Raw genomic sequence first — 144,179 nt, 5'->3', positions numbered from 1 at the left:
TCAAAGTTTCATTTGGTCGTGATTGGAGGAGGTTTGTCTTTCTGAATCACAGCTGCTCACCAGGAGTAAAGGTTCACGTCTGTAGATATAAGACTCAGGGAAACATTCAGAACAAACCAAGACTATACTTTCAGGGATCATTTCTATAGTTGTTGACTTGCGAAATGTGTTTCTAAAGAGTTTTGTCTCGCTGCCCATGATGAAGAGTTAAGATGTTTCCTTCAGAGCAGGAATCTGGTGGAAGAGACTCTTGGTTTTCTCCACTGTTGATGATTGTTCAGTGTTTCTGGTTCAGACACTGAAAGAGGAAACATGATCTGAGTGGTTCTCATACAGCTGTTTAAAATATAAGGTTTATTAATGTTAACTTAGAGCTTTCATCCTGAGCTCAATGTAATGGCAGAAAGATGAAGGTTTGAGGTGTATCAGTAGTAATGATACTCTGCTCCCTTCAGTTGTTACCAGTGGCTGCCTGCATCCACTTCAAGACACTAGTACTTGTGTACCGTGCTGTGAATGGATCAGGTCCAGTCTACATCCAGGTCATGGTTAAACCTTACACCTCAGCCCGTCCACTCTGCTCTGCCTCTGCCAATCGGCTTGTTGCTCCCTCACTGCGAGCTAGCCACTCAACAAAATCACAACTGTTTGCTGTCCTGGCTCCTAAATGGTGGAACAGGCTCCCATTGACATCAGGACAGCAGAAGTCAAGCCAAGAACAAGCCAAGTCCTGCTCTGACAAAGACGAGAAAGTGATCAACGAGAAGAGAGCAGCCTGGAAAGACATGCTTGTGTTGCTTTAATACCCGTCAGCATGTTAATGCCTGTGAACTCAGTGGGTGAATATTGAACTGAGCCAAGGTGATTGCTGTGACATTGTAGAAGGAAACGTTTTGATAAGACGTTTCAAAAAGTCCCTACAGCCCAAATGAGTCTTTTAAAATACTTCAAACTAACACAGTCCACTTTCTCTTCCTCCTGCAAAGTCACCTGAGTGTCAATACAACATCTGATTGTAGGAGGTTTAACTCTCTGATCCAGATCACCAGGAGTAAAGGTTCACGTCTGTAGATATAAGACTCTGAGAAACATCCAGAACAAACCAAGACTATACTTTCAGGGATCATTTCTATAGTTGTTGACTTGAGAAATGTGTTTCTAAAGAGTTTGGTCTCGCTGCCCATGATGAAGAGTTAAGATGTTTCCTTCAGAGCAGGAATCTGGTGGAAGAGACTCTTGGTTTTCTCCACTGTTGATGATTGTTCAGTGTTTCTGGTTGAGGCACTGAAGAAGAAAGCATGTTCTGAGTGGACAGCTGTACTTTGTAATAATTTTGTAGTCAAAATTACTTTAATTCTACATAAAACTGGGAAATCCATCATCAAACTTGTAGCCTTCACTTTGCATAAAATAGGTATTTAGAACAAATCTAAACTATTGCAAATAATATCTTGTGCATTTTGTTTGCACTTAAGAGAAGTCCAATAAAATAAGTTAATACCTCAAATTGTCTTGAAAAACTCAAACATGCAACTTAAGGAACATTAAACTGTAATATCCTTTAATATGGCTGTGTTTGAGAGTGCAAACTCTAATTGGTACCAGAAACAGTTAAACCACCTGAGAAGAACTGCGATTGTCCACCTATTCTTGAATAAATCCACTACTTGAGCTTCTTCACCTTCCTCCACCAGTTTATTGTCTGTGTAGAAGTAGCTGTCAGGCAGCAGGAAGCTGAGGCAGGAGTACGGCAGATTGGACAGGCAGTCTGTGTTGACGGTGACCTGCATGTTGCCAAACAACACTTGGGTTTTGTCGCCGCTGGCGTTGCCCACTTTCTTCTTCAGCTCGGTGAATCTCTGCAGGATGAGCTGGTGTTCTCGGCCTCTCATCAGACCTCTGAAGTTCTGAACAGCAACCAGGTGCCTCCTGCTGCAGGTTGTGAAGAACAAAACAGAAGAAATACAGATAAAGTTCATGCTTTTTCTTCACTCAACAACTTGTCTTAATTACATGAAGATTTCAAGTCATTGAGCATTTTCTGAAACATGATTGTTATGAGAGCAATGACCCACAAAAATCAAAGTTTCATTTGGTCGTGATTGGAGGAGGTTTGTCTTTCTGAATCACAGCTGCTCACCAGGAGTAAAGGTTCACGTCTGTAGATATAAGACTCAGGGAAACATCCAGAACAAACCAAGACTATACTTTCAGGGATCATTTCTAAAGTTGTTGACTTGAGAAATGTGTTTCTAAAGAGTTTGGTCTCGCTGCCCATGATGAAGAGTTAAGATGTTTCCTTCAGAGCAGGAATCTGGTGGAAGAGACTCTTGGTTTTCTCCACTGTTGATGATTGTTCAGTGTTTCTGGTTCAGACACTGAAAGAGGAAACATGATCTGAGTGGTTCTCATACAGCTGTTTAAAATATAAGGTTTATTAATGTTAAGTTAGAGCTTTCATCCTGAGCTCAATGTAATGGCAGAAAGATGAAGGTTTGAGGTGTATCAGTAGTAATGATACTCTGCTCCCTTCAGTGGTTACCAGTGGCTGCCTGCATCCACTTCAAGACACTAGTACTTGTGTACCGTGCTGTGAATGGATCAGGTCCAGTCTACATCCAGGTCATGGTTAAACCTTACACCTCAGCCCGTCCACTCTGCTCTGCCTCTGCCAATCGGCTTGTTGCTCCCTCACTGCGAGCTAGCCACTCAACAAAATCACAACTGTTTGCTGTCCTGGCTCCTAAATGGTGGAACGAGCTCCCCATTGACATCAGGACAGCAGAAGTCAAGCCAAGAACAAGCCAAGTCCGGCTCTGACAAAGACGAGAAAGTGATCAACGAGAAGAGAGCAGCCTGGAAAGACATGCTTGTGTTGCTTTAATACCCATCAGCATGTTAATGCCTGTGAACTCAGTGGGTGAATATTGAACTGAGCCAAGGTGATTGCTGTGACATTGTAGAAGGAAATGTTTTGATAAGAGGTTTCAAAAAGTCCCTACAGCCCAAATGAGTCTTTTAAAATACTTCAAACTAACACAGTCCACTTTCTCTTCCTCCTGCAAAGTCACCTGAGTGTCAATACAACATCTGATTGTAGGAGGTTTAACTCTCTGATCCAGATCACCAGGAGTAAAGGTTCACGTCTGTAGATATAAGACTCTGAGAAACATCCAGAACAAACCAAGACTATACTTTCAGGGATCATTTCTATAGTTGTTGATTTGAGAAATGTGTTTCTAAAGAGTTTGGTCTCGCTGCCCATGATGAAGAGTTAAGATGTTTCCTTCAGAGCAGGAATCTGGTGGAAGAGACTCTTGGTTTTCTCCACTGTTGATGATTGTTCAGTGTTTCTGGTTGAGACACTGAAGAAGGAAGCATGTTCTGAGTGGACAGCTGTACTTTGTAATAATTTTGTAGTCAAAATTACTTTAATTCTACATAAAACTGGGACATCCATCATCAAACTTGTAGCCTTCATTTTGCATAAAATAGGTATTTAAAACAAATCTAAACTATTGCAAATAATATCTTGTGCATTTTGTTTGAACTTAAGAGAAGTCCAATAAAATAAGTTAATACCTCAAATTGTCTTGAAAAACTCAAACATGCAACTTAAGGAACATTAAACTGTAATATCCTTTAATATGGCTGTGTTTGAGAGTGCAAACTCTAATTGGTACCAGAAACAGTTAAACCACCTGAGAAGAACTGCGATTGTCCACCTATTCTTGAATAAATCCACTACTTGAGCTTCTTCACCTTCCTCCACCAGTTTATTGTCTGTGTAGAAGTAGCTGTCAGGCAGCAGGAAGCTGAGGCAGGAGTACGGCAGATTGGACAGGCAGTCTGTGTTGACGGTGACCTGCATGTTGCCAAACAACACTTGGGTTTTGTCGCCGCTGGCGTTGCCCACTTTCTTCTTCAGCTCGGTGAATCTCTGCAGGATGAGCTGGTGTTCTCGGCCTCTCATCAGACCTCTGAAGTTCTGAACAGCAACCAGGTGCCTCCTGCTGCAGGTTGTGAAGAACAAAACAGAAGAAATACAGATAAAGTTCATGCTTTTTCTTCACTCAACAACTTGTCTTAATTACATGAAGATTTCAAGTCATTGAGCATTTTCTGAAACATGATTGTTATGAGAGCAATGACCCACAAAAATCAAAGTTTCATTTGGTCGTGATTGGAGGAGGTTTGTCTTTCTGAATCACAGCTGCTCACCAGGAGTAAAGGTTATAGACTATACTTTCAGGGATCATTTCTAAAGTTGTTGACTTGAGAAATGTGTTTCTAAGGAGTTTGGTCTCGCTGCCCATGATGAAGAGCTAAGATGTTTCCTTCAGAGCAGGAATCTGGTGGAAGAGACTCTTGGTTTTCTCCACTGTTGATGATTGTTCAGTGTTTCTGGTTCAGACACTGATGGTGGTAACATGTTCTCAGTGGTCAGCTACTGTTAATTAATTGTGTTAATTACAATAAATAGCTGTTAAAAGGATAGTTCACAGAAAAATGAAAATGTATTTTTCTACTTACCACTATGATGGAGGAGGGGGTGTGTGGGAAGTGTTGGAGTCCACAAAACAGTTTTGGAGTTTAAGGTGTAAACTGTGTTAGAGCACAATCCAAGACATTTGAAGTGTATGGTGACCGTTTTTTCAAACGTAAAAACAACCGATAAAATTCTGCTCCTGTGGTGTCATCCAAGTGTCCGCAAGCCCCGACATTCAAATTCAACTTTAAACAGGGTCATTTTTTTTAGCCTAAATGTCCTGTGATCCTCCTCTGAAGCCACGTTCCCGTTCGCATGCACACAAGCTCTCGCCGTGGGTGGAGTGAGCGTTAGCATCTCTACCTCTGCTAGCATGACCTGACTGCTTGCCTGAGGAAGAGTCATGAAGTTATGTGTGGGTGTAACTGAGAAAACAACTCATTTGAAATAGTTGAAAAGCTCCACTTTAAAGCAGGGGGGACACACAGGGGTCTTTGATAGAGCATAATGGGGTTGTCATTGAATGCTGGTTTTCTCCTGATGTTCAAACAGCCATTTAAATAACTCACCATCGAGCTGATTGACAAGTAGGGGTGTCACAGTGATAATGAACATCAGAGGGACGATGCATATCCTGCACACGTGCTGAACGTACCACACTCCTCCAATCTGTCAAATTCCACTTAATCTGCACCTTATCATATTTGCACTATTGCACATTTGCACTATTGCACACACTTGCACTACTGTGTTTTCTTGTTTTTCTTTTTTTTCTTCAGGTGTATATATATATTTAAATATATATATTTTATTTTCTATTTTAATTTTGATATTCTATTTTATCTTATTTTACTCGTTATTTTTCTGCTTGTAATATTATAAGCATTGCTATAAGAGAGCCTGTGACCCAAGAATTTCATTGCAAGCGACTGCTTAATGTAATCATTGCATATGACAATAAACTCTTGAATCTTGAATCTTGAATCAGGCAATGCTACCTTTTAAAAAAGATTTTTAAACTATTGTAATGATTCCATTTCATAATGGCTTCATCAAGACATCATCTTTACAATATGATAACAAAGGATTAGTTCATGTGAATTAGCATTACATTTCTCATCTTACTACTTGCAAAAATGCATTACTACACTGTGACAGCATTTATTAACTTCATAGTGGCATCATGATCATGTCACATGAAGGTATGCCTTTTTTCGCCCATGTAACATTACAAAAATTAGGCATGTCCTTTCTCAATTATATGCAGACAAATTAGTCAATGCCATGTCCATTTCTCCTGTAATAGCTTCACTACACTGGCTTCCTGGTAAATTTACAAATCCCTTAATAACATGGCATCATCGTACCTTAAAGAGCTCATAGTACCATATTACCCCACTAGAGAACTGCACTTCCAGAATTCAGGCTTAATTGTTGTCCCTAAAACCTCCAAAATAGAGAAGGAGCCAGAGCTTTCATCTATCAAGCTTCTCTCCTTTGGAATCATCTCCCAGTTTCAGTTTCTAAGATAAGACTTAAATCCTTCCTTTTTGATAAATCTTAAGCTTCTTTCAGACAAGCGCTGAACTCCGCAGATACTGTGTATTTTCCATGGAGGAGGTGCATGTGTGAACACAAATGTCCGAGTGAGAGGCTCCGCAGTTTCTACGGACTTTCTCCGCCTGGATTCACCGTGAGCGAGTGGGGGGTTGATGGCGCTGAAAAATCTAAATACACGTAGAACACACCTACGAAGAAGTCTAGTGAGTTGTGCTGATAAGAGCCCAATTGTTCACCCAAAAATGAAAATTCAATCATTATCTACTCACCACTATGCCGATGGAGGGGTGGGTAAAGTGTTTGATTCCACAAAACACTTTTGGAGTTTCAGGCGAAAACAGTTTTGCAGCCAAATCCAATGCAATTATTGTCTTATCAATACATGTTACTGACTTGACATCTTCCTTGGAGACCTTGTACTTCATCGTTGCATGGATTGCGGTGGCAGCTGATCATGGATTATGATCAAAATTAGATTGCTTGTAAAATAAGCCTAATCATATATACTACTATCACATCTAGCATTACAATTGCCATTGCAATTGGGGTCATGTAGTAGAGGGGTGCTACATTCCCATACAGGATCGGCTACCACAATTCAAAATGGCCACCGATGCACACACTACATTTCCCAGAATGCCTCATCGCTCACCCGGGTGTAGGTGCTTAAGCCACCTAACTGAAGCAGGACTGGAGAGCTTGACAGAGGAGAGGAGAAGGGCAGACGGACAGAGAGCACACGGCTGGAAGGAGCTGGGAAAACAGACTTTGAACTGACAACTACATGCAGGAAAATACAAAAACAGACAAAGAACTATTAAGAGGAAGAAGACCCTGTAGCCGGGGGGAACTGGACATTCTAAATTGAGTTCTAAGATCCACTTTCTCCTCTGGGATGTTTTACATTTATAGTTGAATTTTGAGTTGCCTGTTTACGGAAAAATAAAAAACCCTGTTTTTTCAGTTATATGCACTACCCCACCCTAGCCCGCCCTAGTGACCTCTCGTGACATTACAACATATAGATACTTTAAACATTGATACTCCTCTCCATATATGTTAGACACTGTCTTTTCTCATGAATGTTGTAAATATTGTTGTTTTATTGTGTTCTGCTACACGTGGCATCTATTGCACTTCTGTCTTTCCTGGGAGAGAGTTCCCTCATATGTGGCTGAAGTTTCTACAGTTTTTTCCCCCACTTAGAGTTTTTTGGTAGTTTTTCCTCACTCTTGCTGAGGGTTAAGAGCAGAGGAAGCCCAGCAAATGTAGTGAAACAGCCTCTGTGTATGTTTGGTTTCTCTCTTTGTCATTGTTTTTAATTGATTTGAAATGGTGCAGAATATGTGAGTAAACAAATCTGCCCCCACGGTAATTTTATTTCAATGAATTTAGCTCACAGTGATTCTACAGCTCAGGCAGAAGCTAATCAGTGGAACATCTTTTGTGTTGTTTTTCAAATTTGAAAAATGTGGTGCTATGGTACACTGCACTGCTGCTGTTTGGTGTTCTGCCACGCTCAGAATTGCCTTTTAGTCAGACAACATAGATTTGCCAGAAAATAACAAGAAAAGAACTAATGTTATATGTTAGCTACCAGGTCTGCACACACAGTAACAGGCTACCACAAACACAGGTATACAGCTACATTTATTATATTCAATATTCAATATTTAGTTCCCTATTTATCTCAGCTTGTCATGTCATCGTGGTGACCATGCCAGTTGCCTGGCTCACTGATCTGCATTAAAAGTCCAGAAGCACAATCAACTTCTTTTGGTCTTGCTCCTGAATGTTCTTTGCCTCTTGTTCCAGGTCCCATGGAGGCTCCTCACTGGAGGAGGGTCGCATTCCTCGGCGTCACGCCTCCATTCATGCCTCAATGGACTCAACTCGATCCAAGCAGCTCCTCAGCCAGTGGAAGAATAAGAATGATAACAGGAAGCTGTCCCTACAGGTAATGGATGGAATAAGACCAGCCTCCTCCTCATCTCCTCAGAGGAACATGGAGCTGCGCTGCTCCTCTGAACCATCTGCCATGGGCCTGGAGGCAGAGCTCCGTGGTGGAACCCACCTGCCCTCCATTATGGGCCAGGAAGCGGAGCTGCGTGCTGGGGCCCACATTCCCGCTCAATACATGAAGCTAGCTGCTAGCTCTGTTCCTATGACCAATCATAATCACATGGCCCATAATGGCAGCACTGGATTGGCTGGTGGGGCCAGAGTGTCAATCCAATCCCGACCTGGATCCTCCCAGCTGGTTCATATTCCTGAGGAGGAGAATCCCAACAGCAGGGATCAGGAGAGTGAATCAGAGGACAGCATTATGGATGGTGGCGGGTCAGTGAGGGAAAAGTGGCTGAGAGTGGCTGAGAAGACCACCATCCCCTGCAGGCCACTAAGTGCTGGAGGACAGCCTCGTCTAATGCAGGTAAATCATTCTCTTTCTTTACCTGCTTATACATTTTCTTTATATCTGTCCGTTATGTCATGTATCTAAAGTAAGTCAATTTACAGTCACTTGGCAAGTACTTGTGTTTAAAAACATGCATTCCTCTCAAATAAATAATTATAAGCAGACTAGATTACAAATCATTTTTCAAATCATGATTACTTGTGCAGTGCCCAGTCTAAACCCATTTGGAATGGGCTGTTTGCTTGATCTGTTTTGATGCTCTGCAGCTACTTCAGAATTATTCCTTGTCAATAGTGAGTCCTAAAACAATTGTACAATATACTGCAACTTTTTTTCTTATAAACAGTCTATGTTGCAGAGTGAAGTCAGAAAACTCTCCATTCATCCTACCTGGATTATCTGCCATGTGCTTCGATGATCAATCGTGATTCTGTTTGCACCGATTTCAAAGTCATTGTTTTTAATAAAATGTAACTGAATATATCTGAAATAATCTGATTTTCAAAATGATCTCGGGTGACAGATATTAACGGCCGCAGGCTGCCAGTTGCCGACCACCGGTGTTTTTGAGGACGTAGAAGAAGACATGTTCAACTTACTCCCCAGACTGAAGGCACGCTACCCCACCCCCACTCAATGCTACAGTTTATTACAGTTCATGTGTTCAAGTCTCACGCACCAAATTTGACACTGCACTTCCTTGGGCTATTCAGAATACATGTGCCATCCACATACACACAGAAAGACACACGTTTGTGGAATTAGTAGATGGATATGAATGATTATCAATTAATCTGCTTGTTATTTTGTTATTGAATCATTTAAATGTTTGACAAAAGTTAAAAATGTCGATTATACATACATATATGTCTATTATACTTTATATTATAGCCATTTAGAATTTCCACATTCAGTACAGCTTATATGCTTTGTGGACAACTGGCACTCATAGCCTTTTTGTTAAAAAGGCTTCTTAAATATTCCTCCGGATTAATAAATTATTTATCTATTGTATCTGTCTAGTTATAGTTGTACCTCTCCACCTACAAGAAGACCATTTTAACCATCCTCTTCTCTTCCAGGTGATAGCTTTATCCAAACAGCAAGGTCTGCTTCACTCTCCTCGTTCAGAAGATGGTGGATCCATCAGGTACCGAGCGCTGATGGACCAGGACCCTTCACCACCCACCTCCACCACCGGAGCAGTGGGAGGAGGTCTGTATTGCTAATAGTGTTATATATACTTTGTATCTGCTGTGCATCTGAACATTAATAAACCCTTGTGACATCAGTCCTGAAAGGCTAGTATAATTACCTTAAACAAATGAGCCAACCACTGCGAAGACTTGCAGAGATGACTTAAGACTGGGGTTAGCCAACTGTTAGCCAACGTTGACAGCAATGTGTGAATGGTCGTAACCACAGCCAATGAAGACAAACAGCTTGGGTTAATTGACCCTTCATCACACTAACTAGTTATATGCAGAACTGTAAAAGGAGTTTCTAGATTAAGCTACTCAGGAAAGCGAACTTTGCTAAACAGAATCAGTTTACAGAAATGCTTATAATAACTATTTCCCTACAAAATGTATTCAACATTCAGATACTGTTAGAGTGACTTAGTTCAGTTTGATACTGTTGGAGGAAGTACACACATGAATAGATTAATGACTACTGCCACTCATCTACAACCAGTAGAGGCTGGTTCATAAAAGCCTGTATAGAAATGTTAAACATAATTTGATTATATAATAATAGTTTACTCGTACAATGCTCCTGGTAGGCCGTAAGTATCTGTGAGTCTTCAATATAAGTTGTTTTCAAATTGTATTTGGTTAATTTCTGTCTTAATACATATACATCCTGGTGTGGGGCACCGGCCAAGTGGATGTCAATGTGTGTCCTTAAACTTTGACAACCATGGGACCTGAAGCTGCTTTTTAATTGGTTGTTGTAGATTTTCAACTGGACGCAGCTCTCTGCTCACTCCCACTTTTATTTACAGCCAATAGGTATTGATTTACCTTTTTTAAATCTAATGTGATTGGTCGACCCTTGACACTGTCTCAGGTACTTCCAACGTCACTGAGTTACTTTAGATGCGAGCTGACCGGTAAACACACGGCAACTTCAAATGAAGCTGCTGTGAATCAGCACCAAGTGGCGAGCTTACAGCTTCTACCGCTCTTGTTATAACAAACAGAGTTGACTAACTGGATGTGGGTAAATGTCTTTGACTGCTTCACCTGTTTGCGTTTGAGACCTAAAGCCTCTTTCTGAAAAATGCAAACAGCATGAAAGTTGCCACAGTCACAATGAGGCTACATTTTCGATGAAGGCTACAAGACTGGCATATTGTGTGTTGTGTTGTTTTTGTTGAGTCTGGCTTCAGTTTGTTTCAAAACTCCAATGGCCAACTGTCTTGGGAAATTATTTAGTTGTTATCTTTTAAATAAGCAACAAAATTATAAGGTAAGGCAAGGAAATCATGAAGTACTGGGAGACAGACTGATGGACTGTTGATTTTGGTCGTTTCATAACTTGACAGGTTTATCCTTGAAGGGAATTTGTTCAGCATTTGGAGAAATACACTTATACAATCGATGTATATCAATTTCAACCCTGTGCCTCCAGCACTGTTATACATGTAGGAATATTCACTTTGTCTTCACACCAAGGCCGGAAGTTGTAATTGGAGTTTCTTCCTTCCCAGCATAAGAAAATGTAATTTCTAAAATAATTTTCAGAGCATGGCAGGGAGTGGGAGTATCCGATTTTTGACTCCGCTGCTTAGTGCCACATCATTCAACATGTTATTGTTAACAGGAGAACATATTGAGTTATTCATTTGTCTTGTTCTTTTAGGAGGTTTGGAAAGAAGTGGCAGTATAGTCCGTGTTGATGCCCACCCAGAGTCCAGATCAAACAGACCCGTGGTAAAACCTCCTAGCACTGATGGAAGTGGCTCCTGGCGATGGAGACCTCCGGATCAACGAGCGTCTCTCCGACAATCAGCTTTCGCTCTCAATGACCTCAACATGCACACAGACAGCTGTGATTCGCTGAGGGATGGAGGGTCAGTGGATGGATGGAGGAGTGTCACAGGGACTGAAAGTGAGAGTGAAGGGGGAGGAGATGGAAGCATGGGAGGAATGGGTGGAGGAGGTGCATATACAAACCACCCACATATTGTACACACTGTACATCCCTTACATCCAAATAACCCCAACAATTTCCAGCACCCAAATTTTAATACCATCAACCCCAATAACCCCAACTATAACAATGCTCACCCTATTTTCAACCCCAATTCTACCAGCGCCAATATGCCATTCACTCCCACTGCCACCTTTGCCCCTCCTTTCCACCCCCACCCTCAGGCCATCACTACCATCAGGGTCACCCCAGTTGAAGGGACGGCGGCCAGCAGTGACGGTGGCTCAGACTGCCAGTCGGTTGCCTCATCTAGCCGGGAATCCACCCTGAGGAGGAAGAGTGGCTCCAACATTGTCCACGTACCAGATCGAGGCCCCACCCCTGACCTCCACAACAACCACCGCCTCTGTGATGACAGTGACCGCCTTGACCATGAGAGCAGCAACCGTTTCCACGAAAATCTCAGAAGTTTTCAAGAAAACCCCATCTACCCCAATCACCCCAACTACGCCAACAGGCAGTTGCAGGCGATGTATGGCCGTCCCAGCCCTACCCCTCCCCCCACCTTACCCCGCCCCCTGCTTAGCCACACTCCGCCTCCTACACTGGGTTTGGCTTATAAAGAATGACACGCTCAGTGTTAACTTCAGCCATCTGCACCATGATCAAATATTTATCCTACTCCAGTATGACAAAAAACTAGAGTGTAGGAAATTCAGTTAAATTTGTCCGTCATCCAAGGTCAGTCTTTAGGGGATGATCACAAAGTCCAACCCACAAGCTTTCATCTCGCCAATGGTTTCCTTCCACCCTCCCAGCTGGTTTTGTACCCAACTGGGTAAATGATATGCCTTGTTAGGATATGTAGTGTAGGCTTATGCAGACCTCCACTTTGGGTCATAAGCCATAGAGAGTACAAACATAATTAGCCCTGCCCCAATTTTCCATCAGAAAGGACTTCAGTCAGGGGTGAGTTTGATTCAGTATTTTGTTTATTTATATATATTTGTGGGGGGGGTTGGACTGCTGGATAAGCCAGACAAATGTTCTAAATGTATTGATTAAGCGCACTTGCTTCCTGGATGATGGACTAAATAAACTGTTGACCTTATGACCCACTCAAAACTACAGATTCCAGCCTCTGGCTCTCTGCCAGTGAGGTTGGATTCAGCTCAATGACTCTGCCCCCTTCTCCCCTGACTGCTATGTCAGCTGTGAATGGGACTACATTTCTATTACTAACATTTATACAAATATTATCGGCTTTCATCCTGTTGTCAAACACAGGTAACATATTGCTATATAAACTTTACAGTGTAAAAACATGCCATTAGATGTAAATTGCATTCAAAGCCCATAATTGTGCTGTGTTTGTACATATATGAATGGGCGGCCACAGTGGACTATAAACCCACAGTCTTGTTTGTGTCTGGGCTACAAGGAGTCCCTTCTGGGCAATAACAGTAATGGTAATGGTGGTGTTGTGATTGTGTTGGGTAAGAACAATATCATGGGACCTACAGTACATTTTGCTTAAATATAGTTTAACAAACGCTCTATTTTTACATGCTGTGTTAATGTGTGTGCAGTACTTGAATTATCCTTTCTGTGTAGTAGCTGTACTGTACACTGCCATGTGAGCCATTTGTACAAACTCTGACCACACTTGGGTGGCTGTGGCCGAGGGGTAGAGTGGTCGTCCTCCAACCTGAAGGTCAGCAGTTCAATCCCCAGTATTCCCCATCTGCATGCCGAAGTGTCCTTGGGCAAGATGCTAAACCCCCAATTGCCCCTCATAGAACAAAAAAGTGCTGCTAATAGATGCACTGTATGAATGTGTGTGTGTGTGAATGGGTGAATGTAAAACTGTAATGTAAAGTGCTTTGAATGGTCATCAAGACTAGAAAAGCTCTATATAAATACAAAACCATTTACTTCAGTCCAAACACTGGCTTTTTCCTCACAGAATCCTGGGTGTAAACATGGTGCAGCATTAGGGCCTCCGCTGAGAGAACCTTTAGTTATGAGACAGAGCTGTGATTCTAGCTGATAAAGGTCATATCATTTGATTAGAATTGTTGAACTTTGTGATTGATCATGAAATAACATGTAAACAACTTAGTTGCAATTTAGCACCAAAAAAGGTAAAATATAACAAAAATTAAATGTAATTTTACAGTTAAGTATAATATGCTATGTACCTGATGTATTGCCCCCCCCCAAAAAAAAAACTCACAGTAAACAATAAAGTGTTATAGTTATATAGTAATTATTAAACAGTCACTTTATTATAAAATTATTGTATTATAAAGTTATTATTTAGTCATTGCAGTACAAAACATTTCTTACAGAAGTTATTTATTACAACAGTAGAGTGAAACTTTGCAACAACTTTTAATACATACAATACAATATAACACAATCATTACCATTACAAAGTAAAGCTGACACAAAAAATGCTGTAATATGGCATTTCACATTTTAATAGAAAAAAGGCATAATATTACAAGAGTTAAGTCATGGTTTTACACTATTGGTTGTAGGTCATACCATTAGAAGAAAAAAATCATTATGACATTTTTAAAACAACACAATATTGTCTGTATAAAAGTGTGTTTGTCTTAAAATCCATGACAATAAGATGTATCATTTTGAAACCTATAACTTCAGAGCCCCGGTGACACAGGCTGTTCTCACTTGTTTACTACAAAAGATGTAGTGATATATAAATATACAAATCACATTTTTATCCTTGCGATATTGCAATTTTCATAGAAAATGACAACTTTCTTTTGATAAAATTGTGACTACATTTTCATTAGATTACAACTTAATTCATGTAATATTATAATTTTTTTCTTGGATAATAATTTTTACTTTTTTACTACTTTTATTTTCAAAATCATTTCCCCCATTAGCAGTGGCTCTCAAATGACTGTTTTTCTGTAAAATACCACAATTTGCTCGAGTAGTATTTTGCATGTGTGGCTAAAGTCAAAGTATAAAGCCTTCAGACATTTTCACCCCAGTGATGCCGGAGGATAAATATATTGTAATCTATTTTACCAATTATCAGAAACAACACACCGTGTGGATGATTAAACAGACATCACTTGTACTTTTCTTAGCCCAGTGTTTACATTCTTTGTTTAACTTAGAGCCCAAGTGCCATCAAAAGAAAAGTCATGTGGCTGTGGACTAGTCACATAGATCTACTGAGTTAGTGCAAGTTTTAACCTGCCTGAGAACACAAAGATCCTCACATGTGGATCCCGTAGAATTAAAGAAAGCACAATACTGCAGCTTGATGACGGGGTCCAGATAATAACTGAATCCAGAGGATATTATAGCTGTTGCTGTGCACAAGCTCCCACTGCTGGTCAGATGTTGCTTTGCTTATTGCCTTTGGAGGTGCAGGACCTCAATGAAGATAAAGGTGACGATGTTACTGGAGATGATGATGATGATGATGATGATGATGATGATGATGTACGTTGTAATAGCTCAACATTTATTGTAGAAAGTACAGTATTTTAATTAAACAGGCTGATATATGAATAGTATATGGTTGAATGTGATAGATGCTTTTAACTGCTTGCAACTCATTTACATGTGTTGGTGTATTTAGCATTTTATAATGTCACTTTACATGACGTTTTATATAGTACTTTTGGATCTGTCAATAACTTCTGGAAAACAGGTGGTGAATTGCTCCATGTTGCATTATGGATGTAAATTAGATATTAGTAATTTATATTTAGGGTAACCAGTAATAACAATATATAACAATACAATCACACAATCATACGAGCACAATCATTTAAGGATAAAAGTCCCCTCGGGACCAGTGCTGATGTTCGCCAACCCTCCAGGTGACATCATTATTAAGAACTGTTACTGGCAAGTCTCAGTTGTAGCTAATTCGTGTTAATTCCTGGAGTTGATCAACTAGGATATTAAATTATTCGCTGTTTTCAAGGCTAATATGCTCCCCAATATGCTAGTATTTGTAGTGATTATGCAGTTTCTCTCGTCACTCGGCTCAGAGTCCCATACTGTATTTAAACCTTTGGATACTTCTCAGCAATTTGCTGATGTTGACCAATTAAGCTCCCATTTGGTTTGCAGCTCATTCTCACCACATATGTAGACAAGCACAAGCAGTCATTTTACCACAGAAATACAAAGGTGTGCCCTTGGCAGGTGGATGTGCATCACTTTACCCCAAGAACCTGGTTACACTTAATAAGATTTCATTTTAATAAAGTTTTTATATACAGCAAGGCTTTACTCAACAATTTAGTTGTATTGTTCACTAATAACCCAGCCCTTAACCAAAGCTGCTTACCCTGCCGAAAAACATTTGCTAATATTTTCTCATGACATAAACATGTAAATTATTATAAAGGACTATCATAAATATAATATTTTCATAAAGTTCTTAAACCTTTTCATACATACATTTCCTGAATGAGGACTGTGATTCAGTAAGAAGTCCCTGTAAAAAGATTTAATGGAATACATAAAAGAGTGACAGGTGTGTATAGACTCGCAGACAGAGAAGGGTATTTTGGTACAGTGTGTATTTTGGTCTTGAATCAAACAGATGTAACCTAGTTTGATGTAACAGGCATGTCAGTGAAGTATAATGTAATTTCAATGCACTGCCCGATACAAATATTTTAAAGTGAATGTAATACACTTTGAGTTTCGTGTGCGACATCAACAAAGAATCAGTGTAATGGAATAGTTAACATTAACAGCCTTGTTATATGTTGTAGAGGAAATGAGAAAGTGATTTTGGAATACTGACTTTTGTTTGTGAGGTGGATTAGAGTTTATGAAGGAAGGTGTACAATCAATAGTCAAAGCACTGGAGAGATTTTAGCCCAAGTTTCTGCTCATAACTTATGTTGTGATGTCTTTATATTCTGGGTATTGATACTGTGTCTGGTTTATAGTTGTTATTATTTTGCAATCCTATAATTTAAAATCATGGTTTTACTCAAATTTGAATTAAGGTCATGGTGGGTGAAGGTGATGTGAAGCACAACATGGATGAAAGAAGCTTATAGTCCCTTTCAAAACTGAATTGAATCCACTAATATACATCAGAGCAGCCCTGCATCTGTCTGAGTAAGAAGTGGTACTGTGTCCAAGCAGATTTGTGGATGCCAAAATGCAATTGTGCTAAGCTTCAAATACAGTTATTACAATAGACACTCCTCTTTAATGTTGACATGATGGCACTGTGAGCCCAACAGTTAGCATTACCCTGACAGAATGTCACTGGGCCTGATCATTACTGTCACAAAAGAAGCACCCACCAGCTAAGATCAGGACCCGAAACCCCATTTAGCAAGAAGAGACCCCTCTATTCACAGTCCTATTATTTGTTTGTTTTTTCTGTACAGTAATGAGATGTTTTCATTTACAAATAATTCATGTATTAATATATGATGTGTTGTTTGGAAGTAAATATTATCTAAAAATCTAATTGTATTTCAATATTTTATACAGTTTTTCCACTGCTACATATTTTCTCTTGCAGCAGAATTAGTGTGACTAGCTAGTCCTTATCTCTGAAGTCCATCTCACAGTGTTGTTAGCTTGCTGCGTTATTAACTTAACACTCAAGCCAGACTTGTTTGCGGCCTTAACAAGTACATTTTGTTTTAGCTGGTGATATTATTGTGTGTATGAAAATGGGTTAAATGGGCTTAAGTGTACGTTTACATGAGAGTATGGTGTGGGACTGGTTGAAATGTGGGTAACAGTTTATTAGCTTACTTGCATTTAAAGGGCACCTGGTTTGGTGTTGTCTGTTACGCTAGCAGCTAAATAGCTAGCATTCATACTACCTATTGTTAGACAAGTAAGGGCCTGCTGGTTACACATATGTTCATAGATTTAACCAGCGGGTGAAAGTTTGTCATAAAATATCAGACAGACTGAATGTGAATGACCCACATATAGCTACTTAATAACTTTGTGATACTTACAATAATCAATGTTATTTTGTCTTTTTCTTTCATTAAACATTTATTGATATGATACAGTGTATAGATATTTTTCAATAAGTGTATGTGAAAGAACTTTTTATATCTGCTCGACAAAGTTGTTGGTGATATATGAGAGTACGGTTGGTGTAACTTACCATCCGGATAAGAAGGAAATCCAAAATGGCCGACACTTTGTAATTCTACTGCGAGGCAGTGAACGGAGCAGCTGATGGAACTCGTTCTGGGGCTCTGGGCCCTCTGTCGTACTCCATGCTCCAACAGCTCACTAACACAGATAGCACTTTGGTTTTTCTCACATAGATGCACTATGAAATGGTTGTGAACTATGATTGGTCAGTCAATCTTGGAATAGGATATGGCCCTGTATTTTATGTATGAAGGAATAGTTCAATATTTGGGAAAACACACTAATTTGCTCTTTATCTAACATAAGATTATCTCATATCTTAATGTTTGGCTGCAGTGAGAGAGTTTATACCTTAAAGCTGACTACAATACTACACACAAACATGAACACTTCTCATTGACACAGATTATTGTATTTTCCACAAGTCTGCACTATTTCTTTATTAGGATCACAACAGAGCTGTGTGATTAAATTAGAGGAAGAAGTGCAATAGGATCCAACGTGAGCTGTAAGAAAATATACAGAACTGATGACGTGTATTGTTGGATTCTTGGTGTAGGTTGGTTTTTCTTCTATTACATTTATAATCAGTTACAGACTGAAGCTACAAGTTGTTTTTAATGGCAACAGTTAACGGTTTGCTGTTTGTATTGCTGTAAATAGACATTTGTATCTTTATACTCATCAGTGTGTGAACCCAGACTGATGGTTTGGGTTGTTAGCTTGATGAAAAATGCTAATGTTTAGCATAGACTAGTAGACATTTTCAGCAGGGCCTGCAGTCAGTCCACCAACTAATCCATGCAGTCCCAGCCCCAACAGACACCAGCGTTCCGTCCATAGGCCACTGACTCCTGCATACTACTGAGTTGGCTGAGAGGACTGTCTCTTTTCTCTTGTTACATTGAAACTCCATCAGTGGATTGACTCCAGGCCTCTCATCTGGTTGGTATAGTGCAGGACCTGCTTACATTTTGATAAAAGGTGAAAAAGCTGCTGTCATGGGGGAAATCTTGGAAACTCTCATCAAAGTGAGAGTATGTAACTTGTATGTAACTTTGAACTCCTGAGTCGCTTCAACAGCGGGGCCTCTGCAGCCACACGGGGCAGCTGAAACCATTTCACGACAAACTGTCTCTTCAACACAGTGACCAATGCATCACAGAAGTCGATGTTAGGAGTGGAGTAAAGTCAATGACACCTTGAGTCTTAGCTGTTGTTTCACTTCTGTCTGTCGTCTGATAATTGCATTAAGCCTCACACGCCCTGCTCCACTTTTTGTTACGTCTTGAGCTTGTAGACTTGTTTTTTTCTCTTACTTGTAAAGCTCGATGCTCTGATTAATTCCTGTCAATCCTGAAATCCACCTCCCCTCTTTTAGTCTGTACAGTTGTTTTCTTTGAGGTGTGAGATTTTCACTTAGGGTATTAGAAGTTTCAGTCAGAAACCTGCTGATAGTTGCAAGGTACTCCAACAAACATGCATTTTCAAAATGCTCTTTGTCACTGTTACATTTGTATTCCTCCACATGAAAGGTGGCTGGTTTGCAAATGCTTTTCAACTGTTCAACTTCATTATAAATCTGCTTAACTTGCTGCAAGATGATTAATCAATGGACATTTCTTTTGTGAATGTTCCCTACAGCTATCAGCAGAGCAAACATTTCAAAACCGTAAGGACAAAAAGCAGAAAGGAAATGTTATTTGATATTGACAGAAATTATGTCACAGCTTCTATTGAGTGTGTATTAATGAAATTCAGTATCTGTGTGGTCACTCTGAGTGGCTATTGTTACACGTACGCTGTATATCGTATTCTATTTGACACTACATGGATTTCATGGAGGGCTGGCTTATATCCTGATAGATGCTACGCACCAAACAAAATCAATTTAGTATGCTTTTATATTCTAACAGGTACAATTAACAACAGACTACAAAGGGTGGTTTGGCTTCACAGGGTGTGTAACAGAGCCAACATCTTTATTCTCTGCTTCAAGAGCAAACACAAAAATCCCCCCTACTCCTTTTGTCCATCTCAATCGGAATGTCCTTTGTTATTTCATGTTAGCTATCTTATGCTAATTATCATAATGTGTGTTTTAACAGGACAAAAAGTCAGTCCCTAAACTGGAATCCAAGACATAATATAAAATGATGTGCACATGTAAAAATAGCCACTGAAATCAAGTACTCTCCTCCATTCTTTGACGGTAACACACTGTACCTTTTAATCTCCACAGCCTGGACAAACGTACTGACACCAGAACTGTTGGACTGAGGCTTGTTCAAAAGCAGTGTTGATATAGTCAGACTGTGCCATGATATTTATACCCTGCTGGATTATGTTGATGGTGAACTGCAGTAAGGATGAGTGATCTATCTGACTCATTTGGACTGACTATGTGAACACATGCTACAGTGTCAATGGATAATGACCGACATCCTACAATTTGTTTTCCAGTGGTGTCTCTGTAACAAAATAAAAGTTTGATATCATCTTGTTTGAGTATTGCATATTTCCATTTCTTGCTACTTTGGACTTTTAAATTTAATCCAACAAATGCAATCACATGAGTCAGAGGCCATAAAGTGTATACATCTGTTTGTTGGTCCATTCTTGTGAACACGGTATCTCGAGAACGCCCTCAGGGAATCTCTTCACATTTGGTGCAAATGTTCAGTTGGATTCAAAGATGAATGGATTTGATTTCAGTGGTGAAAGGTTCTTGTGAACGTGATGTGGAACACCTACAGGTGTATGGGTATGTCTCCATGTTTGATTGGCTAATTGTAAAATGGCTAAAGCTCTTCATCGTCTATTACACAATAAGAACACTTTTCATTTGACTTGTTTACAGACGTTAATTGTGTACGTTCTCAGGATCCAAACATGTGAACTTGTTGCCACTGGGTTTTGGGAAGTGGAAAGTCAGAAAAAAGGATAAAGGGGAGGCTCTGACAGAGGAGAGGAACTTTTCAGACTATTAATAGAATATTGAGTGACAGTAGAAAGGCCTAGTTATAGGGTCATTTAAATGTGGATCAGTCTTTATCAGTAGAGGGATGTTCTCTGAGACTAAACCCATGGTCACAAAGGCAGGACTCCACTAAGAGGGAAACATAAAGAGAGTCGGATAACAGCCTGATACAGTGACTTTAGAAAATCAATCAATCAATCAAATGTTATTTGTATTGCCCATGTTCCCAGATCACAATTTGTCTCATAGGGCTTAACAAGGTGCGTCATCCTCTGCCCTTAACCCTCAACAAGAGAAAAGGCCGTCGGAGTTGGGATGTGGGAGTGACAACCTAGACATGGCTGTTTGATGTGTGGTTTTTTGGGTCTGTAAAAGGTCTGCAAAATTAAAAAGCCTCAAAGTCTGCGTTGAATAGAGCTGCTCTGTGTTCAGAAAACACTGCTCCTCAGTGGGCCAGCTGATACTTTGAGGGAATCGTGATTTCATGTGACATCACGTGGTTAAAATGCATAAAGGCTATGCCAGCTAACAAAGCCAGGTAAAGTGAGAATGGAGGACGATATTTCTTACACAGCTCGAAGTGGTTGACCAATCACAATAGAGTGGGCCAGCTGGCCAATCAGAGTAGACTGGGCTTTATAGGGAGGGGGCTCTTAAAGAGACAGGAGTTAAAAACAAGCATTTCAGACAGAGACGGATAACAGGAGTTATCAATGGACAGTTGTGTGTTTTCTGAACACTAGAGCATGTAAACCTTTTTTCAATTAACAACCCAAAATTTAAATTGTGACCCTGAATATATCTCCTTTGAAAGTAAAATATATTCCTTCCCTTTTATACAATTCTTACCATCTCCTTTTACCCCACGTCGCCTCCTCTGTCTCTGCCTCCCAATCTTTACTTATTCTCCTCAGTGCTGCTGCCAACTGGCAATTTCAGGAGGGTTTCCATGGCAATAACATGACGAGAGCAGAGAGACCAACAGACTGAGGGTGGGTAGTGGTTGGAGGGGAGAGAGTGAGATGTGCTTTATCTGTGCGCTTAGTGCGCATCTTCATATGGTATATGCTGTATGTTACAGTGTGTGTGTGTGTGTGTGTGTGTGTGTGTGTGTGTGTGTGTGTGTGTGTGTTTGTGTGTGTGTGTGTGTGTGTGTGTGTAAAAATTTACAAAGATTTGATTGGCTGGTCAGAAATTCACCATGGTAACTATGCCGGAGAGCTCAGTATGAGATCAGCACACTGGAGTATGCACGTGTGTGCATGCGCGAACACGCGCAGACAGCAGCAGCAACCAATCTTCGTTCAGTCCTGCGAGCTGACTGCAGAGGATTGTGTACAGTCTGGCAGTGTGTAGTGGTGTGCACAGACTCTCTGAGGGTCAGGAGTGGAGCCTAACTTCTACTGGATGCAGCTGGAAAAGCATCTGGGACCAGTTTGGGACCACTACCTACTTGACTGGATTCAGCCCCTCCTCCGTCACTATGGAAATCTGAATCAGATATCAACATTTTGTGGAGCATTGAATGTTATTTGTCATTCATTCTGTGACGTCTCTTGAATGAATCATTTGCCTGCTTAGGATGCATTTTAAATCTCATTTAAAGTAAAGAGAGAGAGAGAGATGTAAATTAGGTATGTTAGCAACATCTAAAGTGAGAGAAATCGAACAGTTTGATGTGTGTAGGTACCACGCAGTGACAGTAGGCTACTTGAATAGAGGAGAGGTGATTGATAGACAGACAAAACTTATCAGGGTTTCATTGCCTGCTAACTTCTTTTGGTTGTGCAAATACAAAGATCAGTCCGAATACAATTCATTTCAATTCAGTTTTATTTGTTTAGCACCAAATCACAACATACACTTCCTCTAAGGCACTTTGAAACCCAACAGTATTCACATAAGCAGCACTTTGGCAGAAGTGGAAAGAAGAAAACCCCCTTTTAACAGGAAGTAACCTCTAAAACCAGACTCAGTGTGGGCGGCCATCTGCTTCGACCGGTTGGGGTGAGCGGAGAAACACAGGGAGGAGAGGAGAGGAGAGGAGAGGAGAGGAGAGGTGGGTGGAAAAGAGAGAGGGGGAGACTGTCAGACTGTGACTATTCCTCCATTGTCGTAATAAACAGACAGAAGAGAAATGACAGGGAAAGAAATGGACTGAGAACAACAGAGAGGGACACACAGAGAGGAAGGAGGAGCCACAAACCTTAAACACAGTCGGTTTACTCCTGCAGGAAAATGCAGGTCTCTGCTTCTTATTTGAAAGACTGTAATCTGTAATTTGCCAACTGTAATCAGAAGAATGATGCACAGTAATATCACCTTATAGTATTATAACCACCCCCTGGGATAATGATTCCATTGCTGACTGTCAGCAGTATTACACAAAAACGACTGAGCCGGTTTGATTGAGACTTGGTGGAATGGTGCGGGCCAATGAAAAGAGTTTTTAGAGCTCTTCAGTCAGAGAAGCTATCGCTAACAATAAGGCGAATGAGACACAAAAGCAAACAGTTACAAGTAAGAACAAAGGATTAGATGAAGGACGACTGCTCAGTAGAACAGAGAGGAACTCTGGGGTTATCACCTTGACTGATTTCACCTGTGTGCCATTGTTGATGTAAAAAACTGAGCACAGGTTTAGTCATCACTCAAGCAGAAAGCAGTTCAGAAAACCTTTTTTAAATGTGAGAGGTAATACCTGCTGCAGAGTGCTGTTGCTCACAACAGCTGTGATGAAGTGTTTTTACAGATCATCAGCCAAATAAGGCCTCACAGCTATAAACATCACTCTCATTATTTTCATTAGAACAACCAGTCTGACAGAGCTTAGAGTTACACAACTGTTCCTGATGTCTCACTCCTCGCTCTCCCCCTCTATTCCCTTCTCTCTCTCTCCTCTCTTTTCTCCATTTTTCTCCACTCCCCCCAACCGGTCGGGTCAGATGGCCGCACACATTGAGTCTATGTAAAGTGCCTTGAGATAGTGTATGTTATGATTTAGCGCTATATAAATAAAATTGGATTGAAGTGAATTGAATCTCTGGTCGGGACTAAGCAATAGATATGACATGCATTGCTTCATATTGCTCTTTAAACTGTGTGTCCAACAGTAGAAACAGTGGCTGCTAATTAGCATAGGAACAGGAAGATAGGCAGCAATGTAAGAAAGAGAACGTGGTCATTCGTTTTACTGCTCACGCTGTGGCTCACTCCAGCAGCAGGCTCTATTGATAGGATTATTGATAATGTGGTTTTTGTCAGGGTTAAGAGTCGTCCACTTGCTGCCTTTTTAGAACCGCATCTCTACTGTTCCCCGATAGGCCACAACATCCCAGTCTCCTTATTTCCTCAGCATCAATAATATCAATAACATTTAAAGTTACTTTCCATTCCAAGTCTGGTCTGATATTGTCTCTCCATCAGTGAACTGAGATGGCTGTCTTTCTGGTTTGCTGATTGAGTGCATGGGTCGCAGTCACCTCCAGAAGCGTCTCTGCTGCAGCCCAGCTGTCAGGTAAGACGTCTTGCAGTTTACAGACGTTATAGGCGAGAGCAGAGTTTTCCAACTAGTGTGTTGACTGAATCAGAATGAATTAGACTCAAAGTCGAAACAGATCACAAACACATGACTTTTGGGCTGTAGCTCTCTGGTCCATTGTACTTATAGTAACCATGGCAGCTAGCTCCCAGGTGATAATGGGAGAACAAATGAATCATGGGTGTGGGACCCTATGACAGACATACCCTGCTCAAATGAATGTTTCTACAAACCTTGTACTGAAGGCCGGGGTCAGTCCTGTGAGAACACTTCTACAGTACTAGTCCACGGTTTTGTTCTGTTGTGTCCAACTGCCACAGGTATATCAGCTCGATTAAATTCAACTTTAACCAACATCAGGCCAAATCAAGAAGATTTACAAATATCCGCTTCTTTGTTTGCACTGTGGCATAAAAAGAATCAGTATGAAAAGAACAGAATGTGAATTTACAGAGACGCATTATAACTTAGAGGTTTTAATTATATTGACTTAAGAGTGGATCCTGATGGCGGCAGTGGACAATGACTGTAGACTATAGTGGCATCCGATCTTGATGGTGGATCATGATCTTGCTGGCTGCTGACCATAGACTATGATTGCAGCAGGACTGCTTGATATATAGTATTTCTCCTCGGATCCTCGACCATTACTGACAATAATCCATCAATTCATTGACCTCCAGTTATGCTTCAAAATGTTTACCCTTATCAATGCTGCTAAAACCTTTATCTTGGTGATGTTCTCCTTTACATGTGGCATCTATTGCACTTCTGTCCGTCCTGGGAGAGGGATCCCTCACATGTGGCTCTCTGAGGTTTCTACCTTCTTTTTACCCTGTTAAAATGTTTTTTTAGTAGTTTTTCCTTCCTCTTGTTGAGGGTAAAGGGCAGAGGATGTCACACCTTGTTAAAGCCCTTGTGGTTTTGAATAAAATGTTATCACATCAATTGACACACACACACACACAGATGCTCTGCCTTTGATCTTCGCTGATCCTGTGACTTTTCAGTGTTACCTCTATCAGGTAAAAGTGGTTAAAATACTTAGTAACCCAAAAAGTAAAAGTGTATGATTGTGTGATAAAATGCTGAACTAAGATGGTTACCATTATACATCTGTAGCATGTGAGCATGTTAGCCTTTGGTTTAAAACAGCACTTAATGTGGTTGGAATATTAGCTTCACAGTCTTGTTCTCACTTCGGTTACGTTCACTACTTTTGCTCTGTTGACTATTTAAAGTGGTTTAAAAACAAATAAAAGCAGATACATAAAACCAGTGAGTACCGTAGCCCCTTTAGAATGATCTGGATGAATTGCATTGTGTTCATGTAGGGTTTTATTTGCAGAGATGAAGGTTGTCGATGCCACTTCATCATTCACCGGTTTGTTGGTACTTCCTGATGTTGTGTCCATCAAATTCTTTTCACTGTCAGATTTCCATGATTGATAAGTGTGTTTCCTACACCAAGGAGTTTGGAGGGATGTTTCCCCCTGTCCATTTGTTTGTTGGTTTGTTAGAAAGATTGTGCAACAACTACTGGACTGATAGGGGAAGGATGTGTTATGGGTCAGGTAAGAACCAAACCCAATTTGGTGTGGATCTGGATAAGGGGGGTTGATCCAGGACTCCTTCATCACTTTCTTTAACATTGTGAAATAAGGAGATTTTAGACAGGGAATGATTTATGGATCTTGATGAAAAAACAAGCAGGTATATTTAGGTAAGGGATGTTTATGACTATATGAAAATTGGTGCAGCTTGAGTGAATTTAAGGAGACTTTTGTAGGATCCAGCTGACACCACTCAACAACCATTATAGTTATTAACTGGTGCTGATATCATTAATGTGTCTTACATCTATTACTATCAATCCTAACCTGTTATAACAGATGGCCGTTCACATTGAGGCTGAACCTAGAGGTTTCCTCAGTTAACAGTTCTATTTTCTCCAGTCAAAGCTTTTGCTCATTGTGGGAACTGTTGGATTTCTCTATAACTTCATATAAACATGTGAAGTGCTGTGAGGTATTATAGGTTGTGATTTGGTGTTACACAAATAAAACTTAATTGAATTAAATAATGAGTAGAGTCTGTCTCATTTCTTTACACTGGTACAGCTGATTGTTTATTCTCTACCATGTGATACATGTCACAAAGCCATTTACACTGATCTTGTCTGTCTGTCTGTCTGTCTATCTATCTATATCTATATCTATATGCTCATATCGATTACTGCAAATTTGGTGTCCACTTTGGGCAGAGAGGAGTATGCAAGTCTGTCGTTCCCATTATAATATCAAATGTTTACTGCAAACATGACTGAGGTCTATGGGATTTGTATGGGTATCCACAGTGATGGCGAGTATTAAACTAGAAGTCAGTTGTATGTAGAACTGTAATTACTTTCATTTGTGACTAGATAGCAGTGAAAACCGTGACTTTAATAAGAAATGATCCTCACAGTTCACCCTCTCTTTCCAACCCCTGCTAGCTTTGGTTGTGCGATTGCAGTTTCTATGTCTGAACTAAAATGACATCATTAGCGTTTCCCCTCAATGAGACCAGTGAGACGGACCTTTGGGAGTAAAACTGGACTTCCTGTCTACAGAATACTGTACAAGTGAAAAGTCACTGGAGTCATCGTTGTGTTGTCCCAAACCTTTTATTTCAGCTCGCATAACAGATCATTTACAGAAAACCGTAATACTTCAAATCTCCATTAACAGCCCATCATTGTCAGTACATCACAATAATTTAATCACCATGGTCATCGTCTACAGGACAGTATCAGATCCACACACTGAAGGTCATGATCGATGGACAAAACTTTGAAAGAGATGGAGCTGTTTTTATAAACCAAACAGAAATATTTCCCCACAACACCCCTGAGCTCACTAAACCCAGACGCTGTATGCTGGAAACAAAGTATTGCAGCCCATACATGACTTCAGACCAAAGTTTAGGAATGACAAACTTTCACCGGGGCGCTGCAGTGTGGCCTCTCTGCTGCTTGACTTTTATTGCTTTTCCTTGTGAACAAGAATAACATGTTTGTGTTGAAGTAGTACTGCCCCTTAGACCTGCCTGACAAACAGCTTATGGCTTTGTAAAAAAAAGCTTTTAAAGCATTTTCAGAAAATTAAGTTATCTTTATTTCTCCAAGTTCTTTTTAAAAATGTTCCTTTTAAAAATCTAGAAGCTCTCTTGGTAAAGATTGCAATCTTCAATGTTAAAAAGATTTGACAATTCACATTGACTTACAAAGTGGTAGGAAGTAGAAAAGACCAGCTAGTGTTACAGAGAAACAGGACAAAACATCCTACAGAAACAGCTACTGCTCACCACTAGGGTGCGCTACATCCCTAAAAACAGCCTGCTAGTTACAGTATGTGAGGACTACACACACACACGCGGGACATGAGAATTCTTAAAAAGTGAGGAATGTTTTTCTAATGTTGCTCCTCCCACTGTAATGTTGTGTTGCAATAATTCCTACAATGTCAGTTGTACAAAGAGTTCACTGTCAGTATCCAAAGGAAAATGTGCTGCACACGTTGCTGCAGCCACTGTCCCAACACCACCTCAGTCACAGTAATTCATCATATCCAGAGCAAGGTGATGTACAATTAGAACAGGGGCAAGAAAAGAGCGATAGCCAAAACATCAGGTCGCCCTTACTCCAAAATACAGACAGAGAAAGATCTCATTTGGATTTTTTGTTCTGGGATTTGATGGAATAATTCATAAAATGATGTTTTGTGCTCTGATCTTTTAGGCCTGCATCAATGTTTTAAAAAGCTCATACAGACAAACTCTGATGTTTCAGAGGAAAAGGAAACAGTAAATTAGTTTCCCTTAAACCTACAAACCAGTAAAGCTTCACTGCTGAAGAGAAAAACAAAGATGTTGGTTCAATTTACTGGCATCAGTTGGTTAGTAATGACTGCACTTCCACAGGAACATGGCTCCTGATCTATTTAACCCTCTATGAGTCAGAAATAACTTTTTTTTTTACACTGAAGCTACTATTACAGAAACGGATTCTGTCTCACACAGGGTTAACCGCATCAGCCCAACTATCCATGTTGCTGGTGTGTTCTTAAACAGAATCTTGACACCACCACGTGACAGCTTCGCACCATCAACAGTGGCCTACGTTACATCACAGTTCAAACTCAAAGAGCTGAAGTAACATGTTGCAACTTCAGCTGAAACCTGTTTGATCGCCTGGTTGGTTGCTCTTAGTATTCATGTCTGAAATATGGAAAAAAAAAAAAAAGACTATACAGACCACACACACACACACTGGTACACGTTATTAGGAAACAAACTGAAGGAGAAAAAAAAAATCTTCAAAACGACATCACGACACTTGATTCTCACAGAAAAGATAGATTAGCAAGAGATTTGTCAACACACTCATGAGTAAAACATACACACACTCATTCACGCACACACTCTCTCCAAGTTCACATGCTAGCATATGGCTCATCCTGGAATCGACACATACTGAGTGGTAAATAAACTGGATGGGGGGGTGAGGAGGCTGAAGAGGGGAGGCAGGTGACAGACTGTACGACAGCTTTGCATAGAATCTACAACAGAGGCCAAAGAAAACTGCTGAGTGGAGCTGAGCTGCTTAATTCTGAATTTCCACAGCTACGGGGCTAAGCAAACTTCCTGATTAAGTGAAAAAGATTGGTCTTAAGTCATGGCCTCATTCTGCTTGGAAATTGTATTTAGATACAAGACGCCCATCTCAGAGAAATTTCAAAGTACAGTTCAAGATACTTTGCTGTTACAGCTCAAGACTCTGGTAGACCTGCTGCAAGTAGAGCACACAGATGTCACATTGCCTAGACATTTGGCCACTCACACACACGCACGCACACGCACGCACACACACACACACACACACCACCCTGAACAAAACTGGAAATGGGTGCTCAACTGAAAAAAAGATAGTGAACCAAAACTAAGAAGGAAAAAAACCAAGAATGGTAAAAACAGGAGTACCATGTTAGTAAACAGTTTTCAGCCATCATTTCACGCTAAAAGGAAAATTTAAAGAAAGGTGTGAAAACAGAGGGGGAAAGATGGGAGGGAGGGTTGAGGGGTGGGGTGTTGTCACAACGACTCATTCGTTCCCCGGAGGTGGAAAAATGCACCATTGTTCTGAGCGCACTCAGATGGTGCTGATGCAACGTCAGTGGGTCCCTGCTCCGTCACCACGACTGCAGCCTCTACGTTTCTATGGAAGCACAAACAGGATGATGTTAACCTTCACACAAGTTTTGTGATTACTTTGCGTTGGAAGGTAATTATAGTGTTCCAGTAAATATTTCCCATTTCCTAGCTTGTGTATGTCTGAAACGGTGTTAGATTCAGTGACATACACTGTCACTAGTTAATAATTCATGGTAGATCACAGGTTTTTTCTATAGTGCTGTGTGTAATTCATACACTTTTGTATGCAGTGCTTCCTTCTATACTACTGACACAGCTGTAGCAGGAGAAGGGGGATTCTTCCTCCACACAGCTGGCATCCTCCTGTAAACAACTGCTCTGGCCTCATGTCATTCCTTATGCAATAGGAGAAGTCTCACATGGTTCCACTGCTAAGCCAAGATCAGAGAAGGAACAGATCTCTCTACGTTATTCAAATATACATCCAAACCACAGGGGGAGCTCGGCTGGTTAAAGGTCTCCTCTGTTCCGTCCTGCTCTGTGATCACACATTCTGTGCTTCAGAGCAGCTAACATTTAGTCTCTTATTGGTTCTGCTGTAATGCCTCAGAGAAAACACTACCTGCCGCTGCAGCATCTGTGTGATCATCCTTTAAGATGTGGTAGGTGGCAGAGCACAATCTTTAATGACATCACAGCTCCCGACAGTGCGTCATTGTTATTTTCACTAAATTCTGTCTTCCCCATTTTCCAAGCCAAAGCCAGTGTTGCATTCTCTCTGAACTATTTATGTAAAATGTGGAAATGACCATGTGAACGGATGATAAGGTCATAAACTGTATGAACATCACTAATGAGCATCATGCTAGTGGAAGACAATGTTTACCTGTGGGCTCATCCAGAATCTGTTCCTCTGTCTCGACAAACTCAGCTTCTGCAAAGACAAATATATATTGTAAATTATAATTATATGTAATCCTGAATAATGATGTTTCCTCATAAAGCATTTACCTCAAACAAATGTATCACACGTCTCTCCCCTGTGTCTTTGTGTGTGTGTCTGTGTGTCTGTGTGCCTACCTTCTTCTTTTGTCTCCTCTTCCTCTTGGGCTACTTCTTCTGTCTCTGTAAAAACAAATACACCAAAAATCATACCTGGATCATCAGCTCCAGTTCTCTATGCTAACAGATTAGCAGAAGTCATATTAAATAATAGTACACTTCAGTTTGTTATCTCAAGAGTGATAGAAAATTAAGTCTATATCTCCTAATACAGCTACTGGACCTACAGTGGGTACTTATTTTCATCGTCTCTTGAAATGAGTGAACTTTATTCCCTCTGATGGTTCAGTAATCAGTGCTGAGTCACTACTTGCTCATAAAGCTACTTTATGCTTCAGATAGTACTGGAAATGGAAATCTGTTTGTAAGAACCTCAGATACTTGGTGAGCACTGAATGGTTTCTTCTCAACTCTTTAATCCAAATAAAAAAAACTGTCTCTATGACAGAAACCATCTTTGAAAAATATGTTTAATTGAATATATTTGTAATTTGACTTTTTAAGTTTGTCCCATCTGCTAACATGGAGGGGATGTATACTGCAGCACCAGGAGATGATCCAAATTTTGTTTGCTTCACTTTTGGGAGCCGTCATGTAGTATAGTCACTGGTGTCCACATTGAAAAGGCCTATAGACACTTTTTTACACACATGCAGTGTAAAAATTTGCAGCGTTTCCCTCTTGTTCTCAACTTATACTCAAGAGAGTGAATACACATCCCAAAAATGTTGAACTATTCCTATAAGAGTGATACAGTATGTTGATCAAAGTCAAAATACACCTCCTTTTCCTTCTTACCTGGGACTGTTTGCTCCTCCACTTCTTCTGGACTATCCTCTGGGGCTGCTGCCTCCTCTGCAGCTGCCTCCTCTGCAACCTCCTCCACTGCTTCTTCTGGAGCTTCCTCCTCTTCCACAGGCTCCTCAACAGCTTCTTCTGAGGGAGCGGCCTCCTCCTCTACAGCTGGCTCGTCTGAAGGAGCGGCCTCCTCCACAGGCTCCTCTGAATGTGCTTCTTCCTCCTCTGGCTCCTCTGAAGGTGCTTCTTCCTCCTCTGGCTCCTCTGAAGGTGCTTCTTCCTCCTCTGGCTCCTCTGAAGGTGCTTCTTCCTCCTCCACAGGCTCCTCTGACAGTGCTGCCTCTTCTTCTGCTACCTCTTCAACAGCTTCCTCAGCAGGTTCCTCAGCTGCTTCTTCTTCTTCCAATACCTCCTCAACAGCTTCTTCTGAAGGAGCTACCTCTTCTTCAAATTGCTCCTCAGCAGCTTCTTCTGAAGGAGCTACCTCTTCTTCAAATTGCTCCTCAGCAGCTTCCTCTGTGGTAGTAGCCTCCTCTTCCTCAGCTGGCTCCTCCACAGCTTCTTCTGTAGGAGCGCTCTCCTCCTCTACAGCCTCGGCCTCCTCCTCAGCAGCCACCTCCTCCATGGTTTCCTCCACTGCAGCCTCTGCTTCAGGTTCCTCCACAGCCTCGTCAGCAGTCTCCTCCTCCACAGCCTGCTCGGTAGCCATTTCCTCCACTGGCTCCTCAGCTGCTTCCTCCTCTGCAGGCTCTTCTGCCATCATCTCCTCTTCAGCGACTGGCTCCTCCTCAGCTGGAGCAGCCTGAATTAGGCAATATCATCAGCAAAAGGTTAATAAGATATGGACATATTTGATTAACACACACACACACACTTTTTGAAGGGTCAGGAAGACGTATGCTTTTCAGAACTAATGTTTGTTACTCTTAAGATCAGGAAAATACAAATGATTCATTGTGGAGGGCCTCCTTTCTGGCATCTTCCCTGCTAATGAGCTACTCCTCTGACTGGCAGTCACACTGGGGTACAGTCAAGTTCTTCTCTAGAAATCTGTGAATGAAACAGTATGCAATTATGATGCAACAATAACAAAAGGTCATATACCTCCTCTGTGGCCTCCTCGACTGGGGCCTCCTCTGCAGGGGCATCCTCCTCTACAACAAGAGGCTCCTCCTCCAGCACCTCTGGATCCTCCTCAATCACCTGGAAAGAAATACACCAGACAGATTTCAGGGACAGCTTCACATTTATATTTGTGTAGTTGTAGAGGTAATGATCCCAGTGCCAATGGAAAATCAACCTTCAGCAGGAATATGTTCCACTGAAAGCATTCAATAGTGTTTACATCTGAAGCTTTTCTAATATTAACCTGTACAAACCTCAGGAATCTCCACAGGTTCTGGTTCAGGCTCTTCTTCAGGCTCTTCCTCAGGTTCTGCCTCAGGTTCTGGTTCAGGCTCTGGAAGCAGAGAGTTGTACAGATTGTACTCCACATAATCTTGAGTTGCCCGCTGCCTCCATCCCACCTACACTTCTGTACTGTATCTAGTACACACTTTTGTGTCCATCTAGGAATTTTCAATGATTAAGGCATTCCCACTCAGTTACCTGATGGTGGAGCAGAAGTGTCCTCTGCTACATCAGCTTCAAAGATCTCCTCCACAAGTACAGGGTCGGGCTCAACAACAGCTGAGGGGAGAGAAGACGACAAGGGAAATTTTAGCATTTTTTACATTGAGAGGCACATCTGTGTTATATGTCTACAAACATATAGAGTGATCAAAGTGATTCACTTGTAGCAGAATAAGCCAAAAAGTGTAATTTATTGATTTTATTTAGATTTTTTAAACATCCCTTATTAAAAAAACACAACTGTTGAAAACTAGTCCTGGCTTCGTGAACACAAGTGTAACTAATGACACTATTAACTGCCACATTACATTAAGGTATTACAAGAACCAATACTTACACAATAAGTCAATGCAAAAATTCTCAAAATTCTTACAGTATCAACAATGTCATAAGTGCTGCACATGAACTTCTTTCACAACTGATGAGTGCAGCAGAAAGTTTTTACAACTTGAACACAAATAAATTAGTATAATACTTAATTTCCTTTTTTTAATATACAGAGCAAGTGTGGGGTTAGGGTTAGGGTTATCCTAGCCTAAGCCTAGCCTAACCCTAGCCTAACCCTAACCCCCCTAACCCTATTCCTCACATTGACAATCGTCAGCACCAACAGAACCTCTGAATGACGGCTCAGTGTGAGCTGCTGGTGTCTGGCTGGTTACAGCCGTAATCCCACCAGCTGAGGAAGCTCGGTCACCTGACTACACCTGCGCTCCCTCTTCCCTCATTATCTACCATCACCATGTTCCTGTGCGACACTGGAGGGAAAGTATGTGTATAATGAACGTGCGTTTGTTACCCTCCGGTGTGGGTTCGGCTTCAGGAATCTCCACTGGGGCAGCAGCGTGTTCGTTACGGGAAGTGATGACAACAGCTTTCTCTTTCAGTCCTACATGAGATGATGCACACGTTGGCAAGGCAGTAGTAGAGACAGAATATCATTTACATACTGTATGTGTGGGTCCATCATGTGAATATTCAGTGATTGTGGTGTTAATTTTACATCTGATTTGTGGCTGTTGCAGAAGAAACTGAACAGAAGTCGTTTAGGTGGTATTGTTGCACAATGGTGTGAGTGGTGTGTGTTTTAAAATGACTTGTACAGGACCTTGTGGGGACAGCTTTGTGTAATATCACAGAACATCATTCAGATAAAACATCACTTTTAACAGACCATGTGTAAGAGAGGCATTGGTTTTCTTTTGCAGACTGAAATTGATCTCATTAACATATTATGGTTTGTTGTAGATTGTTGACGGAAACACATTTGTGTAACATTTATACACAGGGAACCTTTTGTGAACTGTCATTTAACAGTGTACTGAAAAGTAATCCGTGTTATCCCAGGGACAGGGAACTATTCTGAAGAGCAGGTCTAAACTGGATGTCAGTCTGAAAACAGAAAATTGAATAGGGTGATCTCCATTTCTGAACCTCGAAACACTCAGACGATTGACTTATCACTTTACGGATCAAGAACAAAAAACACGAGAAAGAAATGGATCCAGACACTTTATTGACAAAAGACAAAAACTTTAAGATAGTGGAACACAAATCTCCCTAAATTAAGAAAAACTCACATTGTAATGTTATCTATTGATTTCAATCTATTCAAATCCAACCATGATCACAGATACTTAAGTGTCTCATACTTGATATCAATACCATTTTGGACCCCTGCAGTTTGAGTCCCATCCCCCCCACCATCCCAATCTTCCCTTATACTCTTAGAAAATGGAAGCCAACTAAAAGCCTACAGCACAGCTTTGTTTCTGAACATTGGCTGCCGTCTGCTCATTACAGCTGTTCTCACATATGGACTTGGAACGATGTCTAGACAATTGGGTATGGACACAACTGGAGACTGTAAGATGTGTTCTCAACCACTGGACATACTCTGGTTTAGAGAGCACTGGATAAAGAAGGCAGAATAAATGATATTGTCAGCACATCTTTACTCCAGACACTGTCCTTCTCTGTTCACAGTCATTACACAGACTTCGTCCCAGAGGGCCCTTGAGACTCATTTCATTTTTCTGGTAGCATGGACAGCTAAGGTGGCTAGCTCAATCCAGAACAGGACGAAAGCAATTATGACACATAATATATTAAATTAGCCGAGCTGGAAAGAGAGCAAGCATGCTACGGTCTTGTTGTTGGGGAGGCCACTGAACATGTACTTCAAAACTAAACTGTTTACTTTGTTGCATTTGACTGCAAATTTGTTTCCTTCAATATTCTAAAATCATATTCAACAGGTGAAATATCTAATTTGTGCACCATGATGGTCATAGTGGGGATTAATGTGGACCAGCTGACAACCACTGATCTATACATCAACCAAATGAGGGAGGTATCATAGAAATAATAATACAAGATATTGGTACGGTACCAAAACAATGATTTTGAAGCATCACTGTGACCAATACAACAATGACAAGGCATAGATTCTTCTTTACCTTCATTGGATAAAAAATAGGCCAAACTTTGCAAATGTTAGTTGTCTAAACATGAGTGGATGTACAAAAACTTTGTAATGAATTACTAAGTTTAGTTCAGAATTGAAGTAGAACAAGTGACAAGTATATGAATCTGACAAGATTTGATTCTGAACAGGCAATGAGTGAATAATACTGGCTTCCTATGGGATCAATATAGCCCCCGTGAGACCATTACCTCGGTTATCACTTCTTGCCTCCACCGTCTTTGGTTTTCTTCCTTTTTTCTTTGCCAGATTCTCTCCCTCTACCCTTCTCCTCCTGTGCTTTCCTTCCTGCCCCCTCTTCCTTCGCTTTCTCTACCCCGTTCTTCGACTTCTCTCTCTCCTTGTCCTTGCCCTCCTCTGTCTTTATCTCATCCTGTTGTTTTGCCTTTTCCTTTCTTAGTTTCTCCAGAGAATTTGCCATCTCTTCTTTCTCCATCTTCTCCTCTTCCTCCTTCAGCCTGGCAGAGACTCTTTCCTTCACCCTGGCTGTCATTTCCTTCCTCCCCAGATCCAGCTTCTCCTCCTCCTTGGCCAGGAGCTGTCTGACTTCAGCCAGGGCCAGCTTGGCGAGCTTCTTAGCCTCCACACGTTCGTGGATGATGGCCAGCTGCTGCTTTAGAGCATCCCGCAGCTTCCGGCCCACATCCTTTATTGGAGGGGTCTCTGGGATGAATGATCAATGACAGTATTTGGGGCTTGACCACTCAAATGATTTGTTATGGGATGAAGACCATGCTTATATGTTACTGGACATCTACACACCAGACGGGCATGTCCATGTATCAATTAGGACCACAGCAAGACCAGGTCCATGCCACACTTGGTTTTTATTACTCTCCAGACAGTGTTGACTTTGTACACACCACCCGGATGTTACACTCGTTTAAGAAACAGGTATAAATTCTGTTCTATTCTGGTTTACACCAGTTAAGCAATTTCTTAAACATGAGCTAAATGTGTCAAGCACAGGCAAAGAATGAGGCCAAACATCTTTAAATCTCTGCAAACAACAAATAACCAATGCTTAATTTAATAAAATGGATCCAGAGTGTGTTAGTTTAATTAACACCCACTAAAACGAGTAGCTGACACTTTGTCCACTAGACCACACTGTAGCACAGCTTCATGCATGTGGCTGCCTGACAATACCTTTCTTAGCTCCTCTTCTGTCTGTGTCACCTGGTTTTTCATCTGACATTACACAAGAACAAGACATCAGTTACATCACTGGAATTCTTTACAGCCAATACCAGCGTTAATGTTAGACACACCATGTGTTATTCAACTGCAACTGACGTTTTGTATGAGATACACAGTGTTGCTGTAAAAATCTAACAGTTACTTTACTAGGCATCAACAAGAGATGAAATTCTGCTTGGATGAATCTAAATTGAGCCAGGTAGACCTTTTTACAGTCAACAATGTCACTAGACTAGCTAGTAAACCAAGAAGACCCTAGCAGTGGCTGACCTAAATGGACTATATGATATATTCTCAAAATAGGGTTTTATATAAAGGTTTCACAACTTTTAAATGTTATCGTGACCAAGTAATAAGTATATTAGCAGAGGTCAAGGCAAGGCCAAGGTGTTTTTAATGCACCAACTAAGTGCATGGATTTTCGGTCTCAATAACAAAATCTGATCTAAAACAAGTGAGGCCATTAAAACAAAAAGGCAATAAACTGGTTCTCTCTGCTTATGTCAGCAAAAAAGGGAAAAGATTGAGCATAGATTGTTTGATTTAAAAGGTCCAGTTACTGCTACACTGAGAGACACACATAGATGCTGCACATGACCCTAAAGGTTGTACTTTACAGAATTATACAGTAATAAATATTTGTGCTTCAACAACAGCATGTATACTCATTATCTTAACAAGTTAAAGCAGGAGTTATTCCACAGAGCAGGACTGGCCTGTTTCAAATCAGGTATCCTCTGTGCAATAGCTATTCAGTTGAACCGCAAACACACACCCTCTGTCACATGCACAGGGGAATAAATCTGGTGCTGGTTCCAATCTACAGGCAGCAATTATTGGATTCAAGCATGATGAATCAAACACCTCTCAGCATTAGCGGTCTCAGCCCACTGCTACCAATTCAACACACCCTTCTACCGCAGCACACTCCTCTCAACTGTCACACAACACAGACAAACTGGAATGACCACAATTCTATCAGTGCACACCCATAACCTGAACATTTACATCTCATGGCTGAGAACTACCGTCAGAGAGAGAGAGAGAGAGAGAGAGAGAGAGAGAGAGAGAGAGAGAGAGAGAGAGAGAGAGAGAGAGAGAGAGAGAGAGAGAGAGAGAGAGAGAGAGAGAGAGAGAGAGAGAGAGAGAGAGAGAGAGAGAGAGAGAGAGAGAGAGAGAGAGAGAGAGAGAGAGAGAGAGAGAGAGAGAGAGAGAGAGAGAGAGAGAGAGAGAGAGAGAGAGAGAGAAAACACAAGTCACCTAGCATGGAACTTGCTAACCAATACCAATATGTGTAAGCTGGTTAATGTCATCTGAAGACAGGGCTTAACAGGGCTTAACTTTCACTCCTACAACTGTGGTTTTATTGTGTAAAGTGGGGAGACTTATCCAACATGGTGTAGTTAAGTTGAAAGAAAACACACTCAAATAGTGCCTGTGACCACATGCTGTACACAGACCTGTGTACTACCTGAATGACAGAGGCAGAAACTGACCTCATGTGAACACGCAAAGCACAATTTGTTTTGTGTACCCAGCTGCATAACTGAGGATCCAAGTGATAGAAATTGTATCACTCGTCCGAGGAACTGTACACGCCAGTAAATGAGCAAACACATACATGTATGTATTTAGACATCCGCTCTACCATAAAAACACAGGTCTGCTGTCGTTGTCTTGTAGAGAGTTAGAAGGGAAGGTTGATGGCTTTTATGAAGATGACAGCACCTAACAAACTAAGCATAGACTGGAGAACAGTAAACCAAGTCCAAAAATGGTCTACCTGCACCTTTAAAGTGTATGTAATCCATACAAAAAACAAGTTGCAGTTTTACAGGGGCACTGTGCCAAGCCATTTCCTGGTCAGGACTGGTTGCAAGGCAACTTGGTCCAGATAGCAGACAGGCAAAATAGTGGGGTCTTGCAAACATTAATGCTAGATTTGACATTTGCAATTACTATTGCAGATAGCAGTAGTTTTAGAGCCTCTCAGAGCCATGCTGCTGTATGAGTGTCCAATCTTTGCTGAGGAAGCTGCTTTTTGCATTTTTTGACATGGAGCATAGGCAGCAGAAAGACATTGGCCAGATTTATTATTCTGAGGAGTATGACTTCAAGGACAGATGTTCAGATAATGTGGCTGAGATCCAATCACAATGCAAACAAGTCCATCTCCAGATTTGGTCTAGATGTTCTAATATGATTCCGATGGATTTTGGATATATGGGAATTTGCATTTACACCTGCATTTAACACCATTTTTCTAATCCAGATACTAACCATGTTACTACCCGATAAAAATAAGATCCAAGACCAAAAGCCTTTAACGTGACAGTTTAAAGTAAAAAATAGTTAAAATTCATGCTCACAGTCCAGAGTAAATGTTCTCAGGATCAGCTTTATGGCATGCAGCAGTAGGAAAAGATTCAATGTCTTAAAAGAGACAACTAAGCAGCTGTCCAAGTGCAAATCACCTGCCAACATGTTTGTACAGAAAATAATGCATTTATAGAATCTTAAAAAAGGTTTAAGAGATGACTTATAAAAGTGTTCCTGAGTATCATGTCCACATCACAGCAGAGGAACCGACATCTATAAAAACTCCTTCAATCAAGTCTGACAATACTTGGGGATTGCAGTGGGTGAAACCTGGGATAGGTAGGGCCTACAGCAATAGACAAGACTGGAGATATATATACCCAAAGCTACTGGCTGGGTTAATTTGCAAAACCTGCAAAGGTATGAAAAGAAACCCTTTTCCAGAACGAGTAGCTTAGCCTGTGGGATGCGGAGGCCCTTAATTTGCGCTATTGATTGTGGAGGCCGACTATAACAATCTTCTGCCCCTGTTTCCCATCATCTTTTGCTCCTCTTCTTCGGATTCCGCTTTCATCATCGTCCTCCTCATCCTCGTCACTGGCTTCCAGAGCTTCTCCTGAGGCACTAAGTTCCTCCTCATCCTTGGGCTCCAGGGGATTTATCAGACCGTACAGGAAAGTGAAGAAACTGTTTAACCAATCAGAGCCGCCCTCTTCCACTTCTTCTAACCAATCCAGAACCTTGGATTCACCCTGACCATCGCCCTCACTGGTCAAGCCTATGCAAACAAGAGCGGGTGGGGGTCGTGGATGGAGGAGAAGTTCGGGAGCACGGTGTGGGAAAACAAATGGAGGGACACAGACAGCGGGAGGAATAAACTAATAAAAAGGTCAGAGGAAAGAGAAGTGGAAAAACATGGAGGAAAATAATGCAAAATGAAACAATATTAAGAGCAGAGGAGAAAAGAGAGGGAGGGAAAGAAACAAGGAGAAGGTAAGAGAAGTTTAAGCGTAGGCTAGGCAGCAAGGGATCTACTTAGTCTCTATTTAAAACCTGTTAGAGTTGGGCTGTCTACTCATGACCAACAAAATCAAAAAGGTGACAGTGATGACCCTGCACCATGTCACAGCAAATCAGCATCGACCTGAACTCTCTGCACTGACTCAGTTCAAACTGAGAATTCAGTTCAACCTGCTCATCATGTGTAGACAGCCTAGAATCACAGAACAGGAGTTACACAGACTAAAGAGGAGATGCTACAGAAGAGTTTCCATCAAATGTAAATGTCACACTTTGTGTTTGCATGAGGGGAGCTGAAAACAGCATAATATGCACAAGAATCATTAGACTTGCAGACGATACCACACATGGAGATTAATCAGGTTGCTAATGTGGTCACTGTCGATGTAAATTGACATTTATTATGGGAATTAAAATATTGAATTAAAATATTACACTATGCATTCCTTTTTTGTCATCTCTAGATAGTACTACACTACAACAGCTACTTTGAAAAGATAGCTGTTACTCAGATATTTAATCTTAAAATGTGATTGATGCCCAGTAAACATTGAGGTAGATACAGAGGGATCAATTACTAGAGGGAATGACTGAACATAAAAAAGGTCAAACAAACATGTAGGTAGTGATAGGATAGTTTAAAATGTACATCATGTTTAGAATGTAAGAATTGCAGTATATTGCAGTCAATATTGTAACTACAACAATGTGGATAAGGAACATGGAGGATGCTCTCCCATCATGGTGGGAGGTTGAGAAAGCAGCAGTTTGCCAGCAGACACAAGACTAGCTGAGCTAGATAAGCTGATAAAAGCTGCTTTCATACATACACTGGATGCCGCAGATCCTCCGTACTTTCTCCGGAGGAGGTGCATGTGTGAACGCAAATGTGAGACGGTCCACAGTTTCTACGTACTTTATTGGCTTGTTCTGTTATGAACGCGTCTGTGCAGAGAAACTCCTGCTGCGTTGGGCATGTTTGAAAGGCAAACTCTGGGTAAACTCCGTAGCAAATTGTCCGGATTTTACCCAGAGGTCCTGTCTGAAAATGGCCATAGAGTGCTCAGGTAAGAGTCAAACTATTCGTATTGTAATGAAAATGGACATATTACATTCTACTTTGTACTTTTTACTATAGAAGAGCTTCTATGGGTCTAAACAAAGAGCCAAGATACAGAGCTACAATAGAGGAGACAACAAAGGATAAGATGAGGATAAGTCGTACAGAATACGCATGGGATCATGCACTGCAGTGCCAAAGCTTAACCATAAGATTGCTGCTTAAGATAATTTGGGTAAATGAATGTTAAGTGAGGGAGGTCACAGAGACGTGGAAAAACAGAACCACTTCTGTTGACAGATTGAGCAGCCTGGAGTCTGATCAAACTAACTGAGCATACAACAGAGTGAGAAACCATCATGTACCCGAGGACTTCAGGGCAGAAAGAGTTGCGCAAAGTTTGCTCAGTGTAAGGACATATCATTTATATCCTTAACGCTGCTAGCTGCTGAATATCTTAAACACTGCAAAAGGCATTTTTTCCTGTTGATTCACATACAATGTTGATGTGCCTTCAATAGATTCAGACAAGAAGCAGCAGCGTCCTGTTGGGACATACTTAACTTTGAACTCTAGTGCCTGTCAGAGTTTAAAGCCAGATAAAATTCCACTGCTTTAATGGACTCCAAATATTAAATTTTACAAATGTTCAGGTTCTCTGAGGTGGGACACATATCATCTCGTTGAGCCTGTTATTAAACAGACTCTTCTGTTTGAATTTGGCCATTTGATTACAGCTGTGGTCCAACATGTCAAAACTAGTGTAATGAATTGGCAGAGTTAAAAAAAGAAGCAGAAGCTGGTTCTGTATAAAACCATGCAACATGCAGCAGACTTCACATGGACAATAAGATAACAGGGAGCTGGAATTTTTTTAATCCAGATCCCAAATATCTAAAAAAAAACAAAAAAAAAACAGTACCACTACAACATAATCTGGTAAAAAAGGCTTGTCCATTCAACTTTTAAACTGCCTCATTAACCCCATTAATTAGTTTAATTTTTGACAGCAGGTTGTTTCACAAACCTCATGGGTTAGTTATAGTACTTACAAACACGGAGCACCTACTGTACTTTCTGAAGTTGGAGCCTATTGGCTCAAGAGTTTACGGTATGTGAGACTAATAAAAAGCTTTTATAAGTGGAGAAATTGAAAGAGATGCACATAGTTATTTAGAATTACAAAACTGTTAAGAAAACTCACCAAACCTCCAAGAGGTACTTCAGTCCAAAGTGTTAGGGAGGAGTTATGCTTTTTTGTGGTTATCATTGATTATATTGTCTCTATGGCAACTGTATGATTGTCAGTCATGCAAAAGAAACCCAAATGCCATTTCATGATTTCATCAAACATAAATTACACATCAGTGGTCTGCAGAAACTGTCACACTCAGAATGAATCTTTTCCGACTGTATCACGACAGAGAAACTAATAATGCAGTATAAAATTGTAAACGTTTGTCAGCGGAGAAGAAAATATGTTCCATCTTTTTACTTTCTGCAGGACACGGATAGTGTAATTGGCTGTAGATTAGAGATAAATTAACTTGCCTAAAAGAACTTTAGCGTCTTCGACATCAAAATCACCATCGCCATCTGTATCGTATGCCACCAGTTTACCTACAGCATTGACAAACACAGTGGTCTTAAGGTTTATCCTCACAGGAATCATAACACATTATTGAAAGGTGTACATTTGCATGCATCATCATGGGTACACACAAAAAGATGGACTTCACATCCCAAGTCTATGTCCTTATCTTAATTTTTTTAAATGATGTTCCCCATGATAATCGTTCCTGTTCAACCCTTTCCAGACAAAACTCAATACTTGCTCTGCATAAATTTGCTGTCATTGAAGCCAATTAGGCTTCAGTATACTCAATTAATCTAATAAAATCTAGCAAACAATAGAAGCGAATTTTATTTAGTTCTGCATTACGTATATTGCATACAATGGTTTTCAGACCGAAATGTGAACTCATCCTTTAAAGAGAAACACCAAGTTCATGAGACTGGCTTCTTATCATCCATCACTATTGGAAGGAGTTAAGCGGCGATATGATGGATTTCACCAACTCAATCAGCTAGGTGAATTTCTTCAAATGTGGGAGAACATGGGGACAGTAAGTGTAGATGGCTTTGTAAAAACTTGGAGAGGTTTGTCCAATAATGGGATCGAGGAAGGGCAGAAACAAGTCTGAGATGAAAACTATCGCTGCTCCGGGGAATAGGCCTTAAAATTACTGCAGTAGATTTTTCTAAAATTTGCATTTTAGCAGCTAAACAGGGATGATGATGGTCTCTGGCCATAGTTAGCCTGACAAATGGAGAATTTTATTCTATTAGACTATTACTCTGAGAAAAGTAAAGTGAGTGAGGAAACTATCTTGACAGCACAACTATAAAAGACATGACAACAATCGTGGCTTGTGATTTTTACCTTGCAAGGCCTCAGACAGGTTAATTTGTAAGCCTTTAGCCTTGTCTGCATGCAAAACACAAAACATGTATATTGGAATAACGGCAAAATTACAGAACAGATTTGTAATTCATAGAATAAGATCAGATAAAGACAAGAACATTCAACATTAATAATTAGGAATGCAGATTAGTGGGAGACAATACAGGGTAATCAAACATGACACAGACATGCAACTAATAGGACAATTCAGTGAAGCAGATCAGTTAATGGGTAGTTTACGTGGTCCACATGCAACAGACCAATGAGACAGCACTGACGGAGATAAATGTATGTTGAACAATGCATGGTACTTGTGATTAATAAAGACATCTTAATGTCTCAAAAAAAAAAAAAGAGTGCATTTTCTAAACTAAACGTGACAAAGGTGATATAGACTATTTATAAACTTTATATGCTCAACTATATAAAAGTATGATATAACCTGGATGCTGAACAGCACAACACTGGCAATATTCAAATTGATTGAGATTTTTACTTTTTTAAGATTTAACTGACATATCTGCAGCAGTTATCGAGAAATTGATTTCACTCCCTTTTCAAGAGTATTTTGTTTAAAGCAAGTGTTGGTGCATCAACACATCGTACGGAAGGTGGCTGCACACTGTCAAAGCATGGACTCACCTGAGGAAGAAAAGGGAAAAAAACGCCCACGATCATTTAGCATGTGTCCCCAATAGGTGAACCGCGGCCTGGACCGGACCCAAATGCTGTTCTATACAGACCCAGAACTATTAGTTTGGGATGGACCGCTTCCATTTTAACGGACCGCTTCTATTTTAACCTGCGCAACCCTCGCATAGTAGTCATGGCAGCACATGCTAGAGTTTACTGAACAAGAGAAAGTAGCAACAAAGAGAAAAGTTAAAGCTGCTTAGTTGTTGAGATTGTTTATATGTGTAATGTAGTTATATATCATTTTTGTTGTGGAATAATGTCGTGCAGTGCATACTTTTTATTGTATAGTATTTGTATTCAAGAGATGATTAAATGATATCAATGACCAAAACTTTTTAAATTTTATTTTTGATAAATTCATTATTATATTAATCGAGTCATAAAAACCTATCGTTAGATTAATTGAAAAAAATAATCGTTAGGTGCAGCCCTAGTTGATGAGAAAGTAATAAACAGAAGGACAGTGGATGGAAGCAGACTCACATCAGGTTAGTAATGAATGCTGAAGGTCTGACTAAAATGCTCTGACAATGGTAAAAATCATGGTTAGACTGGTTCATATTCAGGGTTGGGGTTTACTTAAGGAACAGATGACAGTAGTAGCTGAGGAAGGGTGATGTGGGAGAACGTTGAAATGATGACAAAATCCACACAAGTTGCTTCCATACATTTTCAGCAATGTGTATGAGATGAAAAACACTGTAGAAAGGAAGTGCACAATAATCTGCTTTTCAAGTCAAAACAGATGTGTTGCACAGTGAACTCACCAAGGACTCCCTGATAGTCAACCAGGTCAAAGTAGACCACGGCTACAGAAGTCCAGACTCCGAGCAGGGCCAGGACGATGAACCAGGTGAAGAAGCTGCCGCTGGATCCAGAGTCGGCCTTCTTCCCATTCTTACTGCCAGCTTGATTTTTCCCATCTGCAACATTACAACAGTATATGGTGTCAGATTCATATGTGGAATTGACACTTGGATTTCCTTTTTGCTCTAATATCAAATCATTAAGTCACATTGAGAAGCTGGTAGATTTTATTACCACTTTATGCATTTGCATAGACTGTATCATGCAAGCTTAGTATGGAATACAGCAATACCAATCATACAGTCTTGATTAAGAAGTTGTCTTTTAGCTTAACCACGCTATACGAGTTAGCAGAATGTGGAGGGAGGTCTGCCAGTACAGAGAAAAGTAATAACAAGAACTGATAGTCCACCTTGTCAATTACAGTAGATGTAGCTTGATGGATTGGTATTGTTTCCCAGTAAGTCACAGAATCACCTGAATACATCTGTGGCAGGTGAACTTTATCTGCTCATATCCCTGATCACTCCCACAGTGTGGGAGTGATCAGGGATTAAAGGGTGGTTAAAGGGTCCCCTTTAACCTTAATTTTAGACCCAGCCAAACCTTCTAAACATGACTCTAAAGGAAGGAGTCATATAAGAGAGTATGGTGGGCAGAAAGTTCTGATAGAAGAAAACCTTCTGAAAGGAGCCGCGTGTCAACGTTTCCTCAGAACTGGCTCTGGGGAAAAGAGCCATGCAATGGAAACGGAAAAGTAAACCACATCCCAGAAGCTATTCCGGGGGTGTCGACGATATCCGACAATGCATGATGGGAGAAAATAGAGGCAGGGAGAATGAACAGGTGTTGTAGGTCAAATCTCACACAGACACACACTCAAAGAGCATAGTTCAGAGTACTTACATATATGATATACATTTCAAACAGTTTGCACTGATAAATATAGTGTTAACTTTGAACACAAGGATTTTCTATCACTGTATCAAATCCTGAGCTTCATTATGAGTTTGAGTCATTTTTTGGGGGATAAAGACTACGTTCAGTTTACCATTAAACTAACATATACTTAAGTCTCTTAAATTCTCTAAACGTCTGAGGAATCCACGTCATCTGACACAGGAGACAGCAAAGGACATTTATATCTGTTTTGTTTCTATGTTTCTCAGACAGTTCAGCGTTAGTGTCTAGATTAGCATAAATTATTTAGCCAGGGGAAGACTGCAAGTTGCATTAACCCTGTTCGGGATCTACATGTGACCATGACAAAGTCAAACAGACTAGGACCGTCTAGAAGCACAAGTTATAGGTTCTAAAATATTCCATCAAAATACTGTAGTGTTGCAAAAATCTATTTGTGTTGTTTAGTATGTGTTAATCCTCAACAGCAACTGGCCAACTGGACAAAAAACAAAAAAAAGGTCACACACAAGTTTAAATCTGATTTAGCACACAGTTCCTCAACACATAACCCAACAATCCCCATACATGACCTCCCAGATGATTTGTCTGTCCATGTCAGCTCTCTGGTCAGTAGTCCTTGAACGCACACCTTCCTCACCTTGCATTTCCCCAGCAATGACAGCGGGGATCGCTGTGATAACAGGAGTGGCGGCGGACTCCACCAGGGTTACTGGATCACCCATCCCTGCCGACTGTCAGCCGGGTTCACTAACTAATCAAACAGGTTTACTGGCCACAGAGACAGCATGCAGTCCCAGTTCAGAGTAAAGAGCTGCTGTGTCTCCTAGCCTCGAGTCCTCTTTGTCTCACTATCTGTCCCGTCCCTCTACCTCCAATGACTGCCTTCCTTCTCTTACTCAACTGTAAGTCATCCTTGCTCGCTGTCCCTTTTGTCTATAAGCCTAATATAGCTCTGGGGGTCAAGAACAGCTATTTATAGTATGTTGGCCCAGCTGGCACTGACACAGACAGAGAGAAGAAAACAGGCATCAACATCACTGACAGGCTTGCCAGCCACTGGCAGCTTTACACAACTACTCTCTTTCCACCACCTGATCTGGAGTATTATATTCAATTATCTCTGCAGCACTGAGAGACCAACCAAGCATATAACTCTAAGCACCTGTCCAGGTGTTCTGACAAACAGCCCTGAAGGCAAACTTCTCCAATGTGCACTTATACTGAGTGCAGCAGTCTTTGTGACCAACTGTCGTTTAAAAGTTCCATTCTTTTTTTTTTTTACATTTCTCAAAAACACCTGTCAAAAAACTATCAACACCATCAACACTGCACTTCTTCACATTCTTACCAACACTTGCCATGTTTGACTTTGATCAAATGACTGGTTGTTGAGAATGTTGAAGGACAGTCAGACAGAAATGTCTTTAATTTATACTAACATAACCAACATAAGTAGCAGATTCTTATCTTTATATGTGTGTAGTTAGCATGACCATCAATTGCTTAAGTGGAATAACAGAAGTGCTGAAATGAAGAGTTGATAAATAAAGTAGTTAATTGGCTTAAACTTAATCAGCCAACAACCAAATAATAGGTATTTTTAATCAAGAAAATATGCCAGTAAATTTTTGACAGTTCCCTGCTGCTTATTTCAGTTCTGTATCAGGGTTAATATTGTTTCCCTTTAGTTTCGTACAGATAAAATAAACTTAAAAGAATGCAGAATTTTTTGTATTTTATGCAATGCAAGCCCTCCATAGTATCATAGTTCAGCTGCATCAGTCATTTAAATGACAGTTCTTGTGGCCTAAGGCTGTTACAGCCACACAAAGCTTCTCTCATTAACGCAGCATAGGTTTGGGGGTGGTGACTGACCATTACTGTGATCTACAGGTGATATGCACAGCTTACACACACACAAAAAATACCACACATGTTTTCATTTAAAGAAAAGTAAATCACACTGACAGGGCACTGAGATTAATCCATCAAAAGCTGATTCCTTCCTCTAACACACAAACTCAGTCTTTCTTAAACCTTGGCTTAAGGAAAAAGTAAATGTTACACAGACATAGGCACTCGGGGATTGTAAATGTCAATACGATTACATGAGTCACATTCAAACTAAATCCTAGTTTAATTTGAATCAGTTTGGAAGAAACAGCTCTCAGTCAAAAGGGGTTTCAAAGTTCTGTCTAGTTCTTGGCAAACAAACAGCTCACAAACATGATTGAAAAAGTTCCAGTGACAAAGATGTCTTTTGTAGTCCTAAAACACAATCACACCAGAAAGCATCATGAAACTGTGTGGTCCTGAATTTACAGCACCTTACTCCCAGTCTCATGATGATGTCTGTCACACTAAATACCAGTCAATGCAAACAAAGCAGAGGTATTCTAGCCCTAAACTAAGCCACAGGGCCGATACTACAGATACAGGCAGTGCCTGTATGTCGACATTTGACTCAGCAAGAAATTCAGGTTTGCCCATTGGGGTTAATGTTAATGGCATTAGAAATATTTAACATGAACAGGATTGTGAATAGGATGATCGTTGAAGACTGCTCTTGTTCTTCTCCCAACACCTAAAAACTGTGCTACATTAAAAACAGTTAACACATAAATGCATTAAACTATATTAACTCAAAGGGGACCATTAACATTTGTTTTGGAGGATCAACTATCAAGAGAACTCCACCCAAAAGGACCAAAACACATCACTGGTCAAAAATAGAATAAAACTGTTGAATTACTCTGAGAAACCCTGAAAATCTTAAATCCTGCAGTCTAAGGTGAATATGTCTCACACACAAACTAATACAAAGAGTTAAAACTAGCTACATGCACAAACAAAATACACCAGTGCAGAAACTTAAAGACCAAACAATACCATACCAGTTTGTTCTGTTGTATACTCCATTCTCAGAGGACAACCGCAGCTGGTTCACACAGGAGGAATATGCAGGCCACAACGTTTCTTTCCCTCTGCTCAGTGTCTTCTGTGACACTGCACACACAGTGCTCCTCTCAAGTCTTATGTAAGGGCTGCAGTGTACGCCTTCAAACCTACTCCTCCTGAGGGCTTTTAACATGTGTGTGTGTGTGCTCATGCGTGTACACTCACATGCAGGTGGAATTACTTTTCAGGGCATTGTAGTTGGACACACTTTTGATACTGCTCTTCGTTATGTGGCTGACAAAAGTTCACTTTAAGAGCCAACGACATACACTGCTGAAGTGTAGCACTTTACTGGCAGGAGACCTTTCTTACAGGTGGCACCAGGATCTGTGATGGTGCAGAATAAATGCCATTGCTGGAGATTGTTATCCACACCAGCAAAAAGGCAGGAAACAAATTCCATGTCTGCTTTTGTTGTGAGAAATCCCCAAAAATCATGTGCATTAGCCCAAGCTGTTTGTTGAGCTAGCGTCAAGCTAATACGATTATAATCACAGGCTCACTGCACACAAACAGTCCAAACACAGCACAGCAGTATATATACATACATGCATGCTCTGGGGAAATTCCATTCCACAATTAATGGAATTACAGCAGTGCTACCGTGTTCTCTTTATTTCAAGCTACCTGAATTATTGCTGTCAACCCATACAGGGTATTTAAAACTTGCAACACCAGGTAAAAACTTTGAGCATTGTAATTTCATGCAAGGTTAAATGGCGATGTTTCCATCTAAAGGATTTAGTTTGCTGATGAACACAATGCAAATACAAAAGGGCACAACGCAGCATCACACTTCAGTCCCACTAAAACAGGCAAGGCTGTTACCCTTCTATCTCTGCATACTGCAGCGACTGGCAGCCCTGTGGGGGGTAGATAAAATGATATGATGTAGAATGGTAGAAAAAACACATGGAAGTTAAGACAATGTTTTAAAAATCCCAAGTTGAGGAAATATGAAGCCAATATTTAAATTGGGTGTAAATAACTCAAATACAGCAACAATATGAAAGTGATCAACACATCTCATGTAATCTCAGAGATGAACGATTCAGATCAACCATATGACCAACTACAGATGAAATGATGTGAAAATTGTATCATGATTATAGTGACCAAAATTATTACAACTATCAGCATCAATGTGATATTGTTAAAATGTACTGTAAATGTTCAAAAGTTACTGGTACAAACTATAGTACTTTCACCATGTTTTATATTGACATAATATATATTTCCAATAAAAATGATAGTATTTTCTTTAGTTATCGAAGATCAACAACTTGTTACTTTAAGTGCAGGCCGCCATGTTTTCATCTCACACAACAAATGCTGCGCTTGTTGTCGACTTTGGTTGATCCTGGCCTCCCAAAAATAAAATAAATAATAAAATCAAAAGGTGGTGTCAACAAGCGATTCTTTTCCTCTTTAGACCGCATGCCTGTGAAACCCTCGGTATATAACTCACTGTGTATGCCTTTACTGTCAGGGCCAAAACCAATATTTGATAAGCCACCATGAGTGTTTGATCATGTGATGTAACTCAAATAAATACAGAAAAGGTGCAGAGACTCAGGGTAACCACCCATAGTAGCTCAGTCTGCCTTTCGACAGTGCAAATGGCAACAAGTCATAGGGCTGACATTCCCTTGAGGGCCATTAGCTGAAACATAAATGAAAATTTGTATATATAAACATCTTTCAAAGCGGCACTCAGTTATGATATCCTGTTCTCAAAGAACTTGGCTGAACTTTTCAGATAGAAAAACTGAATGCAATAACTTTTCCAGGGCTGTAGTCTCCCATTCAAGTGATTGCTGGCGCTTTCATCTGACCATGTCATTGATAATGAGAAGTGCGACTTCGGTGACTTGTGAAAACAGATGTAACAATTTGGACACCCCCAGGAAGTCATCAGTGAGGCATTTGTTAAAGCACATGTGACCAAATGGTTACGTTTGTATATCAGAGCTCAACAACCAAAATGTAACACCTCCCCAAAAACAGTGGGTTAACATGCCTCTGTTAGGACAATCTTTCAAATTGGTGTTTTATGCTTGAGGCTGAACATAGCAAAAAAAAATTATCTTATTATATTTTTGAAATGATTATGCATTTGGCAAAAGAGGCCACATATGGACTGAATGTGGAGTATTCATTTAAAGCATATAATTTCAAGGATGTCAAATAAATTTTAATAACTGTTATCTTCAGCTGGAAACTAATCATCCTTCCAAGCCAGTCTTCCTTACCAGACCCATTGTACTGTGTTTCATGGTAATCACCAGTGTGGACTGTTGAACCATACATTCATCCATAGGGGCTGTGGTGGGCGGGGTCATGAGAAGACCCGGAAAAAAAAACTGAACATTTTGTTCCCTAGACTTTTCTATACCACTAAATGCCCTTTGATCCCCTACAGCACGGGACACTATAGACTCCACACAGATAAAGACACGGTCGCTGGAATATACTAGAAACTTCCTGTTCCAACGCTGAGCTTCTGCAGAAAGACAGTTTATTCAACATTTTAAAGTCTTTTATATCCTTCTACGGAGACTCTGCAGCTCCATGTAGTCTGGTTGTGGTATTAAGTAATATCCCAGTCACTGTTGCGGCCGAGAGACGTGAACGTCCTGTGCAGACGGGAGAGGACAAGGTGTTCTCTAAAGTTACATGACACACGCCTCCTCCCAGAGTTTCTCTCCACATACACACACGTGGGCTAGCACTCATCGAGCCGCACTTCAGCGTGGGGGGAAAGTTATTCAGCTACTCAGTAAACGAATAACTTTTACATTTTAAGTAAATGTTCCTTAATGCAGATCGTGCTTAATGCTTATCACCAGCAGCTTTAGATTGACTTATGCGGGGTGGGGTTGTGGGAGCCAAGTGGAGAAGGGTCGCGCTTTGGGTGTTTGCCACGTCATGACATCTCTACACGACAATAGAGTCGGTGGGCTGTGTGTGTGTGTGTATATAGTCCGGGTACAGACTGAGACCCCGGGGTCCACGTCTAAACCCCACCCACGGCCTCCGGTACTGACACGTGAACATTTGGTGGATGAACTGGGGGGCGGGGTGCCCACATGCACAAAGCTGGAGGAGCAGGCCCGCTGCTGATCCCCGCAGCCGGGCCTGCACACAGGACTCTGGGTAAAGATTTACACCCGCACGGGAGGAGACTGCACGTTATACATCTAGCGTGCCAACCCAGTGTTCCAGCGTAATCCCGGGAGCCGCCATGGTCCACAGGCCGGGCTCCAGCTGGTGGCTCCCTGAGCGGCGGAGCACCAGCACACTAACCAGCGAGCGTCGACACAAACGGCGAGATATAACGCTGCGTGCGTGACAAACATACGTGCACCATAGGAGCACCGAGCTGACGACAGTGTGCGCGAGAGAGACCGCGAGAGAGCTGCAGTGTTGACGTGCTAGCACAATGTCCCAGGCGGTGCTAAAGCAAAATGTGCACAAGTGCTCCGCGCACCAGCTGAGGAACAAAACTAACGAACACACTCGCAAATAGCTGCCCGCATTTCGACACGGCTTTCGGAAGCTACATTGAGCTAGCTGTCCCGGAGCAGGGCCCACAATGAACCAACAGCTTGACAAACGATTAACTTTGAAAGGCCGGACAGTGAAAGCTGCAGCGCGAGGGAGGGACGCAGCTACGCACCTTTGAGTTTCAGGGCACCTTTGGGTCCTTTCCTTTCTTTTGCCATGGCGGAGCTCTGGGAGTGGAGTAGCAGGAGGGCAGGAGCAGTCGGAGGCTGAGTTTCTGTGGATGAAAAGGAATCTGAATTTCGCCTCCTGCCTCATAAAACTCAAGAGAATGGAAACCACGTCCCCCTTTCTTATCGACGTGTCTTTTGGCCAATGGCGGGCATGCGCCACCAACCAGGCGGGGCAGAGAAGCACATCTGGCCAATGACATTCGAGAGGCGTCGGGCTTATTGAACTGTGTGGATAGTCTTCTCTCTGGTCCCCGCCCCCCGCGCTCCTCTGGAACGTGGCAAGATGGTAGCACCGCGAGGTTTCCCTCCCCCCAAGCGCCACTCATCCCTATTATTTCAACATGGTACAACCACAGCGAGAAGAGATAAGATAGTATACTATAGTGTGCATGACCTTATGTAGGGTTGTAAATCATTTTTATTCCATTTTGAAACGTTGTTGTGGGAAAAAAATGAGACCAACCCAATTATAACATATGCACTTTCCCATACTCATGCAGAGGCCCACTCACAAACTGGTGTAGTCTTTTGTAGTCTCTTGCAGTATTTTGTGTTTGTGAATGTGGCCAGAGACCTTCCACACATTTTTTTAATGATAAGCCTGAGGCAAACATATACCAGCTATATATACACACAAGAAATAACGCCATTGGCATCCATAATCTCCAATTAGTGATTAGCTAATCAGATTCATAATTTCTCCCTATATTACTGCTTATGTTACCAGAGAGGAAGCACAAGCATTTTTCTTTTATCGAGACATAAGAAAAATAACGTCTCTGCTCACATGTGATCATTGTCTGTGGGTTTGTCAGTGTTTACTAGCTCCAGACGACAGAGGTGTTAGCTGGGCTTCAGTGGATTTGAAATGGAACCCCCTTTTGAGTTGCTCAATGGATTTTCCATGACTTGTCTTGTTCACAGTCACAAAAATGATGCCTGAACTTACCCACCCAAAGCTAATACCCAAATGCATGTATTTCTAACCTTGTACACTACGCCTACTATTTGATGCGTGTGTCTTGAAGGCCCTGCCATCCTGTACCCACTGCAACACTTTCCACACAGTCTCATGCAGAGAACCCACCATTTGGTTTCCTCCCAATTGTTAAGTTCACAGAGTAACTGGGGGGAGGGGGACCATTTGAGTACAGTTGTTCTCACCTACTGTGTATGTTGACCCAATCATTGCGTGTAGCAGAGGTTTGGGTGTGAGCAGTGATCTAATCACCTGAATAGAATGGAATTTGCATGATGAATGTGTCTTTGTGGGGTTTGTGTGTGCCCCCCTGCTCTTTTTCTTTGTTTTCAAGCTGGGAGGGAAAAAAGGTGTCTTCACACACCCCTGTGTACCAATCAGCATTTAACACCTGAATGACTTGTATCAGTTTCTCAAGTGACAAATCATGACTAAAGGTATTTTAAAGGTATTATTGCTCATCAAGTCTTGAATATCAGTGTGATAGAAATATATTTTTCCAGTGGCTTCAACCATGCTTCACTTAGCCGAAGTGGAAATTAATGAAAAATCTTTACAGCGAAGGTGGCTGTGGTATATTTGATATAAAACACATTTTCTCCCAAAAAAATGTTTACCAAATGCAAGTTAACAATAAATATAATGGTGAAGAAAACAGGTTGGACAATTGGCTCAGTGTTCCCAACATACATGGCTACTTGTGGAGAGGAGAATAGCAGTGGCCGCAGTTGTTTCCTTATTGATTTGGATTTTTCACTGCAAATAAATACAGTTATTCTGAGTGAACACCTTTGACCGATGATTTTAAACAAGAGTTAGACAGAGCTGTTCACCGTCATCAAAACACAAGACAATCATTTTCTTTTGGAGGAATGCTGTTTATCTCTCTCTGGTAAAGTTCAGGGACTAAAGGAGGCTCATGATGAAACAGCACTTTGAATTACATCCTTATCATGATGGGGATGTTTATGCACCTCAGTCTCACTCAGAGTCTCAGTCTTCAGTTGGCACTCAAAGCAAGCCGGGCTAACACGAGGGCCCTATGACTGATGATGTAATACCTAAAATATTCACACAACCTGTACAGTACACTATCTGCTGGGTAATAGATAAGGCCTGGGTACAGTGTGTGGAGAGCAAAGGGCAGAGTGACAACTTTCCACAGTGAAATGGAGGGTGAGGGACAAATGTTTCTGGGTTTATAGTCCCATGGGGATAATTAAATGCTCTGAATTACAATAACAGGGACACACCCCCTGTCACACCCCCTGTTAAATTGGTGTGCTTGTGGGCCATTGTATTTATCAAATGGAGATTTATGGCTATGTGTTTGCATCTGTGCAAGGCGTTGAGTGAAACCTCTCCTTTTATGGCTCCGGAGTTTCCTTCCTGAGAAATCGATCGACAGACACAAATGAATGAAAGGAGGCCCGCTTTGAAAGCATAGTCTGTTTGAAAGACGTATTCCTGCCCAGTAGGTACAGTTGCTTGATTTTACTTTCAGGTACACACATATTAACAGACAGTAATACTCTTAGACCCTCGATTCCTATCTAAGAACTCTTTGTGCAAAAAGGTGTCTAATGACAGATGTATGCGTTTTCCATTTCTGCTGAGTTTCTACTATTGAAGTCTACAGATTAAAAAGTAAACAAAGAAATAAACAAAGGAACCGATACATTTCAGTTTGTTTAATCAGTGAGAAAATATTTGGCATGTGATCTGCACATGTGTACTCTGGGTTCGATTTCTACTGTGCTGACTGTGCAGCCAAGTCTGAGTCACGTCATCCACTTTTTCCGGCAGCTCTCTATTGTCCTCTGCTGGCAGAGCTTCTCTTTCATAATGACCTGTATTTCTCTGACCCAATTTATCCTCAGACTGTAGTTTCAGCAGCAGCGTAACTGTATCCTCTGGCTGTTCTCTGGTCAACAGAGGGGGGGGGGGACACCATCCATATATTGCACTTTGTACGATACAGTGATGGCATTATTTCAGTACTTAAAATGATATGTAAAATTGACATGTCAAAATCTCTGCTTTCTGCTTTACTGTGGTGAATGCAGCTATCAGCTATACTGATAGAGAGGGTGCAGCCAGCAGGGAGATGGATGTGGACTCACAGCTTCTCATAGTGGGCCTCAAACACCTGCTGCCTTCACGTACAGAACCCTGCCTTCATCTGGACGCTGTGGGAAAATGATAGCAAACAGCAGCCCTCATAACACCTGATGTCGTTCTCAGTCTTGTCACTGGGGACCAACCTGGAACAGACAGTTCAACAAGGTGTAAATGTCCTTGCAAATGTGATTACACTGTATTCAAAAAGTTTAGCTAAAAATTTCAAGGCCCATAAAAATACATTTTTGAGTTACACTTTGACTTTATTCAACTTAGAACTCTGTTAAATGCAGGTAACATTATTTTACATGATGTAACAAATTTCACTTAGTAACTTACAAGTTAGTTAAATCTGTATGCTGTACCCTCTTGGAATCTTCAGTTTATACGTGACCATATTTTTTATTATGGTATATTCATGCTTTTTATGGTCAAGCCTCATGCTTATACCTTATTGTGCAGTTTCAGCTGCACTGTTACAGAAACATTGGGCCTCATTCAGGGTCATATTCATTCTCTAAATCTACAGCAGGTGGTGTTAAAGTGCATGTGTTGCTCTCACATGTTCCATCTGCAGTGAGGATCCTGTGGACGTTCTTATTCTCTGGCTAATGATTAACAGCTCAAAAAGCAACACACTGAAACTGACACACTGTGCTTGAATCACAGGTCAGTATATCTTATAGTTTATTTCTGGGACCCTTGAATTAAAACCCATGAAGATGGTAAGCCCTCTTCATGTCTTGCTTATGTTTGAAGGTCTCTCTGAACCTGCTATCACATACTAAATAACACTGCAGGTGAACTGCTTTGAAATGATTCCTGATCTACGCCTTTAAAAGGTACAAAAGAATATGGGAGGTAAGGAATACTTTATGTACCCATAGGGAAACTTGCCTTGGGCTCCAGGCCACTGCGTCATAGAACACGTATCACAAAAACACATACATACAAATACATAGAACCTACATGTATCACAATACACATAGTCACACACACACACACACACACACACACAAGTACAAACATGCTACCCGTATCACCCTACACATGCATCCTACATTCAGACGTGTGTAGTAAACACGCTAACATTCACATGCTGGGTGTAAACCAGTGGTAGGCAGTGTAGTTAATGATAAGACCACACACTTATAAATACGTAGGTGTGCACCTAGGCAACAAACTGGACTGGTCTGGTAATACAGATGCCCTCTACCGAAGGGGGCAGAGCAGGATCTTCTTCCTGAGGAGGCTGAGGTCATTTGATGTCTGTACTGAGTCAGTGGTGGCAAGTGTCCTTTTTTACACGGCTGTCTGGTGGGGAGGGAATACAATGAACAGGGACACCAAGGCGCTGGACAGACTGGTAAAAAAGGCTCGGACCAACTGGAGACTGTGGTGGAGAGATACACAAGAATAAAGTGCAGGCCGTCGTCAAGGACGGTAGTAGTAGTCCTTTTAAAACAAATAGATAGATAGATAGAGATAAAGTGTCACAAAGTACTCCTACTTGTTATTTAGTATCTTGATGTAGGATTTTTTCTTGTCAGTCTCATATTTTATGCATGTGGGATCACACAGAATCTTAACTGGATCAGGAGCAATAAAATGTACCATGTCTGGTTTGGAGTGAACAGTGTTGTGTGTGTGTGTGTGTGTGTGTGTGTGTGTGTGTGTGTGTGTGTGTGTGTGCGTCACTTGTGTGTTTCTTAAAGAGGAACAGCTTTGGAAATTACTCAGGAAACTGTTGATCAACCTGTAGATTTCATCAAGTCAGTTTGCCTCACATCAACAGACAAATGTTGACAAATCAAACATCTTAAATAACTCACATGTAGACAACAACCAAAACAAAAAGGTTATTGACAATTTGAAATGTATATAAAAACACACAAGACTGTTATCACAAATTCACACTGGAATGCTGTTCACACGTGATATTAAAATAGAAATTATTCAAATGTGATATATCTTTTACTTCATGCACGTGAAGATCACGTGCTTCAGGTCATATCGGAATATTTCCTGAGAATGTGAATAATTAGTAAATAAGTTTGCACAGGTCAGTATGGTCTGTAAAATAAAAAATAAACCGAATAAAAATAGATCTATTCAGCACGATGGAAGATGTGTTTCTACAGCTGACACCTGATGGAGTCAAATTGGTTTTGCATTAGTGCATGTGTCATTCTTTTTTTAATTCATAGTATTGTTAAAGGAACCCTCTGTAAGTAAGATATTACCATTCTTTGTCAGTGACGTCACACTGCACACAAACTATGATCCTCAATCTTGTTTCGAGAGAAACTTCCTTTTGTGCCAGTTACAACAGGGTTTCCACAGAGTAAACCAATAAGCCAAGTGACACAGCCACAGGCGAATGTGAATCGAGGGGGGGGGGGGTCACCATAACCTACAATATTTCAAGTGCATGGCCTGCAATACAGCACAATTAAAGATATATTTAGCTGTTGATCAGAGATCTGTCATCAGGTGAACAGAAAAAGCAGTGAACGAAAAAGGCTTGTACTGTGCATCTGTCTTCAGTTAAAAGTGAAATGTTCTTCCATGGTGGATTGTTGCCAGGAGGAGGAGGGGTTCTGCAGTGTTGTGGAGTAGATAATGTTTAATAGACCCAGGAAGCCGATGGACATGTTTACTGACCTGCTGACACTGATCAAAGGTCTGTACAGATTTCAGGTTGTCAGAAAAGTAAACCACAAAGTTGCATTAGCTTTTTTCATATTGATTACTTCATATTTTATTTTACTCATCTAAGTATATAGCAATATCAAAATATAAAAAGAAAATGGTGTGAGCATTACCAGAAAAACAAATGAGTGCAGCTTTACATCTGATACAAACAGGAACATTTTTATTTAAAAAAAAGTAAAATACCTAATTTCAAGAATATAAAATATAAAATGGAAAAGAGCTGAAGACTTCTAAAAAACGGATTTGGCTTTGAACCCACAGATGTGATTTATTGGTCTTATAGGTAAAAAAAACCAAGATTTTTATACAGGAATGAGGTCACTGTGTGAAAGTGTCACCAAAGCTTCTTAGCAGTGAGAACTGGATTTGGAAAGTCAATGGTAAATAATCTGTATTAATATGGCGCAATTCCAGTCTTAATGAGCACTTAAAGTGCTTTACAGTACAGTTTTCACACACTCATTCATATTGTACATCTATGTGCAGCACTTTCTCTATCACACATCTATCACACATCACTCACACATTATGTACAATTGAATGGGGGCCATTTGGAGTTCAATGTCTTCCCCATGGACACTTCGGCATGTGGAATGGGGGACACAGGGATCGAACTACCATCTGGCTTGTGGATCACACTTTCTAAGCCACAACCGCCCCCAAACTTGATCACATCTGCTCTGCTCTATCGAATTAATGCTTATTTCTTTATTAGGATCAGCAGATATGTTGACATATTAGACAGGGTTGAACTGTCATATACATACCGGTGGGTATTTATGAAGCATATAAACTGATCAAAGGTAAGTCTCTACTCAGGTAAAGACACCAATTTGACTATGATAAATCATTACACTGCATTCACAGCAGTGTAAAGCTGGAATATGACTCAGCTGTTGTGTCTGTGGAGCCTCAGACAGTATGGTCCATGTATCAGGCGCTAAGCTTGACACACACACACACGTAAAACATTAAATAAAAATGCCTTTACATACACAGACACGTTAAAAGACTCCATTTATCAATAACTTGTTGAGCCCTTTATATAATTTATGTGCACAGATTTCCTATTATTGGCTAAATATTCTTTTTTAAAGGCAGTAAAATTCACGGATAAAATAGTTACTATTACTGTTATTTCCAGCAAATGTTAAAAAACAATTAATTCAGGGTTAGGGATCTATTGGCAGAAATTGAATACAATTTAGTTTCATCCAAATTGTACGAATTGGTGTTTTCTTCACCCTAGAATGTGCCGCTTATATTTAAATACTTCAAATTTACATCAGGAGCGGGTCCTCTCTACAAAGGCTGCCATGTTTTTTACAGTAGCCCAGACTGGTTTGTCTGACAACAGAAGGCTACCACAGGTTCTCTTTCATGTTTGGAAGGGGAGTGAGGGGGTATTCAGCTAAAATATTCAGTATTCAACAGAAAGTCAGCGGTTCGATCCCAGTCCCATCTGCATGCCCAAGTGTCCTTGGGCAAGATACTGAAGCCCAAATTGCCCCTTATAGAAAAAAAGTGCTGTCCATAGATGCACTGTATGAATGTGTGAATGGGTGAATGGCAAAACTGGTGGTCAGCAAGACTAGAAAGGTGCTATATAAATACAAACAATTTACCATGTCATTATTCTACACACTGAACCTTTAAAATTATAACAAAATAAATCAGTATACATATTTAAACAACAAAAAACAAATCTAACAAAAACAAATACCCTTATTGTAACTGTATCAAAATAAACTGCAAAATAAAGCAGCCATGCCTTGTATCAAAATAAACTACTGTATTTGTGTATTTTAAAAATACCCAAAAATACTTTCCCAAGTGAAATCACATCACTAAAAAGCTACTTCGATTGGGGTGTATTCCTTTAACAATTAATTATTTAGTTAGCAACCATTAGACACATATTTGGAAGTTGTTAACAAACATGTGGGCGGGAAAACGACCTTGTGGCGTGCATTTTCAATTATAATGCCCACGCAGTCTTATTCAATCGATCGATTGAGTTATTCAAGAACAATTCTCAGGCAACAAAAAACAGCCCCCACTAAGTTACACATCTAGACTTAGAGAAGTTGTGAGCTACAACTAAAGCCAGTGGTGGAATGGATAACAACCTATTGTTTCATGGCTTTGCAGCACCACCTTGTTAATGACAATAAGGCACAAACACGTGTGTATTTACTAAGACAAACTATCTCGTGGCATTATAAAGTAATGTTGTACTACAACTCTGAAACGCTTTGTAGTTTCTTTCCCATCCACCACCGACAAAAACTTAGCATAGGCTGAAAGTAGCAAGCGAACATTAACTGTGAGGGCTGCTAAAGTAACTTGGGTTCAATTGTTTGCTAGAACACTGCGCAAATTTGATTTAGACACTGAAGCAAACACCAAAACATAGGAACTGTTAAGAATCGTAGCAATTTATGCTAAAAATCGATAGAAATATATCAGAGAGATATCAACCAACACATTTCTCTCCTTATGCGTCTTCTTCTCTGGATCATCAATTTTCGAAACCTCAATGTTCTGATCTCAACAAGCCTGGGCAAATACCTGAGTAGACACCAATTAGAGGCTGCATGCTTTGATTTTCATTTTTATGACGTCATCGCGTACACGTCTCACAAAAAGTATTTTACAGTATTTTTAAACTACAAAAATGCAAAACACTAAAGTATTTAGATACAAAATATGAATCCATTTTCATCAAACCTATCACATACAAATTAACAAAATACTATTTTGTATTTCAAATACTAAAAAATAAAATACCTGTATCATAAATACTGCCCATTATTGTGTACAATGAATCACCATACCTATCATCACCTACTCCTAATAAAAAGGCCACAATTTCATGTCATAAATGACTTAAACTTACTGTAACAAAAAAGCTATGTTTTGAATTGTTAAATAGTACATCCACACAGTAACATCTAGCAACACTCATGTACGGCTGGAGATGCATTTATTTTTAACAACTACATTTGCGTGGGATGGCTGCCTCACACATCCTGTGTCTGTTTGGAGCATTGGCTACGCATGTGTTTAGAAATTATTGCTATGCATGTCCAACATAGAGTATGTACAATAACAGTGGGTGCAGTATGGTGGAACGTTTTGTTGACAAGATAACAGACCAAAACTATATCCCAATTCAGGGGCTTCATCCTTCAGAGGATTCAATCTATGACGATGTCAATCCCCTTTTCAGTTTGGCCCTTGTAGACTGCGAAAGTATGTAAACTCCATCTGATGGACTTCTTTCCAGCTCTCTAAACACAGCAAACAAATTACACAGTTTGTACTCGAGACTTAAGCACCTCAAAAATGTCTTCCAGTGGTCTTCCAACAACCATGGTCGAGAGGACATAACTCCAAATGTCATCCCTCTGAGAATTGTTCATTCAAGTCTTCTTGATTTATGTCGATATCAGCCGTTGGATGGGCGGCAATCTGCTGCAGGAGCTCCTCTGATTGAAGCAGATGATTGGTCCAGTCTCGGCACACCTCCTCTATTTCAGGCCCCTCCCCTCCATATTCTGGAGGTAGGACGGCCGGTGAGAAGAAGTCACTTAAACTGTCATGGAAATTGGCACCATGCATATGGATCTACAGAGAGAAGTAAGTTGGTTTTAAGCCATTTTCGATGTATTTGTATGCGAAATGGAGTCTAAGATCAGAGTCTGAGGCTATATCCCTACTACTAAGTTTTTGTTTGAGAATGCATAATCTCTACGCCCAGCTCCACATCACTGCAGAGTTGTCGAGTCGAGGGGTTTGGAAACGCTGCTGGCCACAAAAACTGAACAGCTTGCTGATTGGTTCTTTTCGGTCACAGCATAGCCTTCGCTGATTCGTCAGGCTACAATAAAATGACCCTCTTCAGGAAGATAACAACCAAAGTATTAGTCTCGGGGGACTGGGGGGATTAAAACTGTTACTGAGCCAAAAGACTTGCATGGACAGAGATTGTTTTAGAGTGAAAACACAGTTTTCGTAGTGGTATGGATATAGCCTGAGAACAGAAACAGATATTAGAATTAAAGTGCAAACCCTTTGTTTGATCTTATCTGGCAGGAAGGGACGAATAAGGGCAAAGACCGTCCAAAAGAACATTGGCTCATTGACCAGATGAATTCCTCGGACTTTCAACGGAAACGATTCCTGATGACAAACAACCCCACCCCCACACACACATACAAACACAGATGTAAAAACAATGTTAAGCAATCTGACAACTTGATCACATCAGTCAATCAGTTAAATTGTAAAACAACATGGAATGGTGAATAATGGTTATTCAGATCAATCACACAAGACAATGAAAGACAATAACTCAAACTGCTGAGTATGATGATCTTAAGCAGACAAATGAAGTCAAGCAAATTGGCCAATCAATTTATCATCGAGATGTCCTGTGGTGCAACATACTATCAAAATGTTATTGTCTAAGAGCTGAAGTTCTTCCTTTTAGTCCTTTAATTGGTCGAAGACACATGTGAAGCACAGGCTTAAAGCAGGTGAGGAGTTAGAGGCCTACCGAAAGGACAGAGGATATCTTTTTGGCGATGGAAGGGTTAATCTGCATGGCATGGCCTAAACACCACCCCTGTAGGTCAAATATGACCTTCAGACCCCGCCTCTGCGTCTGTGTCTCCATGCAGATGATCTCTGATGTCATCAGGCTGACCTGGAACACCTGGAAGGCCGACCAGTCTTTGGGGTTCCACTGCCCTACAGACAGACAGACAGACAGACAGAGAGACAGAGAGGGAGACGGACAGACGGACAGACGGAACAAGGTTATTTGATCAAATGACTCTAGCTTATCATACTGTAGCTTTAAGCTGTTAGCTAAAGACAGTTTGGTTGAGTCTCACAACTGTCATTGCACACAACACCTAGAGAGGATTTGTGGGGTAAAACAATCATCTTGGTATGTTTGCATGTTGCTAATCAGCACTACACAGACTGCATCTGAGGATGGGGGTGATGCCATTAGTTAAATAGGTATTTACTCTAACTGAAATTTTGACCTCATGATGGTGTTAAATGGTAAATTGGCTTTATTTATACAGTACTTATCAAGTCTTGATGATGAGGCAAAGCACTTTACAGGACAGTTTTTGTCATTCACCTATTCCCATAACATTCATACAGTGCAAATACTGTATGTGCAGCACTTTCTCTATCACACATCACTCACACACTGCCGGCACAGCCGTCAGGGGCAATTTAAGGTTCAGTGTCTTGCCCGGGATCGGACCGACGACCCTCTGGTTTGTGGACAACCTGCTCTACCTTTTAGCCACAGCTGCCCTTAATGCCCTTAGGTGTGAGGTTAGAAGACTAAATGTTTTATCGTTTCTCCTGGATGTCTATGAAATTCGTGTCAATCCATTCCATAGTTGCAAGGCATTTCACTCTAAACTGGAAAAGAGGACCTGCTGGTGGACTTGAGGAAGGAAATCAGAAAATCTGGCAACTGAGCTACAGCATGAGACTTCATTTAGAGGTTGATGAATGTAAGTCTTGTTTTATTAAATACAGAGTGCAGCTAAGAGAAAGCTATTTAGGACAGAGCTGCAGAGACTGGGACTGTTAAATTGAAAACTGTAATGAATTGGGCAACAAAGCACATGAATCACACCCATAGATGCACAGCTTTGAACGTGATGGTGAATTTAAAATGTGGATGTGACTCACTTGAATCTGTCCACTGTAGTATGGAATTGCATTGGTGTGATAGTTAACATTGCATACAGTACACAAATGAACTAGAATTACCACAATGCTTTGTATGCCTCCGCCAACCTGTGCAGTTTCTGTGTACATATTTCGACATACTTTTTTCCAGATTCATACAAGGTCACTGCAACCTTTGACCATTGAAACATAATCACTTTATCTTTGAGTCCAAGTGACAACTGATAAAAAAAAATGAGATGACACATTAAAGAGGCCAAAAACATGTTTTTTGAGGATACCGTGACCTTGACCTTTGACCACAATCTAATCACTTAATCAGTGAGTCCAAGTGAATTGTACCACACTGATTCTTGAGACATGGGACATTAGGTTTTAAAGTTGTGTCCCCACTTTTTTTTTTTAACTGTCAGACATTCAATAAAATGTACTAAAATCAGGCAATATTAGGGGCAGCAGTCACTCTGAAGGAAGTTTAAATCTTAATGTAAATATTTCCTGTGTCACAACCATGATATGTCAACACTGTCTTCCAGTTTCTGAGGACATTGTTTAGAAGTAGGTTCTGTTAGTATCTAGCATCAAGCTGAAAGGAAATGGCTGCTACATGAACTCCATTTGTTTTGTGGGGCTTACACACACATAACGTTGAAGGCACATTGACACATGTAACCTGTCTCCTGACATGAGAATGTATTTTTAAAAATATTCTGATAGCTGTTTAAGGTAAAGTTAAAATTCTATTTTACAGGCCAAAAGAGCACAGACTGAAATCTTTATAATGTAAAAATATACACATATTGAAAGTAATTTTCTTCTGTCAGCCTTGGTGTTGACACAAAATAAGTGATGGCAAGACAAAAAGCACATTTTGTTAAAAAAGAAAAAAGTTGGGAGGTTGCATCAGAGCATAGCTCAGTAGCCTTGTACAAAGTTTAATCTGTCTGAGCATGAGGTTTTATTTTTTTCAATATTGGATCCTGTTTTGTCAAGAATCAGTGACCAGATGTAATGAAATTCCCTCCGGGCAGTCTTGATATATCACATTCACCGGGACGTGAGGTTCATCTTTGAGTCCAAGGGAAAGTTTGTGCCAAATTTGACGACATTCCCTTAAACTGACCTCAAAATATCATGTTCAAGAAAAACACAAACATGCCTTGACCTTTGGCTACCAAATTGAAATCCAAGTTCAAGTGAATGTTTGTGCCAAATGTAAAAGAATTCCCTCAAGGCATTGCGCAGATATCACATTCAAAAGGCAAAACTCCTTGAGTCTAAGTAAAGGCTTGTGCCACATGTAATGATATTCCCTTCTGGGCATTGCTGAGATATTTTGTTCAAAACAACACAAGGCCATGTGACCTTGATCGTGGACTATGATTGCAACAAGACTGCTAGATATACAACATGCCTTCTCACATATTCTACCATTTATGACAATTACTCTTACATTACAATTGTCATTGCTGCTCCCTTCATCTCTATCAGACATTTTCTTATGTGTAAGGCAAGGCAGGTTTATTGGTATTGCACATTTCAACAACAAGGCAATTCAAAGGGCTTTTACATAAAATATAAAATCCTGCTAAAACATACAGTAAGTCATTTAATCCTTGATATGTTCTTAAGGTGGTTATAAGATGACTCTGTAATTGTATTAACGTGGCTGTTAAAGTTAAGGTCTGAGTCAATGACTACACCAAGATTTCTGGCTTGGTTTGTGGTTTTTAACTTCAAAGATTCAAGCTGACTTTGATTGGTGGGCCTGTGCCAGATAGTCCTACCTGGTTTTTCAGTCGGTCTAGTAATATGCTGTGGTCCACTGTGATGAATGCAGCCCTGAGATTTAGTAATACTGAGACTGAGACTATGCCAATATCTGTGTTTATGCAGTTGTCATTTAAGACCTTGACAAGAGTAGTCTCAGTGCTGTGGAGTGATCGAAGACCTGACAGGAAGACATCTAGTTTTGTGCCAAAAAGACGTAACTGACACAGGAGGGTTTGTTAGCCTGTCAACGGTAGCAAACAAGGCATGAGCATTATAATTTTTTTTGGTGATGATGTCAGAGAAGAAAGCCTACTGTGCGTTTCTAAGTTTCTGATGATAAATGTGAAGTTTCTCTTCATAATGAACATGGAGGCCACCAATGTTTTTCTCTTCTGAGCAATGTGGCAATTCTCCATCGAGATCTTTTCTTACCAGAAACATCCTTCACCTTTTTATAACATTTTTTATTTTAGAAGTGATCTACAAGACACAGTGTCATTGTCACAGAGTAGGGACACAATATTAATCTGAGTCATCCGCAAACGTAATGACATGTCTGCCTTCATTCTGGCTCTGATATTTGTAAGTGTATAATTCCTCAAATAGGAGACCTGTGAAGGTCTTGTGGTTTTTCTCTGCGCGTTACTGCAGATGTGTAGAGTTTTAAAGGGAACTGCCTCTGTGTTTGTCAATACATGCACCATAAGACATGAGTACATGGAAATAGTTATTTTTACTCCTTTAGTTTACACCATTTGGTTTTATGGTTTTGTTGCTTCCACCAATCCCTCCCCTGTGGCATACAAATGCTAAACTACACCATTTAAAAACAGCTGAATACATCTTTTAGGTAATACCTTATTTTGAGATAACTTGTAATTAAATTATACATTCAACCAAATTGAATGGTTCATTATTGTAACCTGCACAGCAAGCAAATCAAATTTGATTGACTGATTGATTTCTGGGCTACATTTTTTCAGCAATGATGTTTGTTGACAGATATGGGCTTTTCAATGGCCGATGGCCATATTCAAAGGGCAGGGCGGCTGAAGGCCGATATAAAACACGAATATTATGTTTGTTTTCTTATTTGCAACTATTGAAATAATACAAATTAATAATAACAAAAAAGGGCAACAATTTAAATAAACTTAAATGGACATTTATTTAACACTAACCTATTATTTAGTTGAACACAGAACAATAATTGACAATAAAAAAGGTATGTTGTTGCTGTTTGCTTAAGTAAATCTGTACTCTGCTTATTTATTTCAAATTAAAATGTCTGCAAGTCAAGCTCACTATGTGCCCTGAATTTACACCTGGAGCAAAGTGGCATCAAGTGCAACACAAGTGTCTTTACTATATTTTCAGATCAGTTGTTATTTTCGTGTCCAGTGCCCACATTTATGAATTGCAATTGCGCCCATCTGAGCACCCATGGATGTGTTGGTCTTAAAGGGGACATAGCATGCAAATTCCACTTTGTTAGTGCTTCTACACGTTAATGTGGGTATCTGGCATGTCTACCAACCCAAAAACTCTGGAAAAAAAACACTCGCGCGTTTTGTTATGGTTCCTCTAAGTCAGAAACGTCATGCTTGAGTGACTGGAATGAGTATAGTACTTCCTGTGTATTGTGTCGTAACAATACACTGGGAGTCTCCCTACATGGCCTTGGCCCACCCCCCACCTCATCCCCCGCCCCCCCACACTCGTTACACCGGTTTACACCGGATGGAGGCAGCGCAGCGCCGTTCCCAAGCCCGCAGCAGTTGCTCGGGCGCGACCGCTCGCTCTCCCATGCGTGAGCTGGAATTTGTGTCAACGCCACACAGCCAGCAGTGTGGAAGACTTCCGCAGTGTTCAGCGCTACTGTAACACTGGCACAAACACACAGAGCCCCCACACTCGTTACGCCGGGTTTACACCGGACGCAGCAAGGCTGCGAGGCAGCGCAGCGCTGTTCTCCAGCGCGCAGCCGCCTGGCTGTTCACACGGGACGCGCATTTCTCCGCGCTGGTCAGCCCCATAGACTGTATATATAAGGTCAGCCCGCGATTCTGCTTTCTCCGCTTGTTGTTGTACCCGTTGAATGTCGGGGTTCGGGGTAAATGATGGTCTTCATAGCCTCTTTGAACCATGCTCTAGCACAGACACTTTTTACTGACATTTAACTAACAAGATTTGAACTCAGCCTAAACGAACTTACACCATCTTCTTCAACCATGTGCTTATTGCACCTTTTTGTTTTATCTTCCCTTATGAGTGCAGTCATTGACCAATGATGATTATCTCCAAATATACCATATATTTTGCCCAGGCAGATCAGTTCATCTCTGGATACTGGATTTCCTACCTGAGCACCAGAGCTGGACAGGAAACAATGCAGCTGGTAACTGATCCAGCACAGTTTGATCTTACTGGACTCAGCCTCAAATGTAAACATGTTCACTCATTTTAAGTATAAGTTATTACTTGAGGGCGGCTGTGGCTAAGGGGTGGAGCGGTTGTCCTCCAACCAGAAGGTCGGCAGTTCGATCCCAGTCTTCCCCATCATAGAAAAAAAAAGTGCTGCTAATAGATGCACTGTATGAGTGTGTGTTTGAATGCGTGAATGGCAAACTGTACTGTGAAGTGCTTTGAGTGGTCATCAAGACTAGAAAAGTGCTTCATAAATACAAACCTTTTACCATTTATTTGTGTAAATAAATCCTCCAACTGCTGTTGCTTCACATCAAAAGAATTTAACAGGAAAAACACGGGGATTCTTTTATTGTAAAGCAGCCACAATAAACATAATGTGTTTGTCATATTGCAGTTGTAGTTATTATTGAAAACCAGGACAGAAATTTAACAGATTAAAAATGTAAGTGATTCTGTCATTTCTGTCTCATGTTACAAAGATATTTAATGTGATGTATTAAGCTAAAAAACAAGATTAAAAAGACACATTTGCTGGATACAGTAATTGCATAACTGCTTTGTGTACTGACCGATCCTGTAGATGAGCACCCTGCTGCCTGCATGGTCCCGCTGTGGAAGAACGGCGTGGTATGTTGTGCTGAGGAGGCCAAGCACAGAGGAGGGAGACAGACAGCCGCTGATCTCAGGACTCTCCCTCCGCCACCGCTGATAGTTCAGTAACAGCTGCACAGGACACATGCAATGTTCAGGGACATGAGGGAAATCACAGGAGTCTACTGTACCTACATGACCTATGACTGCAACTGAAGCAGTGCCTTAAAGAAGATATGTGCTGTGGTTCTTCTGAGACAAACCCTCAGAGTAAATGTCCCTGCCACTGAGGATCACAGGGAAATAGAACTACCAGCTCAAAGGGATAGTTCACCCAAAAATGAAAATTAACTCACCACTATGCCAATGGAGGGTTGGGTGAAATGTTTGAGTCCTCAAAACACTCTCTGGGGTTTCAGGGTTAGATAGCATTGCAGCCAAATCTAGTACAATTGAAGTAAATGGTGACTTCTTCTTCAAACCAAAAACCAAGTGTCCATAAGCCCCGACATTCAAATTCTACTCGAAATAAGGTCATTTACACCATGTTTAGTTGACATTTAGGCTAAAAACACAAAGTAAATGACGCAGTTTCGAGTTGAATTTGAATGTCGGGACTTCCGGACACTTGGATGACACCACAGGAGCAGTATGGAGGCATTCTATGTTTTTTTCTGTTTCAAAAAGTGGTCACCAGTTACCTCAATTGTATTGGCCTTGGCTGCAACACTTTATACCCCTGAAAATGCCAAAGTGTTTTGTGGACTTAAACACTTCACCCACCCCTCCATAGTGGTGGGTAGATAATGAGTGAATTTTCCTTTTGGGGTGAACTATCCCTTCAAGATGTTCAGTCGGAATGAAGGCAAAGGGAAAGAGCTGTTTGTGTCACTGTGTGTGTTTACTACAGCCACAGAGCTTCGACCCACATGGCCGAGCTCCAGCTGCTTTCAAATGCAGAAGAGCGCCTCACCCTCTCTGCTGAGCTCCCAACTGAACACTCTGCATGGAGCACCGCTTTAACAAAACTGTTTACACACAACACTTTAGGAATATGTTCAGACTGTAAATACACCCCTGGATCACTGGTTATTTTTAGAGATTTATATTTGTTTTTCACAGACACACTCTGGTACACTTTTACCAGATGTCAACTCAAGTACTGGACTGTGTGTCTGAGCTGTGCACTTTCACACAACTAAACACACCATTTGTTTTTAGATTAGCTGATAGAGGCAGTAAACAAAATAGTACACAACTTACAATAGAGTAATTGTGTGCATGTATGACTGTTGTGTGTTGGATGACTGGTGAGGGATGGGTTGGAAGAAGAATGCTCAGAGTTAGGGGTTTGACAAAATATTGATACGGCAATATATCCTCGCTCTGACTCATGAGATGTTAATATTGATATGCAGGTGCAAAATATCTATATCTACTTATGAAGTTAAATTTATATATCATTTGGACTTTAGCTAGTTTATGGCTATTTTACATTGGAATGATGCACATGTAGACATTGACAAGTCACAGTGTGTTTGACTAAAGTGGCACTAAGATAAGACTTTAAGCACTTTTTGTAAATTTGTGTATCTCTGTGTCTGTGAAACTGACCAAATTGAAGTGAATAAATACACAAATCCTGTACCTCACCTCTTTATGGCCTTAACTTGGGCCAAGCATCACTCACAAAATAGTCACGCGACACATATAGGTCAAAGACGATAAAACAGATATAATCGGTACATCAATAAGAGCAATCAAAAATTATTTCGACCAGTTACCAATAAATTAACCCTCCGCAGTTGCAACTAGAACCGTTTTGCAAACATTTTCAGTGAAAATGAATTTTTCTAAACTTTCAAATATGCAAAGCAACCACTGAAAAACGAATGCATTGTAACTGTAAGGGCAGTCCACCTCAGTCAAATAATAGAGGAAACTGTTTGCCATCAGTTGCACCATCATTTAGTCATTTACAGAAGATAAGCAGCACCCTGGATTCTGAACTCACCAGAGCACCAAAGTTGTTCTCATTTAGGTTGTCAGTGACTTGAGGATTGATACTGATGCCAAGCAGGCTACAATACTGGTTGATAGTTCAGCGTTCAACACTGTAGACATCATCAACAGGCTTGAGAGCTGGGTATGTCTGTGTGACACCCTCCCTCAGTGTTCCAGATCATATCAACGTGATGATTTCATGGTTATACTTGATATGATGTACTGAGTCTCTCCTGTTCAGTCCTCACATGCTTCAGCACACAGACGGCACACTCCACATTTCACTGTTATAACTAAAACATCAGCACTTTAAATTCACTGCTCTACTGCCTGAAGGACATGAATATCTGGATGTTACAAAACGTCCTGCAACTGAGTAAAGAAAAGACCACAGCCCTAAAGCCGGTGCAGCTGGTGCAAGGCTCACAAGCAGCTTTGTGCATATATGGAGTCCCAGTCTCTTATCTCACCGCTGACCAAGTCGAGGACCTGGGAGATATTGTTGTTGCTGACCTAAACCTCTATCTAATAACATCACCAACTTAGCATTCTATCACCTTGGAAATATTTCTATCTCAGACATTTCTGTTTCATTTTCACATTGAGTTACATTGAATTGAACTTTTAACCAGTTGTGTGCATGTATGAATGTGAGTGTGTGTTCCTGTAATGTCTCGATGTTACACACACACACACACACACACACACACACACACACACACACACACACACACACACAGACACACAGACACACAGACACACACACACACACACACACACACAGAGAGAGACACACACACACACACACACACACATTACACTGAAATGTATCCCTAAAAACGAAAGTACAAGTGCTTGCATATTGTGAAATAAAAAACAAATATTTGAGATTTACAGTATTTGTGACATTGTGTGGTGTAAACTGTCCAGCCTGCAGAAGATGAGTTGTCATGTAGTTATTACATTAACATGTGAGCACATAACTGCTGCTCTGTGATTGATCATGCACACACACAGTGGAGTGTGGTCCGCTTCCCTGAACAGTGAACAACAGCCCAAACTTTCATCAAGTTACACTCAAGTTCTTGTTTAACATCTCAGACTCTCTACTGGTTCATAGTGTTCTCCTGAGGAAGATGCAGCTGTGGTACCTTCAGACAGCGCTCCACGTCGAAGTCTCTGGCCCGCAGGAACTTGAGGAGGAAGCCGCGGGAGAAGCTCCTGACGGCGGACAGCTCGCTGCTCTGCAGGGCTCTCTGCCTCAGGCCGCTCACATGCGGATCCAGCTGCTCCGAGTCGTCCGGGAGATCACTGAGCTGAGGCCCGTTCATGTCGCTACCTGGTCCGGTCACATTTCACTGCTGGGTAGTGACGGGCAGCTGCTGGAGGAGGAGGAGGGGGGGCGGGGGCTGCAACTGGAGGGTGTGTGTGTGTGTGTGTGTGTGTGTGTGTGTGTGTGTGTGTGTGTGTGTGTGTGTGTGTGTGTGTGTGTGTGTGTGTGAGAGCGAGAGCGAGAGAGAGAGCGAGAGCGAGAGAGAGGGTCTCTCAATCAAGTAGGTTACCATGGAAGTACTCACTCAAATACACTGAACTTAAGTACAAATGTGTGTCACCTGTTCTTCACTGGAGTATTGAGTATAACGCCGGGTTTACACAGGACGCGGAAGCGCAGCGCCGCGCCGCGCAGCGCCGTTCTCAAGCGCGCAGCCGCCTGGGTGTTCACACGGGACGCGCATTTCTCCGCGCTGGTCAGCCCGCGATTCTGCTTTCTCCGCTTGTTGTTGTACCCGTTGAATGTCGGGGTTCGGGGGTAAATGATGGTCTTCATATGATCAATTCTAAGACAAATGGGTGCAAAACAATATTTTATTTATTTTGTACAATGTTAGTACTTTGGTTCACTAACACTGCTCTCATGCTCTAAACATTTTCAGTGAAAAAGCTCCAATAAACCCACTGTTTACTTCCTGTTCTGCTCTTAACGACAGACAAACTTAGGTCTGGCTGCTGATGAAGCATTGGAACTGATGGGTTCCTTAACAGAGTGAGGTGTTCCATTATGGGAATGGCCTCAGTGTGACCAACTAGGGAAGCTCCAATGACACCACGTCTGTCTTTGACAGACAGGTCGACCATATTACCACTGTTGGCCAGACCCTCATTGATCATTCTAGGCCGGTTTCTTTCCGTGTCCATGCAAGGAGGGATGTGAGTTTCAGCTAACATGTATGTGAGGTTGAGCCAGCCACTGAAAATCTCTCATCATCAGAAGCCCCATGTGTACAACAGACGTCACTGATGCCATCAGGCCGAGCAGGCGCAGGCATAATCTGAACGACGCAGCTTTTCCCAGTCGAAAGAGGGAGAGACATTGTGTGAGACGCGCTAACCTCCCCTCCGTAGCGTGACACGACATGAGAGCGAGTTTATTTTGAGGCCCAGATATTATGTGCATTGTAGGGTTGCACTCGGCTCTTTGCCCAGTTCATGCTGAACCCAAGATCCCTGAGATGATGGATCACCGAAGCGGGATCCCTGACTGCCTGTTTGCCGGAGTGAGAGCATATCAGTTAGTCGTCTGTGTGAAAATGTCCTGATGCCTCTGTTCCTCAACGGAGAAGGAGCTGCCTCCACACACTTGCTGAACACCCTCATTGTCACATGTTCTTTAAAACTTGGAAAAACTCTCAACACTAAATCCACTGTGTGAAAATTTATAATTGCCCCCCCCAATCTAAGCAGTCTCGATCCGGGCCTGCAGAGGAGTGCACTATTTCATAATAGCAGGAGATGGCCATACACTGGTCTGGAACCAGCGACTCAGCCTTTTTATATGAGGTTTGGTGAATTTTGGGGAACAGAAGAGGCTGATGGAGCCTCCTAAATAAGGGAACAACTTTTGCTTACATTTTCATGTGTGTTACTGTGCATGTTATTTTTACTTTATACCAGATATGCTCCTTGAAATCTAGAGCTAAACATAGAGTTTTATAGTTAACTTGTGCTTAATATCTGGTGAGTACAAATAACAGTATGTTTAAATTGTTAAAGTGAAATAGTTAAGTAGTACTTCACATATACCTTACAGTACTTGATGCAGCCGTATGTGCGCTGTAAGAGTAAAATCTAAAGCCTGGGTGGAGGAGCAGAAGCTGCTCTTTCATTTAAAATGAGCAGCAGTAGTTTAGTTGTAATGATAGTGATGAGGAAGAATGCAAACAGTCCAGGTGCCGTTACTCATCATGACTGTAGTGAGACAGTTCATGTAGCAGCTCACATCTGTTGTGACGTCTCTTCTGCAGATTAAAACACAGTGTTAGAAAATATTTCACACAATAGGTATCAATGTTATCTTACACATGCTAACTCATATTACTCCTCTACTGTGGTGTAATAAACGGTGGTGGATCATGAGCGAGGTGGCAGCTGATGGTGGACCCTGAGGGCGGCAGTGGATCATGACGATGGATTGTGGATTATGGTGGCATCTGATCGTGTTGACAGCTGATGGTGGACTATTATTTACAACAAGACTGCTTGATACTCACATACTCTGCCATTACTGACAATAATTAATTGACTTCCCATTATGTTACAAACTGTTTATTCTAATCAATGCTGTAAATACTCTTATTTTGCTGATGTTCTCAGTTACATGTGGCATCTATTGCAACTCTGTCCGTCCTGGGAGAGGGATCCCGCACATGTGGTCAACACTGACAATTTTATATGTATATCATTAAAATATATGTTGTATTTGAGGCCAGACTTAGCTCAGTCATATTCACAACTTTTTTCATAGTAGAAATTTTAAAGGTTTCAGCTGTGTGGTTTATTTTATTTGAATTAAAACAACATAACTTTAACTTGCCTCATAAAGGCAATAATTTAAACTCACAATTATATGCATACAATTATGCATTGTACAAATAAATTGGTTTTATTGAAAGCAGAAAGCCAAGAGCTAAGAATTAGCCTCAGAGGAATGTCATGATGAGGAGAGAACATAAAGGTTCAAGCCCTTTGGCAGGGTGATGAGAAGCCATGAGTTGTACTCGCTGGTTATCTTATCAGAGACACTTCCTTCTGTTTGTTTGCAGTCTGATTATTTCTTTCTTTCCCTGGAGTTTCTTCCCTGTCTTCACCATAATAGACATTTGATCATGTGTAAAGCCTCACCTTAAGTGTAGGGAGATTCTGTGTCTTTTACCTGCACATCTTTGACAGTCCTCATTGTCTGTAGTGTCACAATACAAGGAGATAAGTGGAGACAGGGGGCAGTTACTGTATCCAGTTTGGCTTTGGCTTGATATATAAGATATACTCTTGGTAAAACTCCTATTTTGTTTTGTTTTTATCCACTCAAACCGAGTTACTGACGGTGCTGTACAATGGTGCAAGGTCATTGTTATTATTCTGTACACTGACTGTGCTGTATTATTGCTGAGTGGTAATAATCCATTCAGTCATTAATATTTGTACCAAATTATTTGATTAAAATGTCAAACATACCTATATTACAATATACTAGAACAAAAGACAACATGCAAGGTATAACGACACATTTTTTAAATAATATAATATAAAATACATTAATTGTCATTTGGCTGAGAAAATTATTGAATAAAGAAAGAAATTTGTAAACAAGGATGAATACTGACTAAAATGAAAAGTGACTGACATGATCATTGAACGATAAATAACCCTAAATTAGAGCTGTAGGATATCCTTACTGTAAGTTAGGCAGAATAGATGAATTCACAAAGGTCTCGATCAAGTATATGGAATATTAATCAGTACTTACATGTTTGGATCGTTGATCAGGTATGATGATGAAGTATGCTTACTTTGGGTTTTAAAAGCTCCTTGCAGTCAGTGTAGGTCACACTCTTATAATCGGAGACCAAACTCAGCCATTTCAGGTCTTACTCTTATAAGGCTTGGATCCTAATCACCAAGATCTAGTACGTTTACTTCAGTCAGTAGAAGATTATCCAATATCCCCACTACTTGTGTTATTATTGTGGCTTGAGACAATCATGTCTTGTGTGGAAATTAATTTAAACTGTAATTTTTTCAGTGAAGATGTGAGTTGATAATATAACTGAATAATAATAATAATAGGAATCTGAATAAATAATTCATTTTTTTTATAAACATAATAACAAGAAAGGCGATTGACTGTCACAATTAAGATTTGCCTCGACTCACAGGGGGCAGGGAGCACTCTTCTCTATCACATCTGTCCAGTAAACTAAAAGTTGATCAAGTCAACTTATGGTTCAGAATATTATAGTCAAATCGAAATACACATATAAATACAAAATGTTATAATCAGAACTAAATACACATTATCATCGGGTTAGTAGATAAATAAATAAATAATAATGAAATAAAAATCATTGATGAAATTATTTCAAAACTAATAATACAAAAAATATAATGATCAGGCCTGTCCTACAGCATGTCTTTATATTCTATAATAAATAAAGTTGTTTTATATATTTATTTATCCCTGTATTAACATTTATAAATAAAGTTTATTAATTTATGTATTTATTTATTTATTTAGAAACCATTGAGTGTAAGAGTGTCTGGGTCCATGTGTCTCTGCCACCGTACAGGTCCTCACATGTATGTTTACAAGACATCTCAATCCACTCAATATTTAGGTGTTTAAACTCATTTCTAAATATACTGTACATTCGTTTTTGTAGTATTTGCTATAGAGTATGAGGGGGAGAAAGAAGTAACGAAGTACAAATACTTTGCTACTGTACTTAAGTCGATTTTTCAGAGGACTGATTACTTTCACTCCCTAACTGGGTTCAATTCAGCACAACTAGACTGCATGTGTCCAGTGATTTTTCTTCTTCTCTGTACCAGTTCTGTGCAGGTTGTTAACAAAAGAGGAAAACTATCCTATTTTGTGTGCCTAGAACTTTTTTTCGTTTTGCCGAGTTATCATATGGGTCATCGTGTATCGTTGAAGTTAAAATTTCATTTTTACTTTTGTACTCAAGCACATTTCAGAGCCTGTACTTTCTTACTTTTACTTGAGTAAAGGAGTTGAATCAGCACTTCTACTTTTACCAGAGTATTTTTTTTACACTAGTATCTGTACTTCTACTTAAGTAAAGAATGTGAGTACTTTTGCCACTGAAAAAGAGTCATTTAATAAAATCATATATTCAATAATTTAAATCACGAAACCATAGATGGTGAAAATTAATAAATACACATAATTATGTTTTGAAGCAAATTAATCAAATGAACACTCAACCAACTTCCACGAGGGACATTGCAGGCCAGGATACCTGGTGGTGGTGGTGGGCTGGAAACCACTGGACAGAAGAAAGTGACAGCTTGATTTACTCCAGTCCAGACGGTGGCGCTAACGCACTTCTAACCGACATGTTAAGAACGCGGAAGGAGTGAGTGTTCACGGCGCCACTCACGAAGAGTTCACCCGTGGGACCAGAGTCTGTGTGTAAGGTCCCACTTGTTGGTGTGAGACATGTCGGGCAGCAGAGTGATGCGAGCCATCCGAGTGAGTGAGTTTGGAGCTCCGTCAGTTCTCAGCCTGTGTTCCCAGGTGGCTGTCCCACAGCCTGGACTCAGACAGGTGAGACTCCCAGCTGATCCCAGTTGATCCCAGTTGATCGCCAGGACCAGTCAGTATACACTCCTGCAGTCACATCACGACACCAGTACAGTGAAGCTGCTGAAGGCCACGTCATAGTGTCAGTAGCACCTTTCAAACACCAGAGAGTGTCTCTTGTCTTTACAGTTGCATCACCTGACTTTACTGTTAAGTTTGGTCTCTTTTTGCCTGGTGGGAATAATCTCAGCTAACAGGCAGCGGCACACAGGTTCAACTTCAGCCCTGCTCATGGGACTGGCTGCATGGCCGGACTGACTCCCGAGGGGCCCCTCTGGACCCACAGCACAGGGGTCACTTTAGTTAGTTCCATAGGCGCTGTGAAACCAGTATGTGTGATGGAGCTGGAAGTCAACTTGCAGAAAATTAGAAATGCTTCTCATGTGAACTTCGGCTTCATGGTAGTTTTCACATTGTTCTTGGATAACAAACAGTTTCCAGTCAGTACATTATTAAAGACAAAGTTTGTCACGTGTATTAATAATGACCGTTTTTATTTGTTGTGTTGTTTGTAAGTTGCAGCCTCGCAGTTCTCCTATGACGGAACAACACAAACTTGTTAAGGTTTTACTGTGTGTTCATCACATGACAATCACAGCAGCTTGATAAAGAACAAAAATGTTTAATATAAAGATTTTGAAACAGTTTAGATGTTAAAACCAGAGGATGATGAGTCAACGTGGCTGATGGTTTCCTTTAGTGCCACACATTTCTAACCACGTATGTAGTATGAACCTTTGAACTGTTGATCCAGCCTTGTCCGTATGAATAAACGTCATAATGCCTTAATACAGTCAGTATTTTAGCCAATAAAATAGTAAATAAATAATAAGACAACACAGTGTGTTTATGAATATGACAATAGTAAATAAAACTTATTCTAATTGAAAGCTGTGCTGTTACAGTTGAGATTGGACACCTCTAGGACTCTTATTTGGTCTGTTGTGCTTGGCCTTGGTTTTTGATGTCTTATATGACCATAAAACCTCAGCATGTTTATTTGTCTGTTTTGAAATGGAACATGTTGATTTTGAACTGACCGGCCTCTGGCTCTTCCATGATGTGTCTCTGCTGTAGGTGTTGATCCGTGTCCAGGCCTGTGGCGTGAACCCTGTGGAAACTTACATCCGTGCTGGGACTTACAGCAAGAAACCCACCCTGCCGTACACACCGGGCACCGATGCAGCTGGAGTGGTGGAAACAGCCGGTGAAGGAGTCGTTGCATTTAAGGTCTGAATGAAAAACACTGCACATTAAAACAGAATTATTGGTGGATACAGTTTAAATTTATGAGATATCATTTAGTAAAAAATACATGTCCATTAAAAGCATGTATGTCAGTACATATACAATTGCATATCATCCATTTGCTGGTTGTAAGCACTAGATACCAATACAAAAACATCTATTGGAAGCATTCACCCTGTTTGATTAACACCAATAAAAGCTGCTGTTATTACACATTGTGTGTGTGTGTGTGTGTGTGTGTGTGTGTGTGTGTGTGTGTGTGTGTGTGTGTGTGTGTGTGTGTGTGTGTGTGTGTGTGTGTGTGTGTGTGTGTGTGTGTGTGTGTGTGTGTGTGTGTGTGTGTGTTGGCAGGCAGGAGATCGAGTCTTCACCACAGCCACCGTGTCTGGAGCTTATGCAGAGTTCACTGTAGCAGCTGACGACTGTGTCCACAAGCTGCCTGATGCTTTAGAGTTCACACAGGGAGCAGCCATAGGGATTCCTTACTTCACTGCCTACAGAGCTCTGATTCACAAGTAAGACCATGTCACTGTTCGAGGCTGCAGCTGCACCGTGGTGGTGAACGAACAGATGCATATGAGGCTTCACAGGCCAAGAGCCTTTTTTCCCTCTGAATAATGTATGCACAATTTACAATGTATAAGATTGTTCTGCAAATTGTTGTTCATAGGCTCACGAAAAACAATATGCTGTTAGTAAAAACTGCTCCTAAAATGCTCACAATATAAAGAAAATAAAAGTCATCACAGGCTCACACACACACGGCCCAGTGTCATTGAAGTGTTGCTGCTGTATCTTCACATTATATCATTGTCAATCCCAGTGTCAAGCTAAACAGATGCTTAAATGATATGAGAGCAGTTTGATTGCACAGAACATTTTCTGTATTGACTTTAACTTCTTTCCTCCACTAACACCATCAGGACAATTAATCAATAAAGATTAAAGCAGTGTCAGTTACATTTGGTACCCATAGATGTAATCATGGTACTATTAACAGCTGCAATGAACCTTGTAGTAATGGCAATAAAAAGTAGAGCTTCGGGAAAACAACAACCTAGAGAATAGTACTTTATCTTATTTAAATATTTGAACATCTTATTTTTAATCTATTTCCATTCCTCTTCAAAGTAATGGGAATGTTGCCTTGTCATGTGACTCTTGTGAGTGGGGAAGTCAGCATGAATTAAGAGAGAGAAGAGCACATTGATCTGTTCAGGTTTTTTTATACAGAAAATACAGAGTGATGTTTATTGATATGACAGAATGTGTTTTATTCTGCTATGTGGTGTGTTACAGAGCCCATTCTAAGGCTGGAGAGACCGTCCTCATCCATGGAGCCAGTGGAGGGGTGAGAGTTTATTTTTTATTTTTCTATTTACTTAAAACAGTTTAAATTGTTTCTACATCCTAATTCTCTCTCTTTGTGTGTGTGTGTGCGTGCATGTGTGGGCATGTGTGTAGGTGGGTGTGGCCGCGTGTCAGTTGTCCCGTGCTCTGGGTCTCAGGGTGTTGGGGACAGCAGGGACACCAGAGGGAATGAAGCTGGTCCTCAACAATGGAGCTCACATGGCCTTTAATCACAGAGAACAGGGCTACACAGATAAAATCATGGTAAACACACAAGTACACAAACACCAGGAAGAAAACTCCTTTTACACAATGAAGCATTTGAGTCATCGATATCTTCAGCTCACAGCATCACATGTTTGTTTTTTTTCACTTCACATTTCCCGACAGGTTCTTTTTAAGTGATGTTTGGATTGAATACCTCTGGCAGTGATCATGCCATGTGTCAGGATCCTGTAGAATGATGACTCTGATTGGTCAGTTGTTGTGATGGTGAATCAACCTGGTGAGAAGTGAATCAGCTTCATAACACTGAAACCCCTTGTTCCAGGAAGCCACAGGCGGCAGAGGCGTAGATGTGATAGTGGAGATGCTGTCAAATGTCAACCTGAGCAAAGACCTCCAGATGTTGGCCTACGGAGGACGTGTCACGGTCAGTAGCTGTACAATCTGTAGTTCTACCACAGCCAACATCTGGTTCAGTTCCTTCTCAACTTAATAAAAGGTACCACCAGACATCACACAGGGGTTTAGGGTCCAAAGATTGAACACACCTGTCTTCATCTATCAGCTCCACAAACTATATTTTCAGGAATATTCAGGAAGTAGTCATCACACAAATGCTCTGCAGTTACTTTTTCTCAAATGTCACATAACGTGAATGAGGAGGCAGTGTTTTAGGTAAAATATTGCAATAATGAAGTGATCATGGTGGGAATTCATCACCATCTTCAGTTATAACAACATAAACTGTATTTAAACCACATTTTCTGAACATACTTAAAATGTACAAGCAGAAATTTGAAGTGAAAGGGACAAGTCCTTAATTATTAGCTCTACCTCTCAGACTCATCTCTCACAGACATGGTAAACCTATTTTTTGTTTTAGCACGACTTTCCAAGGATGTCATTATCTCCATCTCCATGTTAGTGCAGTGTAAGTCTGTTTTTTGATGGACCAGGTCCTAAAAGTAGTGGACAAAGTAAGATGTCTGGGTCACATCATTAGGGAGGATTTCTGTGAAGATGACGAAGAGGGTTAGGGTTAGGGTTAGACGAAGTGCAGCGTCACTGCTGTAAACTGTATGTACAGTAACATGTTGGCTCGCATGTTGCCTGTGTACAGATGATGTTAGGATAACACTTCTTGGAGCCTACTGTGTTCTCCACTTTACACGGCACACTTGAGGTGCAGCTGGAGTCCTGCAACAGTAATAAAGCATCAGGTGGCAAACAGTGATGCATTCAGAATTTTGCTGAAACGTCCATGATGGACAAGTGCAAGCCACATGCTTTATGTCTAAATTTATGCATCAATTAACTGATTCTAAAAAGTTGATTATAAGGGCCTTAACTGAGACTACACTACTTATCTTGTTTTATGAAACGCTGGAACAAATGTCTTTGTTTACTCTCTGTGGATTTGTAAAGCGTGATGATTGTATTTCTATATTTTTGTTCAGTATTTTGTCATTTAAAAAAAATGTTAATACTGATATGGACCGATGACTGAAGTATAGCTAAACCAATAAATCCACATGTGAATCATAGACGAGATGCTCTTTATAAGTGCAGAACTTGCTGGGGTACATTGTAATCAGTAGCTGCTAATGGATAATTCATTATTTGTGAATAGTGCCAATAGACTTGCAGTTAACTCACTGATCCCATGGCACCAGTATACTTCCTGTTTAAATCACCCAGACTTTGAAAAACCCTGGTTGACATCAATGTTGACTTGTCTGTCACTTATCAAGATGAATGAGAAGTGACCAAGTGACCAACAGGTTCACCACTAATGCTCAAATACACATCAGCCTCACTATCATAGACAGTATATACAAATGTATGTAGACTGCAGGTACAGAAACTGAAGCCAAAAAGAAGTCCGTTCTATAGAAGTCTATGAGAAAACAACTCTACTAAACATTTTCCAAAGGAGCTTATGGTCTCAATCTCTAGATTCAAGTCTTCTTCGACACAGCGTGATGCTCATTTTATAAATGATGGTCCCATTTAGAGTAAAATAGACAACAAAGCACAGTATGCATTGGGGCCTGCATACAGTAGGATTGATAGGTAATTCCATCCAATGGGTGCTAGGTGACAGTTGTAGGTGGGTGTGCAGTGTCTCAAGCTCTTAATCAGGCTCCACCCCACTCTTCCAATTATGCTTACTTTTAAGCTGTGTCTCAATTCGGGAGCTGCATTCTTCTGAAGCTGCATTTGAAGGCCGATTACTAGATACTAGACTGTCCCGATTTGAAAGCTCCTCCAAATGCGGCTGACAAATGCTTCTTTCCAACTCCAAGCAGCAGATCCCATGATTCATTGTGCTTCTGTGACAAACGGAGGTAATGGGGGCAGCAAGCGAGGCGAAACCGCAGAAGAATTTATTTTTAAATGTTGGTACTCAACCGAACACCTAATGGTACAAATGTTTTTTTTAAAAAAACATCTTTTCAACATTTAAATGAACCAAAGAACTTTTTTCAGTTCAGCAGCTCTGTTGCTAGGCGACAGCTGTAAGGGCAGGAAAAGCTGGGGATGCAATATGAAGACCAGACCGTCTCATGTCAGATTAGCCAACACAGCTAATGAAGGATGTAGACTGCTGATGTCCGCTGCGTAGATCGGGTCCCCCGAAGGTTGCGGCCCCTGAATTGAGACACAGCTTTAGTCATAGATTTGGTTTTAGTTCCCAAAACCAAACCTATTCTTGACTCCATGTAACACACAATGTCTTTTTCTGTTTATTTAGCCAGCTAATGACCTGATGTTTGGTAGTAGCATCACAGTAGTATCACAGCAGTAGTAACACTCCTTCATCTCTCTCACCTTTGCTCTCCTCAGGTTATTGGCTCCAGGGGCCCCATAGAGATCAACCCCAGAGACACCATGGCTAAAGAGAGCAGCATCATGGGAGTGGCTCTTTTCTTTGCTACACCGGTACGAAAATCACACTTGATGGTTTGATTTGGTCAGATTTTTTTCAGTTTCTGTTTTTTTTTTAAGGCTTCACACACTGTATGTGTCTGAGATTAATGGCAGATGTTCTATCCATGAGCCAACACAATTAAGTGAAATGCTGTTTACAGTTTGGATGGGTTACATTTACCTTCTTACCCCCAGCAAATCAGAAAATTCTGTTGTCCCCTCACATCTTGGCTGAAGCTAAAATCTGCAGAATTTGACCAAAATCACATTATAACATAACCACAAATAATGGACAGCAAACAGCTTTTGACATGGAGGCAAGAAAAGCTGATCCTGCTACAATGCTCTGTTTAAAAAAAATATTTTCTACATATCTCTTCCCTCGCTCCTCCTCCCTCTTCCGTTCTCAGGAGGAGATGAAAGAGTGCGCAGCGTATCTCTACGCAGGAATGGAAGCTGGTTGGCTGCGTCCAGTGGTCGGTTCCCAGTATCCACTCGACAAAGCTGCCCAGGCCCACCATGACATCATCGAGTCCCCCGGGGCAGCTGGGAAGATAGTCTTGACCATGTGATGCCATGATACCACAGGTCAAAGGTCATTACGTAGGGTTCGGGCTGTTGAAAAAGTAGAGACTACAACAACAATTAAATATGAATAAAAAGAACTATCTGTATTTTTTCACAAATTTTAATAAATCATGCTCACAAGTGATGATGTGATAGTCACTGTTGTATTCCTTCCATGGTAACATTAGTGCACATTTGCTGCAGTGGGTTAAGCACAGGTACAAATGGTGAAAAGTGGTGCTCGTAGTTATCAACATAGAGCATTATCATGTGGACCTGCGGCTGGATCCCTTTGGCTTTACAGAGTTTTATAGTGAGTTCCAGCTCATTATTCAGCTCGTCTGGTCAACAGCTTCACTGTCACCAACCTCATACATTTTATTTCACCAGGATCTCGCCAGTGCCAGTTGAGAACCGAACGTTACATAGTCCACACTCCTTATCAGTGTGGACTAATCTAATGAACCAATTTGCTGTTTGCCGACCGCAAAACCTCCAAAGGAACCAATGTTTTACCATGATTAACCGTAATCATTAAATAATACACGTTTTTCTACTGTACAGCTTCTAATTTGATCATCAGTCGCCAAAAGTCAGTCGCCTTTTCAAGCTGACTCGTACAAGCCTGTGAGATGTGAAATGAGAGTAAGGAATTAGACAGCTGATATAAAATTGTAAGAATTACTGACACAAAGGTTAATGCCCTCGTCCCATTAACAAGTCTAATATTGTCCACAGTTGCTCACTCAGTCATTTACAGGCCAACATCCCAAAGACACTTGAGAAGATGGGAGCTATGTATATGTACAATATCCTCACCTTACAAGCAAAGTTAATGAAAAACCTTTTCCCAATTAAATACCTAATAAAAATACTTACATTTTTGTGACAGTTCCATCAAAACTATTGATATTAAGGGGAAATAATTAGAATAAAAGAGCTAAATTCAAGGTTAATTTAGTAGAAAGTGAGTCAGAGCTGACATCTGTTCCTCTCAGGTGACAGTCGGCTCTACTGAGCATGCTCCATACACAGCCAGGTAACCTTAGCTACACACACTCGTATACACAGTAGCTGCTATACCACTGAAGCAACCAGTCAGTGATGAAGCAGTGAGTTTAAATCCCCTGACAACAGACATCCCACAGAGCTACAGTTAATTCATATGGATTAATATGTGAGTGGAGTGTACCATGTCCTCAGCAGGGGTGGTCATTTGGGTTCTGATCAACAGGTAAGCAGTTTATAGTGGTTTTTAAATGGTATTGGACTCAGCCATTATTTGTGTATTTTAGGAGGATGTGTTTGAATGACTAAAATTAGGCAACTGATATAAAGAAAACCTATGACATTTAAAAAACAATCTGTCACAAGTTTAGTGATCCCTGGTGTATGTAGACATACTTAGAGAGAAGTTGTTCCTCAACTACGGTTACCATGGAAACCATGGCTGTGTATGGGTGTGCACACTGCTGGGACTCAGAGCAACGTTTTTCATTGCATTGAATGCACTGTTCCGAATGCACATGACTGATAATAGAGTTAAAGTTATTGTTAATCAGCTGTATTGTTATCTCCTACTGAAATAATAGAATTTTCTCATCACAAGCTAGTATGGAGGGAGAATTATTCTACAGCTAACTTTCCTTTTTCCACTTGAGTCTTTGTTGATTTGATGCATTATTCAAAACAAACATACAATAAAAGGAAAACAAAACATAAGCAAAAAATCAAACAGGGAAAAACAAACAAATAGAGAGGGTTTACATTTGAACATTTTACAGTTTCTAGTGTAATTCGCCCTAATCAGGATTTTATCCAATCTTTTCTATAGATAATAGTGTTATGATAGAGCTGATGTCTCTAAACCTTATCATTTGTTCCCCGTTTTCTGGTAAATGCATCTTCTGTCACTCTTGAACAATAAGTCATAATTTCCATCACATATATTTCCTGTACTATATCTAACCATTGTCCATGTCTGGGTTTGTTCCTATCAAGCCAGTATCAGGCTTCTTGCGGTGGCCTGTCTTCCAGCTGTGAGTAGAATTTTGACCAGATACTTAATCTTCCTCCAGAACCATCACTATCATTTATAGGCAGCTAGTGAACAGTGTGTTTATCAGAGCTTTTTGTCTGGGAGAGATGATTATGATTTTATATTGAGGGTTGATGGGAACATTGAGATTCAACCGTAAACTCACGGATGGATAACTGAACAGGCAGACGAGGCAAGACACCTGGTTATCACTTGCAAAAAAAACACAAACACACAGTACAATAAAAAGATGCACAATGACCACTGACACTATTATTATTATTATTGAATATTCACATTAAATCAAATAAAGTGTGACGTTTTGGTTAGTGGTGCTATCTGTACTAGGTTCACACAAAATACACCCTACTTCCCTTTGAGGTGAAACTGCAAACATGTCAGTATATAACACTGTCATAGTCTGTCGTGGAAAACTTCTGCAGTTGCTCATGTTCACTAATCAGCCACACTAATCTGTTAATAATATGAAACCGTGCTGTTGTTTGGTAACTCATAATATTTCATCAGAGGGGAGGGCACACTACAGAGAAGTCTATCGGATGAAGAGCTTGAGCAGACACATCGGCGTCATGGCTGTCATCCATCAGTGTCCTCTGTGGATGACCTGAGTCTCCTCTGATGATACCACACACACATATATATATTCTCTCTCTTCACTTAATTCATTTAACTTGTTTTAATGTCCCAGTAGATGACGATGGTGATAATGATGAAGCTCTGCTGGGTTACAGCCCAATGGAAGAGATGCTACCTTATCACCATGTTACCTGTTCTCTGACACAATATCACCTGTAAGTATAATACTTTTCATTATCAGTATAATTTAATCATTGAAATTTATTCCAATGCAGTTATTGCAAGTCGATTGTCACACTGACTATTAATAAAGTAATAACGTCTCCAACCCACCAACATTAGGTGTTCTGCGGATGTTGCTGCTGTCAGTAATCAGAGCCCCGCATGTGTCCCATCATGCTTTGCTTCCTCCGTGGTTTGGAGGATACCATCATTGGCCACAGACTGGCTCATAGGTAACACACATTCTGTGCGTGCACAGTCCATAACTAAAAGATTCAATTCAATTCAATTTTATTTGTATAGTCAAGACCTTAAAAATTAAATGATGTTTCATGTGTTTACATAAATACAAATGCACATGCATACACACACAGACACAAATGTGTTCTCAGGTGGAAGAAAACCTGGGATGACACAGGTATAATAACTCAACAGTATGATGAGATTGTACTGAGCAGTAAGACAGTAGTTATTTCCTCATACCATCTTATTTCACCAGTTTATTTCAACATTCTTACATTTGCTTCATAATTGTAAAATAAATTAAAACGAGATCTCATCCCTGCTGCCTCTCAGAGCCTCATAACAATCATAGGATGGTATGTGATCGGGGTTACAACTGCAGCTGGCCATCTGTGTCTCCTGCAACCAGGACATCGCAGTGTGATGTCACGGCCGTACACTCGAGACCTGGCCATCGCTGCAGTTATCTGCTTTATTGGTGAGAATGATACACAACACAATGAAAGTAGGTTTAGCTGTGTCACTTCATCAGGAAACATTGTTTCATAAAGAAACACAGTTTCGTGAATGCAGACTTGAACAACGAACACGCGGTCTCGTAAATGAATGTGTTTATTCTGGCTCCATATACCTTATATTCTTGCTTGACACCAAAACCACAGTTTGTTCCATCTAACATTTTGTCATATTAGTTGCATTAAGATTAGTTATGCCACCTTTACATTATGTCACATTTCTCTAAAATTAAAATGACGGCCTGTTAACTTCAAAAGTAGTCGAAGCCAAATTAGTTTGTGTCGATGGGAAAGACGGATGTGCGGTGGCTAACTGCAAAAAAAACATGTGCTACGTTAATTGCACTTTGTACCTTGTGTAAAAAAACACCAAGTGGAAGTGGAGTCAGATCGTCTCTGCACCGTGGTTCTCATTTCCTAACTCCTTACAGCTTCTACTTCTGATGTTTCCTTGACCCTGTCACGTATTCCATCAGGGTCAAGGAATAGTGGTTAGGAAAGGAGATTATTTGGACTTTTCGAACGCAGCCCCTGTCATTTCACTTTCAAATTTCAGGTTAAGTGGAATTATATGTTTGGACTCAGTTTACGTTATCCATTAGTTAGAATTTTTCATTCTCAAACTCATATCCTCCCAAAGATTAACACTGCCTAGGTTTTTTAATTGTGAAAATTGCATTCATCATGTACTCTAATTCTTTGTAATCAATTTGTTTCTTAAATGAATTGAATTTGAAGCTAAATGATTTTTTTAATGAATGATTTGTCTGAATATGGTCTCAATTAATTTGTAATGTGAAAAATTAAATAAAATTGTGGAGATAAATTTGGATACCTATTAGAGACACTGCAATTAAAACCTGTCCTCTCCTTCTGTGCTTCAGGTGGAGTTGGCTTGACTCTGCTGGTAGTCCTGATTTACTATCAAGTGTCTCGCAAGAAGAAACTGAAAGAAAGTAAAAGACAGAAGGAGGAAGAGGAGGGAAGCACCTCAGGGATCAGCAACCATGTCAACCACGTGGATGTTAGTGAGAAGAGGAGGGATGTGTTCATGCAAAGCAGTAGCGGTCAAACATTGGACAGGAACGCCATGATGTTAGAAAACCATGGTGGCCAATTTTGGTCCGAAGGGGACGAAGATGGAAGCCATGTTAGGTGCCTGGACTGCACCAAAGGACAGAGGGGTGTGTGGCCAAATCAGATGAGATGGAACAACGGGATAAACAGAGAGGTGGAGGCAGAGGAGGAAAGAGAGAAGAGGAGAATGAGGGCGATGATGACAGAGGAGGAGAGGAGAAAGCTTGGGACTCAGCAGGGAATCCTGGGCAGGGACGTTCCTAACAAGCCTCTTTCTCTTGGCAACTCCAACTCTCTCTCTCATCCATGGAGAGAAACGTTCCACGAGAGGCCTGAGACCCTGACAGCTTATAAAACAGACAGAAACATGGACATCCACAGGACTGGGGTGGAAAGTAGGAGTAATGGAAATGAGGCTTTACACTGCGAGAGCTGTCACAGGACCTACAGACCACCAGAGCACACGATGAGACCGGGTAGGATTCACAGCAGCATGAGAGACTCTGCTCTATTTGATGGCCTCCCTCCACAACACAGATTGATGGACCAGTTTGACATGATGAAAAATACAGATTTCAGAAGAGAATCAAGACATGTAATGTTTGATCTGGAGCAAGGTGAAGACAGGAGGGAGAAGAGGGGGAGGACCTCCAGAGACAAAGAGAAAGGAAGAAAAAGGAGACAGAAAGTTAAAAACCAATCCCCTGGAAAACTGAAGGTTAAACTAAACTTGAGCCCTCTACGAAAAAGCAAAGTCCATCCAAAGAGGAAAAATGAGCAAGGCCACTTGGACAAGAGCAGCTCCAAGAAAAGTAACGAGAAAAGACAGGATGGAAAAGAAAAAGAAGGAGAAGAAGGGAAATCAAAGTCGGGCAGGAAAACAAAAGGGAGCCGCGAGAAAGGGAAGAAATCCACCAAGAGTACAGGCTTGTCTGAGGAGAATACAAACCCTGCCCACCCCCAACCTGCTGATAGCACCAGTACTGCCGACCAGTCAGCCTCTGCTGGTACCATTGGACAGGGTCAAAACTTGCAGGGTGGGAGTATTCAGTATCAAGAAGCTGGATTGCTTCTGAGAAATGCTCAGCTTTCCACCCAGCACCCCTTTTCCCTATCTGCTGCTGATGGGAATCGTACTGCCAACCTTTCACTACTGGGCTCAGCTGACTCACACCTGACTGGCAGCAGCCTCTCTGTTCAAGGAGGGAATATTCTACTGAACACCATGGCCCCAGGATCTAATGCCCCGTTCCCCAATGGACAAGCTAATTCTGCTGCTCCAATCCTTGGGCCAAGCTCAGCTTCCAGTGGCGTAAACAGGTTTAACAGGCAAACTGGGGTCGGCCTCATGTCTCCAGCTACTGCTCTTCTGGCTAACTCTGTTCATGCTAACACTTTGCAAGCAAGTGTCTTACAATCCATTCCTCTTCAGAACTCCCAAGCTGGAGGACTTTCCACAAACATAATAACAAATCCAGTTATACATCCTGTGCCCAAACAGGCTCCATCTCCGAGCCAGCTGCCTCCAGACAGTTCTCCTCTTGTAGCTGGACTACAGAACGATCCAGCCCAGGGACCAGGCCCTCAGACTGTGGAAGGACAACATCAACTGCCCCTGGAAACTCAAGCAGCCCAGTCCAAGGAGAGGCTCCCTGTCCAGGCTCAGGCAGCTCCAGGTACAGATGGTTTGACTGGGGTAACCCCTCAGGCACCGGGATCAGTGACCCCTGTGGAGCGTTTGTCAGACAATATTGGTCAGACAGGGACTGAGCATGTACCTGGTGGGTCAACAGACAAATTGTTAGCTGGGGGTGTCTGGAGACAGCACGGAGGCAGCTAATGTGTCTGTATCAGGTGTCTGTGTGCCTGGTTTATCTACACAGAGTGGATCCTCTACAGGCACTGATGGAGCTGCTGCACTGCTGCAGCAGGAGTATGTGTCAGAGGAGGGAGGCTCCTCCCCGAGGAGGAAGCTGAGGCTGGTGCTTCCTGAGAAGACATCCAGCCGACCCCCCACTGCACTGGAGAGGAAAATACGCTAACATCTCACACCATGTTACAAATGAGTTGGGTAGATATATTCAATTCAGAAAATATCCAGAGCTGTTCACTCCGAATTAAAAAAAATCTTCAATGCTCCCTGCAGGATAATTGCCCGACAGCAAACAGGTCAATGTCTCTGCTGCATTGGGAGCCCTGGTCTCTGAGCGTTAAATGAGTGCTAAGGGAAGCGGAGACAAGAAGAAGTTAAATATAATAACTGGTCAGTTGTGGCCACAGTCTCTGGGCTCAGGTTCAGACGCGGGTTCAGGAGGAAGTCTAGACAGGCCTGCAGGCTGAGCAGGAGATCCACCTGGCGTTACTGACGATCTGACCGAGACCAACCAGTCGTATACTGCAGAGGTTGCTGACTGCTGAATGCAGCTCTGATGTGCAGGTGAGTTCGAAACTGTGACATCACACTCAGTCAGTCCTACACGCGGACACATACATGGACCAGACATGGACATACAACACACAGGGGGACGACCGGGGAGAGAGACAAAAGGAAAGGGCAGGCAGCAGGTGGGTCCAACAATGAGAAACTTCAGTTTTAGATTTCTGTTTAAATCTGTGTGAAGATGAGCAATTGTCAGTACAGTGTACAGAAAGACACTATATTTTATGGATTGTTTTAACAAAGGTCAGACAAAGCACGTCTACATGTCAAGTTAAATATCATAAAGTCTTACTGAAGGGGGGATTCAGACAATCTGGGACATTGGGTAATGTGGGACACCTAAGCTTCAGTCTGTTTATTTCCTATTGCATGACAAGGTCAATGATATAGGATTCTGAAAAGTCGATTAATGTTAAGGATATAAACCTGTCATAAATTAGACAATGTTCCTAATTGTTACCAAATTATGTTTATGGTGCATTCAAGCAATAAAATACCGTAGAATTGTTTTAAACTGTTTTTAGTTGTCCCACTTTAACAAAAAGGATCAAACAGGATCGATAATGTGGGACACCATGCATTGGGTAATCTGGGACAGTCAATCAAGTTCTCTGAATGAGGGAAATATGCATTTAGGGACTGAAGTAAAAAAGAATGATAAACTAAACAGATGTAACATATGGTCTGCAGTTGTCAGGAGTTAATGGCAAATCCAGTCTGTCCCTGTCTGTTTAAACTGATCTGGTCTGGTTAGTTAACTAGCACATAATCAGTTTGCTCTCTAAAGAACAGAGATGATCCAAAAAGCACAGAAGAAGTCCTGTGGTCTGCAGCCACTGGTTTCACCAAACATGTGGAGACGGTAATGGGTGATCGGTGATGATGATGGTCTCTAGCCCCAATAGAAAGAATAATCTGTTTTTGTTATTGTGGATGGCTGTTGAGTGATTTTATTTTTTATGTGACACACCTTTAATAGAATGTTTTAAATTAATATTAAGTTTGGTAATATTGAGCTTTGCATGCATTAAGCAAGGTGATTAAAGCTTTTTTAAAGCATAATGCAAGTGTCCCAGATTACCAAGTGTCCCAGATTACCAAGTGTCCCAGATTATCAAATTCAGGCAGAATTTTCTTTTTGGCCCAAAGAACTTAAAGATTACAGAAAGGTATAATATGTTGATCTAATATGTAAAATAGATATTGGAATAAGTCGTAGAAGTCAAAATTGCTAAAATGTCCCAGATTACCCAAATTCACCCCCTACATGTTGTTGACTATTGCCCTGATACTATGTTCTTGAAGTGATTTTGTATACTACAAGAAAATTTTATTTGTAATTTTCAGTTGTTTGATGGGATTCTGCTTTTATATTTTATTATTATATACACTGGGTATGAATCCATTTTTTTGTAAGCTTGTCCTCATCGTCAGGTCAAGAATAAACCTGATAATAAGATATGAGGTATATAAACAATGTAGTATATATTTGGATACAGTTTAACATGTGGTCACCCTTGGATACTTGTGTTATCAATTATTGTTTGATTAACAAAATGGTGCAGTAACATCTTTAGCATTAAAACTGACACAAATGAGAAGCAGCTATAAAATACATTTACAGACCACATTTTTTAATCTTTGTAACAAACTGAAGCAGCAGGAACTTTGAGCTCTGTGCTGATAGCTGCTGAGGCTTGGAACACTCTGATGTGGTTCTGAATGGGTCGTCCATTAATCAGAAGGTAAGTGGTTACATCAGGTTCGATCCCTGGCTCCTCCAGTCATCATGTTGAAGTGTGTGTGTGTGTGTGTGTGTGTGTGTGTGTGTGTGTGTGTGTGTGTGTGTGTGTGTGTGTGTGTGTGTGTGTTTTACACTGGTTTGTCAGGGAAGCGTATTGCATTCACACAAAACATTCAGATATATTTTTTTGAATTAACACGATTTTTTTCTGTTTTCACCCAAAAAAATAAATCCTGCTCTTTTTTTAGGGACAGCCTACCTCACAATCCCAAGAGAAGCTCTTATTAAGCATGGAGAGCATTGAAGCCAACATGTCCCAACTGTGTAGTTTGACCCAGTTTTATTTGGTTCGGGGTTGAGACATTTTGAGACACTTCAGTGCCTGTATACGAGATGAGAGCTTCCCGTTAATTCAGAAAAACAGCAATTTTGCAAAAAGCTTCCATAGTTTGTAATAGATTTTAAATTACATTTTTTTCATCTCTGGAACCCATAGCCAGACAGAAAGTGAATAAGCTATGAGGTTTGGGGAAGTGTGTATCACCTCCTGTGGAAGCCTCTGTGACATATGATTACCCATAACACCCTTCTGCGCAGGCCTGCAGAGAAGGGTGTTATGGGTAATCATATGTCAGTGCTGTGTTGGGTTTCAGCTTTTGGCACAGAGACAGCTGTTTGCAGTGTGCTGGGTTTCACTGGTTACACTGCCGCCCTCTAAACGCTGACCACGGAGGGTTAGGTTAACTTTTACCAAACCTTTACCAGAACACTGGGCTCTTGACTGTAGAGAATCCTTATGGGTACAACTTCAATCAATCAATCAATCAAATTTTATTTGTATAACAACAACCAATAAGAGTAACAAAATGTGTGACATAGCACAGAGTGACAGAAAAATATACCGACTAGTTTGTTTAAATACTGTCTCCTTACCGGAATCAACGGACCAGTCATCGAACTCCTCAGCAGCAGCTCCTCTGTCAGTCATTGTATCAAACCCGCCCAATTTGAGATGAATGGTTGTGATCAGGATGGATGGAAATTGGTGTGAATAGGAAGCAGGTGGGGGGTGGGGGTACAAACCCACCTGCAAGAATGACAAAATCCAAGCACCTGCTCTGCTGTCCAGGAAAACAACCCATTCTGTCCTTTAGCTTTATCGTGGTGTCCACTCCTGAAGTAACATGTGTCTCTCACACAGTTAAATATTTAGCCATGTTCATCAGCTAGTTGCTGACCTGTGTGTTGTGTGATGCTTGTCAGGTAGAGTACCATGGATTCATCAGAACCTGCCCCTGAAAACAGCTGCCCATTCACCACTGGAAACAGCTGGATAAGAGCAATAGAAATACAGGCTGTAAAGAGGCTTAAATGCTAAAATGCTACTAACTGCAGAGTAAATTATTCCCTGTGGGTTCATCACTACATATAATCAATTGTTATGTTACACATGATAATTTTCTCTATTTTTAATATAGATTTTTTTTTTTTTCTCAAATCCTTTAGTTAATTTGACTCAGCTCTTAGTGTTGTGTGGTATTCACGTAGGTGAGCCAGCTCCTCAAACTCCCAGCCTGCTGCTGCACTGAACTTCTGTTGTGATGTTGTTGACTCCAGAGGATCCTCAGTGAGCTGGATTTGAGGACAATGCACCTAGAGGAAGTAGGTGCACCCCCCTATTTTTGCCATCAGGGGGCAGTGTGTGCCTTCTGAGAGAAATAAGATGTGAATTGATGCGATAAAAAAAAAATCTTTTACTGTTTAACAGTCTTATTGAAAACCAGCTGATAAAACTCACAAAAATCACTTCATGATAAATGGTATTGTCTTAAAAATATAACATGTACACAGCTCCATATCTCATCATGTGGAGAGTTCATGCTTAACTACTAATGGTGGTTATAAAAAAGTAAATAATAAGCAATATTGAAAAGAAAGGCAATCTCTCAAATTGTTCATCTTATCAAATACAGTACCAGCCTGCACCAACCACCAACACTTGTTCGCACTAGTGTAGCTGTGTCCCCAGGCTTGTCTGTGTGAAATGCAAATGCAGAAGTGCCTGCTGGGTGTGTGATGGAGCTGCCTTGCCCCTTACCCCACACTAGACTTGTTTCTACTGAAGAATGAAAATATGCACCGATATCCTGTGATTTATACACATGTCAGATCCATTAGTATCTGCTCACCTCCGGCTGAACTGATTATTAATCACACTGATTATTAATCTTGTGCTTATCAGACCAATAACTAACATGATGAGGATACCTGAGGTCCGACACGTCACTACTTCACACTGGCTCTTAATCTTTTCAATATTGATGGAAAACTGTTTTTATAATATCAGCTTATCTGACAATTCTTATGTCTTACTCTTGAATCACCCTTTTTTTTTTGCGTTACTCAATAGTAAGAACAAATGATAGTGTCTCATATAGTCACAAACCCAAGTGTTGCTTTGGATGACATGAATCAAAATGTAAAGATTTGATCACCCTTAACTTTACATAATACAGCAGCATTTTTTGACCTCAATAATAAATGGACTGCTTCTTTTTCTGGCACTCAAAGTTCTGTAAACAAGTATCAGTGAGTAAACGATGGGTGTATCAGAGCTTTTCCACAGAAAACCACATCTTGTTGTTACAGGAAATGACAAATGTCAGAACTGTGAGGGATCCGGAGTTGTTGGCTGTACTTTTAATCAATGCTGATGTCTGAATGCGAGCATACTTCAAATAACTGTTTCACAGGTACGGGCAGCTTTAGAATGTAATTCAGCCTCTGGGGAGAGGGTTCACCTTTCAGCACAACAATGACCACAGGCCAAGACACTGGAACAGCTTCAGGATGAGTCTCTCTGCTCTTCAGGGCCTCAGACACAAAGCCCAGACTTGAAGGTGGCAGTTCAGTGAAATTTCCATCCAATCTGATGGAACATGAGAGGATCTGATGTGCAAAGCTAAAAGGGATTAAACCACGAATGCTGGAAGCTATAATTGCTGCCAGAGGGGCTTCTACAGAATACTCAGTGAAGGGTCTGTATAGATTTGTGTTTGTGGTTCCTGGTTCAAATCCCGATTTTGGCAGGGGTCTTTGTGTGTGGAGTTTTGAGTTCTCCCCATGTCTGCGTGGAGAACTCCTTCACACATGCAGATTGGGTTTAGGTTAACTGAACACTCCTAACTGTCCACAGGTGTGAATGGTTGCTTGTCTCTATATGTTGGTCCTGTGACACACTGTCCAGGCTGCATCCCTCCACGTGGCTCCTGATCGATGCTAAAGATCCGTGAAGACAGTGGGTTTCTTGATGTAAAGTTCACACATATTAGTACAAAATGAATTTAATCCAAAGGTGTTTTAGTCTGGACCAGTGGCCCGGCTGAGAAAGGGCTGAAAACAATCGAAATCTCTGTTGAAACTATTTTTACAAGAAATTATTAGAGCTAACAAATACATATTTTACAAGACTTCAAAGGCTTTTGTTTTGCGATTCCAGCTCCCCTGCTCTGAGTGAATGCAAAGGCCAAGGTGCAGACAGTGAACTGTGTCACAGCCGAGCTAAAGAAGTACATTATTATGTGCGCATGATTAAAGCAGCTGCCACAAATAGTTGGGAAATCAACATCATAAAAGAGGCAGGTTTTGGAGTAATGACTGCACATCAATGCAGCACTGACTTTATTCTCAAACACATTATAAGAATCTAAAAATAAAAAAATCTTCATGGTAGTTGTTGCCCAGAGTTCCTTCATCTGCCAAAAAAAACACAGTAATACAAAGAGATACAGAGCGAGAGATATGTCTCTCATCAATCATCATCATTAACACTAAAACAAACCTTGAATTGATTAAAAAACAACATTAAAACACAGCCAACCCAGCAATAGTTATAGTTTTTTAAATAGCCTCTCAGCACAGAGGGACAGAGATGACAAGAGACCATGCAAACCCAATCAACTGCTCGCTCTCATTAACACTTCACACACTCACACATGCAGGTTGGATCCAGATCAATATTATCAACAGACATATGCCAGGAGGAGGAGCTGTCATTGTACAAAGGAGTATTTTTGTTTCTTTTCTTTTAACAAAGAATTCTTTGACATTTCATTATTTCAAAAGACTAAAATACATTGGATTTCTACCCCGGCACATGTGAGCCTCACTGCGAGAGAACAATTAACATTTCTTTTAAAAGCTACATAATTCAGTCACGACTGTGTTCAGCACTGCTTCAGAATCACATGTTTTTTTTGTCTCTATAGACATTTTATTGGACGTCAGTCCATACTACATCAAGCCGAAGGCTGATATTCATATAATTAGAGACACAATTTGTGAGAATCTGTTGTATTGGGTTATTAACCCTTCATTTGCGTACTGTGCTCCTCTGGCTTTGGTTGTAGAAGGATACAGCATTTATAAGGGGAAAGGGGAAAACGATCGACAGCTCACAAAATTATGTTACAGCAATTTACACTCTTTGAAATGATGTTAACACCATTTTTACAAAATGAGAAAGTAGATATGAAATTTTGAGGGCTAACTGGAAATTGGACAGAAGTATATACATTTATCAGCATGGTTCACAGCACAGTACCTGCCCACCACTTCTCACTGCTGTACACATTTTCTTTTCTGCAGAGAAAAGATCTGACGATGATCTTGTCAGTTTGTAACACTGTCCTTGTCCCTTAAAGGAGAATTAACACACAGAAATGCTCTTTTTTTTTGGAGTGTTGACCTCAGGTTTGGTTCAGGTTCAGGTTCAGGTGGTCTCTGTGTGGGTTGAGCCCCTCTTGGGTTAAGACCGGACGAGGCTTGTGTTGGTGTAGAGGTGAGGCTGGAGGTTTCCGTGGTGTGGCAGTTCAAGGGCTTGGCGGAGGTTTGTCCTGAGATTAGCTCAGATACAGAGTTTTGTCTCTCTGAACAGCTCTGTGAGGGGAGGAGAAACAGAATGAGCTTAAAGATGGAACAAAACAGTCAGAGACAGTGAACAATACAGTGGATATGTTTGACAGTGGAGGGGGCTGATATTAATGTTTATGGCTGGAATGCAAACAACAGGGCTGGGCCTATAAACACAAATGGATGACTGAATCATTGGTCAGTCTGTGAAAGGATTCTAAAAATGGACTTGTGTGAGACCGTATGATGGAGCAATTATCTCCAACACGTAAAAAAAAAATGGGAGAATACATTTGCCACTTGCCATTTTTCTCCTTTTTATATTCCCCTTATAAATTCCACACTCCCATAATCCCCTTTCTCCCTCCTCCATTTTGCATATTCTCAGCAAAGAAGTAAAGAACAAACAAAAAAAGAGAGGTCACAGTGAGAGTTTCCTCATTGGCCGTTGCTCTTGCTGGCGCCAACATTTTCTATTGCGTCATATGGGGGAGGGTTTACACAGGGACTGTTGCCAACTCAGTGTCTTTGTTGCTAGATTTACAGACTTTTCAGGATCTCTACCAAAACCTTTTTTTTTTCAATAAAGCAACAAATCCAGCGACTTTCTGGACAAACATTCGCTTCTGTCAGTAGAAGAAGGTCACTAGTTCAGCACCACAAGTACGAGGTGCTTGACATTATTAACATGCTAATTAGCATATTACATCATGCAGCAGTATTTAGCGACTTTTCAAGCAGGATTGAACTAATTTCCACAGAAACTCATTGTTTACAGTGGTTCCACAACAGTTTTCATCTACATCCTCAATTTCACATATTGACCACACACAGTCCACACATACATTAGATTGGATTAGACCTGGTCCTGTTTGGATACCAGGATGCAGGATTGTATCAAATTCAACACAAGAGTAAGTTACTCTTTAAAAACCCGTCATGGTCAATGACTCTACCTACCCGTTGCCGTGGTAATCCGTGCTCCAGTCCAGAGAGGGGTGGTGATTTGGTGTGTGTCGACCCAGCTGGTGGTAGTCCACTGATGATGGCATCACCGCTCCACCATTAAGCATACCTCCTCCTAATTGCTGGTAGTCAGACCGGAGAGAGGGAAGGTAGCCCTGAAATAAAAAATAAAACATTTCATGTAAAAGATCTATATTTATATAGATCTTTTCTACTCTTGATGACCACTCAAAACGCTTTACAGTACAGTTTTGCCATCAAATAATATTTCAGTTGCTGATACACAGATGTGTGTAATACCAGATGAGCAATGCTGCTGCAACAACAGGATGCATTTTCATGTTCCTGCAACAGGGGAGGTGCTAGCGAAAGGTTGGTGGGTTCTACTTTCTGATCTTTCTAAAGCTGACTGTGATAGAGTCTGATAACAGCCATGGAAGTGTGGTTTTAGTTTGCAGGTAAGAGAAGAGTAGCTGTCTATCACAACCAGACAGACTGTGAGGCGAACCTCACCCAGGGGACGAGATGCATCCAGAAGTTACTTTTAGTGGTTCCAATCACTGATTTGGCAAAACACTGCTATTTACTTCTTGAGTTGCCACATGTGGTTGCAAATACTAGAAATTCCTCTCTCATATCAAACACGCAGTGATCTCACTCACAAAACTCTCAGCAGCAGGAGTGGGGTTTTTACTCCTGCGTCGGAAACCACTCACCTAGTTGATGTTAGATTTGGGAGTGTGTCCAAAAAGTCTGTAACTTCACAAAACCAACTATTCAAAATCATTCTCACTTCATGCTTTGATTGGCCAACTGTGTAGCTGTGTGTCTCTTTTTCACTAAATGGGACACTATTAAGTTGAACAACCGAGTATTACACTATGAATGTCTTCCCGGAGAGTCAGTAATCCTTAGGCTTCAATTCTACTCCCTTGCAGACACAAGCTGAGGACACCAGTTGTTCTGATTATATCTTATGTCTAGTCCACTAGGAGGAGTGCATGAGCAGTTGGTGCCCTTGTGGCTTAGTGGCTGTGCAGACTGGTGAGGACAAGTCAGCCTGGACACAACTAATGGGAGGGTACATGACATCCCCTGATCACAAACTTCATGTCACCCTCATGTACTTGTGAATGTGGGAAGTGTAACCTTAGCTTTAGCGCTAAAATTTGCTTATAAAATTGCACTCTTTCTTAGTTACTAAAGCCTTTTTCAGACATGAGCTCCGTAGAAATCCGCACAATGGGGTCCGAACAGTCAGACACGTTCACAACAACAGGAAAATCTCCGGAGAGGTCATCCGGAGATATTTGTGTTTTTCATTGTTGCGTCCATCGCATGTTAGAAACGTCATCGACACGCCCACATCCTGGCACTGAATCCTCCAGAGAATCTCCTGCTGTTTTCTAACATGGGCTCATTCAAACATTATCCGAGTGAGTTTTTATTAAGGGGCTAGTCGGAGGAGCTCCGGAGAATGTGCTTCTCACATACAGCCCCTCCGGATATTTTCAGATACTGTATTCAGGAGTTCAATGCAGATCTTAAAGCATCTGATGTCAAATTTATACACAGAGGGATGTCAAATCAAATCAAATATACTTTTATTGTCCCATAGGGAAATTTGTCTTGGGCCAAAGTGCTATAGCAGCTGCTGTCAGACATATTTATACACTTTCCAAGGATATAATTACCTCCAATGTTGGTCAAACAAAACGTCCATTAATCCACTAAGAAACAATAGAAGCAAAGATGCTCCTTATAACTCCAGCGATTGAGACAAACAAAGTCATCCATTGATAGTTGACAATCAGGAACTGCTAATAGACAATTCTGGAAACTTGTAATGATGCCAAAATTTAATCAGAGCGGAGTACGAAAGTTAAATCCTTGACATACATCACAGTTTTACTACATGTGTTTAAAGGTTGATGTGTCTTATTTATTTCCTCTTACTATGTATATTAGTCTGTAGGCAGCTGAGAGCCCTTCTTCAGTAAAATGGTTTCTGATGAACATGGACACGAACCCAACTTAAGTGGAAAGGGAACAGAGCCATTACAGGTTCATCAGCAGTAATTACTGAGTAATTTGCCAGGAGGGAGGAGGGAAGCTGAGGAAAAATTAGGATGGAAAGGTAAGAGGAGAGGAAGAGGAGGAGGGGAAGAGAGGAAATGTAGTCTCAGACCGTAAGAGATGGGAAAAGGGAAAAATAAGCGAGTGCAGTGAGAAAAAGTGCAGGGGTGTGTGTGCATGGGAGTGCGAGAGAGAGAGAGAGAGAGACAGAGCCTGAAAGGGAAGTTAATCTGAGTGTTGTGAGTGAAAGAGGAGGACAGCAGGTGGTTGGGTTCTCCCCCTCGCCTCCCCCTCTCCTCCTCTACCTCACCTATTCATCCATTGTTTAGCAAATTCTTCTCCTTCACTCCTTCACAAAGACCCCATCTGCCTCTTTTGTCTCTCTCTCTCTCTCTCTCTCTCTCTCTCTCTCTCTCCCCCTTCCCCCATCATTTCCCACTCTGCACTTGGAAAATAAAAAAGTTAGGAGCTCTGTCACTGTGTCCTCTTTTTTTTTGTTTATTCTTTCCATCTTTGCTAAGAATATGCAAAAATGGAGGATTACGGGAGTGTGGGATTTAAAAGTGCTCTATAAAAAGGGGGATGGAATGGGAAGTGAGACTCCATCCCCCCATTTTTTAAACTACTTGGAAGAGACACCATCTGACCGTCTCACACCAGACTGAACACAAGTTCATATTTATTATCCATTACAGCCACTCGGCTTCCTCTTGTTTCGGTTAACGATCAACAGTGTTTGACTGACTGAGGCTACATGCATAACACTACGTTTTCGTTTGAAAATGGTGTTTTTCAAACTAAAACGATCTCTGTCCAAACGGGAGTATTGGTTACGTATCAGTTTTAATGCCTATCCATACTAACACGCCTAAACACTCGCACCATGTGACCACTCACGTACACACAGGAAGCATTTGTTTGTTAGTTTCAGAAAGAGCAAGGCTAGAAACTAGAAGCAGCAACTGGGAAAAGAAGGTAGCAGTTGGATCATTATAAAATGCAGAATTTAACTGCACAGCAGCTGTTAGCGAAGACAACAGAGTCAGCAACGCTTGTAATTGATTATCCATGTTGCATTCTACACTGGTAGCCGAGGCCAATGTCGGTTGTTTTCTTCCAGAGAAGGGTCATGTGATAAGAGCCTGAAGAATCAGTAGGCTACGTAGTGACCGGTTGTGAGTGTCTATGTCATTCTTTCTAAACATCTCCGTTTCTGCCCGTCCAGACTACAAAGCAGCCCCGAGATTTCAAACATTAACAGGGCCAGCAGCTTTTCCAAACTTCTCAGTTTTAGTGGCTCTAAAACTTAAACACTCTAAAAAGCCGTGTGGGCGCCAAGCATATCTGCAGCAGAGTTGTAGTATGGCCGTAGTTCCACTGATTGATTACACGAGAGATGGGTAGAAAGAGAGAGACAGAAGCAGAGAAGACAGATCAAAAATTGATGTCTGATTAAAAATTGGTTTTAGAAACTTGACAATTAACAACTATTTACAACTTTACATCTTCCTCAGTATTTCAACTTGTCTGTATAACATTATCTGTACTGTCTGTATTTTTTCAGGTCAGCTAATTCAGCACCAAATGTCCTAACGACTCAATAATGAACATGATTAATAATTAGGATAGGCTGGAATTAATCCCAACCACATCAATTTATTCAACTTAATCCAATACAGTTCTATTCTATTACTCAGGTCCACAAGGAAATGCAGATGTATTTTCTCCAACTCTAGCATCCATCTCATTTCCACTGTGCGTGTGTGTGTGTGTTGTCTCCTCTGCTGATATATTCATCTACTTCTGCATCTGTGCAGATTCTCCAGGATATGTGCATACTGAGTGTGATTGTGAAAAATAGTTTGATGACCCAAAGCACAAATTGAACAGTACAGATGAAACAGTGTGTGTGTCCCCATTCCATATTTAAGGAAAGTGAAGTGAAAATTAAGTACAAAAAATCTGTATACACATGAAAAAATAAATACATTATTGGTCTGTATTGTCCCACAATGTATTGGGCAAGGAACATGTGTGTTTGTGTGTGTGTGTGTGTGTGTGTGTGTTTTAAAAATAGAATACAGATAATATTCTAGTGTACAGTATACAAATAGTTTGTAGCATTAAATTACGACAAAGATTCTCTACTTCTGATGCAATCTCCACATCTGCCAATTCAGGCTGAGCTCTACACATCCATGATTTGAATCATTAGTCAAGATGTCACCAAAGCAGGAACCTTAAGCAACTTCAGTGAATCAATGTACTAAGCATTGGAAAACCAATCTATGGATGGTCAACTAAAATGTCATGGTAAAAACTCATTATAAAAACATTATATGGCATAATTCTTTTTCCACAGGTTTGCTGGATAAAGAGGGCTTGATATATAACACTATAGTAAATATGATTGGTAGCAAGTCTTATCCAAATCTCATCAGACACCATTAATGAACAAGCAAGTAAAACAACAAGTCAAAGTGACTGACCTGTGGCATGTTAGGTGAGTGTGTCATTCCCAGTGAGTGTCCACTGAGCTGCTGGTGCTGGTGCTGGTGGTGTGGACTATGTAGTCCTCCCAGGTGTGCCTGGCTATGGAGGGGAGGGGTGGATGCTGTCACCACATTGCCGAGCGAGAGAGCTCCCTGGTGCGGGACACTGGCCCGTGGCACAGTCCCTCTGGAGGACAGAGCCTGGAGCTGGGGGTGGATCTGGGTGTGAGGAGGAGACAGGTGAGGGCCGAGGCCGGGGCTTGAGGCGTGGGAAGGATGGGACGGGTGAGGGTACGACATGTACATGCCCGGGTGCTGATGGGGAGGGAGAGAGTGAGGGTGGGAGAGTGAGCTGGAGGAAGGGTGCTGGCCTGGGTGACCGGTGTAGACTGAAGGTTTGGGTGTAAACATTGAGGTAGAGGAGGAGGAAGACGAGGAGGAGTGGGGCAGCTTCATTTCAGATGGGTCATTGTAACTCTGGGGAAGGAAAACAAGTTTAAAAGAGAATCAGTTTTACAACCCTCTGGACTGACCTGTTTATTCATTTAACACATTAAAACCTCAGACGTCCTCTAGAAGAGCATCCGAACAGCACTGTAATGACAACAACCCCCTAAAACCTTCATTTCCCATGATTCATGACACTTTCCTATTTGATTTTAGCAAAGTATTGAATTTGTCATGTATTAAAATCCACATGTCTCATCCAGCTCTGAATCAGGGGGAGCGGCAGCTTCTTTTCTTATCTGATGTCAGATGGTACTGATGATGATGATGATGCTACTCACAGCAGGTTTTACTCAACACATCTGCAAACAAACACTTAACTATGGTGTTTCCACACATGGCTTAAATGACAGTAATTCCTCCCTCATGTCAAACTCTGCAGTTGTCTCACACACAAATATCTCGGACAGTGTTTTTTATGTCTGTCTTTTCATTGCAATGAAAAAATACTTCTTGTGGTTCAGTTTTCTTTTATTATCTTGTGCGACAGCAGTAATCTGCTCTGTGATGGTTCATCAAGAAAAACTGTCAATACTGATGTTCCCCATCCCTGGCTTAAAGGAGAATTGTGCATATGTTGCATCTGAATTGTGTGTGTGTGCATGTACTTGTACTTATGTACTTGTACTTGTACTGTGAGGACCATTTTGAGTATAAACCTTACTGAGTGAGGACATTTTTGGAAAGTGAGGACATTTTGGCCAGTCCTCACATACGTGTGTGTGTGTGTGTGTGTGCGTGCATGTGTGTGTAGTACCTGTGAGACCAGGCTAGCTCTGTAGGCAGCCAGTTGTTTCAGATACTCCTTCTTTGCTGTCTCTGTCTTCTTCTTGTACGACTGAAACACAAAAATTGTATTTCTCAAGAAAAAAACTCATTAATCAAAAAATAACTTCTACACATTTATTTAACTAGAAGTAACTCAAGAGTTAAGTAACAGTTTTTATTAATGTGAACTATCTTCAGTATTTCAGGTATAATCCTCATAAGGCTAATATTTCTTCCCATCTGACTCATTTATCCAATAACACACAACCATAATAATGAATTTCCAAAGCACCAACTACAACTCTTCTCTGAATGAGCTGAGTCGCCTGTTGTTGGCTATTATGCCAAGTCAGTCATAACAAATATTCTCAATTGTAATGTTAGACCTGATGTTTCCTGTCACAAAGACCATGTAGCTCCACTTTGACATCAGTCCACTGCATTGTTTCCTTTATCATTTAACACGTTATTTCTTCCCACTGGACTTTTTTTCCACCATCTATCAAAACTGAGAAAATATGACAGCCATGCTAGCAGCTCCATTAGGCTGTACTCAGGCACAGCTTTGCTTACAGAAAAAACTTTATTCAGTATTGGTCAGTAAGCTAACATGTGCACAACGACAATGTTAAAGGGATAGATCGCCCAAAAGATTAAAAACCACTATGCGGATGGAGGGGTGGGTGTTTGAGTCCACAAAACACTTTTCAAGTTTCAGAGGAAACATATGTATATTTTCTTGCAGTTTTTTGAGATCCCTATTAGTTTGACTGTCACTGCTATGATATGACTATGGATTGCTACCATAATTCTGTTTAAGATGATAATATGATCAACAGCGCTGATTTGCTGGTGGAGACTCTAAATGAAAGAAGGTGGATCTACCTGTTTCTGTTCCTCTCCCAGGCCGTCCCACATGGAGGCCACAATCTTGGACACTTCTCCAAAGGTGGCGTTGGGGTTCTGGGCCTTGATGTTGGCTTGGGTGTCCCTGAAGAACAAGGCATAGGCAGACACTGGTTTCACTGGCTCATTGGGGTCCTTTCGCTTCTTCTTCTTTGGCGTTTTCGGTTTCTTGATGTCCACTGTTGCTGGCCGCTTCTCTGCTCCGCTCCCATGCTGAGAGGAGAAGGAGGAGTTTGAGAACGAGCTAACTTTTAAGATAATATAAACTAAAAACTAAAACAGTGGTAGGAAAATAACATGGTTGGTTGTGTAAATGTTGTGTAGCAATGACTGTATCATTAAAAAATATGCTATGATGATTTTTCTTTGTTTTTGTAATTTTCCCTTCTTTCACCCTGGCCTTTGTTCAACTGGTGTACACATTTGGTTATTTACATTTATTATTATTCTGTACGAGTCCGTATATTATAATAATTAAATCATGTAATAGCAATTTAATAGGATGTTTTTTAAATGAACAATATCATTTGGTACTAATTACCAATAAAAGGGACATATTCAAATGGTACATTTATTAACTAACTAATTAATTCCAATTAAAAGACTATTAATTCAAAGAAGGTCAGCCAAACAAGCATCATTGTGAGATTTGTCTACAAACAAACATACAATCTAATCAATGTGAAGAATAACATTTCCAAAAATAAATAAAAGATAAATATATATTCAATGCTCAACATGACAAATACAATTTTGTCACAATGTTAACCTGTAATTAGCTACAAATTATGTAGTTTTAAATGGGACACTTTCATGATATGATCAGAAAAATAGCAGATCTGTAAAATAAAGAATTACTGTCAAACTAAAAGATTTCAAGTATATCGGTTCTGTCAGCTGGAGGATGAAACGGGCTTCAGAAATGTCAGCCTTTGTCCAGGATGACTGAGATGTGCACATTACATACAGTCCATACAGTATCTCTAATGTATTTTCCACCATTTTTACCAATGTACTGTACCCCTGTTGTGGGCTGTATCAACTTAGTTTACTTCTACCACCTGCTAATGTCAGTCTATTATTGAGCTATTATGAGATTCTTTCTCAGTATATCAATAATCAATTATTTTACCAGTGACAAGAACACAGAGAAAAGCAGCTATGCAGAAATCTCTCAAGTATAATAACCAAAAGTATTCTTACTAACTTGTGCTCATATATGAACCTATCACTTGAAGGGAGGCACTGATTAAATATGATCAAATATAGTTTTGTATCTAAATGATTTTTTCCTTTTATTATGACTATATTTCCTTTCTATTTTTTTTTTTGCCTAGTTGTTTTTTTTAATTTCATGATGTAATCTTAAAATGTATTTTATTTCCTCCTTCATGTTTTTAAATGTTGTTCTTATCATTTTCTTTGCCTTAAACAAGCTAGTGTAACATGTATAATGGCTTGTAATGTTGCCCGTCTACAACTCATAGCCGAAGAGAAAAATAATGCTGGTAACTCATAAACGAAATACTTTACTTTGCTTTACACAACCAAGCCGCCATCAATATCATGGCCAAAACAATAGGAACACCTGCCACCATGACACAATGGAGTACCATGGCACCACACACACTAAACCCACCCCAATGGTCATACAATTGAAACAACAACTCTCTAAAACAGCTTCAACACAAATTCAACAATGAAACCTTAAGGAAGATAGGATGTATCGCAGTGCTGCTGATTTGGACCACATTAATTCAATTCAATTGTATTTGTAAAGCCCCAAATCATAATATATATTATCTCAAGGCACTTTTATCGAGGTGTTCCTAATAACACGACGACAGAGTGTGTTATTCAACAGTATGGTTTCGTTTCCCCAGAATTTGAGCAGTCAGTTTGGTGCAGAGTGCTTGTTTTAGTGTGAGACACAGAACGAGGGAGCTGATTTCCATCTAGTTGATATGCAGGGAGAATGGGTCTATTATGACACATTACATTAGCATAACAACTCTTCACTGTCTACATGCACACACACACACGCACAGACACACACACAGACACACACACACGCACACACATACGCACACGCGCGCAAACACACACACACACACACACAGAGAAATGGTTGCTACAGCTTAGTGTGATATGACTCACTAACTGAAAGAAACAGAGGATTGTTTTTGTTTGTGTATACACACAATCGGCCACAACATAAAAAACAGTAACTGGTTATATATACAAATCCCCTCCAGAACTATTGGAGGGTCAGAGCTTATTCTTTTAACATCTTGGTGTAAAATATTTTTATGAGACGAGAGTGGAAATTTTCTGCTTTTATTTCCTGGTATTTGCATCTAGATATGTTGAACACCCTTTTGTTTGAACACACCCAATTTTTCAACTGACGATACTGGAACATGTGCCTGACAGGTGTTTATTGTCGCCCAGGTGTTGTCTTTCAGTTTGAATGTTTAAACTTCAAATAGCTAATTTTGTCTTAAACTTGGGTAAGTCACAGATAAAGTTGATTTGAGTCATTGTAAAATACATTGGGCAAAGCAGATACATCGATTGACTGAATTGAAACTGAATGTTTGCTGATTGATGACTGAGCAATAAACATCGAACAGATCGACCAAGGACAACAACGACTGATGACAGGGCGTGTGAAGAAAAACCCCAAAACAACACTGTCACAAACAAAAAATCTCACAGCCAGTGACATCAGCATCAACATCAAATCTATCCTTTGTCTTAAATTTTCTGGCCTGTCCATGCTTGTATTTTTTCATGACTAGATTTTTGTAATGCCCTCTTTACAGGTATTACTCTACTGCTGCTAGATCCACTGGTTCAAGAAAACATGACCATACACCAACTCAGGCCTCCATCTTTGGCTTCCTGCTTGTTTTTGTATTGATTGTAAAATATTTTTGCAGTACAGGCCCCAAAACTCTGCAATGACTTACCTGCTGAGATCAGAAATACTATATCTGTTACCACTTTTAAATCCCTTCTCAAAACACAATTTAAAAAAGCCTAAATGTGTGTATTAAAATGCATTTTTATTTAACTTGATGACTGTTGATGACCTTTTGTAGAACTTTTTAGCTTTGTTAATAATTTTTACAGAAATAAAGCTCATTATTGTTATCATTAATATTAAGTAACCCATGTGTGTGCGTGTGTGCTTTTTACCCTGAGTCCATCATCATTCTCATCCTCATGTGCTGAACTGGAGGGAGATGGTGTGGCAGATTTACTCTCTGGAGGTGAGGGAGAATTATGGGTGACAGAGTTGCCGCTGAGCCCCAGCTGGGATTGGTTGATGGTGGACAGCTGACTCTGTTGAGACATGCCTGATTGGTTCCTGGGTCCAAGAGCTGCTTCAATTGGCTGTTGGCTGCTGGTAAACCGAGAATCGGAGTTCACCATCTGCTGCATCTGTGCAAAGACAGCAAGCGATCATTGCAGTGAATGATTCTGACGACTGGATGGAAGATCAACCAACGTCTACACAACGTTCCTGTCTGCCACTTCATTGTTTGTTTTTTGCGCCTCTAAAATGATCTCTGTCCACGCAAAGGTTTTGGCACAAAATCAGGTTTAATAACCATCCCTACTAACAGGCCTGAAAACGCAGGCCATATCGAATGATCACATGAACACTCATATACACTGATACGCATGTAAGGAGTTGTATCATTGCAAAATGCAGAGTTTAACTGCACAACAGGGTCAACAACACTTGTAATTTATCATCCATGTTGTGTTCTACACTGGTGGCTGAAGCTAATCCGGTTGTTTTCTTCCGGAAAGGGGTCATATGATGGGGGCCTGACAAATTAATGAAGGCTTTTAAAGACAAGTCGATATTGAAACATGGATCAAACTGAATACTACAATGCTGCTCTGTGTCTGCTAGTGTGAACAGAAAACTGTTTGCTAACACATTCACTACAACGTTATAAGGCTTCTAGCTGGTGAACATAGTGAAGCATTTATCAGCTAAAAAGCCTGTGCATTTTCAATAGGAGTTGCTGGAATCCATCAGGTGACTAGAAAAACAACAAATAAAAAAAAAAGTGTTTAGGCATATGCTTGTCCTAAATAGTCAAAAAGCAATTTAATTCTGCTTAAAACATCACTGAGTCAGGTCATATTTTTTCTTTTATATAAGGTTTGTATCTAATATTCCATGATGGAGTGAACAGAAGGTGTGCTGAAACAGTATCTGAGCGACATAACATGTTCATGTAACAGACCTACTTAGGCTTTGAGACAGGCTCTGCCTTTGCCTGATAGGATTTGTACAGTGTGCAGCCGTCCAGGATTCACTAATAATGAAGTCTGATAGTAACCATGGCAACCGGCAATACAGGTCAGACAGAAGATGGGATCAGGAGTCATTTAAAACGTCAATTCCAACTCGTCTGTAAATACATCAATATAGATTTTAAACTCCATTTGCTACACTCCACAGAAGCGGCTACAAAACTTGATCGGGAGCAAATGTTATGATGTCCACAGATGCAGATTGGACAGATAAAAGCACAAGTGTATTACCTTGTACACTCAGATCCTCAATAATTTGTCAGAGAGCTGTTTGCTTCGATATTTAAAGTGAGGAGACATCATATAAGACTTATTTTTTGTACAATACGATAAATAAATGAAAAGAAAATTATAACATATCGGCTTAAATATGAGACAATTTAAAAAAGTGGTGGTCCTCTTACATTTGAAGATGACATGTTTATTAACCCCCCACCCACACACACGTGCGCCAGCACAGCACAGCACACAATACCCCCAGAAACCAAGAGAAAACCTGGAAGAATGCATAATATTTCCTTTAAAATATATGTCCCCCAAATAGACAATGGAGGCAATCTTGAATAAATAAAGGTCATCTTACATTTTTTTCATTAATGTTGATATTTAAATGTCACATCAAAATACATCTTAGTAAAAACTGTAGCTCCAGAGCCATGAGGTAAACTACGACACAGTAGTCTTAAGCAGTTCTGGACAAATGGATTGAATATTATTTCGTGGCATATTTTTCCTTTGTGCTCCAACTGTCAACCATTGTGTGGTGTAGCTTCGTCAACTGACATTGCCAAAATGTGAACAACTGATGAGTTAGTCATCAGTGGTATTCTGTTCATTTCTCAGGAAAACAAAAGTTATCACTGCTAAGACCTGCAGCATGGGAACTTTGACACGTATTATAGCAAAATATGAAGATGGGACTCGGTTGATGGCGTGTATTGAGAGTTTCCTCTTAGTAAGCATTGAATAATAACGGATGTGGTCTTCTACGCACTGCCCCTCTTGGGAAAGCATAGCCAGGTTACTGGCAGCAGGCTCTGAATACAGCTGCGGTATTTAGACGGAATGCACAGTGACATTTCTCTAACTTTGGAACAGGTTTCACATTGATGTGCGTACCAGAAAGACGTGCTGAAAAATATCGGCTGTGGTTTGGTACTGGTTGGGGTAGGACTTCGATAAACGTCATCGTAGTGAACAGTCAAAATATTCCACTGTCATATGCTCTCGAAAGCTTTTCACTCTGATCTCACGTACAAGCTGAGATATTAATGATGCATTGATAAATAAATAAAATACATGGATTTAAATGAAGCAATCAACATTTTTTACTGGTTTATTTGGTTGTTGGAAATATGTTTGGGCAGGTTGGGTTTAATGATTAAAAATTATTGTTTTATTTGTATTATGACTATTAAACTGCGAGGATCAGGATGAGAGATTGAATATTTACAAAACTGAAAAGAGAGGAAATATATGGGAGGGGATGGAGGTTCTGTATTATACCTCTGATTTGAATGGTTTGCATGGTAACATCACTGGCAGTTGACTGGAATAAGAGGTCACACAGCCCCATGAAGAGCCCAAATCATTATCAAAATTAAACCACACATGTTAAATAAAACAATGCATGGATTTAAAAGAACTAATCAAACCTCTTAATGGAAAACATTTCGTTTTCAGAAACATTTTTGGCAAGTCTGGATTTAATGACTAAAAAGTACTATATATTATCATATTATTGTTCTTTTATTATGACTGTATTATAGGAATTAATCTTCAAGGCTAAGGATGACAGATTGAAACTTAAAAATTAAAATAGTTACTTTACTAACATTTTAAACACAAGAGAAGAAATTTAAAGAACGGGAAGGAGCTACTGTATTTAAGCTCTAATTTGAGTGGTTTTGTGTGGTAGCATCACTGGCAATTAATAAGAATAAGTTGTCACAAGGTCACAAAACACAACGTAGAGCACCTAACTTAAACACTGTTGAACCACACATTTGGAAATTTAACAACGGGAAAAGTAGAAACCTAATTTTCCTTCTGGCGTTCACAAAATCATTTCTGTTGAAGAATGAAGGGAGTAAGAGAGGGGGAACCCCTGAAGGGTGAGTAATGACTGACTCATGTCATGAGGGAGGGAAATTTTGATTAATCATAAACCAGGGGCACATCTTCACATAGGTGTCATTAATGATGGTATTTCAAAATGTAAAGTAGAGCAACAAAATCCCAACAAAATCCCAACAAAATCAAACAAAATCGTTTTTTGCTTTTAGGAAAATCAGAACTTGAAAATGTTTAATTGTATTTACTATTATTGTTGCACAAAGACATATGATTGAAAACAAAACTATGAATCTTTGGTCTGAATTACCAAAACATGCAAACAATGGCAAGCTATAAAACATTGTTGTTTCTCCTTACTATATATAGGGTTAATATTAGGGTTGGGCCATCCATCACTGATGCAGTCAGTAATCGTGATGTTGAACCCAACATAATGACCCCACCCCCACACTCACCACACACACATAAATTCTAGTGTCTCCTCTATGGCGTAGAAAAAATACATTTATTACTTATTTCTTATTTATTACCTATCTGCAGGGATTTCCCCAGGGATAATCAAGTTGAGTTGCAGAACGATTGAATATACTGTAGAGAGCCGGCCAGAGAAGAGTGAAGGAAAATGAAAATGAAGGATTCTAATTATTACAATAGATCCTTGTGCTCAAGAAACAGCTTATTTAATCACACAATATATACGACCCAGTGGATGCACGTTCTAACAAAATCTTTATTAATGAGCATTGTCCCTGTAATTTTAAACTGAATAAATAAATTATTTATGTTCAAACATAACATTTTTTTTAAAAAATCTATACCTGGTGCTCAATTTCCTCAGTAAATGAGAATAAATAGTCTTAAATTGCATTGCAAAACCAGAGCTCCTAGTGTTTTTATGTCTTTCCATTAAGATGATGCTGATGATGTTAATAAGTTTTTTATGAAATCAGTACTATTAGTACTTTTCTTTTGAGTATTTTACTTTGCTACCTTTACAGTTAAAAGTATTACATTAAAAACAATTCAAATGAAGTTATGCTTGACTGTGTGAGAAGGATCGGTACTGGTGTCAGAACGAGCAGTGAAGTTGTGGAGGACTTTGCAATGGAGAAGACTGATGCTCAGACAGGTGAGTGTAACAACTGACTGATCGGTGTAAGTCACTGTACAGAGGAGAGCATCATTAACCACCGCGTTGCCCGGCAACGTAGCCCTTTGTCTGTGTTTGTCAGCTGCAGCCGCTGTGGAGTTTATGTTGTTTATACATCTTGGCCTTTTCTGCTACTTATTTCTATATAAGTGGCAGATATTCTATATAAGTGGCTATATATCACTACATAATGTCTTTGGATACCTGCTTTGGAATTCCTACACTTGTAATTATCAATTATCAATTGTCAGTTTTATGCACAGGCTTCAAAGTGCCTCACCAGAATTTATTGGCTAGCATGGTGTGTGTATATATTCGTAGCCAAGGATGTTCTTTCATTTGACAGTTTTGTGATTTAGCATAATTCCAGCATATGAGATTCCTAACCTTTAAAGAAGGGAAGCTTCTTTTAAATTGGAACTCAGTAGTGTTTACTCAGATTACATGATTACTGATGAACTTTGTCTTTTCATTTGAGTAAATTCTCCTTGAGCAAAATTTCTTTTAAGCAACAGTATTTTACTTGAGAGCAATTTTTCAGTTCTCTATTTCCAACCCTGGATGTCAACAATAACTGCTACTGAGTAGTTGCCTCCTCTCGGAACACACACGCACGTACACACATGCACACACCCCATCCACCCTGTTTAGACTGAGCCAGGCATGGTTGCTAGGCAACCATAATTCATGGACTGGCACTAAATGTATGTTAGTATGAGAATATAAAAGCGAGCTAGAGAGAGAGAGCGAGAGAGAGAGAGAGCGAGAGAGAGAGGCAGGGCATAGACAGACAAAGATGGAAAAAAGGACCTTCTCTTCCCGATACAAAAATCATTATTTCCAATGTTACACACATAACAGACAGGTTAGTCACAATCAAATGAATAAGAAAGTTATTAAAAGCAGTCTGCAGTGTTATTCTAGTGTAATTCTAATTCGAGGCCATCATGAGGTTTCATACTGACACTTATTATAACAGGCAGCTTTAATATGAAGACCGAGACAACAGACAGACTGACAGATGAAACTGTGGGAGGGGAAAAGGTTTAATTGATAATAAACTGGTCTTTATTACAGACACTGACACATACACCTTCTGAAACCCAGTTTATGTGACAGTTGAAGTAAATGTAAGTCTCAGGTCTTTTTTTTTACTGTATGACACAGTTAGATGTTCTAAATGTCACAGCTAAAAGCAAGACTTTCACTTTACTGTGAAATGAGAACTTAAAATATGAGGCAAATGTCAAATCAACCAGCTGCCATGATTGGCTTTCAAATAACACTGCCCCGGGCAATATCCGATTTCACATAGTTGAACTGAATAAAATATGAAAGAGTATAGTTAAAATATATCTGCTGGATGTCGGTTCAAATCTCAAGGCTCACCAAGATCCTTAATTTTATCCCAATAATTAAAAGTCAAAGTATTTTTGTGCAAGACATATAGAAATAGTCCATCTTGTATCAGCACACAGTTTAAGTGAGATTTTTAAAGCATGTATTTGGTCAGCTTCAGTGTCAGGTATTTGAGTGGTTTTTACCATGACAAAAATATCCAAACCTTTCTAAAAATATCTTGCACTTCTACAACATAAACACTGTTTCCACAGCAGGAGCTTTGCCCAGGCACTAGGAACCCATTTTTATTTATTGTATTTTTAAATGTTGTTATAAAACTGTAAAGAAGCTCTGCATTTGAAAGGTTCTGTACAATTCAAACTGCACTGGCCTCTGATGTTTAACTTTAGAGAACATAAATGGAGATCATTGACCCAAGCCAAAGTCACAGAGAACTCTCATTTAGACATCATTCACAGGATCGACATGAATGATGTGGTAAATGTAAAATGTTTTGAAAGTATATTATAAAAAACTGGAATGGTTCAGCGCAGACCTCCTCTGAGGCTCAACATCCCCTTATGAAACCACATTCAAATTTACTAGATCCAGATATTTATTTGGATTTGCACCAAATTGCACACACATATAAATATTAATACCCTCTACATGTCTGATTTTATCATCAAAATCCATGAATTATATATTAATTCCTATCACTAGGTTGAGAAAGGCTGGCACTGTTTACTAAAATCTGAAGCTGATAAACTGACATGGTCCGTGTGTGACCATATACAAGAGTCTGCTTGAGTCTGAAAAAAAACAAGGACAAGACAACTTTACTTTTGATCGTTCTTTTAAAGTCTCCTTCCACTCAATTTTTTACTTTTATGTTATGTTACTTAATTGTAATGTATGACTGTCTCTGTGTAGAATGATGTACACATTTGTTTGACACTATAAGACTAATTTCATATTCCTCTGCTGAAAGTGGAAACATTTATCTGTGCTCACCTCAAATGACACAAGTATGTATGAGTAGGAGTTGTGAAATCACAACTACTGTGGAAGCCAATCACAGCTGAAGTAGGAGGCAGCAGTTCAGTTTTTGAAATAAAACACTTGCACATATAGGGGATTTTCAATGAAGGAAAGGGAGCAGATGTAAATTCAAGATTTAAAAAATAAGTCTGGAAAAACCATATCAGATACAAACTAGAAGGGCCCAATCTTGTCATTTTAAAGAAAAAACAATAATCTTGGATCCACTCTAACATTTAATTCGTTATTCCTGGGGTAAGCCGCACCCAATAACGAAATTATAGTTTAGATTTTACATAATCCTGCTAAACGAACACACAAACAAACAGATGAAAACATAACTTCATTGGTCAAACTTATTATTATTCCAAGCTGAGCATTTTTATAATTCATAAAATATACAATATGGGTAGTTTAATGTACATAGCTCTCTTTCATTTCAGAGTAAAAATGTCTCATCAGTGAATACTAATGAAAAAGCTGAATGATTTGCAGCGCCTGTAAGCATCTGTAACCTTTGATTTAGGAGACTAAAGGTCACCTTCGCTAACGTCATTTACACGTCACTGCCACTTTACATGTCATGTTGCTAAAAATACATTTCCATTCATTTTCACGTAGTATGTATGTGATTTGTTTTTTGACTACTTACCACAGATAGTGTGCTGGTCATCGGGCCGCTGTCTGGGCTGAACGTGCCGCCATCTTGGTTCAACATAGCAGCTCCATCTTGGCCACCGGACATGCCAGGCAGGTCCATGCCCTGCAGCTGGTAGAGGTGGTGTGGAGCGGAGCTGGACGGAGGCTCCAGAGAGTGGTATGGTCCAGAGGGGGAATTGTGTGAGATGTGGGGGGGCATCATGTGGTCTGGCAGGTTCTGGGGGGTGATAGGAGGGATGTTGAAGTCCTCATCACCCAAACCACCAACTGAGTATGACTGGAAAAACAGAAAGACACAATTAAAGACGCATACAATGCATTCTTTTTACATCCTGTTACTGTGTTGTGAATCAACAAGAATGACCTTTTGGAGACCAAAGGCTCATGGGGAAAAAAATGTTGTACGATCTTGACGATATCCATGATCCACAACTGCAACATTTACACTCCCAGAGATCCTACATTTTCCTCCCAATAAGTAAAGTCAAAGTATGTTTGTGCAAGACATACAGCAATAATCCATCCTGTAATAAATCTTTTGAGTATCAGCACAATTCCAGTTGGATTTTTAGAGAATGTAGTTGGTCAGCTTAAGTTCACTTCAGTGTCAGGTACCACTCACGTACACTGGGCATTCATGTGACGGTGTACACAATGGCAATGGCAATTATATTTATATAGCACATTTCATTCGAAGAAACTCAAAAAGAACAAACAAATATATAGAAACAGATGTAAAGGTGTATACTATAATAACTAATACAATGAAAATGAAATGTAATACAAGAATATGATAAAATAAAGCATACATCAAATGCACCACACAATTAGACATAAATCATAGCACTCAAATGATACAATTAAACAGCAGCTGAACAGGAAACATGCATCACATATGGACAGACTAGATACAGAAAATGGCATGAAAGGCCTGAGGGAACAGAAATGTTATAAGTTTGCTTTTGAAAGTTGACACTGTTGTGACGGACCTCAGGTCAGCAGGCAGCTTGTTCCAGACAAATCTTTGTGACTGATCTGAGAGGCCTGACCGGGTTCTATCCAGTAAGCAAGTCAGAAATGTACTGTGGAGCTAAACCATTAAGTGCTTTGAAAACTACAAACAGGATTTTTAAGTTGATTCTGTGTTGTACTGGAAGCCATTGGGGAGATTTTAGTACCCAGGTAGCATTTGGTTGTTGGTTGCAGAAAAAGCTAGGCCACACAAGAGAGGCAGCAATGGCGAAAAGTAAGAGCAGAGACAGCACTGTAAAATGCAGAGTTGAACTTTATCCATGTTGCATTCTACACTGGTAGCCGAGACTAATGCCAGTTGTTTGCTTCTGGAAGGGGGTCATGTGATAGGAGCCTGACTAATCAGCGAAGGCTATGTCATGAAGGAAAAGACCCGAAAAGCAAGTTGTGGTGAGGGTCAACGTCATTGTTTCCAAACGTCTGCATTTATGCCTGTCCGCACTGAAAAGCAGCCTCAGAGTTTTCAAACTAAAACAGGGTCTCCATTTTAGCAGCTCTAAAACTACATAGTAGTGTGGATAGCGGTTGTATCCGTAGCAGAGTCGATGCATTTTCAAAATAAAATGTAGTAGCATGGATGTAACATAAGGCGGTCACATTCTATCTAACTAAGGACAGTGCTGTTCAAAGATGTGGACAACGTGGGATTTTAGATGCTGATGCAGGTGACCATTTTGAAAACCTGCACAGAGTGATTCAAGTCATGAATTGTGATTGTATGATAATACGATTGCGGTATGATTGTTTGGGAATGTCGCCCACTACTACATGAAACATTAGTTTCAGAGATAATAGATGGAAGAAATGGAAAACCTGCTTATCACCATTATTTTTGGAATGTTAAATTCCTAAACATCTCTGTGTTGAGTCATGTAGTCATTCTTCCTCAGCCTGAGCTCCTATCACAGACTAATTATCCCTAATGATACTCACAGCCTGAAAGAAAGCCTCATGAACAAAGTCTCAGTCATTCAGCAGCAGTACAACACGGTAGTTTATATGTACAAGTCCCATTTGCTTGAGAGAATATGCAGAGGGGGCTCTTTGTGTGTTAAAACACAACGGTGCTAATCTGACATGCAAAAAGAAAACCAGGAGCAGTCCTGTATATGATAATGAATTGTTCTGAAAGCAAAGACAAATGAGAGGAAGACATGAAGAGGGAAATGGAGTGAGAGAATCATGCAAGAGAAAAGTGAGAGACCCGAGGGCGAAGAGAGAGGCAGTGTTGGAGAAGCCCTCTCATACTAATCTGACAGAGGAGATCTTTTATAGAGAATGACAGCCTTTTCTGCTTGGCTAGCCACACTCCTTTGCTCTTCATTTCTCTCCAGCCTTCTTCCTCCACCTCTCTTTTGCTTGCTCACTCCTATGATCTCATCATCACTTTCTCTTTTATCTCGCTCACTCCTCCATTCTCTCTCTCTCTCTCTCTCTCTCTCTCTCTCTCTCTCTCTCTCTCTTTTCTGATCTGTCTCAAACCCTGACGCAGTGTTGCGTTATGGGTTGCATGACTTGTGTTGTATGATGTATATGCTCTCAATGTAATGAGCGGCCACTGTAGTAAATCGTGATTTGAGTTATTTTTAAAGTGAAATGTAGGAAACAGTAATGTGCAATAGGAGATGTAGAAAATGATAAAACATCATCTCAACTTTTCATCTCCCCACTACAAAAACAAAGTCAGAGATAGAATCTGAGCACCTCTTTAAAAGTAATTCAGGATTTCTCCCTCCTTCAGTTGATCTGTAATTTTGTGGGTCATCATCGTATCACTGTCACCAACAATGTCACCACACCAAGAAACAGTACAGCCTGAGTTGCTGTTCTAAACCTGCCTGTTTGGAAGGGCCTGTTTGTTTGGCCCACACTAATGCTGGTTGCACATTTCTTTCTGAAACTGTGAAAGTGACCTGCAGTAATAGAGCCAGAGCAAATAAAGACCTGCAGCAGGACTCAGTCTGCAGAACCCTGAAGCTGTAACTGCTGCTTCAAAGTTCATTGAAGCTCAACTCAGTACGCACAACCCCAAACTAGACAATCAATTGTCGTTGCTGTAGTTGTGATCAACAACAATGAGTCCCAACCACTGCTGCCACTAGTTGTCAGTTTAGTAATTTTGAATAGATTGCACCAAATTCAACACTGCACTTCCATGAGCGCTTAACAATACACATGCTAAGTGTGAAGCCGATAAGATGAATGGTTTTCGAGATATGATTTCTTCATGACAGAGACAGATTTCTGGAATAAGACAGATACAAAACACATTTTTTAGACTATATTTGGTGTGTGAACATTTGGTTTGTCTTTAAAGTCTTCAACCAATAATCTATAATAAAACCTCATCAATGAGTCACACAGTTGCAATAAATAAACAAAATATAATTATTAATACACATACTATTATACACAAGGTGTAGTAGGAGTGTGTATTAGCCCCTATTAGGTTGGGCGTACACTGCACGATTTAAGCTCATTTTTTCAACCACTATATTCAGCTTCGTTGTGCGTCATTTGCTGTGTAGTGTACACGGGGGAGCGAGCTGAGATTTATTGCTCCCGGCCAACAATCGAAATGTTTGTGGAAACATTTGCAATTACTAGTCAATAAAAACATAGGGCCCTGTCCGTGTGCGCCACGGCGCACCGTGCAAAGCACAGTTAAGTGTCCAGTGTGCAGAGAGCATGACTGTGAGCATTTGGAAAACTGGTGACGGCATGCGCCTGGCGTATCTGTAAACAAAGAGAAATTGAGAGATTAAAATGTATGTACTCGGTGTGTCAGTGGCGGGAATTAACCAACCATTGTTTTAAACTTCCCTTATCCTTCCCTTTAAGGAGAGTGCGCACCGCAGTATAGTGTCATTCGGGGGGGGGGGGGCGTCACAAGGTAAATCTGTCTACTATCTCCCGTTCCTAATAAATACTTAATTTCATAGGATAAACCTAGGATAGGATAAAGGTATAAAACTATGTCTAGTTATCCCAACGCTAACACACCAACTACATCTCAATCTCTTCCTGTTTCCAGATGAGCCAGGCGCAACCTGTCACCAGCATCCCGAATGTGCAGAGTCACGCTCTGGACATTTAACTGGACTTAGCATGGTGCACAACCTATTCTCTAGTTCCCATGCATTATTATTTCATGGCCACGTAGTAATTTTTTCCCCCAAATGTCAAGGGCTCAGTAGCTTTCCACACAGGCATTGTGTACAGTGTGAGCAGTCGGATCGTGGCTGATGATTGGACCATACAGCCTGAGCACATAAATTGTGAGCTTCGGCTTCACATCGCAGATGATTTACTCAAACAGTATGAGTTGGAATTCAACAACAACATTTCTAACATTGTACAGTGTATGCCCAGCTTTAGACATTTCAATATATATCTCAATACACACTCCATGTTCTGAAACAAGAAATTATACAACCATACACAAACCAAATTGACACAAGTGAATTTGTGTATTTTCAATAGAGCCATGTGGGTGCATATATCCCTGTAATGTTAACATCACATGGCATAAGTAACCGCACACAAGGTTTGACTCACATATTTTATGAGACCCCTGTCTCCTCGAAGACTGCGAATGCAATCTTTTCAGGCACCATGGCATATGGACAGATATTAATCCCATAGGGAAATTGCACTTTTGACATATCTTTCAGTGCAGGAATGTTGTGACTGATTGTGTATCCATGTAGTCACATCTGTGACTCTTGGTTTTCTAACTCGTATCAGTTCATCTTTATACACCTACACTGTGGTTTATTTTCAGTCTATCCCACAGACACTGTCCTGCTGCTGCTGCTGCTGCTGCTGCAAACACTCACTAAAGCATCATATGTGAATTATTCTGTGGCAAAAAGTAATCCAACAACTGCACTTCAGTTTTAAGCAAATGTTACTTAAACAGGAGGAAAAAAACTTGGATGATAAAACACAGTATACAATATATAATAATAAGCATCCTTTAGACGTTCATACTCATAGAAAAGTTGTTACATATTACAGGGATAGTCCAGTGATTCTAAATTGTTATTCCAAAAAATAGGACGGTAAATTGGTGCAACATAGACAAAGAGATAACCTGACATAGTTCCTAGTGTGGGTGAAGCTCCAAAATCCTTGAATCCAGCAATTCACATAATGCAGCTCAATTACATCTTTTATAATCTTTGTGACTAGTAAATTGACTTTGACATGTGAGATTGGTAGCTCTCCCCTTTAATTACAGTTAAGTGGATCAACAGTTAACACCCACTGGGACGTATAACTTTCGCCTCTAATTTAAGGAACGTACCACTTTCCCTGCTGTCCTCATCCACAAGTAGAATTAATATAGCGCTACACAGCTTCCACACACGGCATACATACTGTAGTGGATTCCCACTGTCATTATCAGGGTAACAAAACAATTATTGTGCATCCTGCAGATGCTAGTGAAGTCGTAGCTCTCACAGATACTCTGAAGTTCTCTTCTTCAGTTACCTGGGCCAGTGGTTAATTGAGATCAGACACAATTAGTAGTAACTTTAATCGCAAATTCAGAAAAAAACAATGACTTCATTATAATTGCAGGAAAGCTGCGTGTGCTCTAGCCAGGACTAGCGTCCGCACCAGTGTTTGTCCATCTTTGGCTTTAGGGGGATTTGAATTAATGTAAGGAGAATTAATGTAAGGAGAATTAATGTAAGGAGAATTAATGTAAGGAGAATTAATGTAAGGAGTTGTCAACCCGTCTCTCCTCTGCTTCGTGTGAGGAGGTGACCAAATTGTCAGGAGAGACAGGATAGAAACATGAGAAACATCACACTTAGCTGAAATGAATCCAGTGCAGGTACATAAGGTCAATGATATAAATATATAATACTTGTGTTTGTCTAGTTGACGGGGGCAGTGGTAGGGGATATTCACTGAATATCACAATAGCACTGTATCATATATCATAAAAAGTCAGGTGTAAAAGAAGCCGTTTGTTTGTTTTTTCCTTGTTAGTCACACACAAAGTTCTCTCTCCTTGCTCTGCAATCAAGAATCTAGAAATCCAGTTCTTTTGTAGAGTCACAAAAAGTGGGTTCTCTTGTATTTGACCATTTTCTCTAACTGCATGTGTTTTTCAGCCTGGACATCTAGTCGTTTGCTCAACTTCATACTCACTACCCTGTGTGTTTCAGGCCAGACAGTGTTTCATGGTCCTACTCTCTGACACCGTGTCCTGTTGAAGCACAGAGCTCTGCATAAATCACACTGCCTGCCTGTTTTCTCTCGCTCTCTCTCCCTCCCCTATACTCTCTCCATAATTTATTCAACTTCTGCATATATTACTCCCTTCTCTCTCCCTCTCTGTCCGCTCTCCCATTCTTGTCAGTACAATGGTCCATTCCCTAAGAACTGGGAGCTTATCGAAAAACTAATGCAGTCAGCATCAAGCTCTCTCACACATGTTGTGTTAACAAGATAAACACGCTTCTCACAACTTCACGTTCATGACAATTTTGTGACAATGTCTGTCAGACATGAACTCAGACAGACAAAAGGTAGATAGGCACGTTGTACCCATTTTTTGAAAAAGTGTAATGCAACCAAATCTCCAAGATGCATACATAGTTTTGGGAGTCTGTGAAAACAGCCACTCACTGATAAGATTTATTAATACATCTATGGTCTGTCTTGGACGGCAGCTTAAGTTTAAATAAAATCTAAGTTTAGATAACATTAAAATAATTTCTATGCATTCAAACACAAGGCCCACTGAGCTGCTGTAATTGGTCCCTAATCAGCTCAACCACTGAAGATCCAATTTGGGTGAGAGAGCACTTGAATGCTTGAAGTAACAAGAGTAAATAGGGCACTATCTGTCAAGTGCAAAGTTACGAATAAAGAACAACAAATGGCTCAGATTTGAATGAGGCATATGTGCATTGTAATGCCTTGTACCAGCATTTAAAAGAGATGAACTGATATTTTGGTGATCCAGCAGTTCATATGTCAACTAATCATTTAGGCTTGAGCTTGTTCTGCTTAGACCAAGTCATTGCTGCAGGCGATGAGTGTTTGTTTTTTCCTGTGTCTTTTATTTCTGTTTTGGCTGTTACTAAAATTAAAATATCATTAGTGCACCCAAAACTTTAGAGTTTTTTAATCCAAATTACAGTAAAAACTCTACTTCAGACATCATTCCTTCCTCTTCAAAGATGTATGACAGTGCAGTGTTAAAGAGGAAGTCCAGATTTTACAGGAGTTGGGGACTGCATACGTGGAAAAACTAATTTTTAGTGTGTTCAATTCAGTGCACCTCTGTACTGCGCTAACACAACTGATTTTCTACTGAAAAGTTGGCATTTTAAGCTAAGGTTAGTGAACCTGCATGGAAAAGCTAGCAAGAGCAGGCAATACTTTGAAAAAAATCCTACTGATACATCCCACCCCCTCCCATCAGCCCTCTCATCGAAGCTACGCCCATATAAATGTGCACTGCCTGACAACTGCTAGAAGCCGATTTTTCTGTGACTGGCTCACTAACCTCTGGCAGGTCAGTTAGAGGTATCCACCCAATCATTTCATTCAGTCCATATAAAATGATTGGTCGTGTTTATTACAGCCCTGCAAGGGCCACAGACTCAGGCTTTTTTTACTTAATTCGCATACAATGTTCATACGTGAACAAATAAGATAAAAAAGTGTTTAAGAAACAAATTACCAACTCTACCTTTATGTTGCATTGTGGGAATTGTATTTGCAATGCTTTGATAAGAAAGAACAATGTTCAGAATTAAAAACACGGTGTCTCTAATTCTGCTCTTTCAATTTTGACCTGTTTTTTCTCTTAATCTGTCCATTTTTAATCCAACAATGTAACAGCAGTGTAAACAGCTGGTAGAAGAAAACAGCTTTTGCTGCAACACTCTTTGCCAGCATGGTGGCAGTGTAAAATTCACAGGATCCCCTTGCCTGTAGATGGCAAGCATGAATGTCTACATCTGTAGGTCAAAGCTGTGTGTTCGTGAAACTCTGAGAGTTTTACCATTTTAAAACCACCTGAAAGAGCTGTCTGTGTGTGTGTGTCTGAGGTGTCTGTGTATTTTACCCATGGCAGACGGTGTGAGTCAGGCATGTGTGTGTCCCTCCTCCAGTGCTGTGTGGGTTGGTTTGTTGGCGACACCTTGCAGAGAGGCTGAGGGGGCTGTGGCACACGAAACTGTGCAAGGAATCAGAGAGACAAACAAAGGTTCAAACAGGCCCATAGGTCAGGAAAAGTCAGAGGTCAAATAAAAAGGTCATGAAGAGGGGTGTGAAGAAAAGAACAGAGAGAGAGAGAGAGAGAGAGAGAGAGAGAGAGAGAGAGAGAGAGAGAGAGAGACAAAGAGAGACAAAGATTATCCACAAGCGTTTGCTCACACACACACACAGTCATCAATACAAAAAACAGTTAAACTTGCCATTGAGCATCTCTAACCAGCAAAATTACATTTGGACTTATGCACAATATGCACGACAGTGTGTCTTCGATACTATTCCCCACCGTGACAGTACCTTTAGTAAACCTCTAGTAAACTAACCTAATGTACCTTTTAGTTGCTTTTCATTCCAACTCACACTGTCAAGCAAAGTGCACATAATTAGCAGCTTGGTCCAGCCTCATACTTGCTTTGCATCTCCTTAGGCTGAACTGCCAAAGCTGGCTTGAGTTGATAGACAGCCTCTGTTCATTAGACCAGCTGGCATCACTATTAACCTAGCTCCACTAGTCCTACTTGTAGTAACTAGTTACATTAGAAGATTTTACCACACTCTGACCTAGTGCACCTTTAAAGTATTCTTGAATCACATCCTCAATAAAGCAAAAAGCACATATGTGATGACATGGCCAGGCATCACTTGTTTAAATATATGTAAAAACTATAAAATAGAGAAAAACAAAGACAAAAAAGAAAGTAAAAACCAGGGATAAAAGCTTTGGAATCAAGAATCAAAAGCAGCTTTGTAAATGTATGTTTTGAGCAGTGATTTGAACTCAGGTATCAAATCAGCCTGACTCCTTGGGCCAGAGCCTTTCAAAGTCTGGAGGCTCAAAATGTCAAACCTTTGGTTTTTAACTCAGACTTACGGATAGATAACAAAGTTCTGACCGAGGACGGAGAGAAGTTCTACATATAAGGAGGTGGCAAACCAGTATTTAAAATATATATATATAGTTAGCCGCTGTAGGGAAGCTAAAATCAACGTAGCAACATTTTTCTCAAATGATTTCAGAGACCAGCTGCAGTATTTAGTATAAGTTGCAAGGAAACCAGAGATTTTTAGGAGAGATGTGTACAGGACATTGTAGTAGTCGAGTCATGATGAGATAAATGCTTGAATAACCTTCTCCAGATCAGTGAAGGACAGAAATGATTCTGGTGATATTCTGTAGCTGATAAAAACATGGTTGGACAAGCTTTTTTATATGGAGGTCTGGTTTAACAAAAGAATCAAATATTACTCTCAGATATCTGTCAGTGCCAGTCCCACCAGCAACTCATATGCATGAATGAAGTCTTAACAAAACCACGAGAATATGTATCAAATGAATGTGTGTGAGCATGAGATTATAGGTAAAGACTTAACGTACAAGTGGTCCAGACTCTGTCCACAGTTTACCTTTCACATATGAAGAACGCAGCAGGAGATTCTCTGCTCAAATGCATTCACAAGACAGAAATCTCTAGAGTGTACAGGCGGGCGGGCGGGCGGGCGGGCGGGGGGGGCGGGAGCAGGCAGGGATAGAACATCATGTATAAATTCCACTGCGGAGAGCACGTTTTTGTATACAGCACATCACACCGCCCTCGGCCATTATAGTCAAAATCTTTCCAATGTCATTGTCTTTCCAAATTGACATCTCTAATTGTTTTCTTTATTTTTTTTCAGTTTTGTGTCCGTCATGTGTTAGAAACGTCATCAACATGCCCACTCACTCAGACAATCTACTGTTTTCTCACATGGCTCACTCTGACATTTTCTGGAGTTTTAACTAGGGGGCTGATGGGAGAACTCCGGAGAATGTCTCCAGAAAATGATTCGGATAATTGAGTTCTCACATGCAGCCCCCAGAGGAGATTATCCAGAGTTCAGTGCATGTCTGAAAGCAGCTCTACAAAGTAATAGGTCTCTAATCATCGTCATGCATTAGAGAAGGGACGAACACCCTCTTTATTTGCACCCACACACATGTAGTGTGAGTGGGTTATGTTTTGTTGAGTATAAATACTCTTTTAGGCTTGGAAAAGTGTGTTGATGTTTTCCGTCATTCTGCACATTTATTAAGGTACAGTTATTATTCGACTGACCCATTCAACTTTTCAAAGTAATACTTCACCTCCCTTTCAGACAATAGCCTCCCCGTTTCAGCTTTAACACTGTAACTGCTGCTCCATTAGCGACACAAGAAATGACAAGGACAAGGGTCAGACTGGATTCAAACTGTTCCCATTCATCACAACCACCTCAGACTTTATAGAAGCAAAGATACTAATAATAAAACCCTAAATTCTTATTCCACACAACACCCCCACCCCCATCTTCGTATGGCACAACACTATGAATAAAACATCAAACCAGAGATTCCTATGCCGCACAATATTCTCTATATTGTACTCCATGAATAATGTATCTCTTGTGCTGTTTCTTATTAATATTGGCTTTGCTTGGCAGTGAGGTAATTCTGTACTAACAAACACACATCTTACTCTCAAGAGATTTCATTTGGCCTCTGGAAACTAAATACTAAATACAGTTCTATCCACATATATAGGTAAAACTGTGTGTTCACTGCATTGTGCAGTTCTACGGCTATTAACTAATCCAATAACAGCTGATCTTATATATGTTGTTCATCACACTGAGGCAATGCAACAGGACAGCTGTACATACAATACCCCTACACCTACATATTCATTTATTAATCAACACAATAAATCTGACCATTAATTACTGTGCAGTATTTTGTCAATTTTTGTGACCCTAACCCCCAATGAATATTGTTGTTCATGCCATGTCAAAAAATTGTGGAAAACGTCAATCACAGTTTTTGAGGGCTTAAAGTGACTTCTTCATAACCAACATAAAAGGCAAACCTTGATATGCAAACATACTAAATAGAGAAACTACTGTCAATGTCACAATTGCCTTTAATGAGCAACTCCTGTATATTCTACACAACATTACAGCGGCTCTTTATTTTGGATGAAGAGAAGAGAAGGTCTGGAGATAGAAAATCATTATAATGCTTAATGTGCCTGTTGTTGTAAGTGCAGTAAGTGGTATTGATTAGTGGGAAAGGATGGGAGGAAAAGTTTGTTTGATGCAACTGGAAATAACTGTGAAGATTGAAATAGCAAGAAGGTCAGTTCAAAGAGACAGTGGGCCACGATCTAATGATTTTAAAGTAAGCATCAACAAAAATCTTATATGGAAATTAGATCTTTTATCCATTACAATTACAGTGAGCTGGACGTTGAGTGCAGAGCTTTTTATAAGTCTTTGGTACCGAATGAAGTTAGAAAACTTTATTTTCGTCCTAACTGGTTGATCTGCAATCTGCAAAGATTTTACAGTCCACATTTTCATAAAAGGAAACTGAATTCAATTTATTAGTGTTCACTTGTGTAGCTTCTATATATATATTTGAATGATTTGCTTAACGGCTGTTATTTTTTCATTTATTGCATGTCGGCTATTTCAGAGGTCTGTTAAGCCATCGACACAATCTTCAGACCCAAGTTCACAGATAAAAAATAAATAAAAGCTCTGTAATTTAGCTCAATATAAAGCATTGCAGAAACAAAATGAATGTTGTGCTTTACCTTGAAAACTGATGTGTTTGCAAGATGTGGAACATCTAATGTTACAGTGGAAACACAAACTTTTATTCCATTTAGAAAACAGCTCAATGCAATTACAAGCAATGAAATGCCAGTGAAACAACTTAATTTTGCACACTGTCCCTGACACACACACACACACACACACACACACACGTAAACACTAACCTGATTGGTGGAGGCGAAGTCAAGGCCTGCTTCTGGCATACCCAGGAACATGGTGTCCCCGTCCAGCTGGAGGGAACAAAAAGCAACAATGTCAATAAACTATAAAACACGGCAAACACAGAACAGTCAGCAAGGAGACAATAAGTGGAGATGGAGATAACGGACCGCTGCCAGTCACCCGTGTGTGTGTGTGTGTGTGTGTGTGTGTGTGTGTGTGTGTGTGTGTGTGTGTGTGTGTGTGTGTGTGTGTCCATCTCCCTCAGACACCAATCAATAGAGTGGTTGTCCAAAAACCTGCTGGTGGTTAAAGGTTATGAACAGACTCACAATGACCACTGTTTGTAGAGCCAGTAGAGACTCTAAATATTTTTAATGAATAATTGAAGGACAATAGTTAAAATCTACAAAACAAATAATGAAGGGCTCTGTATACTTTCTAAAGCCTTTTAGTCAAATGACGGCTTACAGTATTTATTATCTCAGATGTCACAATCCACTGTTGCTTCATTGTGTGGTATTCCTGTGTTGCATTTCCTATCGTTACTACAGTAGAAGTGTGGGGGCCATAAGTAATTCATAAATGACTCAATCAGGGTAATAAAACGCTGACAGATTGGATGGATATCTTACAGCCTAAACTAATTCCAGCTGGACTCACAGAGAGAACCTCACAGTACCTTGTTCACATGGGATGACACACAATTGAATAACATATCACTCAGATTACAGGGTCTCCACACTTATTAAAATCCCTGTGAAGTAATGTTTGGTGTTAAGTGAGAGACAAATGTAATGTAACAACTGATTTGCTCAATTTCTGTTGTGGCCATCCTTCTCTCCTAATCTGACCTGACATAATGTCATGTAACTAAAATGACACTTTCCTGATGGTCAACTTTCAGCTTTTGGATCTTTGCTTTTCTTGGTATTTACATTGTGTATATTGTTATTTGACACATGCTTACATACAGCATGTTTGATACAGTCATGACAGATGATGTTCACTTCACTGTACACTTCTGAGTAAAGTCAGTCTCAAGTAGCAACTACATTAATCATTGTTGACTTGTTCATACTTTCCACTAAATCATGCCTGGTTCTTGGACCAGTTTCATTTAGGATTGTCTGAACCTCCGTTTTTAGCTGAACCACTACAATCACGGATATGTCATTATTCAGAGAGAGAACTGTATTGGATGGTGGATTGCATTCTTTACCTGCAAGTGTTTGTACTGTTGTTACTGATACTGTATATGGGCAGACCACTGTACTTTTCTCCAGTGATACTTGTCTTAGTGTCACCATTTGCAGCACTAGGGCTTTGTGAAGTATATATTTTCAATATAAAGCATGGCATAACAGTAGTTAAATTTGATTAGTATTAGCAAAATGAATTTAACATGGTGTGGCAAAGGATCAGAACACCTATTGATTTGTGGCACTCGTATTAGCTTAAATCTGAAAACAGTTATATCAGCTGCTATAACCTTTACAAGTCAAACCTCAGAACCGACAAGAGGAAAACAAAATATTTGGGTCCATAAAACATATTCAAGTAACAATGGTGACCTGGGGACATAATCACCGTCCTGACAAACAACTCACACAAGAACGTTTGAACAGGTGGGTACACACACACACAGGTGGACAGACAGGTGTAACTGCCCTATCCATTTGCCAGCTGCTGGGGTAATATGCAAATGAGGTGTAGGTTTACAGAGTCAACAGAGAGCCAAAACACTGTCGCAATCGACTCAACACACACACACGTTGTACTTCTATCTCAGTGAGGACACTCATCGACATAATACATTCACTAGCCCCTTACCCTAACCTTAACCATCCAAACTAAATGCCTAACCCAACCCTAACCCTTACCCTAACTTAAACCTAATTCTAACCCAAAAAGTAAGGACAGATAAAAATGTCCCCCATTCTAAAAAAGTCCTCACTCTGTAGGGTCTGTGCTTAAAATGGTCCTCACAAAGATGTAAGTACAGGAACACACAGACACACAGACACACAGACACACACACACACACACACACACACACACACACACACACACACACACACACACACACACACACACACACACACACACACACACACACACACACACACACACAATTTGTTGTTGGCTTATTAATCATTTTCTGAAATAGGAAGGTGAAGTAGTTTATTGTACATTAATTAAACAAATTCAACAGCACAGCACAACTCTGTACAGATAGTGTCATCTGGATAAGACACACCAAATACTCTCGACTTAAAAAGTGGTCCCAGTGAAAATGTATGGTCCCAGTTTTTTGGGTAGACCATGGCAAGTACAACCTGCACTGGTTTACTCATTATAAGCAGTTTGTCAGCATGTGATCAGGTGAGCCCTGTTGATTAGCTATTGAGCATGGTTTAATTTATCCATGGCTTGATTTTTTGAGATCCAAATATATTTTAAAAGCTTTTCAACATGATCTTATGTCACCTTTCAGATAAAAGTTGTTCTGATATCCTACCATAAGAAAACACTGACCACTATAGTTTACACTGCAGAGTAACTAAAGCTGTCTGACCACAAACTCATGTGTCCCACATTACGCAATGTCCCAGATTACCCAAATTCACCCTACATAAAACATATAAAATGTGTTACCACACTATTGTGTTTTAAAGGCTTTTCTCATCCAATTTTGACATGTGCAATGGATGATGTATTGTTTGAGCCCTAGTGTGATGTGTGCCTGTTTAATATTCTGTCATCTTGTCTAGGAGGCATTTTTTTAGCAGCTGAGGTAGTGTGTAAATATTTTCTTTGTAATACCTACATAATGTAGGTCTTAATACAGGCATGATGATGCAGGTGGAACCGCCATCATTCTGTTTGGACTATAGCTTTATTTACATTTATTTCCCATTTGATAAATGAGTCAAGATTCAGTGGGCCACACTTTAGCTTCATTCTGAGACAGGAGAGAGCACCTATGGTCTAGATGTTGGGGCTTTTATGTATAAAAGTGTTGTTGGTTTTTTTTGGTCAATCAGTGCAACTATTGTACAAGACAAAAATAACAGTGTGCATGTCAAACCTTACAGTAAGATAACTTGACCGGACCAAATTATCCCCTCTCTGACTTCATGGCCTGTCTCTCTCTCCCTCCCTGGCTGCCTTCTCTATATGTGTGTGTGTGTGTGTGTGTGTGTGTGTGTGTGTGTGTGTGTGTGTGTGTGTGTGGTGTGTGTGTGTGAGTGTGTGTGAGTGTGTGTGAGTTGTGTGTGTGTGTGTGTGTGTGTGTGTGTGTGTGTGTGTGTGTGTGTGTGTGTGTGTGTGTGTGTGTGTGTGTGTGGGCAAAGCAAAGGTTTGAATAACAAGCAGCCAGCTAAGTGGATCAGGGTGGAGGAAGGGGGAAGAAAGGGGGAGAGAGACTATTAGGATGAAGGACAAAGGAAAAGAGAGAAATACAGTGTATTGAGGAAAGAAAAGGGAACAGAGATAGAGAAAGGAGAGGTAGAGAGAAATTACATGTGCAGTTGACAATAGGATGGAGAAAACACTCCAAAAGGAATTAAAAAGGAGAGAGAGAGTGATACTATAGCTGCATTCAGACATCCACGTATTTTCCCAGGAGAAGGTGCATGTGTGACCACAAATGTCCTAGTGAGGCGCTCTGCAGTTTCTACGGACTTTATACTAGGAGGCCAGACGGATAAAGATAAAATCCAGGAGAAGTCGATGTGTGAACACAGCACATGCCCTGCTGGATTCACAGCAACCGGGTGGGGGTTTAACTATTCATTGAGGAGAAGCAGAAGGCAAGAGCTGGGATTGGTCCGCTTGGTAGCATCGCATTTCCGGCAGACTTGCCTCCATTTTTGAATTGAGTTGAAGAACAAACATGGACGACGTCATTCTTTTCTTCATTGCAGTTCTTTAAGAAAAAGTGATTGCTGTGTAACATCTATCAGCTCCAACTCCAACTCCATCATGATCAGCTTAGTAACACTCAGCAGAGAATTTGTAAATAATTGGACCATGAACCGGAGGACATTCAACACCAGCATAGAAACTCTACCACCACTAGCGTTTCAGCGGTGTAATGGCGGCTGGACTCACACACACCTACGCACAACTATGAATGCTCAGTCTGTGCGTAGGCTACGTGCGTACCTACGCCGTAGCTTCGACGCAGAAGCATGAATTGGGCTTAACACGTGACACACGCAAAAATGAAAAAACAAAAAGAAAACAAATATCTCCCAGTGAAAAAGCGGTGAGACACACGTAGAAGACACTGGCAAAAATGTCAAGAGAGTTTGTGGTGAGAAGAGCTGACACCAGTGTCGAGGGGCTGTAAACAAAATCACGTGATCCACGCAGCAGAGTTATTAATATGTCAATTCCTGCCTCTGTCTGCTGCACCCGGCTGCTCCACCTCTCGCCTGAATAATGCGGAGGATTTGTTGCTGTTGTGAACGCGTCTGTGCAGAAAATCTCCCACTGTGTTGTACATGTGTGAAAGGCGGGAGGTCATGTCTGAAAACGGCTTAAGATACAGCTCCTTCACACATGAATCTGAGCTAATTTCCGCTTCAATTAAATTCAAGGCTTTTAAGAAAGCCTGAATGACCCAAAAGTGAATCACTTGCATTCATTTTGGAAATTTAATCTTAATATGCAATCTCAAAATCTTTTCATTACTCGATGGACCAAAGAAAAAAGAAGATTTAAAACTAGAATTCTGACTTGCAAATGCTGCACAGAAAGATAAAATGTTTTATAGTTAAAGTTCTAAAGTCAAAAACTCTCCTCAAGTAAAGCCTATGTTACAAATGGAAACATAAAGTTCGTTTTATGAGTTTTGAATACTTAAAATTGATTAATTCTCAAACAATGCATGCTGGGAATTCAATTACATCAAGTAAAAAAAACAAGCTGATGCCAATAATCAAACTTTCATTTAGATCTCTTCATTCAAATAATTTGCGTCCATTCGATTCAATTCCTTTATTGCCATTGTACAGTGTAATTATGTGTCCCAGTGGTACCAAAAACACTTCAGGGAGAGGAAAGCTTTTGTGTCTGTGCACAGTGCCATTGTCATGGGTTCTGCATCATATCAATAAATTAAGCTTGCAGACTTAATGTTTTTGATTCATGACCTTCATTATTTGAACAAGAAGCTTAAAACAAAACTTTTGTGAGACCAACTAGTTGATATATTAATGTTAATCATGAAATGACAGGTATTAGTTATTAGTTGGTATTAGTTGGTACACACATAACTACCTAAAATCAGCAAGAATTTTTAATTGCACATTCTCAACAACGACGATCGAATCACACATGATTATTGTGGGGGGGAGACCTTCACCTGTAGAGCCGGTGAGAGCCGTTAGCTCCACGCAGCCAGAGACGAAACAGTTGCCTTGCAGCATCTTTTATTAACTCCAAAAACAAACTCACAAACTCTAAACATAAAGGGCCAGCAATTTCTGGTGGCGAATAGCTTTACAGCTCAGCGTCTCTCACGGTCTCACGGTCTCACGAGTGCGTCTTCGTGACTGTCCTTTTATCTGTCCCTGAGGCAGCTCAGCCGGTGCCTTTTAAACCTGAGGATCGATCAGCTAATAGCTCTCACCTGCGCTGGTACAGGTGAAGGTGTTCTCCCAGCCCCCCCACCTCCACAGACATATTCAATTGTGAGTCACTCACCAACTCAGGACCCTTCTACGCTGCTACCCAGTGTAAAGCTAACTCCTGGCCACTACTTTTTAGCACAAAACTACTGCGTGTTCAGATAATTTTGTCAAGATGATCAGATAAGTCGTATGCCGACTTGACATGGGTGGACAGCAGACTCAGAGCCTAGCAGAATACATTTTTCTCACTTTAACTCACTCAGACATTTTATAGTTTCGAACTTCATGCGAAACTATTAGCTCTTTATGCTCCTGTCACAGCACAGAGATGATCTGTTTAAATGTCATTGGCAGATAGAAGTGTTTTTGGTCCCCTCTCTGACGACAGACACTGTTCATTTGAAGTAATTGCGGCTCCAGAGTAGCTAGCCTTATATGGCAACTTGTAGGCAGTGATATGCTAATGATCATGCAGGTGAGAGAAGAAGAATCCTGCATACTGTCCTGTACTTGCAAAAAAACTTTATCAAGTCTACAACATTTCGATCCTGTCTACATGACAGTGTACACTTAATTTTTGGGGGGAAAGTACAGGACAGTGTGCGGGATTCCTCTTCTCTCTCCTGCATGTGCTTTTTCTCCTGAGCACCTGTCCACTGTATTTTTGAAGGTGTGTGTTGGCCTATTCAGCGTTGTTTTATGCTAATGATCACAGATTCACAGCTCCAAATAAACCGGTTTTAAATCAGTATTCAAATGTAACGTAAGAGAGGCATGACATAAAAATACCAAAATGTTCTTGCATGAGGCTCATTTTTGTAGGCTATGACAGCAGTAAAAGTCTGACAGCTCCTAATGTATACACAGGACAAAAGTAGCAGATCAATCACAGATAAGCAGAAAACTCCAAGTCATTGTCTATGATGGCAGAAAGAACATTTTCAGCAAAAACAAGTTTACACCTTTCAATATTGGCAATTTTGTTTTTGTCTACATCATTTATAATTGTAGGATCGGTGACAAAAGCAGAGCGTTAAAAAAGTGCAACAACTCCCAAATAATGCCTCAGGAACTGATCCCATCTCTTCCACCACAAGTTAATTGATCCGAGCCATTGTCACTAATATAGTACACACGGAACAATGCAGCGATGATTGCAGTATGTGATTTGACTGCAATATGTTTGTTTTGGAAACGAAATCCTGATAATTAGTCTCTTCTGGCAGGAATCTACTTCTGCCCATCTGTTCCATTTGGCAACCCCACCACCACCAACCAGGGGGTCCCTCGGTGCTTCGTCCCCTCAATTCAACCAAATGAAACACCTTCAGCCACATCGGCACACGTGCAACAGTGCTGCAAGTTACCCAATCGACGGTGTACGTTGGGCAGTGGGTGGGTGTTGTGGGGAGTCTGGCTTGATGTTCTGTAACGGGAATGACAGCCAACACAGACAGACGGACAGACAGATTGACTGGTTGTTGTTCTCATAGATAATTAGATGAGATGCCGACACTTTGGCCGGTAAGAAAACTGTGTGAGGAGACAATAGCAGTATGTGATACTCCAAAAAACCACTGGAGGGGGAACAAAGGATAAGATAATAACATATCTGTAGACGTGTTGGAAATCCTTTTAAATAATTATGTCTGAATTACCTTAATACTGATAGGCCATTTTAATTATACTGACAAAACCATTCTTATTAACACCTAACCCTCACCCTAGATCTGACTGACTGAAACTGTAATAATGTTTTGGTGGGTTTGTTGTAGAGTGGATTATTCTGCACACTAGAATGGACCATCCTGTTTATTCCGTGGCTAGTCGCCAGCAATCACCATAAGTTAACTCAGCCAACTCACGTGGAGCAGATTTATTACTACTACAACATAAAGTATGTGCCGTGCACATACACACGAGCACCGATGAGAAGAGGGTGTGATGATAATAAACTGTCCCCCAAGGTGACTCTGAATCACAGCTTTGGGTTGGAGGCAGGCTTTATGAAGGCCTGTATGAGCAGTGGAGACCTAAAGCTTCTGCAGATTTTTTTGTGCATGTATCTTATGAGTCCTAATTAAAGTTTGTAAATCATTTAAATGTAAACTTTGTGTTGGCTTTTTGTCCAACTTGAGATACATTTCCTTCAGAAGTAATGATAACGTTGGAAGGTGGCTGCAGTCAAAGCATGGATTCACCCGAAGAGCAAGCTAAAGCGAAAAAAATCGCCCACGATCATATTAAGTATAGGTCACCAATAGGCGGACTGCAGTCCAGATCCAGACCTTGCCGCTGTTTTATGCGGACCCAGACCTATAATTCGATTTTGATGGAGCGTTTCTATTTTAACCTGCGCAACATTTCACGCATTTATGGTAGTCTTATTTTAACCTGCGCAGCTTTTTCCATCTTTACGGGAGTAAATCCTGGCAGCATATGGTAGACGTTACTTCTCTCACTTCAGACTGGGCTGGTTTTTGTTGGGGAACAATGCCCTGCAGTGCATACTTTGTTTTATGCTATATTTGTTTGTATTTAAGAGAAGATGATTAAATAAATATAAATGACATAAGTTTTACATATTCATTTTTGATCAATTCATTATAATATTGATCGAGTAATAGAAACTAATCGTTAGATTAATCGGAAAAAAGATTATCGATAGATTTATCAATTATTTGCTCGATGCTAATTTGCAGCGCTCCGTTCTCTTTCTCTATGGTCCATAATGTTTTTGCTATCCACACAGACAGTCAGACCTCATAGTTTCAGCTTCAGTTGTGATATGCAATGCAGTTCTTTCCCTCTCGTAACATCTGTTTCACTCTTTAATCTGTATGCCTGTCACTTGGAATCTGTTGCTTGTGAGAGGGACCTTTGTGCACTCGCATGTGCATCCCCGTTACCGCCATAGATTGAATTAATTCTGTGCGCTGGAAGCTTTATTTTGGTTTGTATCTGTAATTTTGAAGGCAAGATACCATGTGTGAAATAGGAATCCCACTACAACAGGCCTTTTTCCCACAGCAGACATTTTGACGGGTCACAGTAGTATAATTGCAGGTGCAACAAGCATTGACAATAGCTTTGTCCCATTTCCTACAATGGCATGTCAAAAATGTGACAAAGGCATCTAATAATTTTCTACTAGGAAAGAAAACAAACTTCTCGTCTCCCAGCTGCATTTTATTTTATTTGTCAGTTTTTTATCATACATGTTAATATAGCATTAATTTAAAAGTGTCCCAGCTTTAAACCATTCCCTTTTTTCTTTTCACTAAGTAGTTCAGTTTTGTCTGCCATCCCACAATACTTTGAGAAGAAAATTTAAAAGCATGCCAGAGTAAATGAAGAAAACTTTGCTCTTGCTGGTGCACCATGCTCAGTGGGTTTCTCCATAAAACTGAAACCATTGGTCCAAAAGTCTGAGGCCACAAATGGAAAACTGGGCTTAGATTTTCAAGCTATCAATTTAAAATGATGATGATACCACACCAGAGCTGTGCACATATCTGAGTCCAGTTTAAACAGCATACCCACTAAGCTAATCCTATGATTTGCATGATTTGAAAACAAGTCATGACTTCAGATGAAGTGACCTCTTGACTCATCACAGCACTGGTTTAGAGCGCCAGATCACAAGATTATGGCTTCTAATTCTTATTGGTCTAGATTTTATTTCTCTACATTTTCTCATCCTGTTCACCCGTGCAATTTCTTTTCTTTTTTGCTTTTCTCCACTCGCTATTCTCCTTTTATTCACTAAGGCTAGATCCACAAAAATAAAATGAAAATGATCTCTAACCATATTAACGCACCTGAATCACAGCACATGGACATTCACAAACACTGGGCAGTGTAAATTGTCTACTCTGCAGTTGCTTGCTTAGTTGTATAAAATGCTACGAACGAGGAAGATCAATGGTATATTCTTATCTTGGAGCGGTTAGTGAAAGTTAGGATTAGAAGGACTTGTGATTCGTGCGAACATGGACGTTACAGAACATGGCTGTTTATGTCATTGTTTCCAAAAATCTTTGTTTCCGTCCATTCAGACTAAAAGAAGGTCGAGCAGAATTTCCCAAAGTTTCCATTTTAGGGGTTTGGAAGCTCGGGAGTAGTATGAATGCCTGGCGACAGCAAAACTGATGCGTTTTAAAACAAAAAGGTGGTAGTGTGGACGTAGCCTACGGCCTACTTCTGTGCTGCCTGTTCTCTTTCCCATTCTATTTGCTTTAGAAATACCTCACCCAGCTTTCACAGTCATCATGTTTACATTAGGCGCTCTCTCCCTCTACCCGTCCCTCTTGCACCCGACCCTTCCTCTCCAGCTCTCCCAGATTCATCCCATCCCATTCTTATCACTCTCTATTTTTGTCTACTCTCTGTACGGCTGCAAGTTCAGTAAATAGTTTATGTATTTAAATGGCTACACCACAAATACGTGTATAATTTCATAGAGAAGCCAAAGTCGCCTCACAAGATTACAGCAGGTGACATCTTATTCACTTCTGGTATTAAGTGTATTGCTCATATTCGTGCCTGTGGACACTCATTGTGAGCACTGTCACCCAATCAGGGCTCAGCATGGCTCATCCACCTCTGTTCATCCATCCGGCCGTTCACGAGTATCACAAACAGTGACATTGTGCTGACTGCTGGCCACAGAGACACCTCCTGTGACACTTCATTCACGAGAAGTTTCAGTGTCGATGGTAGTATTAACAAGAAAAGACACAGAAAGAGTGGATGTGTCCTGCAGTACAAACTGTTGGAGCAATACAAATATGCAGAGCCATCTGATATTTAAGGTACAATCTAACTGATGTTACATCCTGTTACCAATAAAACGAGAAGTTGATGTGGGTGCCTTAAATGGACATACATATACGTTACATGGATCTTAAAGGGCCACTCAGTGATCCATTTGGTCAAAAGAACAAAAGATTTAAAGAAATGAATATATATCAAATCAATAACCAACTGCAACAACTCAACAGCAGTGACTATGGGCAGTACAAAGAGAGAGGGAGAGGATATGCTGGCTCTGGGATGGTCTCTGCCATAAAAACAGAAAATGATTTTTGACAGTAATGACGTTCATGATCTGCATGGTCCTTACAGTTTAAATTCTGAAGAAAAGACTTGTGTGCCACTAAATTTGAAAGTTTCCTGTTTAATACAAAAGATTATTTCCTCAAAACTGTCTTCGGCTAATTACATTTATATACAACTAATTAGTAGGAACTTATTTTCATTACCGATTCATCTGCTAATGAATCAAGTAACTGATTCTAATTCATTTTGTTTGTCTATAATCGATCAGAACACTATTGCAGTTACAGTTACAACACATGTATTCATTACAGCCCAATGTGACGTTATCTCATGTTGTGAATTGTTATTTTTTTATACAGTTAAGATCAAACAAAACAACAAATTATTAAGAGGCTGGAATCATACAATGTTTTTGTCCAAATATATTATGATTAATGGATTATCAACAGTTTCTGTTGATAATCAGTAACTGACCGACGCTCTGTTTTTCCATTCATGGTTTAAAAGGGCAAACATCACTGTTTCCTACATGATGTGTCAGTACAATGGTTGGTATAGTTACTGCCATGTTTTGTTCCACACACAATACAAGGGAGGAGGTCAGGGTGGATGGTCGATGTCCAAAGTGCTCAGCACCAGATTTATGTAATTGTAATAAGAATAATATAAATGGCTTCAGTAAGTATTTAGCCCTTACTTCCCTCACCCTCCATAACTTTATGGTGTTGTCAATTTGATTTTAAATTGGTCCAGAAGTTATAGCAGAGGCCAAAATAAAACATTCCGTTAGCTTGGGCATAATTGGAGATTTCTCTGGTTTTGAATAATGTTGGAAACATTTTGGATAGTGTAAGTACACAAGTCAACAAAATATATAACATAGGTCTAGTTGTTTTTAAATATTTTAATGAAGAATTGTTAAATGTTCTATCTTTAAATGAAGTGTGCAAACACTGGTGGGATCTGAGTATTTTCTGAGAGCACTGGAATTTCTCTGTTTAGGTGAGATGGAAAATGTAGCCCACTACAGGCATTACATCTTTACATTAACACATCTGTCAGACATGCCTCTCTCTCTCTCTCTCTCTCTCTCTCTCTCTCTCTCTCTCTCTCTCTCTCTCTCTCTCACACCACACACACACACACACACACACACACACACACTCCCTTTTATATACACCCCCCATCTCTATTTTCCCCCTCTCTCTGTTCCCCGACACAGTAATATGATCAGGCCGACAGAGCTGTGAATCTAAAGACACCGAAATATAGCGCAAACCTTAGTGGCCCCGGCCCCACCCCCACTACTCTCTCTCTCTCTCTTTCATTCTCACTCTTTCTCTCCCTCTCTCTCTCTCATCTACATCATCCCTACCCCCAACAACCGTCCTACTACCTCTCTCCAGTCCCTACCCCCAACCACAGAGCTCTCTTGCTCTCTACATCTCCAGCCTCTCTCTCTTTCTCTCTCTGAAACAAATACGCTCCCTTACGACACTCATGATTCTGAGGGTAGAGCATTTCTATGCTTCATGTTAGATTCACCGCTAAGAATCATCAGATTGATATATATATACTACACATAGTTCAGTCTTTCACTGTGTTTTAAAAAGAGGTCATTAAAATAAAACACAAAAAAACTATGATGTTGCTCACAAAGATATTAATGTGATATTTATGTTAATGCTCAACCAGCATGTACTGAGGTAAAACTCCAAACTACATACTGCCTGTATGCAGTATTTACTACTAGCGCATACCTCTGCCAAGGCCAACCAATCCAACACATCTGTCTAGTTCTTATAATAGAAAGATAAACACAAAAGGTGGTCTTTTCATAATTTGCACCAAACTGTAAAAACTCGTAGATCTCAACACCATAAATTTTATATTTTATATCAAGATCCAAACATTAGGACTTCCAGGGAGGTTATATTTTCATCCCTGTCTAATTGTCAGCAGGATTACACAACAACAACTAGGGATTTTCACCAAACTTGGTAGAAGGATGGGACATGGGCCAAGAAAGAACCCATTACATTTTGGGTTCCAGACAAAGATCCAGGATTTATTTTCACTTTCTTAACCATTGTGTAATAGTGAGTTTAAAAAAATATATTTTCACATATTCTCAGGGAATAATTCATGGATTTGATGAAAAAAGAATCCGGGCATATTAAGGGGACTCATATTTATGAGTGCATGAAATTTGGTGCAGATCCAAATAAAAATCCAGATCATGTGAATTTCATGACGAGACTGCTGAGCCTGGGAGGAGGCATGCACTCTATTAAGTGCCTAGTTTCAGTAGAATTTTGAAGAAGAAAATCTGGAAAAATGCCCAAGAAATCCACATTTGTGCACCGTCGCGGATCACACCATTCTAGAGAGGCCTCTACACAAGTTATTTTCTTTTTTTAGTTTTTTGTTCTTTGTTCTTTGTTTTTACAGTGGTAGCATCTCTGTTTTCTATGTACATGGCATTGCTGTAGACTTTTCTTTATTCCACTAAAAAACAGTAGTTACATGTATAGGGGGAAAAAACTGTCCAACAACAGGACATTAAAACATACTATACTCCCAAGATCCTGTTTAAAAGTAGATCTCAGTTGGAACTTTGATGGAATAAAAGTCAGAGTAAGATGTCTGGGTACCTTAGACACCCGCTGGCAGGCAGTTTGCACCCTGGGTATTTGGGCAAAACTAAGTGTCCATGCTTCTGTAATTGCACGGCAGCGTCACCGTTGACAGTTATTCTGAGACTCCGTTCATTAAAACAGTGACAGAGATGGTTTAAGATTTTAAGCAGCTAGTAAAAGAACAGAAAGGGTGTGAGTGTGTCACTGCAGTGTGAACCCAGTGGAAGAGGTAATTATACCAACACAAGTCAGAGTTGAGCCCCTGGTTCCCCAGCTAGTGTACATTTAATTAACCCTCGGGGCAATGATGAGAAGTACAACACATCTATACAGTCAGATTTATATAAATATCATCTGATCCTCTTTAAGTTTACATCCCTGCTTCCTGTACAAATGTATAACTCGCTGTCTGTTTAATATTCTTATGATTTTCCTTTACACGCCTCAGCAACAAAAATACATGTACATAAAACTGATGACCGAACTGCGGCAGCATGATCACTGTTAGCTAAGAATATTTTTAGCAATATTATTATTTTTACAAGAAAAATAAGTAAAAGTGAAAAGGTGCAACGTGTCTGTTCCATTTAATTGTGCTAAGATTGAAGAGGGGTTAATTATCTGTCTTTAACTCTACTAGCTGCACTCATCATCCGTACCTACTGAAATAATGAAGTCATTCATCACTGTCAAATGTGCAGGGTCTGCCCCATGTGTACGTTCCTCACGTATCCAGACATCTTACTCTGATAACAAGCAAACCTGTGCATATAGACTCCTCTGACCTGTTTGCATCCTCCTCGATGTTTCTGAAAGTGACTCTGACCCTGACCTTGCTTTCTGGAGGCAGAAAGACAGCAGAGCATCCCATACACCAATGTAAGTATCACAGAGCAGGTACACGACAGAGGTGCTGCTGTGAATTCTAGTAAACATCAACTCATGTCATCAGAACTCCTTTGTTAGTACTTACAACGTGGAGCATATTTAAACCACTAGTATTACGTTTTAATTACAGCTGTTGTTCGTGTATCATGAACGGAATTAGATCATGTGTATCATCTAGTGAGTGAGCGGCTCTGGTGTGAATAAAGCCACTGGGGGTGCGGGAGGGGGTTCAGTTACCTTCATTAGCTGCTTTAATTAACTGTGGCCTAATAAAGCAATTAATTACCACTTAATTTGAGTGAGCAGAAACAGATGAATGCACAGCGAGGCTGGTTAAAGTAGCACAAAGGTGACTTTCATCACAGCACAATGGGGAACAGACGTGGTTTGAGCAGAATATTTGCTCGTGTCGCTCCTGTCCTACCTTGTTGTTGCCGAAGGCCGGGTCCGGGTAGGAGAGCTGCCCGAGCCTGGTGTGGTTTGACACGGCCAGGGGCTGAGGAGGAGGTGGGTAAACTGTCACATCCATGGCTGACAATACATCCACTTCTCCACCGCTGAACTCTGCTTCCGAGTTTCTTTCTTCTCTGTCGGCAAAAAAAAATAAGCTACTCTGTATTTTATTTGTTCATGAAGTTATAGTAAGCTTTTCAGCGAGTCCTGCAGCTACTACCACGTAATAAAATGCGGGTTTCACGCGGATGAAGCCGGTACAAAGCGAGCTCAAAGAGTCGCTGAAGTTTAGGCTGATGCTCTTCTCTCCACGCCGGCTATCATGCTCCGGTGGCCGCGGCTCTGGGGAGCAAACTTCCCGTTAAACGCACTTCTTTGATACGGACGCTGCGCTGTAAAAACCCACCGGTTCCCGCTGCTCTGTTACCGACTGTCTGTGTTCACTAGCCGGTGCGTGTTTCGGTTCGGACCCTGTCTGTGCTGCTGTGCCGCTCGGTGCTGCTCCACTGCCGCTGCGCGTCTGCTCCGTGCCGCGGCTGCTCCGGACCAGCAGGTATACAAAGAGCTGCTCCGTCAAGCCAGCGGCACTCAGCGAGCAGCAGGGCCGGATGTGTGTGTTCTCACAAAGTAAAAGCTGGAGTTATGTCGGGAGGGGAAAAAATAAGAGCAGGGGAAGAACAAAGCAACTCGAACAAACACGGTGAAGTCATCTTTTCATTAATAACGTAAGAAGCACGACTTTCAAATATATATTTGGGGGAGCCCTCCTCAGTGGATGAGAGTAGTTGTGACACTAAACTATCTTTTAATTCCCGGAAGAGCTCAATAGCACAATGTGCTCCATCTAGAGGTCTAGTTAGGTGTTAATGTTTCAACTCGATTCATTGTTTATTTTATCTTTTTGCATTATTCAAATTATTTCATCTGTCTTTCTTTATATTTGCTTGCAGTAATGTATTCACTTACAACTATGAACACGTTTTCTTGTCAGGTATACACGTTTGTCCCTCTGTGTTTGTATATTTATATTCATTTTTTATTATTTATTTTTAATTTCAATTGAGGTGCCTATATTGGCTCGGTTGTACAATAAGGCTTTGACATCTTGATCGTCAGTCAATGTTTTTATGGTTCAAAAGTCAAAATTTAATAGCAACAAATTTAAATAGTGAGTGTATTGATGTGTATAAGTGTGTATCAAAAGTGTATTGATGTGTCTAAATCCTCAGTGACTATAAAAGTCCATGTGTGTCACAAACTCTTTTGCCATATGTATCCATGCAGATCCAGCATTCCTCGTACATGTGTGCCCCTGTTTTTTTAATCAATAGTGTGATTCAAACAAATTACAGCACA

General features: G+C 40.4%; 6 protein-coding genes and 5 non-coding genes across 17 annotated transcripts in view; 8 read left to right on the top strand and 3 right to left on the bottom strand.

The window, feature by feature from the left end:
* Positions 1-13,430, top strand: part of plppr4a (phospholipid phosphatase related 4a) — a 53,756-nt gene extending 40,326 nt beyond the window's left edge. The window contains exons 9-11 of the mRNA XM_047341851.1: positions 7,865-8,480; positions 9,548-9,680; positions 11,331-13,430. Of these exons, the coding sequence (XP_047197807.1) occupies positions 7,865-8,480; positions 9,548-9,680; positions 11,331-12,250 (1,669 nt within the window). The 3' untranslated portion in view covers positions 12,251-13,430. The remainder of the gene's footprint in view (positions 1-7,864; positions 8,481-9,547; positions 9,681-11,330) is intronic.
* On the top strand, positions 119-326 carry LOC118118482. Its single transcript, XR_004697962.1, has one exon. It is a non-coding gene; the product is annotated as a small nucleolar RNA U3 (small nucleolar RNA).
* Positions 1,105-1,312, top strand: LOC118118470. Its single transcript, XR_004697950.1, has one exon. It is a non-coding gene; the product is annotated as a small nucleolar RNA U3 (small nucleolar RNA).
* Positions 2,199-2,406, top strand: LOC118118479. Its single transcript, XR_004697959.2, has one exon. It is a non-coding gene; the product is annotated as a small nucleolar RNA U3 (small nucleolar RNA).
* Positions 3,186-3,393, top strand: LOC118118468. The gene has a single exon (XR_004697948.1). It is a non-coding gene; the product is annotated as a small nucleolar RNA U3 (small nucleolar RNA).
* On the top strand, positions 4,237-4,444 carry LOC118118483. The gene has a single exon (XR_004697963.2). It is a non-coding gene; the product is annotated as a small nucleolar RNA U3 (small nucleolar RNA).
* A 13,508-nt stretch (positions 13,431-26,938) lies between the features above and the next one.
* On the bottom strand, positions 26,939-52,802 carry asph (aspartate beta-hydroxylase). 5 transcript variants are annotated; one of them, XM_047342020.1, is made up of 12 exons: positions 52,587-52,802; positions 44,986-45,141; positions 43,502-43,546; positions 42,610-42,678; positions 33,774-33,863; positions 32,951-33,031; positions 32,722-32,801; positions 32,447-32,545; positions 31,343-32,144; positions 30,563-30,607; positions 30,369-30,416; positions 26,939-29,546 (listed from the first exon to the last, which is right to left on the bottom strand). In XM_047342020.1, the coding sequence occupies exons 1-12, from the start codon at positions 52,630-52,632 to the stop codon at positions 29,539-29,541; spliced, it is 1,569 nt and encodes a 522-aa protein (XP_047197976.1). In that variant the 5' UTR covers positions 52,633-52,802; the 3' UTR covers positions 26,939-29,538. The 5 variants fall into 5 exon arrangements, with proteins under 5 accessions (XP_047197976.1, XP_047197978.1, XP_047197975.1 ...); XM_047342022.1 differs by lacking the exon at positions 52,587-52,802 and adding an exon at positions 48,844-49,693; XM_047342019.1 differs by lacking the exon at positions 52,587-52,802 and adding an exon at positions 46,587-48,801.
* An 8,255-nt stretch (positions 52,803-61,057) lies between these two features.
* Positions 61,058-72,482, bottom strand: ttpa (tocopherol (alpha) transfer protein). The gene is made up of 5 exons (XM_035169575.2): positions 72,136-72,482; positions 68,959-69,112; positions 63,021-63,214; positions 62,534-62,644; positions 61,058-62,089 (listed from the first exon to the last, which is right to left on the bottom strand). The coding sequence occupies exons 1-5, from the start codon at positions 72,313-72,315 to the stop codon at positions 61,862-61,864; spliced, it is 867 nt and encodes a 288-aa protein (XP_035025466.1). The 5' UTR covers positions 72,316-72,482; the 3' UTR covers positions 61,058-61,861.
* Positions 72,483-77,397: 4,915 nt separating this feature from the next.
* cryz (crystallin, zeta (quinone reductase)) lies at positions 77,398-84,111 on the top strand. The gene is made up of 8 exons (XM_035169573.2): positions 77,398-77,609; positions 78,723-78,875; positions 79,245-79,408; positions 80,193-80,244; positions 80,358-80,507; positions 80,794-80,895; positions 83,316-83,411; positions 83,810-84,111. The coding sequence occupies exons 1-8, from the start codon at positions 77,502-77,504 to the stop codon at positions 83,969-83,971; spliced, it is 987 nt and encodes a 328-aa protein (XP_035025464.1). The 5' UTR covers positions 77,398-77,501; the 3' UTR covers positions 83,972-84,111.
* A 107-nt stretch (positions 84,112-84,218) lies between these two features.
* On the top strand, positions 84,219-91,304 carry LOC118117374. Its single transcript, XM_035169561.2, has 4 exons — positions 84,219-86,816; positions 86,944-87,056; positions 87,400-87,544; positions 88,466-91,304. Exons 3-4 carry the CDS (start codon positions 87,490-87,492, stop codon positions 90,496-90,498), a joined length of 2,088 nt encoding a protein of 695 aa, XP_035025452.2. The 5' UTR covers positions 84,219-86,816; positions 86,944-87,056; positions 87,400-87,489; the 3' UTR covers positions 90,499-91,304.
* Positions 91,305-96,485: 5,181 nt separating this feature from the next.
* tox (thymocyte selection-associated high mobility group box) lies at positions 96,486-143,367 on the bottom strand. 3 transcript variants are annotated; one of them, XM_035169566.1, is made up of 11 exons: positions 143,230-143,367; positions 142,795-142,957; positions 128,146-128,211; positions 124,203-124,313; positions 116,067-116,351; positions 108,670-108,915; positions 105,448-105,681; positions 104,552-104,632; positions 103,285-103,764; positions 98,714-98,874; positions 96,486-97,780 (listed from the first exon to the last, which is right to left on the bottom strand). In XM_035169566.1, the coding sequence occupies exons 2-11, from the start codon at positions 142,897-142,899 to the stop codon at positions 97,744-97,746; spliced, it is 1,806 nt and encodes a 601-aa protein (XP_035025457.1). In that variant the 5' UTR covers positions 142,900-142,957; positions 143,230-143,367; the 3' UTR covers positions 96,486-97,743. The 3 variants fall into 3 exon arrangements, with proteins under 3 accessions (XP_035025457.1, XP_035025458.1, XP_035025456.1); XM_035169567.1 differs by having other exon boundaries at positions 142,795-142,952; positions 143,230-143,337; XM_035169565.1 differs by having other exon boundaries at positions 142,795-143,361.
* Positions 143,368-144,179: the final 812 nt, after the last annotated feature.

This window comes from Hippoglossus stenolepis, chromosome 11 (genome assembly GCF_022539355.2).
Source record: "Hippoglossus stenolepis isolate QCI-W04-F060 chromosome 11, HSTE1.2, whole genome shotgun sequence".
NCBI lineage: Eukaryota > Metazoa > Chordata > Actinopteri > Pleuronectiformes > Pleuronectidae > Hippoglossus > Hippoglossus stenolepis.
The sequence above is the reverse complement of the archived record's forward strand: the minus strand, read 5'-3'. Positions and strand labels throughout refer to the sequence as shown.

Bases quoted from the DNA above. Each gene is read 5' to 3' on its own strand.
- tox (XM_035169566.1), bottom strand. From the start codon at position 142,899: ATGGATGTGACAGTTTACCCACCTCCTCCTCAGCCCCTGGCCGTGTCA. The intron at 128,212-142,794 runs GTAGGACAGGAG...TGTTCCCTCCAG, and splicing joins CGGCCTTCGGCAACAACAAG to CTGGACGGGGACACCATGTT. The intron at 98,875-103,284 runs GTCAGTCACTTT...TTTTTATTTCAG, and splicing joins ACTCACCTAACATGCCACAG to GGCTACCTTCCCTCTCTCCG.
- LOC118117374 (XM_035169561.2), top strand. From the start codon at position 87,490: ATGTCACGGCCGTACACTCGAGACCTGGCCATCGCTGCAGTTATCTGC. The intron at 87,545-88,465 runs GTGAGAATGATA...TCTGTGCTTCAG, and splicing joins TGCAGTTATCTGCTTTATTG to GTGGAGTTGGCTTGACTCTG.
- ttpa (XM_035169575.2), bottom strand. From the start codon at position 72,315: ATGAACGGGCCTCAGCTCAGTGATCTCCCGGACGACTCGGAGCAGCTG. The intron at 69,113-72,135 runs GTACCACAGCTG...TGTCCTGTGCAG, and splicing joins ACGTGGAGCGCTGTCTGAAG to CTGTTACTGAACTATCAGCG. The intron at 62,090-62,533 runs GTTTGCACTTTA...TTCTCTCTGTAG, and splicing joins CAGATAAGATCAAACAAAGG to ATCCATATGCATGGTGCCAA.
- asph (XM_047342019.1), bottom strand. From the start codon at position 46,671: ATGGGTGATCCAGTAACCCTGGTGGAGTCCGCCGCCACTCCTGTTATC. The intron at 32,145-32,446 runs GTATATGACCTT...TGCCTAATTCAG, and splicing joins TCGAGGAGGCCACAGAGGAG to GCTGCTCCAGCTGAGGAGGA. The intron at 30,417-30,562 runs GTAGGCACACAG...TTGTCTTTGCAG, and splicing joins AGAGGAGACAAAAGAAGAAG to AAGCTGAGTTTGTCGAGACA.
- cryz (XM_035169573.2), top strand. From the start codon at position 77,502: ATGTCGGGCAGCAGAGTGATGCGAGCCATCCGAGTGAGTGAGTTTGGA. The intron at 79,409-80,192 runs GTAAGACCATGT...GGTGTGTTACAG, and splicing joins TACAGAGCTCTGATTCACAA to AGCCCATTCTAAGGCTGGAG. The intron at 80,245-80,357 runs GTGAGAGTTTAT...GCATGTGTGTAG, and splicing joins TCCATGGAGCCAGTGGAGGG to GTGGGTGTGGCCGCGTGTCA.